The sequence below is a fragment of the Rhinatrema bivittatum genome, chromosome 3 (assembly GCF_901001135.1).
Source record: "Rhinatrema bivittatum chromosome 3, aRhiBiv1.1, whole genome shotgun sequence".
NCBI classification, from domain to species: domain Eukaryota; kingdom Metazoa; phylum Chordata; class Amphibia; order Gymnophiona; family Rhinatrematidae; genus Rhinatrema; species Rhinatrema bivittatum.
In genome coordinates this window covers 113835909-113980087 of record NC_042617.1, presented here as the reverse complement: position 1 = coordinate 113980087, position 144179 = coordinate 113835909, and the positions used below count along the sequence as shown (strand labels likewise).

Here is a 144179-nt window from a genome sequence, read left to right as displayed (position 1 = left end):
TCTGTAGAATCATTCCATCCCAAGTTTATTTTCCTTGTTTTTTGTAACTTTCCCTCTCCCTTTTTCTGATTCACTGTATTTAAAGTTCAAGGTTCTTATTGAAAATATTGTTTTTTACGTTACGTTATGCTTTACACTCCTTGTTATTTGTAAACCGGGTTGATGTGATGCCTATCATGAAACTCGGTATAACAAAAACAATAAATAAAATAAATAAATAAATAAATTTTACTGGGGGAGGGGTTTGTACTGCAGGTGGTGGATCAAGGTTTTTGGAGGGATTGTGGCAAGGGGGATAAGATATTTGGAGGTCCATATTCAAAAGCATTTAGCTGGCTAACTCAGAAGTTAACTGACTAAATGAATATTTGGACACATATCTGGCCAAATTCTAGCTGTCTAATAGGCAGCTGGGGGAGTAACTGGGAGGAATTGAATTTGCCAGTTAAGTCAATTGGCTAATTCCGTTATTCAGAGTTAGCAGGATAACTTAGCCAGCTGAGTCATTCAGAGCAAACAGCTGTCCTAATCTTAGCCAGCTAAGCTTAAGATAGTAGATTATATTCAAAAGTGTAGCTACACTATTGAATATACCTCAAAAGTTAATCAGATAAGTTTATTCAGCTAACTTTGCTATATAGACTCTGTCTGAATATGTTCTTTCTAGGTGTGTAAGTTCCGTTGAAAATGTCCTAAATCTATGCAGTAAAAATTTGGTTTCTTAAATTAGACACAGCCTTATTTTCATAGATACAGAATGTGAAAAAGCCTTAGTAAGACAGGTCTAATATAGGAGAAAAAAATTCAGGGGTAGATATTCAGAAATATCTGGTAAAGTAAGTAAGCTGGATAACACTTATCCAGCTAACTTACAAGGGATATTCAGCAGCACAGTTATGCCGCTGAATAATTCTTAATGAGTCACAAGTTAGTTGGATAAATCTTATCTGGCTAATGTTAGACTTGCTATTAAGCAGATCTAATGTATCCATTTAACTTAACTGGATAAGTTTGCATATTATTAGTTATCTGGCTGCCTGATTCACTAAGGCTTTTTACCCATTCTATGTCTATGGGAAAATACCTTAATGAATCAGGCCCTAAGTTAGCTGGATGCATAAGCTCCTCCCCAGAATTCCCATATCCCGCCTACAACTTATCCCGCTAACTACTTAGCTGGCTAATTGATGGCCCTTAAATGGGACAGGATATTCAGTCACCATCACTCAGCTGGATAATTATGTACTTATACAGCTAAGTAACGCTGAATATCGACCTCTTAGTTCATAAGCTCCTTAACCTCTTCTTTATCCACAACAGATCAAATTATGAAAAATTATCCTGTATGATTAATAACACTCTCTGATGGCACATTGGTGGAAATGCCTGTCTGCTATTATTATAAGTATATACTTCATGTTTCTACTAGTTTACTGATATCGGCTGCCTCTTCTTATTTCTACATAATTATCTCTAATTCCCAAAAGAAAGCAGTAGCAAAAGTCAAATTCATTGGAAATGAGACACTGTCACTTGGAGCACAATGCCACAGATCCTCTGGTATTCACGGCATGTTGCGCATTCATACACTGATTACAGGGGCCAAATTGTCTTGCTGCGACACACAGCAGCACTATGCCAGCCACAGCAGAAGCTGAAAAAATTACTAGTCCCTCTGTGCTAATGCTGTACCGGTGAGCATGCTTTCATTGGAGCCTACGTCATTATGACTATGCCTCTCAGTGAGAGAGTGGCTATCTACAAGAACAGTATCTGAATTCAAGAATGCATGGGACAAGTGCAGGGGATTTCTGAGGCAATGGGCAGGGATTGAAGTGGATGAGAAGATGAAATGAGCCATATTGTCTTTTTCTGCCATCATGTTTTCCCACTTCTACCTACTTTCTCTTACAGGTGTCCATACCAGACCACCACACTTCATACTCTTCCTCCTCTTTCTATGTTTTTAAAGCAATTTTCTTTTCTATTCTTCTCATGGCCTTTTCTCAGTGCTCTCTTGCGCTTTACTGATGTTAAAGTATTCACCTTCTACTCTTTATGTTTTTTTTTTATTTTTCTCAGTTCCTATTCCCTCCTCCAAACACATACAGGGAAAATCAACCCAACTTTCACCACTGAAGCTGTTCTGAAATGGCATAGGAGATGAAGCTCAGCATCTTCAGAAGGCTTGGGAACCGTTGCGCTATGTAAATGTGTTATTTCTGCCATATTTCATCATAAATGGAAACAGGCTGATCCACGCCTGTGATTTACTTCTCAAATTCCTGGCAATCTATCCCAGTTATTTTTGGATCACTAAATCCTGATCACCCATAGATTGAAGGAAATTGATTTTTTTTTTTTTAAATTGTTCTCGTCTCAAATCAAACACATACTATCCTACAGTGTAGATTAGCACAGATGACGTCTTTGTGGTACACAATCCCTTTTCCTTCATGTGCTCAAACAGCTTTTGGACAATATTGGGGAAGAAACTCAGGGGAAGCAACTGATTAGATTCTGGCAAGAAGGACCAAACATCTGCTTCACACAAAAGACATCTGCATATTTCACATTTATTTTTCATAATTTGCAGAAGCAACCTGCCAAAATTTAGCAAGGGAGTATAAACTAGAACATAATTAGCTAAAGTTTGCTTGCTTTAGAAGTATTAGCATAAAGCACAGTAGCTCACCTGGGAGAACATCAAGGAATGTGCACAACTTCAGTTTGCTTTTGTAAATTCAATTTTAGGTGCCTCATGCCAGGGCAAAACACCCAATGCTATCATGCATATTGGAAAGGCAGGGATTTGCCAGCCAACTCATTACTATACTCTGTTGTTCTTATTTCATATACAGAAAGTCCATCAAGTCATCAGTGAAATACTGTGGGTGTTTGCCGAATAAAAATTAATTCACAGAAAGTTTAAAATGCACATTTCTGCAAAGCAATAATGCCAGCTGAAAATGTTCCAGTACTAGAGTATATAGATTTTTTGTTAAATTAAAAATGTATATCAGAGGGTAGAGATGACATTCAGGCATCTGGATTTTCTTAATCAATGTAATTTATGCTTTATTGGTTTATCTCATTCTATTACAATGCACAATAATATATGGTGATTATAATATACATAAATGATTGGTGCAGCAGTCCTCACATAGCAATTCTATGGCCTATTAACATGCTAAAATCTTACTGTGAGGAGTTATTTCAAAGCTGTTATTTTCAAAACAACCTAAATTACTTAGCTAAAGGAATCTGGGAAATCTATTTCTTTGCACTTGGAGAGTTGATTCACCCCTGCTATTTTTGGAGGGGACTATCAGGAGGAAATTCGGGTATTAGGGAGATATTTGAACTGCTCACGGAGTAGGTCAATATAGCGAAAATAAATTGGGGTGTGCAGAAAAAGGAGCCACCATAGATGCTGCATGAATACCCCCCCTCCCCCCACCCCAGGGCTCTGTCCATGAACTGGCTCACCTATACCAATGAGGGCATGGGAGTGATAATTTTGAAACCTCCTGCACTGGTTTACAATCTGCGGGTACTTTTTGCCCAATGACTTTTCACCAGATTTCAAAGAGAAAAATGCACATACATTCCATTGAAAACTACCCCACCAAAACTATCCACATACATTTACACTTGCTAATGTGTGTCCATAGTTTTGTTTTTTTTTGTTTGTTTGTTTGTTTTTTTTTTGGGGGGGGAACACATGCTTACTTTTGAGAAAGTAAAAGTATGCTTGGTAATTCACAACTCTACCCCTGGGAATTTCTGAAAGTAAAATGTGTGGCTTGGCTGCACATTTTACTTTCTGTATCCAGCGCGCATACCTAATAGGGCCATCAATGTGCATTTGCATGTTGAGGACGCTATTAGGTGCCGCGGGTTGAACGCGTGTTTTCCTCCCCTTACTGAATAAGGGGTAAGGGAAAACGCGCGTCCAATAGCAGGCTAACAGTGCACTCCGTCGGAGCGCACTGTACTGTATCGGCCTGATTATATGGTAAAATATTTAAAGTGCTATTAAATAGTAAGGGGCGGATTTTCAGAGCCCTGCTCGCGTAAATCCGCCCAAAACCGGGCGGATTTATGCGAGCAGGGCCCTGCGCGCCGGGAAGCCTATTTTACATAGGCCTCCCGGCGCGCGCAGAGCCCCGGGACTCACGTAAGTCCCGGGGTTCTCCGAGGGGGGCGTGTCGGGGGCGTGTCGGGGGGCGGGCCCGGTCGTCGCGGCGTTTCGGGGGCGTGTCGGAGCGTTTTGGGGGTGGGTACGGGGGCGTGGCTACGGCCCGGGGCAGTCCGGGGGCGTGGCCGCGCCCTCCGTACCCGCCCCCAGGTTGCGGCCCGGCGCGCAGGAGGCCCGCTGGCGCGCGGGGATTTACGCCTCCCTCTGGGAGGCGTAAATCCCCCGACAAAGGTAAGGGGGGGGGGTTTAGACAGGGCCGGGCGGGTGGGTTAGGTAGGGGAAGGGAGGGGAAGGTGAGGGGAGGGCAAAGGAAAGTTCCCTCCGAGGCCGCTCCGATTTCGGAGCGGCCTTGGAGGGAACGGGGGTAGGCTGCGCGGCTCGGCGCACGCCGGCTATACAAAATCCATAGCCTTGCGCGCGCCGATCCAGGTTTTTAGCAGATACGCGCGGCTCCGCGCGTATCTACTAAAATCCAGCGTACTTTTGTTTGCGCCTGGAGCGCAAACAAAAGTAGGCTATTTGCGCGCCTTTTAAAATCCGCCCCTAAGGTTTTTAACTCTGTCCTAAAATTTTCAAATCAGATTGCATTCATACATTTTTAGGAAGCAAGTTCCACAGGGTTGATGCTATAACTGAAAAAGCTCTTTTTCAGGTCAACTGCTTTCTATATTCTTGAGTAGTAGGTATCATCAATAAATGCACCCTGGCAGACCTTAAAGCACATGTAGGCATGTACCACTTTAATTTTTCAGAAATACACACAATCAGAATTTAACAATTTGGGCTGGATTTTAAAAGGGTTACGTGTGCCAGGTCTATTTTAAAAAGGCCCGGCAGCGTGAGTAAAGCCACGGGATGGGTGGAAGTCCCAGGGCTTTACTAAAGGGGTGGTCTGGAGGCGGGGCGGTCCAGGGGCGGGGTCAGAGGATCGCGTGCTGGCAAGCTTCCGGCGTGCGCTACTTGCGCCTGCCCAGAGGCAGGCGCAAAAGGTAAGATAATTTTGGGGGAGGTTAGAGGAGGGCTGGGGGGGGAAGGTTAGGGGAAGATGTGGGAAGCTTAGGCTAGGGGGGATAGAACAGGGAAAGGCAGTGTTGCTCAGCGCGCCCAAGGTGCATAATTGTGCACCCCCTTGCGCACGCCAACCCCCGATTTTATAACATAAAATTGGGTGTACATGTGCACGCACACATGTAGGTCGCGCATGCTTCTTTTAAAATCTACCCCTTTATGAATACTTGTGAAAAGTTTAAATTGAGTGCAACTCTTTATTGGTAACCAATGTAGGTCACCCATTATTGGGAGTTAAAACCCCCAGTTAAAATCTGTGCTGCCACATGGTGAACCAGTTAGAGGACTCTGAGGAGCTTTTCAGGAAGTGCTACCCAAAAACTATTGCAGTAGTCGAGATGACCAAGCATCAGGGATTGCACCTCTGTTCTAAACATGTCTATAGGCAATATGTAGCCCAATACTCAGAAAAACTTACCCAGATAAGTTGTACTAATCTGGCTAAGTGACGCCACTGAATATCCGGCTATGCTCAGCAGGTTTTTAGCCGGATAACTCAGGGGTGAGGAATAGGCAGATCAGGGAAGAGTTGAGTTAGCCAGGTAAGTTATCTGCCTAATTCTGTTATTTAGAATTAGCTGGATAACTTATTTGGCTAACTCTGATCAGGTCACAGGGCTGTCTTAAATTTAGCTGGATACAATTATTCAGCTAACTTTAACATAGCTGAGTATATTCAGTAGGGATGTGAATCGTGTCCTCGATCGTCTTAACGATCGATTTCGGCTGGGAGGGGGAGGGAATCGTATTGTTGCTGTTTGGGGGGGTAAAATATCGTGAAAAATCGTTAAAAATCGTTAAAAATCGAAAAATCGAAAAACCGGCACATTAAAACCCCCTAAAACCCACCCCCGACCCTTTAAATTAAATCCCCCACCCTCCCGAACCCCCCCCAAATAACTTAAATAACCTGCGGGTCCAGCGGCGGTCCGGAACGGCAGCGGTCCGGAACGGGCTCCTGCTCCTGAATCTTGTCGTCTTCAGCCGGCGCCATTTTCCAAAATGGCGCCGAAAAATGGCGGCGGCCATAGACGAAAAAGATTGGACGGCAGGAGGTCCTTCTGGACCCCCGCTGGACTTTTGGCAAGTCTCGTGGGGGTCAGGAGGCCCCCCACAAGCTGGCCAAAAGTTCCTGGAGGTCCAGCGGGGGTCAGGGAGCGATTTCCCGCCGCGAATCGTTTTCGTACGGAAAATGACGCCGGCAGGAGATCGACTGCAGGAGGTCGTTCAGCGAGGCGCCGGAACCCTCGCTGAACGACCTCCTGCAGTCGATCTCCTGCCGGCGCCATTTTCCGTACGAAAACGATTCGCGGCGGGAAATCGCTCCCTGACCCCCGCTGGACCTCCAGGAACTTTTGGCCAGCTTGTGGGGGGCCTCCTGACCCCCACGAGACTTGCCAAAAGTCCAGCGGGGGTCCGGAAGGACCTCCTGCCGTCCAATCTTTTTCGTCTATGGCCGCCGCCATTTTTCGGCGCCATTTTGGAAAATGGCGCCGGCTGAAGACGACAAGATTCAGGAGCAGGAGCCCGTTCCGGACCGCTGCCGTTCCGGACCGCCGCTGGACCCGCAGGTTATTTAAGTTATTGGGGGGGGGTTCGGGAGGGGGGGGGATTTAATTTAAAGGGTCGGGGGTGGGTTTTGGGGGGGTTTTAGTGTGCCGGCTCACGATTCTAACGATTTATAACGATAAATCGTTAGAATCTGTATTGTATTGTGTTCCATAACGGTTTAAGACGATATTAAAATTATCGGACGATAATTTTAATCGTCCTAAAACGATTCACATCCCTAATATTCAGTGGTGCTGCTGCTGCACTGCCGAACATCCTAAGTTAGCCTGGTAAGTATAGCCAGCTAACTTGCCGAACAGCACAGTGGCTGAATATGGACTCCATGGATTTTAGTTGTCTAAGCAACTTGGGTTTATAAAACGGAGCTTTTGCTACTTATTGCACATGTGGTTTCATGGTTAATTGGTAATTATTACAACAATAAGATTCCCTGCTTTTCGTAAGATGGTTAAAGACATACCTTCAAAAAGTATTGAAATGGTGTCAGAAGGCAATGAACATTTTCCAACCATTAACAATTGTACTTTTAGGATATTTAAGAGCAAATCTTGCCTAGATACTGGCAAAGAAATGACTGCGGAAATACACCTATAGTGCTACAAGGGATATAGAATTGTATATCATCCATGTAGATTTTGAGTTCTATTTTAAAAGGAGCTCACGACTGTCCATATGCGTGCTGTTCCCGGAACCCACACATGGACATGCCGATTTTATAGCATGCACACGCTAGCGTGCACATGTTATACATTCCGATGGCCGTGCGCACATGCGCACCGGATTTTAAAATCCACACGCGCAGGGCGGGGTAATCTTTTGTAAATACACACAGCAACGCAATCAAGCCTCTCCCAGTTCCCTCCCAGTCTGTTCCAATTAAGGAGCGGACTGGGAGGGAGCTTCTACAATTAAGGAGCAGACTGGGAGGGAACTTTCCTACCTCCCTGCCTAACCTTACTTCCCTTTCCCCTCTCCACCTTGACCATTAAACCCTACCTAGCTACCCAAAATGTTTTTATTTTACTATTTACAGCTCTTCCGGACAGAAGTATTTCCGTGCACTGGTGCGCGCTTCCCCAGGACAGAGGCTAATGGCCACTGTCCTGGTCCGCCCCCACCCCTCCCCTCCTCGCCCAGACTCTTTGGAGAGGCCTGGCACTTGTGTGCGCACTGGGGTTTATGCATGTGATCAGGCCTGTTATAAAATGTGCGCGGTGCGTGCAAGGCCTGGCCACACGTGTAAACCCTGGTATTTGCGTACGCGGGCCTTTGAAAATTTACTTGATAGTGTATTGCTTCCAGATTTTTTAGGAGTAATGCAAAATGGAGATAAGAAAATAAGTTATGCCCTCACTTGCTCCTGGCTACCAGATAGGAAAAATTTAAACCAATGCAATAGTGGCAGACATACCTAAAACCAGCTCCTTCACCATCAGTAGTGTGCTAAACAACATAGTGATATGCTGCAACATACTGCTGGGTCTATGTGGGGAGAAAGGGTGGCAGACAAATGATGGTTCAGCTAATATGTCATATGCATGGTGCTGTAGGGGTGTGCATTCGTTTTGAACTTAAATGGAAAACGCAACTTATTTTTTTTTTTAACTTAAAAAAAAGATGAGGCTTAAACGATCGGATTTCCAACTTATTCAACATAGCTATGTTGAATACGTTGGAAATCGCGATTGTTGATCTAAATAAAAATTTAAACCCCTCACCCTCCTTAATCCCCCCCCCCCCCCAAGACTTACCAAAGCTGGCCAAAAGTTCCGTGAGGGTCCGGGAGCGGACGCGTGGGGAATCACGTGACGTCCGCGTCACGTCGGAGTGACGCGGCGTCACGTGATTCCCCTCGGGTTCGCTCCCGGAACCCTCGTTGGGCCCAAAAGGCACTTTTGGCCAGCTTGGGGGGGTCAGGAGGCTTGGGGGGGTCCGTCGGAGCGCACTGTCAGCCTGCTCTGGACGCGTGTTTTCCCTTACCCCTTATTCAGTAAGGGGAGGAAAACACGCGGCCCACCCGCGGCACCTAATAGCGCCCTCAACATGCAAATGCATGTTGATGGCCCTATTAGGTATGCGCGCGGGATCCAGTAAGTAAATGTGCAGCCAAGCCGCAGATTTTACTCTAAGAAATTAGCGCCGACCCAAAGGTCGGCGCTAATTTCTTCCGGCGCCAGGAAAGTGCACAGAAAAGCAGTAAAAACTGCTTTTCTGTGCACCCTCCGACTTAATATCATAGCGATATTAAGTCGGAGGTCCCCAAAAGTAAAAAAAAATAAAAAAATAAAAAATAAATTTGAATTCGGCCCGCGGCTCGTGGGTTAAAAACCGGACGCTCAATTTTGCCGGCGTCCGGTTTCCGAGCCCGTGGCTGTCAGCGGGCTCGAGAACCGACGCCGGCAAAATTGAGCGTCGGCTGTCAAACCCGCTGACAGCCGCCGCTCCAGGCCAAAAGGAGGCGCTAGGGACGCGCTAGTGTCCCTAGCGCCTCCTTTCCCTCGTTTGCACCGCGTCGCCTAATTTGCATGCTGAAGCATACTGGATAGCTCGCACCGGCGAAGGGCCGGTGCGTGCGCCGGGAGAGCGGGCGTTCGTCCGCTCTCCCGTGGTTTTACAGTATCGGGCTGTAAGTAAGGCTGAGAGACATCATCATCCAGGACTGCAGAAGGCTTTCCCGCTGCGGCCCCTTTAAAGTCAGCGAAGGTACACACCTAAGGTAGGCAGGCTAGAACTAGGAGATGGCAGCATCTCCCCTCGATGCATGTGGGGTGACCCGACTGGGACCGGAGGAGGCCGCGGAGCTGCTGGAGGGGCCTGGGAGCACAGCAAGAGCACAAGCATGTAGACGACTGCCTACTGCTGCCAAGGAGGAAGGACCAGGTCTGGGACCTGGGCATCGGGGATGAGTGGAGCCGGCCACAGGCTGGGGGCGCAACATTTTCATGTTGTTTTAGAATAAATGAACACCCCTATCAACTAGTGGATATTCTAGGCAGTCCAGAGTTCAATCAGGGAAGCAGCCAGCTAACACTGAAATTTTAGCACTAGCCAGCAAAATTATCCAGCTATGTCTGAGCACAGTTTTAGTTGGTGAAATCTAACCAGCTAACTTTAAGCAACTAAATCTAAATGAATCTTTATCCACAGTTGAGCTGCCTACATTGTGACTGGAAAGTATCCTAAATATAGCCAGCTAAACATAGACAACTATACTGGTCATTCGGTGGCTTTTTGAATATGACCTATCCTAGACTAGATGGGCCATATGGTCTTTATCTGCCATCATGTTTTATGTTTCTATGAATATAAATCCCTATGTACCAATACTGACAATTCTGAGTTATGAATTCCAAAGTTTTTATAGGCCCATCTATAATAGAAAATCTGATTTAAGAAAAGCCATCCAGAAAAAAATGGATTAATGGCTCTGTGTAAATTGTGCTGGCTATTTTGTAGTAGGGAAAACAGTTTCTGACTAGGAAATAGTACAACAAATGTGAACATCTCAGTTTTTAGAAGAAATCTGCAAGGATCAGCTATGTTCTAGAGGAGAATTAGCAAATACATGTCATTTACTTTGAAGGAGCAAGTTCAGATTTAACTCAAGCAATGTTCAAGTCAGAGGTTCAAAATATTTTGGATTTATAAAGCCATAGTTGAATGTCCTGATGCTGTTCAGATAAAAATCTGAGGCATTTTTATGAAATGGACCACATTCCAATTCAACATAATCCTGAAATTAACTAGAATGTGCATGGAAAAACTCTTTGCCGCATCTCAAAAAAGATATAGTTGCGATGGAGAACGTACAGAGAAGGGCAACCAAAATGATAACGGGGATGGAACAGCTCTCCTATGAGGAAAGACTAAAGAGGTTAGGACTGTTCAGCTTGGAGAAGAGATGGCTGAGGGGGGATATGATAGAGGTGTTTAAAATCATGAGAGGTCCAGAATGGGTAAATGTGAATCGGTTATTTACTCTTTCATATAATAGAAGGACTAGGGGGCACTCCATGAAGTTAGCATGTAGCACATTTAAAACTAATTGGAGAACATTCTATTTCACTCAACGCAAAATTAAGCTCTGGAATTTGTAGCCAGAGGATGTGGTAAGTGCAGTTGGTGTAGCTGGGTTTAAAAAAGGTTTGGATAAGTTCTTGGAGGAGAAGTCCATTGCCTGCTATTAATCAAGTTGACTTAGAAAATAGCCACTACTATTACTAGCAGTAGCATGGGATACCCTTAGTTTTTGTGTACTTGCTAGGTACTTATAGCCTGGATTGGCCAATGGAAACAGGATGCTAGGCTTGATGGACCCTTGCTCTGACCCGGTATGACATGTTTTATGTTCTTATTTCATTTACCATTGTATGTTGTTTCATTTTCTTTGTGAAGTTATGTTGTTTATTGTACAGAAATATATACAATGATTTTTTGGCAGACAGTGTACAATTCTGGAAACCACATATTCAAAAGGATATAAACCGGATGGAGTCAGTCCAGAGACCAGCTACTAAATTAGTCAACAGTCTTCATCATAAAACAAGTTGCATTCGATGGTCCGCAGGCTGTCCCCATGAACCACCGCTCTTACCTTTGTGGCTGGGCCAGGCACTCTGCCTTCCAAAGCAGTGAAATGCCACCGACATACTGCCGAACACCATGTGGCAGGATGCTGCCGGCCTCAATGCGCCACAACTCTCCTTAGGTGTGCACACACCTGACATCGGCCTATTTAAAGGGTCCGTGGTGGGAAAATCAAGTGGCCTCTAGTGATGATGTCTCCTGCAGTGCCCTACGTAAGGGCAGTTCCTCCTGATGCTTCCTGCTTTAGAAACACGTCCAGCCTGTTCCAGTCTTCATCTTTCCAACCTGTTCAAGCCTTCGTCTGTCCAGTCTGTTCCAGTTTTTGTATGCCCAACCTGTTCCAGCCTTCACCTGCCCAGTCTGCCTCTGCCATAACTATCCCATTTCCTCTTCCTCTGGCAGATACCTGGTTTTGACCCTTGCCTGGACTATGGATATGCTTGATCAGTGCCTACCTTGACCATTGCCTGGACTCAGGATATACCTGATCACTGCCTGCCTTTGATCATAGTATGGCTTTGGACCATGTCTCCAGTCCTCTGAAGAGACCCTCACCTAAGTCCTGCTGTCTCCAGCACCCAAAGGCTCAAACCCAAGGAGAATGAGGTGCTGGTAAAGATGAAATTCCTGACCGGTCTCTGCTTTGCCTTGGTCTGCCTGCTGATGGTGAGAACCTGCAGGGCTATTCCTGCAGGTAGAGCCAATCTCACCTCAGCCCAAGGGCCCACAGATACAACAATTGGTAGAAATCCCTTGTGTGTCAGGGAAGACTATAGTGATAGGAGTATTCTACTGTCCACCTGGTCAAGATGGTGAGACTGACAGTGAAATGTGTTCCTGTTTGGCGCCAAACTGGCTCTTTAAATGTTTGACACTGTTGAGGGCGCTCGCACCCCATGTTTGATCTGAAAGGTATGTACTTTAATTATGTCCTTCTCCTTTAACAAAGTAGCCCTTTAATTTGTGATCTACCACTTGTATTTGTTTATATTGTAGATTGAACTATAATAATGGTCCCTCCCAATGCAGCAACAAGCGAAACACGGGACCGTGTTGGGGGATTTATATAAATGACTCTGTGGTTCATGTGGCGTTGCCGATTATAAATTGAATTTTCTGCAAAAAATAATAATTAAATAATATTTGAATATCTGGTGGAAACTCAAAGTTGTATTTTTGCACCGTTGTTCATTGATACTTGCTGATGTGCAAGGTTTGCTTCGTGGTTTGGTTGGTGGAGACTTCAATTACCCCAATATTGACTGGGTAAATGTATCATTGGTACATGCTAGAGATATAAAGTTCCTGGATGGAATAAATAACATTTTTATGGAACAATTGGTTCAGGAACCGACAAGAGAGGGAGCAATTTTAGATCTAATTCTCAGTGGAGCACAGGATTTGGTGAGAGAGGTAACGGTGGTGGGGCCACTTGGCAATAGTGATCATAATATGATCAAATTTGAATTAATGATTGGAAGGGGGACAGTAAGCAAATCCACGACTCTCGTGCTAAACTTTCAAAAGGGAAACTTTGATAAAATGAGAAAAATTGTTAGAAAAAAACTGAAAGGAGCAGCTACAAAGGTAAAAAGTGTGCAAGAGGCATGGCCATTCTTAAAAAATACCATCCTAGAAGCACATTCCAGATGTATTCCATACATTAAAAAAGGTGGAAAGAAAGCAAAACGATTACCATCATGGTTAAAAGGGGAGGTGAAAGAAGCTATTTTAGCCAAAAGATCTTCATTCAAAAATTGGAAGAAGGATCCAACAGAAGAAAATAGCTTAATGCATAAGCGTTGGCAAGTTAAATGTAAGACATTGATAAGACAGGCTAAGAGAGAATTTGAAAAGAAGTTGGCCGTAGAGGCAAAAACTCACAGTAAAAACTTTTTAAAATATATCCGAAGCAGAAAGCCTGTGAGAGAGTCAGTTGGACTGTTAGATGATCAAGGGGTTAAAGGGGCACTAAGGGAAGATAAGGCCATCGCGGAAAGATTAAATGATTTCTTTGTTTCGGTGTTTACTGAAGAGGATGTTGGGGAGATACCCGTACTGGAGAAGGTTTTCATGGGTAATGATTCAGATGGACTGAACCAAATCACGGTGAACCTAGAAGATATGGTAGGCCTGATTGACAAACTAAAGAGAAATAAATCACCTGGACCAGATGGTGTACATCCCAGAGTTCTGAAGGAATGCAAAAAATGAAATTTCAGACCTATTAGTAAAAATTTGTAACCTATCATTAAATCATCCATTGTACCTAAAGGCTGGAGGATAGCTAATGTAACCCCAATATTTAAAAGGGCTCCAGGGGTGATCTGGGAAACTACAGACTGATTAGCCTGACTTCAGTGCCAGGAAAAACAGTGAGAAAGTGTTCTAAACATCAAAATCATGGAACATATAGAAAGACATGGTTTAATGGAACAAAGTCAGCATGGCTTTACCCAAGGCAAGTCTTGCCTCACAAATCTGCTTCACTTTATTGAAGGAGTTAATAAACATGTGGATAAAAGTGAACCTGTAGATGTAGTGTACTTGGATTTTCAGAAGGTGTTTGATAAAGTTCCTCATGAGAGGCTTCTAGGAAAAGTAAAAAGTCATGTTATAGGAGGCGATGTTCTTTCATGGATTACAAACTGGCTAAAAGACAGGATACAGAGAGTAGGATTAAATGGACAGTTTTCTCAATGGAAGAGAGTGGGCAGTGGAGTGCCTCAGGGATCTGTATTGGGACCCTTACTTTTCAATATAGTTATAAATGATCTGGAAAGAAATACGACGAGTGAGGTAATCAGATTTGCAGATGATACAAAATTGTTCAGAGTATTTAAATCACAAGCAGATTGTGATAAATTGCAGGAAGACCTTGTGAGATTGGAAAATTGGGCATCCAAATGGCAGATGAAATTTAATGTGGATAAGTGCAAGGTGATGCATATAGGGAAAAATAACCCATGCTATAGTTAACAATGTTAGGTTCCATATTAGGTGCTACCACCCAAGAAAGAGATCTAGGCATCATAGTGGATAACACATTGAAATTGTCGGTTCAGTGTGCTGCGGCAGTCAAAAAGCAAACAGAATTTTGGGAATTATTAAAAATGGAATGGTGAATAAAATGGAAAATGTCATAATGCATCTGTATTGCTCCATGGTGAGACCGCACTTTGAATACTGTGTACAATTCTGGTCGCCACATCTCAAAAAGGATATAATTGCGATGGAGAACGTACAGAGAAGGGTGACCAAAATGATAAGGGGAATGGAACAGCTCCCCTATGAGGAAAGACTAAATAGGTTAGGACTTTTCAGCTTGGAGAAGAGATGGCTGAGAGGGGATATAATAGTGGTGTTTAAAATCATGAGAGGTCTAGAACGGGTAGATGTGAATCGGTTATTTACTCTTTCAAATAATAGAAAGACTAGGGGGCACTCCATGATGTTAGCATGTGGCACATTTAAAACTAATCAGAGAAAGTTCTTTTTCATTCAACGCACAATTAAACTCTGGAATTTGTTGCCAGAGGATATGGTTAGTGCAATTAGTATAGCTGTGTTTAAAAAAGGATTGGATAAGTTCTTGGAGAAGTCCATTACCTGCTTTTAATTTAGTTGACTTAGAAAATAGCCACTGCTATTAGTAGGAACGGTAACATGGAATAGACTTAGTTTTTGGGTACTTGCCAGGTTCTTATGGCCTGGATTGGCCACTGTTGGAAACAGGATGCTGGGCTTGATGGATCCTTGGTCTGACCCAGTATGGCATGTTCTTATGTTCTTATTTCCAGTAAAGATAAGTTGCTTACCCGTAACAAGTGTTCTCTATGGACTGTAGATAAATCAGCCAAACAAGTTGGTGATATTTTCTGATGGCACTGAGACAGAGGATTCTCTCAGAGCTCAGAAAATCTGAGAAGGTTTTCTGAGCATGCATGAATCTTCCCATGCAGCTTCTCGCTGCATGGGAAGATTCATGCAGATTCATGCAGTTTGAAAGCATCTTAAGCGTCAACTCAAAGAGGAGGTAGAAGGGACTATGTAGTTGATTTATCCTGCTGTCCATAGATAACGCCTATTACAGGTAAGCAACAGATTTCTCTGTTAAAAAGCAGGGTAATATCAGTCAAGCTGAATATTGTATATGATTACTTTACATATCATTAGTAGATGATTGCAATCAATCTACATTGCCTGAGGATGGAGGGTAGAATTAAAGGAATTAATTAAATAAGCTTCATAGAACTGCCTGAGCAATCTGCTGTCTTGATATAAAGCAGTTTCTAGGCAGTAATGAGCAGCAAACATATGGATAGAAGCCCAGGTAGCAGTTTTGCAGATATCTTCTATGAAAGCAGAGAATAGGTGTGCTAAAGAAGTTGCTGTACCTTTAACCTGATGGGCCTTTACCTTAATTTGAAGAAGAAGCCCTGTTTGATTGTAGCAGTAGGTGATACCATCAGATATCCAAATAGAAAGTTCTCTTTGTAACTGAAAAACCTGCTTGATTGTGAGGAATTTCTGTGGCACTTTGTCCTTTGCAAATGAAGAATTAAATCTCTTCTGCAGTCCAAAGTATGACAAGTCTGCTCACCCTTAAGGTTGCATGGTCTTGAAAAGAATGTTGGCAACAGAATGGATTGATTTAAATGAAACTGAGCAACCATCTTTGGGAGAATATTCTTTTGTGAAATAATTGAATATTAGGCCTATATACACAAGTATGTGGGCCATGCATAAGCGACACAGATTTTAAAAGCCACTAATTATGAATGTATATGCGCATGCACAAGCTAAAAACAAGAGAGCAGAAAAGAGGTGAGGCATGGGCATTCCAGTGCGGGGGGGGGGGGGGGCAACAGTTAAAGCTCTATTTTAAAACTGGAGGCTGCAGCGTACGGTAGCTTGTTAGCCATTTATATTTACTAGGGATGTGAATCGTTTTCCATATCATCTTAACGATAGAAATCGTGTGGCAGGGCAAGAAAATCGTCTTAGGCACGATTTTTTAGTTAAAAAATCGTTAAAAATCGTTTTTTCCGATTAGTGCGCACTAACTCGAGTTAGTGCGCACTAACGGGAGTTAGTGCGCACTAACTGGGAGTTAGTGCGCACTAACTGAAAATGATACAATTTGACACTTTTCAGGTCAGTTAAGGTCAGTTTAGGAATGAATATGTATTCCTATTGGCTGCCCTCTTATTTATTCATGTTACCAAGTTTCCTACTGACAGTATATGGGGGATGGGAAATGGGAAACAGTTGGTTAGCTTGACAAAACAAGTAATGTGATCAGTCAATGTGACTAGAACTTGTGCCCTAACCCTGATACCAGGGGTATTGTGATCTTCCTGCACACAGTGCCCTATCCCTATTAATACCAGGAGTGTTGTGATCTTCCTGCACACAGTGCCCTATCCCTAATACCAGGGGTGTTGTGATCTTCCTGCACACAGTGCCCTATTCCTGATACTGGGGGTGTTGTGATCTTCCTGCAACGCAGTGCCCTATTCCTGATACCGGGGGTGTTGTGATCTTCTTGCACACATCCCGATATCAGGGATAGGGCACTGCATGCAGGAAGATCACAACACTCCTGGTATTAATAGGGATAGGGCACTGCATGCAGGAAGATCACAACACCCCTGGAATCAGGGATAGGGCACTGTGTGCAGGAAGATCACAATACCCCGGAGGAGTGAGGGTCAGGCAGCTCCCCCCTGTCTGTGAAGCCAGCCTCTCACTAGTAATGCAGGGAGGGAGCTGTCTCAGACTTCACCATCCTCCCCCCCCCCCCTTACCCACACACCATTCACTAGCTGGGACATGGGGGAAGTCAGGAGTGAGGGTCAGGCAGCTCCCCCCTGTCTGTGAAGCCAGCCTCTCACTAGTAATGCAGGGAGGGAGCTGTCTCAGACTTCACCATCCACCCCCCCCCCCTCACCCACACACCATTCACTAGCTGGGACATGGGGGAAGTCAGGAGTGAGGGACAGGCAGCTCCCCCCTGTCTGTGAAGCCAGCCTCTCACTAGTAATGCAGGGAGGGAGCTGTCTCAGACTTCACCATCCTCCCCCCCCCCCCTCACCCACACACCATTCACTAGCTGGGACATGGGTGAAGTCAGGAGTGAGGGTCAGGCAGCTCCCCCCTGTCTGTGAAGCCAGCCTCTCACTAGTAATGCAGGGAGGGAGCTGTCTCAGACTTCACCATCCTCCCCCCCCCCCCTCACCCACACACCATTCACTAGCTGGGACATGGGGGAAGTCAGGAGTGAGGGTCAGGCAGCTCCCCCCTGTCTGCGAAGCCAGCCTCTCACTAGTAATGCAGGGAGGGAGCTGTCTCAGACTTCACCATCCTCCCCCCCCCCTCACCCACACACCATTCACTAGCTGGGACATGGGGGAAGTCAGGAGTGAGGGTCAGGCAGCTCCCCCCTGTCTGTGAAGCCAGCCTCTCACTAGTAATGCAGGGAGGGAGCTGTCTCAGACTTCACCATCCTCCCCCCCCTCCTCACCCACACACCATTCACTAGCTGGGACATGGGGGAAGTCAGGAGTGAGGGTCAGGCAGCTCCCCCCTGTCTGTGAAGCCAGCCTCTCACTAGTAATGCAGGGAGGGAGCTGTCTCAGACTTCACCATCCTCCCCCCCCCCCCTCACCCACACACCATTCACTAGCTGGGACATGGGGGAAGTCAGGAGTGAGGGTCAGGCAGCTCCCCCCTGTCTGTGAAGCCAGCCTCTCACTAGTAATGCAGGGAGGGAGCTGTCTCAGACTGGTATCAGGGTTAGGGCACTGTGTGCAGGAAGATCACAACACTCCTGGTATTAATAGGGATAGGGCACTGTAAGAGATGACTGTAGTAGATTGAATAAAGATCTGATGTTTCTGCTCTCCTCACACCAAACAAAACAACACACAAGCAGAGAAGCCCTTCTTACAAAGCTGAGCTAGTGAGTTAAGTAGGAGGAAAAGTAAACATACTGGTGCCAGTGTGGCTACTTAAAAAATACACTTACCAACAATCAATTACATATATTTGAACTGTGTACAGTTCCAGCCAGGACCACCTTTCTAAAATGCACAGTGATTGGCAAATTCAACATGCACTAGCATTTCAGGTGCCTGCTAACAAAAATAATAAACAAACAAGTTCTAGTCACGTGAGTGCTGATCATTACATTACTTTTTTTGTCAAGCTTCCAACTGTTTCCATTTCACATCCCCCCAACCATATTGGTAACATCAATAGATAAGAGCACAGCCAGCCAATAGGAATACATACATACATATTCATTCCTAAGTGACCTTTACTGACCTGGGAAGTGTGAACACTTTGTTTCATTTTCTGTTGGTGTTCGTTAGTTTCCAGTTCCATTTCCCATCCCCCCAACCATCACCTCAGTGGTAACCTTGGTAACATCAATAGATAAGAGGGCAGCCAGCCAATAGGAACACATATTCATTCCTAACTGACCTTCAGTGACCTGGAAAGTGTTTATTTGTATCATTTTCAGTTAGTGCGCACTAACACGATTTAACGATTTTTAATGATAAATCGTTAGAATTTCTATTGTATCGTGTTCTATAACGATTTAAGACGATATAAACATTATCGGACGATAATTTTAATCGTTGAAAAACGATTCACATCCCTAATATTTACTGCTGCTCCTGATAAAGTGTAAGTCTGCAGAAATTGTGTTTTAGGCCTAACACAACAGAGTGAGGGGTCCAGGTCAACTCGGGTGAGTGCAGGCTGAAGAACCAGAGGGGTCTGGATGAAGTTGAGATAGACTGGGCAAACTGGTAGATTAAATGGTAAAAGTGATAATGTTCTTCGAACGAGAATGTTTTAAAATCTGCTCACTTACATGCATTAAAGCCGACAAAATCCTAAGGAAGATATGCAAAGTAAGTTTGCTCAATTTATGTCTTAAAATTAGGAGTGTGGTAGGTGTATTTTAAATCTTATGTGCTCAGATGCACACAGGATTTAAAATCCCAGTGTCTCACCGCTCGCACATCCATATGCACGTGTATGGGTGTCCGTGTGCTTGTTTTAAAGTTACTGTCAGAGTTTGTAATTCAGTTATTCTTCAATCAACAGTTACTGCTTCTTGCAGGGGCTTAATTAGAAACAGGTATTTTGGCTATTGATTTTACTTTTGTGACTTAATTTTGAAAAAGGGGTAATTTGTTTATTGCTTTTCAGTTGGGTTTGAAAAAGGGATATTTTTTACATTTCTTTTCTGTTTGTGGAGTTAGTATTACTGCATTATTTATTTATTTGTTGAGTTTTATATACCGTCATTCGATGAAGCCATCTCAATGGTTTACAAGATTCAAAAGGTATTCTCTTAACATATGTGAATTAAGGGTATAACAGGATATATATTATATTCGAAAATGAGCTTATAAAGGGGATCGGAGTGTGTACGGATTAGAGGGGAATAGGAGGGGGGTGGAAGTGCTACGGGGGGGGTGAAAGGAAAGAGTGGGGAAAGGAGGGTTACATGGATGGGGAAATTAGTTAAATATAAAGTTATTCTTTTTATAGTCCGATATAAAATCATTTTTGAATGAGAAGGGTTTGCTTGGTGCTGGTTGATGACTTGCTTTTCCGTGGTTTCGGATGGTAATTCTGTTGGGTGTTTGGATGTTGTGATACTTGATTGTCAATGTAGACTTTGTAAAACAGCCACGTTTTTAGATCCTTTTTGAATGTTTTGAGGTTAGGTTGGGTTCTTAAATCTTTTGGGAGGGAGTTCCATATTTTAGGGCAGGCAATGGAAAATGTTCTTTCTCTGGTTGTTGTCAAGTGAGCATCTCTGATGGGGGGGACTGTTAAGTGGCCTGTGTTGTTTGAACCTAAGTTTCTTTGGGGATTCTGGGGGTTATGTTTAAAGCAGTTTGACCTTGATGTTCATTGTGTAGTAATTTGTGTATGATGGTCATGGATTTGTGTTCAATTCGGGATTTAATTGGAAGCCAGTATAGTGAAATCAGTATTGGCGTTATATGGTCATTCCTCTTTGCTCCAGTCAGAATTCTGGCTGCTGAGTTTTGCAGAATCTGGAGAGACTTGATGTTGGAGTATGGTATTCCGATCAGTAGGGAGTTGCAGTGGTCTATGGTTGAGAATATGAGTAGCTGTAGTACAGTTCTGAAGTCATAAGGGTTAAGAAATGGTTTCAGATGTCTTAGAGTTAGTAGTTTGTGATATCCTTCTTTGATTTTGTTTGATATATGGTTCTTGTATGAAAAATCTTTGTCATTAATTATTCCTAGGTTTCTGGTGTGGATCACAGGGATTATTGGGTTCATTTGATTGCCAAGTATGAGTTGGAGTGGTGGTGTTGGATTGGGTTTTCTATCCATGAGGATTATTTCAGTTTTGTCGATGTTGATTATGAGTTTCAGGGATGTTAGAGAGGGAAAGGACTATTGCTGATGGAAGATTTCTTTTGGGTTTTTCTCTGCCTTAGGGCCCCTTTTTCCCCATTCACCTCACCTTCTATTCCTACTATATAGCCTAACCCCCTATTTAGGATGTTGGATTACACAGAATAATTTGACATTGGATGGCAGGAAACAAAGCTATAATTTAGATTAATTGTTAGTCATTTCTGAAAACACAACACTTTAGTAAAGTGAACGAGGAGCTTAATTAGTAATATTATAGTAGATCCTTCAGGTAATAATTTTTAGTTTGTCTGATGTTTTGCTCGCTAGGAAATCGGGATTATTTATAGGCATACACAGAGAGATACAAAAACACATTTTATAAACCAAAAAATAGAGAAACACAAAGGGAATCACTGTGTAGGTCCTAGATGTAACAGAAAGGAAGCCAGTTAATTATATGGACAGATCAGCTGAGTAAAAGGTAGGGGATTTAGTAGGTTTCTTTTCTCATTTCTTTCTACAGGTATGAAGGGGCATGCAGTACCTCGTCATCTTCCCTTTCCTGAACCTTCTCCTTTGAGTCATTTCAGCCTCTGAGTAAGCCAGGGAGAGAGTGCCTTGAGCACTGGATGTGACTTTATTCTGAGAACTGGGAGCATTAGCAGAGGAGGAACTTTGGCAGCCATATGTGGTAGCCAAGGTATCCATATTACATCAACTTCTCTCTTCTCTTGTACTTGCAAAAAAAAGGGAGCTGGTCCACAGTCATGGGTTCATATATGTCTTTGGTGGGGCTTTCAGTGCTTTCCTAGCTATTCTTTTGAAAAAATGAGTCCTTGCCATGTGTGCACTACCAACCCCATTATGATTGGTGGGCCGCACAACAATTTTGTTATTGCAGGTGTGCTTTGGGTTTGAAAAGATTGGGAAACACAAATCTAGTTGAAAGTGAAAAGCTGCATGCTCACTTTAAATCTAAACTTAAAAGTTCTTATTGACAATTATGAACTTGGAAAAACTAAGATAATTTCAAATACAGTATTGTACAGAAGCAGCAGCATACCCAAGTCTGCCTTCTAATGCTTTAGCATATGGTTAATGTATATGGATAGAAGTGACTAAGGCACATAGATGTATACCACATTATTTTTAAAATTGAACTCTACAGGCTTTTAAAGAACATATCTTTAGCAATGATCCTTCCAGAGCCAGAAGACTAGTTTCTCTGCTTCTATATTATATTTCTTCTTTTTCCTATAAGATTTGTTTGGAAATGTTCCCACACTAATTTTCCATTTTTGTTCCCTGACTTAGTTAATCATTATTGCGCCTAATCAGATTTTGCCAGCAATTGAATTTATGTTTTCCGCATCAAGATTCACATTAGGAAGCTCCAATGACTCAAAAGGGATTGATTTCAAGTAGACCCTTTCCATTCACTACTGTCACTGCACCAATAATCACAAATGATCCAGTATCTTACACCAATTGTGATTTTGAAATTATATTGTGCTTTTGGTTTGCTTGGTGTTGTTTGTTTTTGGAGGAAGGAGAGGGGATTACAGGAATTTAAAAACCTCTTACACAGCTATCAAGAGCCATCTGTAGAGGATATGGCAGAAATGTGAGGGGCAGAGTGAAAGTGGATTTTCTTATATAGCAATGCATCTTTTTTGTATAAGCACGAGCAACTTCTGGAAGGGTAAAAATCCATTTAAAAACATGCCAGCAAAATCCTCTTCAATAAGCACAGTGAGACTTTTGCCAGTTATTACATTTAGCCTTGGAAAGGATTTTGCACAAGAGTTTGAGGGGAGGGGAGAATTATTCAACTCCTGAAATTACAGGAAATTAAAGCTTTGGGCAAAGATGCATTATGTCAAAGTGTGCAAGTAAACTGACATGCAAGCTTTTTGTACTTATTTTGCTCTAACCTTGCTCAGTGCTTAAATTTGTCATGAAACACCCAAGAGCTCAATTCATACCTAGAAGACTGGGGGTCACATTTGATGAACAGTTCTCAAATTCAGGGGTTTCTGAACACCTTCTGTTGTATTTGGGGCTATCCAGATGCTATTCAGTGTGTTTCTGAACAAAAAAGAGTTTCTTGACTTGGCCAGAATAGAAGATACACAGAGTGTGCAGGAGACGGCGCCACTATAGATACCCTCTACTTGTTCTATATTCCAGTGAATTTATACCCCACCTTATCAAACATGACGTTTCACCCAAAGTGAATAACTAAATTTAAAAATACAATTTCTAAAATACATCTTATACAAACCATCAGTGTTTCCCAATCTTTTCAAACCCAAGGTATACCAACATTAACAAAAATGTTGTGTAGCCCACCAAACTCCATGGGACAGGCAGTGTGGACATGGAGAGGTCTCATGTGTTCAAAAAAAGCTCCATAAGTCTCTCTTCCAAATTTTGAAACAAGGGGAAAGAGGGAACAAAGACACACATGAACCCATCACAGTAGACCAGCTCCCTTTGTATACAAGTGTTGGATAAGGTAACAGTGTGGCAAGTGCAGCTGGCTGCTGCATGTGTTCCTCCACCTCTAATGATCCCAACACGCAGAATAAGTCACATCCAGTTCTCAGTGCACACTCTCCTTGCCTCAGTCAGCCTGGAGCTAAGTCAGTGGATGGAATGACTCAAAGGAGGAGGCTCAGGAGGGAGAAGGAGGAGGTGCTGTATGTGTTGTGCAAAGCAGAGCCTGCCGTCCATGACCTACATGTTCCTATTACTTACCACACTCCAGGGCTCATGATGTAGCTAGGAAGAAGAGACATGCATTTATTTAAATTTAATTAATTATTGTATTTAAAATATTTATAATGCTGCTACAATCAAGGTTCTGGGCAGCTTACAGTGAAACCATGCACAAAAACATTAAAATTAACAAGGTAAACACATAGAAAATATGAAAACTGCCAGGACATACATAAGAACAAAGGAATTGCCATATTGGGTCAGACCAAGGGTGCATCAAGCCCAATATCCTGTTTCCAACAGTGGTCAATCCAAGACACAAGTACCTGGCAGGATCCCAAATAGTAGATAGATCCCATGTTGCTAATGCCCAGGGATAAGTAGTAGCTTTTTCCATGTCTGTGTAGTTAATAACAGTTTATGAACTTCCCCATGAACTTGTCCAAACCTTTTTTAAACCTAGCTATACTAGCTGCCTTTTCCATATCGTCTGGCAACAAATTCCAGAGCTTAATTATGCATTGAGTGAAAAAGAATTTTCTCTGATATGTTTAGATTTAACATTCCAGGACTCTTCTCCTTGCCTCAACTCCAAACTATTACTTGTGAGTACCACTGTGGCTAGAGAACCTAACAGTGAATAACTTATGCTATCTTCTATGGGAGAAAAATTACATTTTTCATGTCTGTTTTCCTTCTCTACCATAGTAAAACATAGGATATGGACTGTGTCATCTTATTTTCTCTTACTCTATCATATTACATTGGAGTGGAATATGAAATAAGTGCAAGGAAAGAGATTTTAAATGGTTCTGATTCAGAGGTGTTTCTCACTATTTTTAAAGACACACTATGATCACTTCAGCACATCACAGCACTTTTCAGTTTAGGAGCAGCTTTTCCAGATCTTAGCTACTGTGCAAGAATCTCAGCATCCTAACCTCCTCATTTATCCTCCTCACAATCAGTTTTAGAAGTATACATTATCTGGACCTCCCCTTTTCCCAGGCACTCACAGTCCTGGACGTAGACCCATCATTTCACACACAAACCACTAAGGGGCCTATTTATCAAAGCATGTTAATGCTAACACAAGCATTAACATGCAATAATGTGCATAGGAAGGGTAATTTTAAATGGCATTATGTGTTAGAGATGTGAATCGGAACTGAAATCGGATCCGATTCTGGTTCCGATTCACATCTATAGAGATGTGAATCGGAACTGAAATCGGATCCGATTCTGGTTCCGATTCACATCTCTATTATGTGTAACCTCTAGGCGAGAAAACCTGGCTACTAGACCTAAAGGAACACCATATAATTTCAGACACTATTTACATAGCTCTCCAAGGTGTTTAGATAAATCTGAGTGTCCAGGTTCCTGTGATGAGAAGCTTAACTTCAAGGCCCTTTTGAATTGTCCAACATTTAGACTGCCCCTTGAGTCCCTTATAAACAAAACTGATCATCTCCAACAGTTTATAGCAGCAATAATCATGCTAGAAGCAAAGTGGTTTGCAACTTAAACTTTACTGATAGTTGATAAAATAGATGAAAAGTTCAATATAACTCTGATATTAAATACATTTAATTTACATTGTAGAAAATTAATAAATTTGTGACCTTCCAGCAAAAGTCTTTGAAATTTAGAAAAGCCAGTTCCTTAATACTTTAGCTCCATTGCTTTTCCAATTAATCAAATTGAAGAAAGTAAACCTCCCAATTTGCCAGATTTATTGCAATTTCTTCTCATTGCATAATTGTAGGATTAATAATCCTAAATACTTATTATATTGAAAAGTACCCATTTTCATGCCTTTTCTGAAGTCTTCTCTATTCTCCTAGATCTCCTTCTGGCAATACAAAGCTGGCAGTTGCCTCCCAAATGCAGCACACCTGAGCCAATAGTGACAATACTCTTGAATGATACATTAATATTTATATATTTTATTTATTTATTTATTTATGTACTGTCACTCCGTATACAATCGTGGCAGTTCACAAATTAAAAGATGCATCAACATAGTCATAGTAACTAAAAACATAATGTAAAATATATCTGTACTTCACTCGTGTGCAGATTATAATGATAACACGTTTAGGAGGCCTTTATCTGCTGATCGTAAATTCCTTTGCGGGGTGTAAAAGTACAATGAAGCACTTAACATATATGAATTGTTTGAGTAAATAATTTTATTTAGGTCAAGGTGAACTTTTGGTGTGACATGAAGGGGCGCTCAAAGGGGCCTGCTCCTTGCGCACGTTCCTTCGGCGTGCGACATCCAGCACGCAGCACCTCTGGCATCCCGCTCATGCTTTTCAACCCGCGCCCCAAGATGACATCAGGGAAGGCCGATGTTACAGTCTCACAGGGTTGGCATGGTGGTTGTTCAGAGGAGAAAGAAGCTGGATCAAAGGGAGCCTCAGGTGTCAATGTGAGGCAGGCAGGCAAGTCAGGCAGGATCTTTCTCCGTCTCTGGTGTCACGTTCATGCTTTGTTTCAACATGCTGCACGAGATGACATCAGGGGGAGGCCGATGTTACAGTGTTATGGGGATGGCACAACGGTTGTTCCGAGGAGCAAGAAACTGGATCAAAGGGAGCCTGAGGCATCGCACTCGCACTTTTCAACTCGCGCCCCAAGATGACAATGGATGTGAATTCATTCTTCTGCAATGATACGGCTTCTTCCCAGGTCCTTTCTAGGTGAAAGATAGAATAAACAACAAAAAAAAAAGCCTGAACCCTTGACCCTAGAGTCCTTAGTCAATAAATACATAGACAAAAAACTCTCAAAAAGGGAACCAAATAAGTGAAAGGAAGGGTGGAAAAATACATTTCTTCTCCAGCAACAAAGGTTCTCCAAATTTTGGACTAAAACAGAGTTAAGACATAACAAGGTCCATAGTCAAATGCATTTAGCTGGATAACTCAAATTATCCAGCTAAATGAAGATTTGAGCACTTATCCGGCTAAAATTTAGCTTCATTTTCTTGACTGATTTTTCTACACAATTTTGTGTTTGGGACAAACTGGTGACCTTGGTGTGAATCTGTCCCCCCCCCCCCCTTTTAAGTACTCAGGGGTAAAGACAATTTTTGAAATCTGTGTACTTCACTGCTTCTTTCCCCCCTCCCAACCTTTCTCTGTTAGTGTTCCTTTTTTTTTTTTTTGTTACTATCCATATGAGTATGTTGGTTGTCCTGGCTAACAGACTATATCCAGAGTTATTTTGCATTGCTTGATTTAAAATAAGAAAACTGCAAATTTATATTATACTTCACTACTGTACCTTTCCCATTTAATGTTCTGGTTGGATTTACTGTCTACGTAAATAAAACTAGTAAAAAGCTGAATTATTGTTTTATTCTGGTGTGATGATTTTATATGGTCTGTGGTACCACAAGTGAGAGGTTGTGTGAAAAGGGCACAGAATTGTGATATCGGGGTGACCGGGGACCCTGTCTCATCCCGCACTCAGGCTACGAACCCGAAGATAAAACATATTAGTAAATATAATTTCTCATGTGGTACTACCCACCCCAATTCATAGTGGGGAAGATTTTTTAAAATGGCGCGTTCGCGTACTTTTGTTCGCGCTCCAGGCGCAAACAAAAGTACGCTGGATTTTAGTAGATACGCGCGTAGCCGCGCGTATCTTCTAAAATCCAGGATTGGCACACGCAAGGCTGCCGATTTTGGGCAGCCGGTGCGCGCCGAGCCGCGCAGCCTGCCTCCGTTCCCTCTGAGGCCGCTCCGAAATTGGAGCGGCCTCGGAGGGAACTCTCTTTCGCCCTCCCCTCACCTTCCCCTCCCTTCCTCTACCTAACCCCCCCCCCCCCCCGGCCCTATCTAAACCCCCCCTACCTTTGTCCACGGATTTACGCCTCCCAGAGGGAGACGTAAGTCCACGCGCGCCAGCGGGCCGCTGGCGCGCCGAGACGCAACCCGGGGGCGGTTCCGGAGGGCGCGGCCATGCCCCCGGACCTCCCCGGGCCGAAACCACACCCCCCGGCCCGCCCCTGAAACACCGAGTCGATCGGCCCCGCCCCTGACATGCCCCCAACATGCCCCCGACAAAAAACCCCGGGACTTACGTGAGTCCCGGGGCTCTGCGCGCACCGGCAGGCCTATGGAAAATAGGCGCGCCGGCGCGCAAGGCCCTGCTCGCGTAAATCTGGGCGGATTTACGCGAGCAGGGCTTTTAAAATCCGCCCCAGTCTGAACAAGGGGGAGCCAACACCAGCAGTCTGTGACACAGACCCTCCGAGTTCTTTTCCCAGAAAACAAACAAAAAGTGAGACTGCACAAACAGGGCTATCCCACAGCAAGGCAACCGAGAAAATAATAAACTAAGAATCCACACACTAAGATGGTGGCCAGGTTTGTAAACACTCAAGGACACCATCTTCTTCTCCCACTTGAGGGGGCCCAAACCCCAACATCTACTCACCAATCTCTCTGTACCTCCCCAGAATGATTGGATCAGTCTTTCTGGTAAGGAAACTTGGGGTTCCTTACATATGTGGTAAAGCAGAGCGTTAACCCAATAAATGCCACTTTTTAAAATAGCCTGCCAAATATGCAAGGATAAATGTTTCCTTGCTTATTGGAGAGGCATTCTTAGGGGTTCCGAGTCTGGAAAGGATTGGACTTAGGCACAATATTGAGAAGTTTTGTCTGGCTAAGTTACCCAGATAGATCGAGGGGGTGGGGGAGGTTCAGGGTGGGCCAAATTTATCTGGACAACTTACCCAAATAACTTCAAAATTTAGGAGTTATCCAATTAAGTTATCCAGATAACTTTAATCATGCTGTGAGGCAATCCTAAAGTTTTTACTGCAATGTGGTTTTATTAGATGTTAATTATATTTTAATTTATATTTTTGTTTTGTCTGTTTATGTGCTGTATATATTGTTGTTTTTATGTTTATTGTAAAATTGTTAGATCAGTAGATTATAAGTATTCTTAAAAAAAATATATTAAGTAAATGTACCCAGAGAAAAACATTGGGTTTCTCTGGGTATATAGTATTTAATTGCACAGCAGTGCCACTGAATATCTAGTTTAAGTTACTTGTATAAGTTTATTTGGGTAAAACATTTGTACAGTTCATGGCTGATTATTTACATCATTGCACGTAAGATCCACCTGGGAAACTACCCGCAAACATTGGCAGGCATAAATGTGTATGTGCAGACTTTTTCTGGGTTACTGTTAAAAATGAAAATATGTGCATACTTTTGCTTTTAAGTCTGTGGATAAAAAGTATCCACAGACTTTACAGCACCTGAAAATTATCCCCTAAAATGGCATTAATACATTTGCCTTAATGTGCTTTTCTTAACATCTAAACTTTTAAATATTTCAATTTAGCTGAATAAATGCAAAAGTATGCTAAGCAGATCCTTTAAATATATTGCAGTTTGTGTTAAACATGCATCTGTATTAACACACAAATTTAACCACCTCTGGAAGTATTTGCGCTACAAGAATCCAACTTTCAAACCTGTGCAGGATATAGTATTTGAATATAACTGGACATGAAGAGATTAATGTTAGCATTTTATAAACTGTAGAGTAGGAGCTGCACAGTTTGTAAAATAACACTGATTTCTGTTCTGAAAGTACATGTGTGAGTTTCAATATGCACAAATATTTCCAATGCAAGAAAATGCATACTTTTCCAACCTGTTTTATAAACATACATGCATATATTTTATGTGTGAAATAATTGGGACAATGCACATCTAATAACCCAGAATTAAATGCAGAGGTGAGTGTTTTATAAAGTGTGTGTGTATATACCAATTTGAAAATAGGTGCATGCATACATAGAATCACCAATTCACTAATACCTCCACCAGTTCACCCAATCCAGTTAACCTAGACCCTTTATCACCTCATCTGATCTGTCACAAATTCACCCACTCGTCTTACCCAAAAACTGTAGATAACCAGAATAGTCTGATTTCACTTGCAAAAGTCAACTAGCAGGTGTAAAAATGCATGAACAAGTTTGCTGATATATATATGCATATACAGGTGAATTTTCAAAGGAGTTACGCATTTAAATAGAGCATACCATCATAGCAATTTTCATAATACATTCACATGTGTAAAGTATACTTTCATGAGCAAATCCTATGGACAATTCAATGGCATATATTGTAGCAATTTTCAAAAGCATTTACAGGTGTAAATCCCAGTTTTACACATGTAAATGCTTTTGAAAATCAGGCCCATATCTCTTACAAAATAGCAACTACAGTGTGTACTTCTGTACCCTGTCCTGGATCACCCCTAGACCACTCCATTTTTCCCTGGTAAAATATTTATGCAAAATCAAAAACACAAGCATGCTCTCAAGGGTTATAAAATGACACATACACATGTTCATGCAAGTTATGTGCATATGTTATTTTACACAAAACCCTTTTCAAAATAGACTCTAAATTTTGCATTAACATGTGCTTTTAGTGCACAGTTCACAAGCAGTTTTTCCCCCAGTATTAGATTCTGCATTAGCTGTACTAATAGCACTAGAGATATGCATTTGTTTAAAATGAAAGCACAAAACAAGACAAAATAAGGGTAATCCATTTTATTCGGGGGCCCTGAAATGAATTGAGGACCCCCAAATGAAACAAACCAACATTCATTTTAAATGAATGCATTGGGCCTAGGCCTCACCTAAAGCATAGGCCGAGGCCCAAAGCAGGGTCCGTGGCCTATACCCGAGCGTGACCCCAGAGCCTTGGGCTAGGCCTGAAACCAAGGCTTTGCCTAGGGCATAGGCTGAAGCCCAAATCAGGGGCCATGGCCTATGCTCAAGTGCTAAGCTGGGGTCTTGGCCTAGGCCTGGGCCGAGCCCCGAGACCCCCCCTAGGGTTGCCAACTTTTCCACAGACCAGGACTGGACACTTGAAGATACCAAGGGAGGGAGTGCATTTGCATAAATTTACATAAATTCTAGATCCTGCAAAGTGTATTTGATATGCACTAAAGAGTAATGAGCTGAGAGGCTACACACAGGCAGGAGTTTCTCTTCTAGCATCTCAGGGCAATAAAAGGGGAGAACCTGCCATTTAGCTGCTTCCCATTTCTTCTAACTAGCTCAGCTACATAGGGCAAGCTGTGGTGCATAGCTCTAAAGTTGTGGCTCATTGTTTTGTGCCTTGTTGTGGTTGGCTGCTACGGAAGCAGTCAGAGCCCACTGGTGAAGAGAGCCAGGACTGGTGCTAACTTTTTAGCTGCCTCATACAAACAATTAATGTGTTTCCCAAACAAAGCCAGTGAAAGAGTATTAGGTGCCATAGGTAAATCTTATAGACCTGTGCTCTCTCTCCTCCCACAGCACACTCCACACACAATTAAAAAGTATGCATTTATAATAACAGATTTTATATGAAAAAGGATATTCAAAGTACAGTCTTCTGAGGTTAAAATACTAATGTGTATTATATTTACTTATACTGCTGTAGTATGAACCAGAAAACCTTGCACAAAAAACACTTAGAAGCTATTGGAATATATGTCAGGTGTGGGCTTTGCCTTCCAAAAACCATCAGTAAACAATTAGAATATAGTAAACTTCCTATACCAGCACTAATTTCCATCATGCAAACAGGAACAGTCTTATTTTTTAAAAAGCAATGTTGAAAATATACCAGACCCTAAAACACCATTACACCTCCTATTAGGAAAACAAAACCAGCCAAGATAATAAAGAGCCCTACAAAGGAACTATACGCTAGCAGAATATCTCACCTCAGTCACAAATGCAGAGCATAGAAAGACCTTCAACAACTATAAAATAAAAAGATCACAAAGTAAAAAGAGAAACATGCAAACAAAAACTGAACTGGAAACTGCAAGAAGCCATACTCTGTATCCAGAGAAATAATGAAAAATAGAAAGAATACCATTCTTCATAAGACAATAAATAAAATAAAGGTATATACAACATCAATCATAATAGTAAAACCATACTGCAAGAAGAATAAATATTTTAATACAGCTGATGAACAAAACATCCAATAATTAAAAACCTAAAATATTGTTACATTTTCAAAATACCCATAAAATATTTTAAAACAACAGACATCAAATAACACCCAATAATTAAAACTAATAAGATATAAAAATTTCCATGATCTCCATATCTGGGAACTCTTGATTTACAGGATTGCTGTGGATCATTAAGGGTGAGGAGAGTGGGGAACTACAAAAAAAACCACTCCTCTCTCTCACCCACACTCCTTCTCTCTTTCACATGGATACATGCACATACACGTTCCTTGTCTCTCTCTCTCTATCACACACACACACACACACAAATCTACCTCTATCTCACACTTACTCTCAAAGGAGCCAGGAATGTCGGAAAGGGTGGGGGTTGGGTGCCAGTGCTGCATAGTGTTATCAGTGCCCCTTAGCCTGTATGCAGCTGGTGGCTTAACTAGCTGGTTATCTCATCCACGGGGCTTCCCATTGCCCTGCTTCCTGGGGCAATGGGCAGCCCAGCAACAGGCCTGAGGGGAGCAAGGTGATAGGCAGGAAGGTTAAAGACTGGGATTAGGATAGGAGACACTGGGCAGGGAGAAGTACAGGAATGGTGTCACTGCACTATACTAAATGTTTTTGTTTGCACCAGGTAATTCTATTGTGATAAGGGAGAAGGGTAAGATGGTTTCTGTTTATTTTTTTCTTTATAAACAATTCCTGTTTACCTGACTGAATTGTCTGGCTTTGGCTGCAGCAACAGCAGCCAATAGAAAATAAGAGGCAGTCAGATGGGAGGGGCATGGGATCTTCTTGGTGTTTGGATAATTGCCAGGTTCTTGTGGCCTGGTTTGGCCTCTGTTGGAAACAGGATGCTGGGCTTGATGGACCCTTGGTCTGACCCAGCATGGCAATTTCTTATGTTCTTATGTTCTAGAATAGTAAACATGAAAGTAGGAAAATAGGTATCAAGGAGGGAAGGGTAAGGGTGCCAGCCAGGAGCAACCAGAAGCTAAACAAGCAGGCAACCAGAGTGAGACTTGAAGGAGGGAGGAAGGTATATCCTGCAGTGAGCAGCAGGTAGGCTGCTACCAGCAGAGGAAATTTGAAGACAGCAATGACATGGGAAGAAGACGCTGCAGTAGGGATGGGCTTGGCCATGATGTGAGCTATAAGTGTAGATGAGGCAGCTGTGGTGGTGGTGGGTGATGCAAGTCCCGGCCAGGAAAAGGCAGCAGCAGTGGTAGAACAGCATGACTGACTGAACAAGCTGTAGGGAGCAGAAGTAGTGGAAGTTAGCTGGAACTTGAACACCGAATGTGCAGGCACAGTTTCTATCGGCAACTCCCTCATGCTCCTCCTCCTGTGCTGTATCAGCTTCCTGATACAATGACCAGGCATCTGATTGGAGGGAGGGTAGACACCTAAATCATACATGCCATTCTCTGATTGGATGATGTGCAGTGCAGCCAGTATAGTTCCGATGCTGTCCCAGGGACATGCATGCATGCAGTTTTGACCCCAAGTTACAGTGTCCAGTTACCTCTGCAACTGGACACTGTACAATTAGCTTAAAAACCTGACTGTCCAGTTAAAAATCAGGCAGTTTATAACCCTAATGCCCTCTGAAAAATCAATTACCTGATCTGTCGGGTATCAGTGGAAGTGGCCAGGCCGGGTCTCAACACCTGGGCCTCGACTTGGACCCAGGCATGACATTGGGTCCTCGGCCTAGGCTGGAGCCCAGGCAATATCGTACATCAAAATGGTGCCACCTGGTAGGGTGAATGCGCTGGAGTTTACTCCTGCACAATCCCAGCAGACAGCGTTGGTTAAAGAGTAAAAGAAGAAAGATGAGGACGACTTTGGAGTTGCACCAAGGCTTGAGCTCTGGGACTGGGCCTGACCCTAGACCGAGGCCCAATCATTGGGACCCATCTCTAGGCCAGGCCTTGGCATTGGACTAGGCCTGGGCTTTGGCAAAGGCTAAGGCCCTTGTGTTGGGAACCAGCCTCCGAGCCTGGCCCTAGTTTTGGGTCTGGGTCTGGCCCAAGGCCCTGACATTGGGGCCCAACCTCTGGGTTGGGCCACAGAATCAGGCCTGGATCCAGGCTCCAGCCTAGACCCTGGCTTCTGGCCCCGGCCTCTGGGGCAGGCCATGGCATCAGGCCTCAGCTTCAGCTCTGGCCTAGGCCCCGGTGTCAGGCCCTGGCCTCTGGGCTGGGCTATAGCATTAGGCCTAGGCCTGAGTACCAGTCTAGGCCAAGGTGTCAGCCTTTTGTAGGCCGATGCTCAGGTCACGGTGACCTACTCTGCCCTTGGCCTTTGAAAGGCTGAAGCTTCTGCCAGGGCCTAAGCCTCACCAGTGGATCCCTACTGGACCAGGTAAGTGGGGGCCGGGGGGATATCCTTGCCCTTGCATTTTTCCAGGTGGGTGGAAGGAACGAGAATCCTTGCACTTTTGTCTTTTTTTTTTAATGATTGATTTTTTTTCACACAAATGAAACGAATCAAGCATTCCATGGACTGAAATTTGTTGGAAAAATCCTTCTGAAAACAATTTTTTTTACCTGCACATCCCGATAGCATATGTTGAAATTGTGTGTTAATGTGTGATATAAGCTCACTGTGATAAATAGGCCACTTAATCTTTGAGTATATCACTCCAATGCTAAAGGCATTGTATCGGCTACCAGTGTCTGCATGGATATATTTTAAACTGGAGATCCAGGACTTTAAAGCCCTTTATGTCAGAAGGATAAAGTAAAGGATTAATTACCTCTCTATGAACTGAAGGGAAATATGAAATTCTTTCAATCTTCCCAACTAGAAGCTCCTCCAATGAACTCTGTTAACTTAAGGAGCAATAGGAATCAACACCAAGACTTACTGAACATCTCTCCCTGTAGGATGTATACAAAAATCCTTGAGCTCTACCATTAGGATCTAAAGGATAGTGGTTCCCTCACTCTGGGCGATACCATGTGGCAGAGGCATACCCAGAAAAGAGAACACAGATGTATTCTTAATTACAAGTAAATCTATAAGTAAACTGATTTTCTGGTGGATTTTCATTCTCTTGCACCTTTAACCTCTTGATTTTCTGTTATAAAGTGCAGATATAGACCTATTCCACAAAAATGAGTACAAGTAGGAGGCAGACAACTACAAACCCATCAGTCTAATGTTAGTAATGGACAAACCTATGGAAACAATGCTAAAGAAAAAGATAAATCAGCCCCCTTAAATCAAACTGTTTATAGGACCTTGGATAACATGGTTCACAAAGGGTAGATCCTGTCAAACTCGATTGAGTAATAAAGTAATAAAAGTAGTAGATCAGGGAGATTTTATGGATGTTTGTGACACTGTTTATGTTTAGAGGAATGGTAAACAAGTTGGATGGTATGGGAGTAGGACAGAAAGTTGTAAACTGAACGAGGAGCAGCTTGAGCAGCAAAACTTAGAAAGGGCCCGATGCAAAAAATCAGTGCAGAATACGGGCACTCAGTGTTGAGCGCCAGCTTTCCTAACACGCACCCAGCACCTCTCCTAGGCTTGAGATTGCATATTTAAATGAGGGGTCACGCTGCCAAGGAGGCGCTAGGGGCAAATGTGTGCCCCTAGCGCCTCCTTGCAGCTTGCACCCAGGAGAGGTGGCTGTCAGCGGGTTAGGAAAACGAATGCTCAATTTTCCAAGTGTCCCTTATCCTAACCTGCCAGCACACTTTTTTTTTAAACCTTTTAGTTCCTCTGACTTAATATTGCCATGCTATTAAGTCGGAGGATGTACAGAAAAGCAGCAGGCGTTCATTCCTAAGCGTAAAAATGTACAGGTTGGGCGCCCATTTTTTTTTGGATCTGGGGAGAATAGCTAATAGCCTCATCAACATGCATTTGCATGTGATGAGCGCTATTAGTTTCGCTGGGGGGTTGGATGTGCATTTTGGACTCACTAATCCCCTTATAGCATAAGGGGCTGTGCACGTACGTCCAAAACCCGCGTCCAACCATGGGTTAAAAAGTGCACTTGGCTAAGCGCACTGTTTTGCATTGGTCCCTTTTCAATGGAGATAATTTTGCTAAAGGTAATTCACTATGGCATACCTCAGGGTTCTGTGATAGGGTCAGTTCTTCTCAGTATCTTTATTAGCAACATTGTAGAAGGACTTGAAGGAATAATATGATTGTTTGCACTTGATACAAAAATCTGTAACAGGTAGAGGAACTACCTGTTAAAAGAGTTTTGATAACATTAGAAGAATGGTCAAGGATTTCAAAGCTGTTCTTCAGTGTAAAATATGTGAAATCAGTCAACTTTTCAATTAGGATGACAAGAACTAGCAACTGTTAAACTCAAATAATCAATAGTGAGACTCTACTATAAGTTTTATAGGCCATACTTTTACATTGAGAGGATGCAAAAAAATTCAGACAAGGGCCACTAAATGATACAGGCCTGCAACATAAAACACAGAGAGGTTTAGGAAACTCAAAACATACTTGCTGGAGGGAAGAAGGGAAGTGTGCATATGATAGAATCATTTAAAATATTTAGCAGGTATTAGGGATGTACATTCATTTCAAACAAATGAGAAATCCAAACCGAAATGGAATTCTTTTTGGCTTAGATTACCAGAAAGGAATGCACCATCTCTATGAAAACCCTGAAAAGTTTCAGGTGTTTTCATTTCGGGAAACAGTGTGCACAAATAGTACACACTATTTCTTCAGAAAAACATTTGGGCCTCCATCATTAACCGGGACTGGGGCCTACCTCACCCCTCGATCCTCCTTCACCCTTTCCCCCACCCTAGAAATCAGCTGGGGCCTAGGCCTACCTGGCTAGGGTGAGCCAAGCAGAGAAGCAGCTGATCACCGAGCACTATGTCTAAATGTCTACTCTTCTAACGGAGGCACTTTATTTCACCTGAAGTAAACTTATCCTTTATTCTTAAGTTTATGAACTGTTACTAATTTGCTGATATATAGAAACAATTTATGAGACTATGACAGCAATTGTACAGGAAAGATGTGCTAAGGCAGAGTCCTGTGAATGCAAACTCTTCATGGGCAGGACAGCTGTGAGTGAAACATAGCAATAAAGATTGTGTTGATAGGAAGACAATTTTTAAATATTTGGACAAATGCAGCATTGCATGCCAGCTTGCTAAGTCATTGACATTTCTTTCTCACTGTAATGAGTGCTTTTGTATGTTTGTATGAGTGCTACAGGTTTCTCCATTGATTCCTCCAAAATCTGGCTCTGTAAGTGTTGGAGAGAGTGCACAAATTAGGCTGACTTGTGAATGAGGTGTAGGCAGTTGTTTTTAGCTTCTTTCAATTACTTCATGCTGTACTTCATGCTGATGTAGTTTCCACACATGTTCACTGTAATTTCCTGCTGTTTTTGTATAGGAAACTTTGCATGCCCAAAAAGGTATGAGTGCCATGCATATTGTAATGAGCCTTAGAAAGCATTCCATGCTCTGGAGCTGGCCTAGCCCCAAATGCCTCATGGGCCTGATGTATCAAGCATTTTTCACATAGATGTAGGGATGTGTTGCTGGTTGTTTCGATTAGTGAGTGCAATTAGTGATGTGCACTGCATCGAATTATTACACGCTAAAATGAAATGACATAAAACAAAGCAAAAAAAGGAATGAAAAAGAAAAATAAAACAAATGAAATTTTTTTTGCTGTATACTCCTAAAAACTAGGAGCCTTTTAATACATCAGGCTGTATACACTTTGGCAGTCTCTTTTCAGTCTTTGAATAGTGTTTAAATAATCCACTTTGGGCTCTTTTCCAGCCTCAGACTGGGTGAATCATCGCCTTTGTGTTTATAATGAAAACCTAAAGATACTTATTTATATTTAAAAATAAGCATCAACATAGTAATTAATATATCCCATCATTGCACCAAGGGTAGCGGTTTCCAAGATTTAGTTCAAGATCAGCTTTGTCCATGAATTCTACTTTTCTGTGTCTCATCACAGAAGGGCAGAAAGAATAGGAGCAGTAGGTGACAGACTTGTGACTGAAGGGAATGACAGATGCTGTTTTGAATCCATTTCCTATAAAGGCAGTTCATCTCTTCCTTGACAGTTTCCTTTTGTCTATTCCAGCCCTAATGATTTATTACTCCAGAAAACATGTAAATCTCGGGGGACTGCCAAAAGACAGCACAGCTCAGAAAGACACTCTTGTCGCAGTCTCTTTATCTGTTTTGCTTCCGAGTCTCTCCTACTGTGATGGACAGAATATGGGTCCGCTCCACTCCTGCAGCTCTTCTCAGCGGTGCGCAACAATACTGTGTGTGTGACAAGCGAGGAGAGCCATAGCCTGCAGAGGAGCAGCTGCTCACCCAGCAGTATGTCTAAGTGCTCCTCTCCTGATGGAGGCACTTTATTTCACCTGAAGTAAACTTATCCTTTATTTCTAAGTTTATGAACTGTCACTAATTTGCAGTATCCCAGCAGGGGTGCTATGCTTAATGCTGATAACTTATGGTAAAGAGGATGGCGTAAAAGAACTCTGAAACTGCATAATGCAGCGTGATTTTCTCCTGCACTTCTTAACGCAACATTAAACACTTTATAAACCAATCACCATCTTGCCTGCTTTAGTGAATCAGTATGTCTGCAATAGTCAATAAAAAAAAAAGTCCCTGCACTTATGTTTGCCAAAAATAATAATGTCTTGTATGTCATATGACTGCCATAGTTATCTCACTGAACATGTCCCATTCCGTTGAGACTTTTAGCTCAGCTGGAGATCCAATATTCGGCACTTGCCTTTATAACAATTTTAAATGGGAATCAACAGAGATGCATTTACAAGCTGCTATTGGATTTCCTTTCTCCTTTCTTCTCTCATTACTCACTGAGACTAAATTTATTTTTTATTTGAATAACAAATGAATCATTCTATTAATTTCTGATCATATACAGTACATAATACAGATCATAATGCCAGCTTCAGTATAAAGATGGTGGGCTATAAACAGGGCATAATGATAAACTGAGACACTTTCATTTTTTTAATTTATTTTTTTTTACATTTTTTAAACTTATTTTGAAAACACAAAGATCAATTTTCAACAAGCTGAATGGTAAAAATACCTTATTAATTTTAGCTGGTTATTTTTAGGTGAATTGAGTGTTGAACATAACCAGCTTATTTTTCAGCCGAACGTTCTCCAAAATAACATAGTAACACAGTAACATAATATTGACGGCAGAAAAAGACCAGATGGTCCATCCAGTCTGCCCAGCAAGTTTCCTGTGGTAGTAATTGCCGCAACGTGTAGGTTACTCCCAAGCCTTATGTTAAGAGCAGCAATGTTTATAATCTAGCCCATCAAAATATTTGGTTAAATTTAGACCTCTTAGTTGTCTGACTGGGTTTCAGTGGATAAATGTAGCCGGTTAGTACTGAAAACTAGCTCTAACTAGAGTTAAGTTATTATTGTATTTGGAGCCTAACATTTAAAGTCCTTGCAATATCTGGTCTGTGATATTAACATTATGTTTCAATTCTTTGTTAAGCTCTCAGTCTACACATAAATTAAGGCACATGACTCCCATAGCAGTCTTCAAAATGTTGACCTCACAACAACTAACTCCTTCTCTTTGTATAGTATCTTTCCTGACTTTATACAGTACATTTTCAAGGTATTCCTTTGCAAGAATCACCTTTTATCTTTGATGAAATGATTAAAATGTCTCTACAAATTCATGAAGTAGCAAAAGAAGGTTGACTAAGAAGGAGAAAAAAAAAAGGAAGAGAGAAGCGCCAGACAATCCTTAATGCCTAGAAATTACATATACAGTTCAGATACCACTCATTTATTCTTGGTGAGGCAAAACCTAACAGGAAAGATCAGTGAGTGTGTGATTTGGAGGTCTCCAGATGACTGTAAAACATTCCTTAAGCCTATGATTCTCACAGAAAGAATAAAAGTAAAAAAAAGAGTATGTATGTGACTAATTAACCATGGCGAGGACAATTTTCGAAAATCATTTACCCAAATAGACACCAATTTACCCGGGTAAAAGTCAGAGCTTTCTGAAAATCGAGCACCCTTACCCCAACTAAAAGTACTTGTGGGGCTCCGAGATAAGGGGAGGTTTTTCCAGGGGTGTGGAATGGAAAAGAGAAAAATAGCACACGTACATTGCATTTCCTAGCCAAATGTAGCCCACATGAAAAGCAGGTGTGAAGTCCACAGGCCAATTGTACTGGCAGCATGTCTTTGGTCATTGGCCACTTGTTCTATTTCTTCACCATCAATTTGCCTCCTAGCTCAAACTCTTTGAGATCCATGTTCAGTCACATAAGAACATAAGAACATAAGAAAATGCCATACTGGGTCAGACCAAGGGTCCATCAAGCCCAGCATCCTGTTTCCAACAGTGGCCAATCCAGGCCATAAGAACCTGGCAAGTACCCAAAAACTAAGTCTATTCCATGTAACCATTGCTAATGGCAGTGGCTATTCTCTAAGTGAACTTAATAGCAGGTAATGGACTTCTCCTCCAAGAACTTATCCAATCCTTTTTTAAACACAGCTATACTAACTGCACGAACCACATTCTCTGGCAACAAATTCCAGAGTTTAATTGTGCGTTGAGTAAAAAAGAACTTTCTCCAATTAGTTTTAAATGTGCCCCATGCTAACTTCATGGAGTGTCCCCTAGTCCTTCTACTATCCGAAAGAGTAAATAACCGATTCACATCTACCCATTCTAGACCTCTCATGATTTTAAACACCTCTATCATATCCCCCCTCAGTCGTCTCTTCTCCAAGCTGAAAAGTCCTAACCTCTTTAGTCTTTCCTCATAGGGGAGTTGTTCCATTCCCCTTATCATTTTGGTAGCCCTTCTCTGTACCTTCTCCATCGCAATGATATCTTTTTTGAGATGCGGCGACCAGAATTGTACACAGTATTCAAGGTGCGGTCTCACCATGGAGCGATACAGAGGCATTATGACATTTTCCGTTTTATTCATCATTCCTTTTCTAATAATTCCCAACATTCTGTTTGCTTTTTTGACTGCCGCAGCACACTGAACCGACGATTTCAATGTGTTATCCACTATGACACCTAGATCTCTTTCTTGAGTTCTAGCACCTAATATGGAACCCAACATCGTGTAATTATAGCATGGGTTATTTTTCCCTATATGCATCACCTTGCACTTATCCACATTAAATTTCATCTGCCATTTGGATGCCCAATTTTCCAGTCTCACAAGGTCTTCCTGCAATTTATCACAATCTGCTTGTGATTTAACTACTCTGCACAATTTTGTGTCATCTGCAAATTTGATTATCTCACTCGTCGTATTTCTTTCCAGATCATTTATAAATATATTGAACAGTAAGGGTCCCAATACAGATCCCTGAGGCACTCCACTGTCCACTCCCTTCCACTGAGAAAATTGCCCATTTAATCCTACTCTCTGTTTTTTGTCTTTTAGCCAGTTTGCAATCCACGAAAGGACATCGCCACCTATCCCATGACTTTTTACTTTTCCTAGAAGCCTCTCATGAGGAACTTTGTCAAACACCTTCTGAAAATCCAAGTATACTATATCTACCGGTTCACCTTTATCCACTTGTTTATTAACTCCTTCAAAAAAGTGAAGCAGATTTGTGAGGCAAGTCTTGCCCTGGGTAAAGCCATGCTGACTTTGTTCCATTAAACCATGTCTTTCTATATGTTCTGTGATTTTGATGTTTAGAACACTTTCCACTATTTTTCCTGGCACTGAAGTCAGGCTAACCGGTCTGTAGTTTTCCGGATCGCCCCTGGAGCCCTTTTTAAATATTGGGGTTACATTTGCTATCCTCCAGTCTTCAGGTACAATGGATGATTTTAATGATAAGTTACAAATTTTTACTAATAGGTCTGAAATTTCATTTTTTAGTTCCTTCAGAACTCTGGGGTGTATACCATCTGGTCCAGGTGATTTACTACTCTTCAGTTTGTCAATCAGGCCTACCACATATTCTAGGTTCACCGTGATTTGATTCAGTCCATCTGAATCATTACCCATGAAAACCTTCTCCATTACGGGTACCTCCCCAACATCCTCTTCAGTAAACACCGAAGCAAAGAAATCATTTAATCTTTCCTCGATGGCCTTATCTTCTCTAAGTGCCCCTTTAACCCCTCGATCATCTAACGGTCCAACTGACTCCCTCACAGGCTTTCTGCTTCGGATATATTTAAAAAAGTTTTTACTGTGAGTTTTTGCCTCTACAGCCAACTTCTTTTCAAATTCTCTCTTAGCCTGTCTTATCAATGTCTTACATTTAACTTGCCAATGTTTATGCTTTATCCTATTTTCTTCTGTTGGATCCTTCTTCCAATTTTTGAATGAAGATCTTTTGGCTAAAATAGCTTCTTTCACCTCCCCTTTTAACCATGCCGGTAATCGTTTTGCCTTCTTTCCACCTTTCTTAATGTGTGGAATACATCTGGACTGTGCTTCTAGAATGGTATTTTTTAACAATGACCACGCCTCTTGGACATTTTTTACTTTTGTAGCTGCTCCTTTCAGTTTTTTTCTAACAATTTTTCTCATTTTATCAAAGTTTCCCTTTTGAAAGTTTAGCACGAGAGCCTTGGATTTGCACACTGTTCCTTTTCCAGTCATTAAATCAAATTTGATCATATTATGATCACTATTGCCAAGTGGCCCCACCACCGTTACCTCTCTCACCAAGTCCTGTGCTCCACTGAGAATTAGATCTAAAATTGCTCCCTCTCTCGTCGGTTCCTGAACCAATTGCTCCATAAAGCTATCATTTATTCCATCCAGGAACGTTATCTCTCTAGCGTGACCCGATGATACATTTACCCAGTCTATATTGGGGTAATTGAAGTCTAGAAATCAGCAGAAGCGACCTTGCACATAAGCAAGCAATCACATAAACATAGTGCAAGAACAAAGATACAGTTCCATCCAAACTTCACAATTATTTTTATTGTAAGTTCAGGTATTTATAGTTCATTTAAGTAAGGCAACTCCAATCAAGTGAACATGAAGAATATTTATAAAGTCCCCCGACGCGGTCCGCGTTTCGGGTGAGCTGCATCAGGAGGGACCACAGCGAAATTTTTAGTCTACAATAAAATAACATCAAATCAAGAACGGAACAAAACAGGCTGCAAGTAAAAGATATAACATAGAAAATTCATACCTTTAGAGTTGACATCAGGAGCGCAAATGCCCCATACCAGTGACAGCCATTTAAATGAAAAAAGGCGCGATGCTTGCAGCATCTCGCGAGAGAAACCTTTTTCTTTCGTGCCTTTTTTCATTTAAATGGCTGTCACTGGTATGGGGCATTTGCGCTCCTGATGTCAACTCTAAAGGTATGAATTTTCTATGTTATATCTTTTACTTGCAGCCTGTTTTGTTCCGTTCTTGATTGATGTTATTTTATTGTAGACTAAAAATTTCGCTGTGGTCCCTCCTGATGCAGCTCACCCGAAACGCGGACCGCGTCGGGGGACTTTATAAATATTCTTCATGTTCACTTGATTGGAGTTGCCTTACTTAAATGAACTATAAATACCTGAACTTACAATAAAAATAATTGTGAAGTTTGGATGGAACTGTATCTTTGTTCTTGCACTATGTTTATGTGATTGGTAATTGAAGTCTCCCATTATTACTGCACTACCAATTTGGTTAGCTTCCCTAATTTCTCTTAGCATTTCACTGTCCATCTCACCATCTTGACCAGGTGGACGGTAGTATACCCCTATCACTGTAGTCTTCCCTGATACACAAGGGATTTCTACCCATAAAGATTCAATTTTGTATTTAGTCTCATGCAGGATGTTTATCCTGTTGGACTCTATGCCATCCCGGACATAAAGCGCCACACCTCCTCCCGACTGCTCCTCTCTGTCATTGCGATATAATTTGTACCCCGGTATAGCACTGTCCCATTGGTTATCCTCTTTCCACCATGTCTCTGAGATGCCAATTAAGTCTATGTCATCATTTACTGCTATACATTCTAATTCTCCCATCTTACTACTTAGACTTCTGGCATTAGCATACAAACATTTCAAAGTTTGTTTTTTGATTGTATTTTTATTCTGCTTTTTAATTGATAGGGATAAGTTAGAATTTTTTAGCTCAGGTGAGTTTTTAGTTACAGGCACTTGGGCTACTTTTCTAATTATTGGAACCTCACTGTCGGGATGCCCTAATTCTAATGCATCATTAGTATCCTTTAAAGATACATCTCTCCGAACCATGCGCTGCTGAGCGACTGTCGGCTTTCCCCTTTGTTCTAGTTTAAAAGCTGCTCTATCTCCTTTTTAAAGGTTAGCGCCAGCAGTCTGGTTCCACCCTGGTTAAGGTGGAGCCCATCCCTTCGGAAGAGACTCCCCCTTCCCCAAAAGGTTCCCCAGTTCCTAACAAAACTATCCAGGCTATCCAGGTGAGTTAACCAGATAAACTTACCCAGTTAGCGTATACCAGATGCTAAACAGCAAAGCTGCACTGCTGAATATACCGGGGTAAATGTAAGTTATCTGAATAAGTTTAACCAGATAAGTGAGGGCAGCACTATGGCAAGTTATTCAGAAAATGTAGTTCTGCTCTGGAATGCCCCTAGAACGTTTTTGATTTTTCTGGGTAAATTAAAAGCTGCAATTTGACCAGCTAAATCCTGAGCTTAGCCAGACAAACCTATTCAATATGGAACTCTTTCTGTACAGTGTGCTGTCTCCTGTGAATGGTTCCCAACAATCTGGTCACCTGTCACAGGCAATGTTTTTAGAATGCAATGAAACTGTTCATGCATTCTAAGTATTGGAGAGGGTCTGGTCTAAAAAGTATGTACAGGGGGTTATTTTGTTTTCCTGAAAGGTGCAGGGGCATGCTTTCTTTAAATGGGCTAGGGTAATTTTGAAGGGAGATTTGAATGGATAAAATGCTTTTTACCCATGTGAATCAATTCTTTGAAAATAGACCACCCTAAATGAGGTTAAAACTACATGCGTAATTCTGCAACACACTTACGGGCCGATACAGTACAGCGTGCTCCAGTGGAGCACACTGTTACCCCGCGTTTGGACGCGTGTTTTCGATGCACTAGCTCTACCCCTTATTCAGTAAGGGGTAATAGCGCATCGAAAATGCGCATCCAACCCCCCCGAAACTAATAGCGCCCACAACATGCAAATGCATGTTGATGGCCTATTAGCTATTCCAGCGCGATTCAGTAAGTAAAATGTGCAGCCAAGCCACACATTTTACTTTCAGAAATTAGCATCTACCCAAAGGCAGGCGTTAATTTCTGCTGGCACCGTGGAAATGCACAGAAAAGCAATAAAAACTGCTTTTCTGTGCACCCTCTGACTTAATATCATGGCGATATTAAGTCGGAGGTCCTAAAAGTTTAAAATAATTAAAAAAAAAATGTTTAAATCGGCCCACGGCTCACGGGTTGAAAACCAGACGCTCAATTTTTCCGGCATCCAGTTTCCGAACCCGTGGCTGTCAGCGGATTTATTTATTTATTTATTTATTTAACAGTTTTATATACCGACCTTCATAGTAAATAACCATATCGGATCGGTTTACAATTAACAAGAATAAAAAACAGGGGTAACTATTCAAGTAAACGAAAGATAAACAGTAAGTAGGAATGAGTCAAAGTTACAATCAACAGGGAAGAGAACTTGGAAGCTTGCAACAAGCTGGAAAGAAGATAAGGCAGGAAATAAATATGAAGTGATGCCATAGGGCGTACGGGTTAAAGCTTAATGGTGCTTTAACCTGGGAGAGTCAGGGTTTGAGAACCATCGCCGGCAAAATTGAGCGTCAGCTGTCAAACTCGCTGACAGCCGCCGCTTCTGTCAAAAAAGAGGTGCTAGGGACGCGCTAGGGTCCCTAGCGCCTCTTTTTACCGTGGGCCTTCATTTGCATAGGCCACCCTCCTGAATCACGCACCCAGGAGAGTGGCCTGTGCGCGCACCGGGAGAGCGGGCGTTCGCCAGCTCTCCCACGCGTTTTTCTGAATCGGCCTGTTAGTTCTGCCCACGTTGTCAGGAAGCATTTCTGAAAGAATGTTTAAGATTGGGGAGGCCAAGAACATGTGTAGATTGCATTTTCAAATCTATGCGTATCATTTTCCTTTAAAGTTTTGCCCATACACAAAGTGCGTGCAAATAATCGAGTGCAAAATTTTGCTTTTACAATTATTTATTTATTTATTTATTTATTAGCTTTTATATATTGACATTCATGGGTACATCATGCCGGTTTACAATATAACTGAAGGAGGAAAATACAAAAAACCAGGGTGGGGGAGGGGAGCAGATAGGAAGAGAGAAGGGGCGAGAGAAGATAGGGAAAAGCAGGAAGAGGAGAAAAGGAACAGTACCTGATGGAAAACAACAGAAGAACATAATATGTAACATTGCAAAGTATACACTCAAAAAGGGACTGTGTATAAACGTATACACTGTGGATAACCTTATACACTATATATAAATTATACACTCCAAAAATTATTATATACAATAATATACATTATCTTTAACTAGAACATACAGAAGACACTATATATGACATTTCAAATTATACGTTCAGAAAGGCAACTATATATAGACTAGCAGGGTTGCTACAGGGAAAGGTAGGGTTTAAGGACATGGGAAGGGGGTATATAAGGGGTATAAAAGGGGGTATATAAGGAGGTGCAGAGATATGGGAGACAAATCAGAGTACAATTAAAGGAATAAAGGAGAAGGCTATAGGTACGGTAATGACAATTAGTGCAAAACCCCTCGGGGAGGGAAGTGGGAGGGAAGAACCAGTGATATTTGCAACAATGGGACCAGTTTATTTATTGCTCCATAATTTTTCAGTTTTTTATGTGACAAAGTTTATGAATAACTTTCTGCTGAAAATTTTTCTAAGTCCTGTATGCACTAACGTTTGATGATTTTCAACATACTTTCACAATAGTAACCGACTCACAATAAAACACATAGGGGTAGATTTTAAAAGTCCTGCACACGTAAATCCTGCCGGATTTATGCGTGCAGGGCACTCGTGCGCCGGCACACCTATTTTGCTTAGGTCGCCAGTGCGCGCAAAGCCCCGGGACGCGCGTAAGTCCCGGGGCTTCGTAAAAGGGGCGGGAGGGGGTGTGTCCGGGGGCATGTCCGGGGTCAGGGGGTGGTCCGAGGTGGGTCCAGGGGTGTGGCGATGGTTCAGGGGCGGGCCGGGAGGGCGGTCCCGAGTCCCCCGGCACTGCGGGCTGTGCCGGGGGATGGCGAGGTGGCGCGCGCAAGTTACGCCTGCTTCGAGCAGGCATAACTTGCACAACAAAGGTAGGGGGGATTTAGTTAGGGTGGGGGGTGGGTTAGATAGGGGAAGGGAGGGGAAGGTGGGGGGACGCGGAAGGAAAGTTCCCTCCGAGGCTGCTGTGATTTCAGAGCGGCCTCGGAGGGAACGGAGGCAGGCTGCACGGCTCGGCGCGCTCAGGCTGCCGATTTTGCACAGCCTTGCATGCACTGACCCCGGATTTTATAAGATACGCGTGGCTATGCGCGTATTTTATAAAATCCAGCATACTTTTGTTTGCGCCGGTTGCGTGAACAAAAGTGCGTGCGCGCGTACTTTTTTAAGATCTACCTCATACTAAACAGCTGTAGATAACCATAGTTGATCTTTAAGTGATCACTGACTTGCAATGGCATCAGTTCCATTATTTTTAAAAGGCTCTTGAGATAAAAAAAAAAAAATCACTTGGTACAAACAAGACCTTTGGATTGCCAGTACATGAAGGCTCCATAATTTTTAGGTCACCTCTGCTCAGTTTAGTGACTAAAGATTCCCTTTTTGTAATATTCAGCTACTACACAATAAGACAAGGGGAAAGCCTAGGATGATTCTTTTCAAACCTAGCAATACCACCATATTATTTGATGATGTCAGCTCCTGAAAGTATTAACTTAAGTTGTGCATTTCATTAGACCAGCTTTAACTAGTAGAAAGCATTTTTTTACTTTAGAGAGCGATCCTGCAGTTGTCCTAGAATCACCAGCTCGCAGTTTCTTGCTTACCCTCTATAGTTCTTTATTGATTAAAGAGAATGCCCATAAATGATACATCTCTAATTTTATTATCAGGGTATAAAATATTTTGATAGGTATAGTTTAAGGCTTTGAAACTTGAAAAAAAGTTGAATTGAGGGCTTATTTATTAACTCAAATTGAGACCAATTTTTTTGAATGGACACAGGACTTGGAAGTCCTCCAGTACAGGTGTAACTTTGTGGATGTATTTTAGCACCACTTATATGAACAACTGTAAATTTAGAAAGCAGACATGCTCATAAATCATTTTTTAAAATTCTGGCCAAGGTCTGCAGGCATAAAGTATCCCACCGACTGTAGCCTATGAGGGCTATTTGAAAATAACATAAGAACATAAGAACATGCCATACTGGATCAGACCAAGGGTCCATCAAGCCCAGCATCCTGTTTCCAACAGAGGCCAAACCAGGCCACAAGAACCTGGCAAGTACCCTAAAATTAAGTCTATTTCACGTTACCGTTGCTAGTAATAGCAGTGGCTATTTTCTATGTCAACTTAATAGCAGGCCAGGTAATGGACTTCTCCTCCAAGAACTTATCCAATCCTTTTTTAAACACAGCTATACTCTGCACTAGTAACCACATCTTCTGGCAACAAATTCCAGAATTTAATTGTGCGTTGAGTGAAGAAGAACTTTCTCCGATTAGTTTTAAATGTGCCACATGCTAACTTCATGGAGTGCTCCCTAGTCTTTCTATTATCTGAAAGACTAAATAACTGATTCACATCTACCCGTTCTAGACTTCTCATGATTTTAAACACCTCTATCATATCCCCTCTCAATCATCTCTTCTCCAAGCTGAAAAGTCCTAACCTCTTTAGTCTTTCCTCACAGGGGAGCTGTTCTATTCCTCTTATCATTTTGGTTGCCTTTCTCTATATCTTCTCCATCGCAATTATATTTTTTTTGAGATGCAGCGACCAGAATTGTACACAGTATTCAAGGTGGGGGTCTCACCATGGAGCGATACAGAGGCATTATGACATTTTCCGTTTTATTCACAATTCACTTCCTAATAATTCCCAACATTCTGTTTGCTTTTTTTGACTGCCGCAGCCCATTGAACCGACGATTTCAATGTGTTATCCACTATGACGCCTAGATCTCTTTCTTGTGTGGTAGCACCTAATATGGAACCTAACATTGTGTAACTATAGCATGGGTTATTTTTCCCTATATGCATCACCTTGCACTTATCCACATTAAATTTCATCTGCCATTTTGATGCCCAATTTTCCAGTCTCACAAGGTCTTCCTGCACTTTATCACAATCTGCTTGTGATTTAACTACTCTGAACAATTTCGTATCATCTGCAAATTTGATTACCTAACTCATCGTATTTCTTTCCAGATCATTTATAAATATATTGAAAAGTAATGGTCCCAATACAGATCCCTGAGGCACTCCACTGCCCACTCCCTTCCACTAAGAAAATTGTCCATTGAATCCTACTCTCTGTTTCCTGTCTTTTAGCCAGTTTGTAATCCACGAAAGGACATTGCCACCTATACCATGACTTTTTACTTTTCCTAGAAGCCTCTCATGACACTATATGGACACAGGTCTAATTGACCCACCTTTGCTTAACAAAAGGATTCAGTTCTAGTGAAACCTATGTTGCTGGTGCCAATGATCACTGTAAAAGGTTCCAAGCAGCTGGATTCCTATCAGAATGAAATTCAATGATGTGGCTGCACTTTTCAGACTGCTTATTGCTGACTAGCACCACTGGTAAACTGTGATACCAAAATATCACCTGTCTGTCCTTCTGCTGGTAACCCCATAGTACTAGTGTCACAATCATTGGGAAAGTTCAAGAAAGGTAATATTTGTGGTGACACTGCAATGTCACCCAGGAGTCCAGCAATGTCGCTGTGCACCAACTCCATGACCGTTTACATTGCTAAATTGTAAGTGAAGATGTGATCTTAATTCTATGATGCTACACCTGAGGAGGTGGCAGAAAGTTTTCATATGAATACCTTGTCCATCAGCATCACCCTGCATGTGGAACTTACTGTAAGCAGTCTATTAAATACTGCAAGTGAACACAAAGTGAGTTTCCCTATTAAATAAGGCAAGCAAACACAAAGTGAGTTTCCTGGCTGGTATAAAAACTCTCTTGAGTTCTCTTAGCTTGACAACTCCTTTCTGAAGTAGCCTGCATATCACATTTCTAGAGTCCTGCTCAATCAGAAAAGTTAGATTTTGCCAGGCCTTGAGGTTTTTTGTTTTCTCTTGCCATGCAAATTGCAAATGAAATTGAATGTGAACAAGTGCAAAGTGATGGACTAAATGGTGGATTTTAAAAAGGCCAAGAGGATCCAAGATGGCACCGTATTGAGGCGAGTGGTAGCGTCTTTCTCTTCAATTTCTAATTTGCTTACGAATGTCTCATTCAGCCCACAAGAGAAGGGCGAGAGAGAGCGGTTGGTTTTGAATGCCCTCTCTCCTACTCCACCAGTGGGTCCTATGGACGGTCACGTCCGTCGGTTGGCAGTCAGACCGGGAGTTTCCTTGCTGGCTGGAGATCGGGGGGAAGAGGAGCCCAAACCCGTCCTTGAGCTGGTAACAGCATTAACCCTGGAACAGAGGTTCCCACCCGCTAACCCCGCTGAGAGACATATCCAGCAGCTGCGTCGAAATGCGGAGGCGTTGGAGAATGGCGCATTCATTGAATCTCTCCCGGAGCCCATAGCGCTGAGGGAAGGCCTTTCAGCCCTGATTGTGATCTCTGGGGATTTGAGGGAAGTTGCTGCAGGAGCCGGTATACAGCAGGTGGCTGAGAGTTCAGCTGGACACCCACTCTCTCGAATTTTCGATTTGGTAAGACCTCAGTCTTTCAATTTTGAGACAATTTGGGAAGCTATCCATACTCTGAATTTAAATATTACTGTCCAGTTTAATTCTATTACTGCTACTGTTAAAGACCTGGATACTCGGTTAAAGATTCTTGAAAAGGACATAGAACAGAAATTTGTGTTGGATTCTTTTAAAACCAACTTGGACAGTACTTCCAATACTCAGCATGCTTTAATAAAAGAAAACCAAACACTCCAGTTGAAACTAGAGAATTTGGAGAATCCAATTAAAGCAAAAACTTTACATTGTATTAACTTTCCTAAAGCTCCGCAAATTTCACCAAGAGATATGTGGAACAGATATCTGCTGGAAATACTCAAAATCCCAGAGTCTACTCTTCCTATAATTTCTAAAATATATTATATTCCTCCATTGAAGGAAAGTCCTCTTCAGAGTAACAACATGCATGTTTTAATAACTCCTAAAACACCACCAAATCTGGATATATCTGCAGTTTTGAAATCATCAGATGATAAGGTGGCAATATCTTCTACCTTGATAGTCACTTTTCTGCTTGAGACTGAGAATGGATCTTTAAAAAATATTTTGCTCATCGTTCAGAGCTTTTCTTGAATCATAAAGTTCAAATATTTCCAGATTTATCAAAGCAAACTCAAAGGAGAAGATGACAGTTTTTGCTGTTACAGACCAAGGTTTTAGAGCTAGGATCATTATTTATATTAAAATTTCCCTGTAAATGTATGGTTAAAAAACAGAGGTTTTTTACTTGTTTTTTCAACCCTCTCAATTAATATATTTTCTATCTAATAAAGATGGGCATCAGTTTAGCTCCTCTCTGGTTTCTGTTTTAGGCCCTCCATAAATGTTGCAACTTGACCTCTATAATTAATATGCCATCCATTCCTCGCTTATTCTGAGATTGTCTATATAGATTTTCCTCTGGATATTGTAAATCTTGGATCTGAATCGTGGGCTTGTTAGACATGTGATATTTGTTTATACTTCCTTTTTTTTTGTTTGTTTCCTTTTGTGCATTGTTTGCAGTAATATCACATATATTACCTTTCAAGTGTATGCTTGAGTTTATTTTGTAAATGCATAAATAAAAAAAAAAAAATTTTTAAAAGGGCCGCACATGTGCCCATATCTCACCAAAAATAAATGTTATTTTATAACCTATGCACATACCACTTTGCTACAGTTAGGTAGGTGAGAGAGAGAGACAGAGAGACAGAGAACGAGAACCTCTTTAGTAGTCTCAGTCAGATACTCTATATATGGACCATTGTAAGGGGACACTTTGATTCGGGGTGAGTTTTCGGGAGGTGGGTTGGGGTTATGGGATGGTGTTACAGACACATTCAGAGGAATCCATTGTAAAATTGACATCATTAAAGAATTGTTGACCTTATAAGTGATGAAAAGGAGTTGATTTGTACACCGCAGCTAGCAGACTGCAGTGTACAAATCAACTCCTCTTTTTAGAATTTTTATCACTTATAAAGCCAACAATTCTTTAATGATGTCAATTTTACAATGGATACCTCGGAATGTGTCTGTAACACCATCCCTTAAACCTAGCCCACCTCCCGAAAACTCACCCCGAATCAAAGTGTCCCCTTACAATGGTCCATATGTAGAGTATCAGACTAAGCTGTCTAAAGAGATTTTTTCTCTCTCTCTCCTGTAGCAAAGTGGTGCACATACCAGCTGAGGAAAGTTTGGTGTTATGTGTCAGTGCTGGCCCCACATCTGAAACACCTGCTTTTTCTTGGCACGTGAACCTCAATGTACGCACGCCCTTCCTAGCTATTTAAAATTCACATAACTCCCGTAGATATGTGGCTGTTTTTGCACAAGTAAGGCTTTTAACATCTAACTTTTAGGGAAGAGTAACCCAAGTTATGGCTACAAAATGCAAAGTTCCACATTAGGAGTCACCACTCAGGAAAAGGATCTAGGTGTCATTGTTGAAAATATGTTGAAATCTGCTCACTGTGCAGCAGCAGCCAAGAAAGCAAATAGAATGCTAGAAATTATTAGGAAAGGAATGGAGAATAAAGCAGAGAATATCATGATGGCTCTGTATCCATGGTGTGACCTCATCTTGAGTATTGTGTGCAGTTCTGGTCACCACATCTCAAAAAAAGATATCGCAGAATTAGAAAAGGTACAGAGAAGGGCAGTCAAAAATGATAAAGGGGATGGAACAATTCCCCTAGGAAGAAAGGTTAAAGAGATTAGGACTTGGAGAAGAGATGGCGGAGAAGAGATGGCAGAGAAGAGATGACTGATCGGAAATATGATAGAGGTCTATAAAATAATGAGTGGAATGGAAGAAGTAAAGGTTAATCAGTTGTTTACTCTTTCGAAAAGTACAAAGACCAGGGGACACACAATGAAGTTACTGAGTAATACATTTAAAACTAATAAGAGAAAATATTTTTTTACTTAGCACATAATTAAGCTCTGGAATTTGTTGCCAGAGGATGTGGTGAAAGCTATTAGTATAGCTGCATTTAAAAATGGTTTGGACAAGTTCCTGGAGGAAAAATCCATTAACCATTAAGGTAGAGTTGCAGAAATCCACTGCTTATTCTTGGGATAAACAGCTTGGAATCTATTTACCCTTTGGGATCCTGCCAGGTACTTGTGACCTGGATTGGCCACTGTTGGAAACAGGATACTGGTCTTCATGGACCCATGGTTTGACCCAGTATAGCAAAAAGTCTTATATTCTTATGTTCTTTTTGTGCTAGTGGTAGGCTGGAGAATTCATCCACCTCCTGTGAAATTTTGTAATAGTTTGCAATTGTACCCATAGGATCAACAAATGGAAATCATCTGAATAGTGCATGAAACTGAGGTGGCCCAGCACATGAATAAGCTGAAAAACTCAAAATAGGCACAAGGGACAGAACAGCCCACTGACATACACTTGTCAAAATAATACTGTCCCTGAAAAGAGAAATTTAACCAAGAAGTGGATGTATGGTTAGGAGGCATAAGGCAGACTAAATATCTGCCTTAGATATAAGTGCATTGAGAGTGCAGTTTCCGACTAAAGAGACAGATTTGTTAAAGAAGGCATATTGGACAGAACAAGCCTCCAGGGAGGTAGGGGGACAGGAAATCATTTTCTGAGAGATTCTTGCAGGTAGGTTAGGTTTTGTATAAGATATAACTTGCCTGTTTCCTTTTTTGGTACTTCAGTTAGTGGATGTAGCATATTGTTTTCTCAAAAAGTGGTACATAAGTAGGGAACTAGTCAAGTGGCCAAGGCTGAGCTCAACGGATCCTTATCTTCACCACATCACTGTGCTGGGTAACAAAAAGCTAATTAGATGGCTGATCCTGTTGGATCTCTTTTCTATGTCAACAAATGTGAGCATGGGACTGTATTGAATTGCTATTGATAAGGACCCTGACCGGTTTATAATGTTACGTGGCATTTGTTTTATCCACTGCCTCATCATTTTTTATGTGCTTTTCCTTCTTGCACTTCCCTTCAAATAACTTAAAGATATCAACATACTTCTGCTTTGGCACCTTTTTCTCAACACCTTAGCCAAATCCTTCCACAATTGCATTATAGCAATTCCAATGGTGAGGGCTTGAGCCATTCAGCCTCACTTGATGATGAAATGTCTGAATCAAATGTGATGAATGGCCCACTGAAGCTCAAGCTGCTTCTTCACCTTCTATTCTCATTTTTATGTTTTTCTTCTCTTTTGTGTTGTTGCTTATCAGGGCCTATACCATATTGCTCATAACGCCCCCCCAAAACACACACACACATTCATGGTGCTTGGGGTTGGTGCTGAAGTCTCATCCTCTTATGCTATAGCAACACAGAACCTAGGTCAGTTTTTTGTGGAGACTTGGTTAAGCCAGCAATGATTTCAGCTGCCTCTCTCCAGGTCAAAATTGGTGAGTCTAGCTTCTAATTGTGGATTCCCTCTTCACAATGAATAACTGTGAAACTTCCTGAGATAGTTTCTCTAAAATTTCTACTGTAGAAATATAGCAAGGCATCTCTAAAATAAATCTGTCCTCCCCCACCACCCAAAATGAAGCTACTGAATATGCTAATATGTTCTATGGGCCAGAAAACCTTTCATACTGCCCTCAGAATACTGACTGGTACTGTGCAGACATGCCATCAAAAACAGAAAAACATTCAAGGTACACAATGGCATCCTTAACTCTGGAGACAGAAGACCTAACCAGGGAAACAAACCCAAGCCCTCTGCACAGGAGTGTGCCACTGAGTTAACAGAGCAGCCATGATGCTTTGGCCCTTATCCTTCTGCTAGTGTTTTGGGCTGAGCCTCACCCAAAGCAGTATAACATAAGCTCCCCGGGACCTATGGGGTGCCTGAAGGGATATGTGCTGGTAAGCCCCATGTTGGAGTGGATGAGGGACTGATTTGATTATGGGCAAGATATGATAGATGCATGCCATTCCCATAACTTTGCTGGATCTTGGCTTTCTTGGGAATGCTATTTGAGGGACCTGAGGCCCAGGAAAGGAATCTATTTGCTGGAGTTGCTTAGACACACTGGCATCACTGGAAGAGACCTGTGGCTGGTAGCAATTAAATACTATACTTCCTCTTCATGGTCTTGCTTGGCTAAATGCATAATTAAAAGCAATTGGTGCTATGTCCATCTAAAACTGAAGCAGACAAGGTGGCAGATGTTGTGCATTGTATGGTGGTAGCAGATTCCCAATCACTAATTCCAGCCCAAGATCAATTTTAGAAAGAACAGAAATGTACAATAATGTTACAATGCAAAAGAGAACAGAAACATATAAAAACTTCCAAACATTCACTCGCATAATACCAGATAAACCCCGACACATTCATTCTTTAGAGAATCACATTCATAGCCCAAACTGTACATACATAACCAAGACTAACAATACATAAACCCCAACAGAGGCCCCCGTTTCGGTAACTCTATAAGTAGCTTCTTCAGGGGGAATTTATTTAATGGCAATATTATTCCACAAAATATTTTTAACAATGGATGATTCAAAATGAAACATAAGAATTTACAAATGTTCCATGGCACAACTAAAACAAAGGTGCACAAAGTAGTAGGGATGTGAATCGTGTCCTCGATCGTCTTAACGATCGATTTCGGCTGGGAGGGGGAGGGAATTGTATTGTTGCCGTTTGGGGGGGGTAAAATATCGTGAAAAATCGTGAAAAATCGTGAAAAATCGTGAAAAATCGAAAAATCGCAAAACCGGCACATTAAAACCCCCTAAAACCCACCCCCGACCCTTTAAATTAAATCCCCCACCCTCCCGAACCCCCCCCCAAATGACTTAAATAACCTGCGGGTCCAGCGGCGGTCCGGAACGGCAGCGGTCCGGAACGGGCTCCTGCTCCTGAATCTTGTTGTCTTCAGCCGGCGCCATTTTCCAAAATGGCGCCGAAAAATGGCGGCGGCCATAGACGAACACGATTGGACGGCAGGAGGTCCTTCCGGACCCCCGCTGGACTTTTGGCAAGTCTCGTGGGGGTCAGGAGGCCCCCACAAGCTGGCCAAAAGTTCCTGGAGGTCCAGCGGGGGTTAGGGAGCGATTTCCCGCCGCGAATCGTTTTCGTACGGAAAATGGCGCCGGCAGGAGATCGACTGCAGGAGGTCGTTCAGCGAGGGTTCCGGCGCCTCGCTGAACGACCTCCTGCAGTCGATCTCCTGCCGGCGCCATGAGGAGAGGTGAAATCTAGGTATGAGAGGATAGAGAAACAAGGAAGAAAGAAATGGAGAAAGCAGAAGAAAGGGATAGATCTGTGTCCGAAACAGATATAGGGAAAGAAAAAACAGGAGGAGAGAGGTGTTGTGAGGCGGCCTCGAAAGGCCTTGCATTCTGTTACGAAGGGGGTATTTTAGTATGCCCTCAGGCCTCAGCCCAACCTCAGATGGATCCAGGACCGAACCGAGGGTTGATGGCATGTTCCAGCATGGCTGACGGTCTTACCCTCTGCCAGGCCTGCAAGCTCCCAAGGCCAACATGATGATGTTGGAATGTGAATGGTCCTCCGACCATTCCGAGCCCTTTTGGACCTGCTGCTTGGATCCGCATGGAGCAGCAGGTCTGGCCTGAGGGTGAGGGCATACGGGCCTTGACATGAAGACATAACACCAAGGTCGATGCAACGGTAACGCAGACGAAGACATGACACCAAGGCTGATGCAGACGGCATCAGAGACGAGGGCTGGCACAAGACATGACACCAAGGTAGTTGAAGACATGACACCAAGGCTGATGCAAAGACATCACGGACCAATGGTCGATGCGACGGCATCCAGGACCAGGGTCAATGCGACGACATCAGGAACAAGATGATAAAGCGAAGACATGACACCAGGACACCTAGACGAGGACCTCAGGCATGAAGACTTGACTATGACATGAAGACGAAACGATGAGGAGCTCCACGAAGAAGACCTGACAGAGCTCTGGCAGGCAGGAGCTTCCAGAGAGAAGTAACTCCGATGCAAGGCGAAGACTGAAGTGATGGAGCAGCCCTTATATAGGGCTCAAGCAGGAAGTCCATCCATAGGTGGGGCCAGCACACTTCCTGTGTCTGGCCCTTTAAATATTGAAGAGAGATGCGTGCCAGCGCCTAAGGGAAGCAGCAGGAGCTTGCGCAGGACCGCGGACAGCGGCCTGCACCGACGTCTTCAACGCAGACGCAGGACTGGGCCTGTGAAGCAGGCCCGATGACGGCAGCGGCTCCAGCCGCTGCAGGAGGACCTGGGGGCGGCTCCTGCCACTAATCCAGCCCAGGGATGCGGCTTCCTGCTGCGAAGATGATGGCAGTATTGGCGGTGACTTCCAGCCGCGAAAGGATGCAGAAGTCTGCAGCTCACCGCGGTGAAGAGGAGGCTTGATGGGCGGCCTCCAGGCCGCGTGAGCAAAGCGAGACCACGGCTCCAGCTACACGGGAAGGCCCAACGTTGGCGGCGTCCATGCCACATCGGGTGAAGAGAGGTGAGCAAGATTCCTTACAAGAGGAAATGAAAATGACTTCAAAGACCAACAAGAGGAAAGTGAAAAAGAGAGAGACCAGGACCACCCTGATTATAAAAAATAAAAATCTCAGAAAAGGTAGGAAAATGCATTAACTTTCAGTTTTTAGTGAAATTGAATTATTACTGGATGGAAAGGCAAAGTAGAGAGAAATAGAGAAAAAGATGCAAGGGAAAGAACAATGACTAAGACAGATATAGGGAAGGAAGGGAAGAAGATAGGAGGAGAGAAAATGGAAAGTGGAATGGAGAAGACTGAATCACAAAAATAAAATGCCCAGACAGAAAAGGCAGAAAATATCTTTAGAGTGTGGAATATGTCAGCTTTGGGAATGTGCATTTCTTAAAGCTTCACATTTTGCTCAGTTCAGAAGGAAATACAATTCTGTTTCTTTCTCTCTAGTGTTTCACTGCATGCAGAGTTGGGTTTTCATTTCAGGGTTTGTTTTTTTTTTAATTTATATTCTGCTTTTTTGGCATTTCAGAGTGGATTACATTCAGGTACTGTAGGTATTTTTGTTTGCATTTTCTTGATTTTAATTTGTGGTCCCTTATTTTGTATTAGGTAAGTGTTGATTTGTGTTCTGTGTGCGATTTAGGTGAGGGATTCTGCTGGCATGTGTATCTGGCTTTTCTGTTTTTCCAGTAGAAGGTGTATTGGTGTTCTAGGGCCTATAGTAATAATTGCAGTGCTGTTACTTCCCAGGTATAGTTGCTGCTGGAAGTTTGTTAGGTTTTGTCAGGTTTTCTATATAGGTTCTGAATGTCATTTTTAAAGGATTTTGTTACTTCAAAAAGTTTGTGGCAGTGAAAAATGTTTGTGTGACTGTTAGTTAAGTGACACTAGAATCTTAATTTTATTTTTTTTGTTTGTATGGTGGGTTGGTGTGGGCCTGTCTTTTGGAGAGTGTATCCCTTTTGGGTACCTTAGCAGGGGCGACTGGGGACATCTCATCCTATCCCATCCCTTGCCTCAGGCAGCAGATTGCCCTGAGTCGTTCCTTACTGCTGGCACCAGTTACCAATAAAGTAAAGCTGTGCTCCTGCTCTGGGCTGCCAACACTCTGAATTGCCTGACATCATCAAAGGCCAGATCAATGTTGCTCATATTAGCATGTCGAAAGAGATAATTTGGGCTTGGTCTTTATTGAAGATGTCAGGTTGGGGAGGCAGCTCAGAAGATTGGTGACATGGCAGCAGCAAATTTTCTGATGCACCACCAGATTCAATAGTCACCCTACGCCTCTGCTCACCCTTGACCTTATCAACCACACCCACCATCCTTCACCCACTGGCTCACTGAGAGCTGCGCACGACTATCCTTGTGGATGGTTCCCTGCACTCTAGCAATACCCAGATCTGTCTGCCCTAGTGCAGTGCAGCCACTGTGAATGTGCCTAGGGAGAAGAGAAGGAGGGTCAGCCCAGGAGACCACCAAGTTAAGGCGTGGATCCAGGAGTTCTGTCCATGATCCTAATTCTCCAGAAATCACAACTGGCAACTCACAATGTTCCTTTAGACAAAACAGAGTTTGATACAGGAAATTAGATTAACAGTGAATATGAGGTTTAAATTGATAAATTAATAGCTAGACATTTCCCTTACATTAATGAATATGGATTAACAAAATTCTGAAAGAATTTAATTATATAATCAGATACTTAATTCAGTTCATTATAATGTAACTGTAAATTTAAGGTGAAGTTTTGGTTTTTTTTTGTTTGTTTTTAATATAAATAAAATGGTACTGAAATATATCAATAGTTCTGCCTTCAAAACCAAGATATAACTAATTGAGTCTTGTGTGTATCCCTTTATGAAGAAAGAAGAAGCACTGCTGATACTGGTCCTATAAGGGCTGATTTTAAAAGCCATTTATGCACACAAATGGTTCTTACAACATGCCTATAAAAATATGCAGAGACGTTTTCCAGGATGGCAGAGTTGGGGCAGAGTTGGAACATATGTATATAACTTTTTTATTTTAAAAAGTATGGGGGTAATTTTCTAAACGATTTACATGCTTAAGATTGGGTTTTACACATGCAAATAAATGCACTTTACGTTTGGAGGTGGGGTTCTGAAAATTGGTACAATATATGCCATTGAAATGTCCATCGGATACTTGGATATATTTTAGATGCTTAAAAAAATGTAACATATATATGTAATAACCCTGATTTATATGTGGAGGCAGATATTTATAAATTATGTCAGGGAAAAAATGCCCTGTGTATGTATGATAGCAATAGACGCTTGGATGCAGGATAACCAGTTGGTGTTGAATTCCCAGCAGACAGAATTATGCTGGGTCATGGTCATAATGTGACCTTTACAAAATTGGGGCCTCATTTTCTAAAGAATCGCAGGCCTGCGATACTTTAGGAAATGAGGGGTCGGGGGCCGAAACGGGGGGCGGGCCTGCGCTAGCCGGCAGCGATCGCACTGTCGCGGTGCGATCGCTGCCGGTTTCGCAACCAATAGCGCCACCATAGGAGGTGTAGCTATTGGGAGCGAAATAGGTCGCGAAAAGGGCCTTACCTTTTCGTTGTCCGCAGCGTCAGTGCAGAGTCGGCCCCGGTGACGCCCCGCCTCCTCCTCTTCCGGGGCCAACTCTGCCCCCATCCTCTTATCGCATTCGAGCTGCTTAGAAAATGAGGCCCTTGGTCATAATTTGACCACAACTTTACAAACTTTCTACAGCTGAATAATGTTTCAATTTATTTTTCTAAACCTATTCATAATCTTGGGGTGCTAGTTATTCAGAATTTTGTTAATGGAACCATATTAATGCTGCCTTTTTATAAATTGAGATTAATTAGGTAAATTAGATATTTGGTTGAAAAAAAAATTCAAACTATTCAGTCCCTGGTATTAGGATCAATTGATTACTGTAACTCTTTATATGCTGGCCTCCCGACAAATCATATGTATATGTATGTATGTATATATATATATATATATATATATATATATATATTATAGATGTGAATTGGAACTGGAATCGGTTCGGATTCCGGTTCCAATTCACATCGTGGTTTTTTTTTCGTCCGGCCCGATCGCCGTTTTGTTTATCGGCTGCGCCCGAGCTGATAAACAAAAAACCCATCCCGACCTTTTAAAACTAATCCCTTAGCTTCCCCCACCCTCCCGACCCCCCCAAAAACATTTTACAGGTACCTGGTAGTCCAGTGGGGGTCCCAGGAGCGATCAAAGAGCCATCTGCGCCATTTTGATTAGTGGCAGCCGACGGCCCGGGAGCGGGAGATTGCTCTCGGGACCCCCAGTGGACCACCAGGTACCTGTAAAACATTTTTGGGGGGGTCGGGAAGGTGGGGGAAGCTAAGGGATTCGTTTTAAAGGGTCGGGGTGAGTTTAGGGGTTATTTTTGTGTGCCGTTTTCCCGCCTACCCCCAAAACGATAAGAGAACCCCCACGAACAATATCGTGGGGTTTTCCTATCGTTTTGGGGGAGCCCCCGATTTGTGACAATTTTGAAAATATTGACGATATATTCAATCGTCCGAAGCCTGATTCACATCCCTAATATATATACCTTCAGATCCTGTAGAACTCTGTGGCATGTTTAATTATGGGGCGCCGCATTGCAGATCATATTTCACCAAGGCTAAAAGAGCTTCATTGGCTCCCTGCCATTTACCATGCAGATTTTACAATACTTACCTTGGCTTTTAAATTTCTACAAGGCAAAGCACTGGACTATTTTATAGAGAAAATTTCTCACTTTGGGGGTCATTTTTTGGGAGTCATTTTTCAAATCATGCTAGGCCCTAACACCCACGATAATGCCAAATAACACATTGTGAGATGTATATGCAAATTTGAAAATGTTAGTCAAGTGGGAGGAGTTTGGGCAGAGTAAATGAAAATGAGTGGTGCTTAACGTTGCGTATGATACCATAACGCTATCACAGGATTTAATGCCGGAAATAATGACACCTTTTTTCCTGGCGTTATGCCTGCGATAGCTGTGCATTATGGCCAAAACAATTTGCGATTTTTATCACAAATCCCATTTCAGGATGGAGGGGAGGGGGAGGGGGAGGGAGGGAAAGAAAGAGAGAGATCGCCTCTTGGGAGGCACACATATTACTCAACTTTTTATACCATTGTAAGAGGGGACATTTTGAACTCGGGGTGATGTTTTGGTGATGTGCTAGGTTTTGGGAGGGGGTGTGGCAGTTTGACATGCACAGTCAGAGGTACGAACAGCATAGTTACCATCAGTAAAGATTTTGTGTGATCTGGAGTGATGAAAGGTATAAAAAGATGAGATTTGTACAGTGTACGTTCGACCTGGCTTAATTCACTCTCTACCTAGTTGCTATCAAGGTAGGTCGAGAGTGCAATATACAAATTTCATCTTTGTGTACCTTTCATCACTCCAAATCACAAAAAATCTTCACTGATGTTTACTGTGCATGAAAAACTGTGCCCCCCCCCAAACTCCAAAACCTCACCCCGAGTGCAGAATGCTCCCACTTACAATGGTATAAAAAGTTAACTAATGTGTGCCTTCTCTCTCTCTCTCTCCCGCATCGACCCATAATGCGATAAAAGCCTGTATGATAAAATAGTTATGCAGTATCAGGAAAATTACACTAACCATGCCCCTTTTATATCACGGGCACTATCTTTTTTGCAAATTTTAGAGCAAAATGATAAATCTAGGTCTATGTTTTTTTCTTGCCCTTTTGACATCTCAAAACAAACATCTACTGTCTAAACTATAAACTTGTAAGAAGTCAGAAAGCAGCTGATTTCCTTTGTCAGACCTTCCTTGTGGAATTCTTTTCTCCTTAACAATTATAAAAATCTGATGAAAAGAAGTGAAGGCACACATTTTTAAATTAGGGGTGAGTTTTAAAAGTCCGGCATGCACTAAAACTGGGAGATACACGCGGAAATTGCGCCTGTGAGCATTGTGCGGATTTTTAAAGGCGCCCGCATATGCACGTATCTCCTGGTACGTGCACAAAAATGTTTTCACAAAAAAGGGGCAGGGTGTGGGCGTGGTCTGGGTGGAGCAATGGCATTCCAGGATTTATGAATAAAAGTGGCGTGTAAATACTGGCGCGCACAAGCGTGCGTGGAGGTCACCTACCATGTAACTTTACTTCTGCTATGGATGACGTGTAAGTCCTAAAACAAAAAAAACGTGGTTAGTCAGTGGTGTTTTAAGGGTTGGGGTTGACAGGGTAAAAGGGAGGCTAATTAACTAGGGGGGGGGGTAGGAATCATATCCTTTACCTGGGCGAACTGGGAACAAAGTGGGAAAACTGGTAATGGCTTCGGCGAGTGTGTTTACTAAACCCCCCACTTATTTATTTTAAAGTATTTGTTGCCCACCCTTCCATCATTCAGGATGGGGTACATCAGAACATACATTATAAAAGCAAGATATCATAAAAGCATGAAAAATCAATATAATGTAATAAAACCTAATCAGAATGAAAGACTCCCAAATGGAACACCAGCCTGGACAAGTCACAATTGAAACTCTAGGTCAAAGAAAGTTTTTTTTAATTCAGATTCCGGAAAAGCTATCTGCAAAAGATGTTTTGATGGGTTTTTTGAAGAATTTCTTTTCACAGAGGGATCTTAGTTCATTTGGGAGGATATTCCAGAGTAGGTGTCCGGCGGAAAAGAATGCACACTCTCTTATCTCATCAAGATGTGTTAACTTTGAGGAGGAAACATCCAGCAAGCCTTGATTTGAAGATCTCAGGGACCCTAGAGGGGCTTGGATTTTACTTATATCCGCAATCCATGGTGATTGAATATTGTAAATGATGTTATGTATGATTGGTGTGAATTTATTTTGAATGTGATATGTCACTGGAAGCCAGTTGCACAATTGGCTTCCAGTGACATATCACTCCTGTTCTTCAACAGGAGTAATATGGCTATGAGATGGGGTGCCAGTAGAGGTGGCAATTGTGTGTACATTTGCACATCCATATATAATTATATGCACATGATGGGGCAGATTTTAAAACCTGCGCGTGGGCGCAGATTTGTTCACGCAACCTGGTGCGAACAAATCTACGGCCGATTTTATAACATGCGCGCGCAGCCGCGTGCATGTTATAAAATCCATGGTCGGCGCACGCAAGGGGGTGCACAATTGTGCAACTTGTGCGTGCCGAGCCGCACAGCCTGCCTCCGTTCCCTCCGAGGCCGCTTCAAAATCGAAGCAGCCTCGGAGGGAACTTTCCTTCTGCCCCCCACACCTTCCCCTCCCTTCCCCTACCTAACCCACCCCCCACTCCCCAGCCCTACCTAGAACTCCCCCTTACCTTTGTTGAAGAAGTTACGCCTGCTTCCCGTCAGACGTAACTTATGCGCCCCGGCCAACGGCCGGCCCGCAATCCCAGGCATAGCAGCAAATGGCCGCTGTGCCTGGAGGCTCAGGCCATGCCACGCCCTGCCCCCGGACCACCCCGGACCGCCTACACCCCGCCCCTTTTTGCAAGCCCCGGGAGATACACGCATCCAGGGGCTTGCGCGCTCCATCGAGCCTATGCAAGATAGGTTCGGCGCGCACAGGGGGAGGCGGGGTAGATTTTCAAAGGGTTGCGCGCCTAAGATACGTGCGCAACCCTTTGAAAATCTACCCCAATGAGCATATAGCCTATTTTATACCATGTATTCATTTATGCGCGTATGTTCTAATATGGCCATGTCCTTTGGCACAAGCCGGCACACATGCGTACATATGCGCCTGCGCAGCTTTTTCAAAGATACCATCCCTGCTTTTAGCTAATTAGATTGACTGTTATGAAGAATTAATGAGCTTTCTTGCATTGATTTTACTGTTTTATGTCTGTTGAACTATCAGTTTTTATGTACCCCACTGTGAATGACATTGTATAAGGCAGATTATAAATCTTTTAAATAAATAAATAAAATAAAAGACAGGAAATAGAAAGTAGGACGAAATGGTCAGTTTTCCCACTCTCCTGTGCGTGCGATTCTGTATTTAAATGAGGGCCTGCGGCAAAAGAGGCGCTAGAGACGCTAGCGCGCCCCTAGCGCCTCTTTTTGGACAGGAATGGTGGCTGTCAGCGGGTTTGACAGCCGATGCTCAATTTTACCGGCGTCGGTTCTCAAACCCGCTGACAGCCATGGGTTCGGAAACTGGACGCTGGGCAAAATTGAGTGTCCGGTTTTCAACCAGCGAGTTGTGGACCAATTTCAAAATTTTTTTTTAACTTTTTTTAACTTTCGGGACCTCCGACTTAATATCACCATGATATTAAGTCGGAGGGTGCACAGAAAAGCAGTTTTTACTGCTTTTCTGTGCACTTTCCCGGTGCCCGGAGAAATTAATGCTTACCTTTGGGTAGGCGCTAATTTCTGAAAGTAAAATGTGCGGCTTGGCTGCACATTTTGCTTTCTGAATCGCGCGGGAATACCTAATACGGCCATCAACATGCATTTGCATGTTGCGGGTGCTATTAGGTTTGGGGGGGGGGGTTTTGGACGCGCGTTTTCAACACGCTATTACCCCTTACCGAATAAGTGGTAAAGCTAGCGCGTCGAAAACGCGCGTCCAATCGTGGGTTAACAGTGCGCTCTGCTGGAGCGCACTGTACTGTATCGGCCTGTAAGAAAGATAAATAGTGAATGCTCCAGGGATCTGTTCTGGGACTGGTGCTGTTTAACATTTAAATTAATGATCTTGGAAAGAAAGCAACAAGTAAGGTGATCCAATTTGCAGATGAGACAAAACTAGTCAAACTTGTTAGAACTGTAGCGGATTGTTAGGAACAGCATAAGGATATTGCTAGACTGGGGAACTAACCATATAAATGAAATTTAAAGTGAGTAATGCAAAGTAATGTACAAAGGGAAAATAATCCTAGTGATAGATACCTAATGCTAGGTTCTGTATTAGGAGTCACCACCCAAGAAAGGGTTCCTAGACTAATTATGGATAATAAACTGAAGTCCTCGGCTCAGAGGGTGGTGGTTGTCAAAAAGCAAAGACATTAATAGGAATTATTCATAAAGGAATGGTAAATAAAGCAAATAATACTATAACACCTTGGTATTGATTTATGGTGCCACTGCACCCATGAATATTGTGTGCAATTCTGGTCACCCCCATCTTCAAAAGGTAAAGGAGAACTAGAAGAGGTACAGAGAAATTCAACACAATTGATAAAGGGGCAGAACAGCTCCCTTATGAAGAAAGATTGAACAGGTTAGGGCTTTTATTCGTGACGAAGAAGCAATTGAGTGGGGAAATGATAGAGGTTTGTAAAATCATGAGGGAGGTGGAAGGTTATTTACCCTTTCAATTAGTACTAGGGGAGACCCCCACCAAACTAATAGGTAGCTAAGATAAAACAAATCAGAGAAAGTATTTTTCACTCAATGTACAATCAAGCTGTGGAATTTGTTGCCAGAGAATGTGATCCAGGCTTCTAGCATAGCTGGGCTTTAAAGGGGTTAGGACAGTTTCCTGGAGGAAAAGTCAACAAACTTTTATTAGTCAGTTATCATTTATCCCTGGGAGTGAACAACACAAAATGGATAATCTCTTTGGGATGCGCCAGGTAACTTGTGACTTGATTTAGCCATGTTTGAAACAGATTGCTGGGCTAGAAATACCTGTGGTCTGACTCAGCATTGCATATCTTTTGGTTGCATCTATAACAATACAAAATACAATAGAAAATATCTCTGTACTGCACTTAATAAAGTATTTAAACCACCACACTATTATTAGATATTTAGAGGTTTTGTCATCAATTTCAAAAGGTTTTGTGAGAATTCATCAAATGTGAGTCATTCTGGTTACGTTCTTTTGCTGTTCTCACTGATATTTGTCTGGTTATCATGTTATTTTAAATTTTGTTTTTATTTTAGTTTTAATTTATATACTGTATATTGTACAAATTGTTGTTGTTAGCTGCCTAGGGCTGTGAATAGGTGGCATATAAATTTCCAAATAAATAAATGAAGTGAACTAGTCTTTAGGAAATGAATTGCAGAGGTTAACAATACAGGGTAAATTTTCAGTAGTGTGCCTAATTCCAAAGTTATGCATATAAGGGTAAATTTTAAAACCCGTGCACGCATGTCATAAAATCCGCTACCTGGGCCTGATTTTAAAAAGCATTTACTCGAGTAAAAACCAGGTTTACTGGAGTAAATTCACTTTACTTGAGTAAGTGGGTTTTTGAAAATTGCTACAATATATGCCATTGACTTGCCTATAGGATTTACTCACATAAGTGAACTTTGCTTGAGTAAATGGCTTTTGAAAATTGCTACAATAGTAGCTACATTTACGCATGTAACTCCTTTTGAAAATTACCCCCCCCTGTGCGCACATGCATGCCCGATTTTATATCAGTGCGCGAGTGCCGACTTGCACATGTAAGGGGTGAAATTGTACAAAATGCACACTGCGATGCGATAGGCCCTTTCCCCAGTTCCCTCCCAGTCCGCTCCAGTAAACTAACCTGCCTCCCTTTTTCCCTGTCCGCACAGACCCCGCCCCCTGCCTGCCCATTTTTCACAAACCCTTCGGCACATACCAGGAGATACGCGCATGGCCGCGGGCCTTTGAAAATCCCTGTGGCTCGTGCACGGCCTGCCCAGGCTTGTATCTCCTGGTTTTAACGCATGCTGCGTTTTTAAAATCGGGCCATTAAATTTTAAGCACACACAAAATAAAACAATTTTCAAACATAAGAGAACTATGTAAAGTAGGTTTGAATATCTGGTTATTATGTGGTTACATATCCATGCATCCCAAAATGGGACGTACATTTGTGGGCAAATGGCATGAATTTATGCTCTTATCCCCCCAGAATGCCTTTTTCTTTACAGCCAAATTTGTACGAACTATGATCTTAGATGCATATTTTTAGGCAGATAATAATCTACTTATGCGCATAACTCCTTAATTTTTCATACACAATGCTCGTATATGTATATACTTCTGAAAATATACCCTGTAATGCATAAATTAAGAACATAAGAAGTTGCCATACTGGGTCAGACCAAGGGCCCATGAAGCCCAGCATCCTGTTTCCAACAGTGGCCAATCCAGGTTCCAAGTTCCAAGCAAGTACCCAAAAACTAAGTATATCCCACGCTACTGATGCTAGTAATAGCAGGGGCTATTCCCTAAGTCCCTAGTTTGCATTGTTGAATTCATTGGATTTCTGCATACTATAGGTACAACAATATATTTTAGATTGAATATACTAGTGACCGTGTCTCCTAATTCTTTGGAATGAAACTTGCAGAAATCTCATGAAGCAATAGAGCAATCCTCTCTTGCTTATTAGAGGTGCCCAGATTAAACTTCCAGGCTCTACACCTGTTGGAACCTGAATATATATATATTTTTTAAAAGGATGTTTTTATGTGGAAACTATTAGAGGCAAGATTAACCTGAAGTGCCAGTTGTTTGTTTTGTTTTTTTTACCTTTTTAATATGCAATATTTTTTTTGAGGAAAATTACAAGCATCTGTGGACTTCAAGAGGACAACATAAACATTTGCAAGCCACGGTTTTCTCTGGAAATTGGCATTTCAGTAATATATATCTCAATGTTTCCAACATAATCAAAGATGACAGTTTTTAGAGCCAACATCTAGGTTCTTGCTGGCCCCAGAATCCTTGTTAATTGGTTTCATGTTATATGACACCTCATCCCACACCACACACAATTTGATTCAATGTGTTATCCTAAGAACTTTGCACATTGTGAACAGGTTTTTTTTCCTTTTAAAGAAGTTATCAATTCGATGTCAGAAAAATTGTAACCCCCTTCTTAGATGTTTCAAGAGTCAAAAAGCAAGCAGAAATTCTGTTCTGCAAGTTCTTCAGCTATTGGACAGCCTAGTTCACACATAAGACACTGCATTTCTCACTTTTGTAATTTGATATAGTTATATTTACAAAAAGAAAAGTCTTTCATTTTGTTACCAGCATAGATGTGTAATATTGGCAATTCAATTCTGGTCAGTGCCTTGGCATTCACCTCCTTCATTTCCCCTAATTTATTATATATTTGCTTTTTGTGAGATTAGATTGGTGTATTGCACTGGCATACTCCACTTATAATATGTATAATTTAGAGGACAATTTTCAAAGGAATTTACCTAGATAATAAAATTATTACTGGGTAAATTCCGTGGGCTGAACCTGCCCTCCCCTCAGCAGCCACACGTATATGCACAGCACTCATATAATAATAATGATTTTTTTTTTACCTATATTTTTACATTCAAGTACTGTAGCTATTTTCCTGTCCCAGAGGGCTTACAATGTAAGGACTGAATTTTCAAAGAAGTTATGTGCCTAAAAGTAGCATTTATAGTAGCAATTTTGAAAAGTCTATTTAGTAAAACCCAGTTTTACATGGTAAATCCTTTTCAAAATAACTTCCTAAGTACCTGATTCACTAAAGGCTTTTCCCATAGACACCAAATGGGAGAAAAGCCTTAATGAATCTGGCCCTAAGTTTGTATCTGAGGCAATGGAGGGTGAAATGACTTGACTATGGTCATAAGGAGTATCAGTAGGATTTGAACACTGACTGCCCTGGTTCTTAGCCTGCCACTCTAATCACTAGGCTATTCCTCCATTTCACAGATGAAAAGGATAGACACGAGCGGGTAAATGAACTGTGGAACTGCCGGTGAGATTGGTGCAATAACACCCGCCTTCCTCTCTTCCCATTGGTGGGTTGCCCTGTCTCATCTGTTGGCACCTGCCTGGTGCCTCAAATTCAGTGAGGCAGCAGCGTTCTGTGGGGGTGAGCGAACTGTGGAACTGTCAGTGAGATCAGGGTGGTGACGCCCGCTTTCTTCTCTCCCCATTAGTGGATTGCTCTGTCTATCATCTGTCGGCACCTGCCTAGAACCTCAAATTCAGTGAGTTAATGGCGCGCAACCACTGATGTGCTGCCAAAGGCACGTGCCAAAGGGGCATGCCCCTTTGGAAAAAAAAATTTTTTCTCTGCTCTATAGTGGCTGATTAATAATGGTCTGAATGGGTAAAGAGAGAAAAGGTAAAATTATTACATCTTCACCAGCTCCAATCCAGGGTCCTATGGGCCAACATCTACGGCGATTGATAGATACCTTGCTTGTGGACAGAGAAATTGAGGCTGCAATGTCTTCAGGAGCCTCATTAAGTCCAGGGGTTGGTTTACCTCTTCCACAGCCCTCTCTAGATGTTGTATCACTGATCAATAGTACTGCAGTAGCATTATCTGCAACTGTAGAATCTACCGGTCCTTTGACTGTTGTAAATGTCTCTTCCTCTCCTCCATATGCAGAATTAGAAAAGGTACAGAGAAGGGTGACCAAAATGATAAAGGGTATGGAACAATTCCCCTATGAAAAAAGGATAAAGATGTTAGGACTCTTCAGCTTGGAGAAGAGAGGGCTGTAAAGAACTGCATATGCGTGAGCCCCTCTTGCTGTGATGCAGCCTCGTAGGTAGAGTTCTGAAACCCACACTAGTGAACAAGTCTTGGCCTGGGCCAGACTATGACTGAGTCCAAAACTCTACTCAAAGACCAGGCTGCAGCTGTAGACAGGCAAGGACAAGACTGATGGCTTGAAACAAAGTTGAGGCTGAAGAGGAGCTGAAGACTGTAGTGGAGCCACAGGCAAAGACTTAAGCACAGCTGAAGGCTGAGAAGATGGAACCAGGCTGAAGGGCTTGAGCAAGACAGAATGGAACCAGAGGGTGAAGAAACCAGGAGACCTTGCTGAGGCAACAAATCCAAGTACAGGCAGGCTAAGTAGTCTTGAGCATGTGACATCATCATCTGGGCGAGTACCCGACTCTCCCACCAATGTGTGCCAAATTGTGTACACCAATGTGCATGCACACCCTATGCTTCTCTTCACTGGGTCCTAGTATCACACATGTCAGATCGCCAGTGGTGGCTTCTTGCCACATACTGAACATCTGCTGCCAAGGAGTTTGGGAAGATGGCTGGATTTTAGCAATAGCTGAAGGGAGATATGATAGAGGTCTATAAAATAATGAGTGGAATGGAAAGAGTAAACCTTAATCAGTTGTTTACTCTTTTGAAAATTACAAAGACCAGGGAACACATAATGAAGTTACTAGATAATACATTTAAAACTAATAAGAGAAAATATTTTTTACTCAATGCATAATTAAGCTCTGGAATTCATTGCCAGAGGATGTGGTGAAAGATGTTAGTGTAGCTGTGTTAAAAATAGTTTGGACAAGTTCTTGGAGGAGAAATCCATTAACCATTCTTGAGGTAGAGTTGCAGAAATTCACTGCTTATTCTTGGGATAAGCAGCTTAGAATCTATCTACCTCTTGGGATCCAGACTTGGCCATTGTTGGAAACAGGATACTGGTCTTGATGGACCTTTGGTCTGAATCAGTATGGCAAGTCTTGTGTTCTTATGTTTTTAAGGTTAAGACAGGGAAGGTATGGGAATTTCCACTTCAGATAGAAAGTCTACAGATACTTTTTTACCTGCAACCCCCACTGGCCCTGAATTTTCACAGACACACTACACAGGGAGTTTCTCTTTTAAAATTAGCTTGCAGGTCCATGGATAGATGAACCTGCAAACTCCCCACAGGGTTTTTAACATTGCCCCCTTATTTTATATTTTATTATTAAACTTCAGAAGGCTTCTTGAGTTCTGCCCTAGAAACAATAACTAAAATGAAAATATTTTTTGAATTATAACTTCATTAGTTTGTAGAGACCCCATGTCATCTCCACTAGTTGACCCTAACTCCCAGCTCTTGGGTAGTCGGCATTAGAAGAGCAAACGATTCTACACAGCACCTCCCCAGAGGCTTGCTGGAATGGTAAACTCCTGGTTGACAAGGGGGTGGGGCTAGGACAGAAGAGAGTGTGGCGGTTAGGAGTTATTTTTGAGAGAGTAAGAAGTATTTGGTGTGGCTCTCAGAGTTTTAGGCTTCAGCCTAGAGCAGGGAAGGGAAGGGGAGGGGCACTGCCCTGCCAGTTCCCTAGTCTGGACTGGAGGGATTAGAGTGTAAAATAAAAAGATTTTTGTCCCTTTTCTGGATTTAATTTTTAAGACCTGTGCCTTTCTGGCAGACTGTATACCTTGCCCAGGTAACCAGAGGGAGCTGTGTACCTCTTTGCTCCATCCAAGAGGAGGTTGCAGTAACCATTCCAGGTGAAGAGAGAAGGATTTATCTTCCTAGTTTGTATTTTTGTCCATCTGAAAGGCATGGAAGTTGGTTTTTTTCTGCTACCCTTCCTTATCCCAGAGTAGGAAGCTTTAAGAACTGTTTCCAGTAAAAGGCCTTTTGATAACGAAGGTCTGCCTATAGCCTTGAAGAGGAATCCAAGGGTGAGAAAAAAAAAAACAGGAGCAACCGGAGACTCCAAAAGGTGTTTCTACTTTGGGGACTCAGGACACTGCCAAGTTGGAGATTAGGAGTATCCGTGGACTTCAGGTACCGTGGGAAGGGGATCAATTCATAAGTGGGACACCCGAGCCAACTTGGGGCAATTATCTTTCCACCCCATAGAAGATAATCAAGCTCCAAGCCCCTGCCCTGAGGGAAACCATCTGCAGAGGCAGAGATCCTAAAAAATCTGAACTCCCATATAGGTGAAGAACCTGGACGTGACTGGGCATTTATTTATTTGCTCTTATTAATTCTTCCACAGTCAGTCACAGTAGTCTTTATTTTGAACACCCATCCAGCCCGGCTCCTTTTTGTACCTGTCCCAATGAGCCATATTTTTGCACACAGAAGGGAGTCCACCCCAGCCCTGAGCCTTGAAGGATATCCTCCCCCACCCCCTCCCACATGAGACATGAACCCCCACCCCAGGGACCACAAGTACTGTGAGAGTGAACAATTTGGAGTTAGCCCAGGGTTCTAATGTTTTGTTTGTTATGGCCCCATTGAGATTCAGCCAATTCATTGAATTGGAGTTAGAAGTTTAATAAACAATAACCACTATTCACTATTTAAAATTTCTGTAATTAACCTTATTACAGCTAGTAGCAATAGTTACCGTCTACCTTGCTCCCAGTGCTTCCAGAGCTGCTCCGACACGGACAGCACTGGAAGCACCAGGAGCGGGGCAGAGTTCTCTCACCGCTGGCGAAGAAGAAGAAGGTATCGTTGAGGATGGGGAGGGGCAGGGGGATGGGGATGTGGTATGGTGGGTGGGTGGGAGGGGGAAGGCAGGCGAAGCTCCTTTTAAAGGTAACGTCAGGAGGGGGGGCCCAGCTTCCAAAACAGGCCAAATCTCTATGATTTAAAAAGGTTTAAGGGCAGGGGGGTTAGGATATAATGTATGAATTGACTTATGCTCTGTGGGAGAGAGAGCAAGGGGATGGGGCAACTTATTTTTCTTTAGTAGATGATAGCGTTACTTAGCCGGATATCTTTTCAAAATATCTGGTTAAGTATGGCGTTATCCAGCCACACAAGGCTGCATAAATTTAGACCCGCACTGAATCAGGTCTAAAGTTATACAGCTAACTTAGACCTGGATTTTCTAAGGTTGCAGACCTTAAGAATCCGGCGGTAACGGGGGGCAGGGGGGCGAAGCGGGGGGTGGGCCTGTGAAAGCCAGCAGCGATCCTACCACCGCGGTGCGATCGCTGCCGGCTTTCACACCCACTAGCGCCACCATGAAAGGTGGCGTTATTGGGCGTGCTACTGGCGGCGATAAGGGGTCTTACCTTTTCACCACCAGCGATGTTAGTAGCACGTCCTCCCTGACTCCGCCCCGATCTATCTATCGCATGCGATAGGGTTAGAAAATAACCCCCTTAGCCAGATATACCCGATATTCGGCTAGATTAGCTGAATATCTCAGCCCCTCTTCGGAACACCCCTGAAACGCCCCTTTTATATCCTGCTAAATTCTAGCCAGGTAACTAGTTACTAGGCTAGAATTTAACTGGATAAGGGCTAAATATAGCCAGGTAAGCCATTTAAATGGATATTATATTATCTGTCTAAATAGCTTTTGAATAAGGACCTCAAAACATACACAAACAAGTAAATTTTCAAAGGCCCAGCCACACGTGTAAAGCCCAGTACACGCAGAAGTGCCAGGCCTCTCCAAAGGGGCTGGCGGGGTCTGGGCAGGGAGGGTCGGGGGGGCAGGCCGGAACAGTGCGCGCCAGCAGCTGGCTGGCGCGCAGAGATTACTTCTACTCCAGAGGAGCAGTAAGTACTGAAATAAAGAATTTGGTGTTATGTTAGGTTTAAGGGGCAGGGAGGAGAGGGGGAAAGGGAGGAAGGTTAGGTACGGGCATAGGGAAGTTCCCTTAATTGGAGCGGACTGGGAGGGAATTGGGAGAGGCCCAATTGTGTTGCCGCACATATTTACTGGAAATTGCCCTCCCCACGCATGTGCCATCCGCATATGCATGCATGGATTTTAAAGTCTGGCACACATGTGCGGGCAGCCATCGGATTTTATAACATGTGCGCGCTGGCTCACGCATGTTATAAAATCAGCGCGTGCATGGGCTGGGAATGCGCGCACAAGAACTACCGCGCGCTTCTTTTAATATCGACCCCAAAATAATCATGATTTATAAGTGACTGTTTGTATTTGAGAAAGCATGCACATATACCATTTTGAATATATTTGCACATGCACTTCAAATCACCATTTCACTGATTCCTCTGCCAGATCATCCAGTCCATCCTCAGTTCACCTAGTCCCTTTACCACTTCAACCTGAATCACCACCAGGTCACCCTAGTTTCTCACTCGAAAATTGCAGACAATAGACAAGTCCAATTTCACTTGGCTACTCAGTTAGCAGGTTAAACATCGTATAAAATTTGATCATTTTTATGACCCTGCCTTGGGTTCACTAGAAAGAAGTTTTTGTCAGTGTGTAGATTCTTCCATCAGAAGAAGGTCATGAAAAGTTCAATGAAGTGAGGGTAAACTTTCTGAGCTGATGCAAGTTGTTTCCCCCTGTGGGAATGGGCTTTCTGGGGAGTGTTTTAGTGCTTTCACAAAGCACCAGAACACAAGCAGAGGAGAGAGAGGAGAGGTTTTCAATGTTTCCTAACTAAGGATTCCATAGTTTGGAGGGTGGAGATTTCTGAGTTGAAACACAGAGGACCTGATTTTAAAAAGCATTTACTCGAGTAAAACAGGGTTTTACTCGAGTAAATGCACTTTACTTGAGTAAGTGGGCTTTTGAAAATTGCTATAATATATGCCATTGAATTGTCCATAGGATTTACTTGTGTAAGTGCACTTTACTCCAGTAAATGGCTTTTGAAAATTGCTACAATAGTAGTTACATTTACATGTGTAACTCCTTTCGAAAATTACCCCCAGAGAGGGTTGCTATTAATTCCTGCAAAGGAGCAGGGCTGGAATTTGGTGACAAAAGGGGCACTGAAGGAGCTGAGGGGTAGTTCCTGCTAGCAGACTGAGAGCCAGCCAGAAGAACCAGGATTCCAAGTAAGAAGGGTATCTGACCTGTCTGGAGAAGCACACTGTTGAAGACAAATTGAAGATATCATGGGATCTGTGAGTTGTAGCCCAAAGCCCTTAGGTGAACAGAAAAGAGAGAGAACTGATGTGAATAGGAATTCTAGGAGCTCAAGCTGGTAAGAGACTATACATTTTGTCTTTTGTTTTCCATTTTGCTCCTGGGCCTGTATGCTGAGTTTATTGCTGAGATTTTTCCACTGGAATTTTGAGTAATTTTTAGATCTTGTAATAAATTTTGTTTTGCTTTGGAACAACCTTGGGGGTAGATTTTCAAAGGGTTGCGCGCAACCCCCGAAAATCTACCCCTGCCTCCCCCTGCGCGCGCCGAGCCTATCTTGCATAGGCTCGGCAGCGCATGCAAGCCCCGGGATGCGCGTAAGTCCTGGGGCTTGAGAAAATGGGCGTTCCGGGGGCAGGGCCATGGGCGGGGCCCCGGCCCGGGAGCATTCTGGGGGCGGGACCGAGGCCTCCGGAACAGCCACCGGGCCAGGGAATGGAGAGCTGGCATGCGCAAGTTACGCCTGCCAGAGGCCGACGGTCGGCCCCTGTGACATAGTGAGGGCAAAGGTAGCGCCAGCGCCATTTTGAATACTGGCAATACGGCCCGAGTGCAGGAGGTCGCTCCCGGACCCCCGCTGCACTTTTGGCAAGTCTTGTGGGGGTCAGGAGGCCCCCCCAAGCTGGCCAAAAGTCCCTGGGGGTCCAGCGGGGGTCCGGGAGCGATCTCCTGCACTTAGGCCGTATTGCCAATATTCAAAATGGCGCCGGCGCTACCTTTGCCCTGTCACAGGGTAAGGGCAAAGGGCCATCGGCGCCATTTTTATTAACACAGCCAATGGCCTGAGAGCGAGAGATCGCTCCCCGTGCTCCCGCTGGACCACCAGGTAATTTTGAAACCTTTTTTGGGGGTTCGGGAGGGTGTTTTGATTATCGGATCAGGCGCAGCCGATAATCAGAACTCAAATCGGGCTGGGCGAGAAACATTTTAAGATTTGGATCGGAACCGGAACCGATCAGATTCCAGTTCCGATTCACATCTCTACTAATTATACATGTATATGCTATTTTTGCACATGGAACCTCTTTGAAAATGTACTCATCAGTTTGTACCTAAAAGGTGAATTTTGAAAACCAGGCGCACGCCAAAATCGGGAGATGGGCATGCGTGTAGCACATATGTGTCCCCACCCAATTTCATAAGCCGCCCACCTGCACGCAAGTACTGATGCCTGAATATCTCGCATAGGGGGAAAAAAGGGATGGAATGTGAGTAGGGAATGGGTGTTTTGGGGCAGGGCCAAGAGATATACGCACAAATAGCTACATGCCTGACTATGACTCCACGTATAGTTGAGCGCAAATTTACTTCTGCTACGGAAGAGGTGTGACTCTTTCTAAAACTATTTCCAGGCATCTCAGAAGTGTTTGAAGGGGCCTGGGTTGCAGGCTAAAGAACCACGTGAGTTTGGAGGACATAGATCTAGACTGTGAAAACTGGTCATGGGCCGGACACGTGTCTATTAAAAAAATTTCCCTCGCGCATCCCAAAGCCAACTTACGCTGCTGTGTGCACATAAGCCTGAAATCAGAAGTACACATACATGCGTCAGGACTATTTTATAGCATGCATGAATATGTGCATGCAGAATATAAAGCTGGCGCATATCTGGCCATGCGCCCATATACACAAGTATATGTGTGCCCACGTGCCCTTTTGAGTGTTACCGTCTCTGGGAGTAATTTTCAAAAGGATTTACATGCATAAAACTGGGTTTTACATGTGTAATTATATACCTGTGCAAGTGGGCTTTTGAAAATTTCTGCAATATCAGCCTGAAATTAAAAGGGACATGCACGTAAAAATGGGAGGGGGGGGGCGGTGTTACGTGCTTGGCCGGGCCTTGAGCATGTCGCGCACATTTTCGGAAGGGCCCGGCCACGCGCGTTAACCCCATTACACGCCAAAGTGCCGGGCCTCTCCAATGGTGCGAAGGGGCAGGCTGAGGGAGCGGGCCAGGACAGCACCATTCGACGCTGTCCCAAGGTAGCGCACGCTGGTAGTCAGCCGGCGCACAGAGATTGCTTCTGCTCCTGAGGAGGAGTAAGTAATCAAACAAAAAAAAGTAAGTAACTAAGAAGGGGTTAGGGGTTAGGGAGGAGAGGGGAAAGGGTTGGAAGGTTAGGTAGGGGTATAGGGACCTGGGGAAGCCCTACTCCTGTCACCACGCATGGCCTTCTAAAATTCCACACACCCCCCCCCCCCGCACGCGGAGGCCATGTTAAAATACACCATGCATGTGCGAGCGGATATCATATTTTATAACCCGCGTGTATGGGAACAGCACGCATGTGGATGCGCGCATGCGGGTCTTAAAAGTGAAACCCAAATTTGCATTGAATTGTCCATACGTTATTCACATGTAAGTGCCCTTTACTCACATAAATGGCGCTTGAAAATTTCTACAATAGTATGTTACATTTGCACACAGAACTCTTTTGAAAATTACCTCCTAGGTGCATAAAATCAGGAATTAAATGGGTAGACTACCTGAATTTTAATTTGTGTCAAGCATTAATTTTTGTTTTTTTATTGTTCTATGTTTCTGCTGTAAACCACTTCTGTAGTTTGACTGATTATGTAGTTTATAAGTTTGCTAAATAAATAAATATGCTTAAGTGGATCCTCAGCTACCTAAATGTTTTGAATAGTTCACAGCACACAAAATCTGGCCACATATAAAGAGGTATTTTGGGAATATGTTTTGAATCTACATTCATACATTTAATTTTCAAAAACTATGTATCTAGCCTGCATGGCAATAATGCCTGCAGTTTATGCAATCGGTTTCAAAATGGGTACAGTTTTGTGCATTACATTTAGTCACATAACAACCTGCTCTTCAAAAATAAGTATCTTCTGTTTGAAAAATGGGTTGTTTTCTACTTGCTTAAAATGTAAGTACACACATGACTTTGAAGTTATATACACTTCTAAAAATGTACTCACAATTCCATGTACCATAGTGACCAGAGTCTTACTGCCATAGATTTTATGACACTGATGCACCTACACACTAACTGCAGTGCTGCTTCTGGAGACCAGATCTTTCTAACCAAACTTTTAATCAAAAGAACATGCAGGTGAATTGAGCAGATGTTGACCTAAGTCTTGTAAGTTAAGAGAAACATTGCACAATCTCTGCTAAATGTAATAAGTGGTCAATATAATGAAGCTAAGCTAGAAGCAGTGATTAATCTTAGTATGAAACATGGCCCCGGTAGCTGTATTCTGAACCAATTGTAATTTATATAATGCATGTCAAGTCGGGCAAGGGGGGGAGAGGAGTTGCAAATATCCACTATCTATAGATGAAGCAAATTAATATTAAAATAGCTCAGCAGGAACCAGTCTTGTTTAATGTATTCATTAATGATCTGGAAAAAGGAATAAAGACTGAGGTGATCAAATTTGTGGCTGACACAAAGCTATTTAAATTAGTTACAGCAAGAGCAGTCTGTGAGGGATTGTAGGAGGACCTTGCTAGACTGGGGAACTGGGCATTTAAATGATGAAGTTTAATGTGGGCAAGTGCAAAGCAATGCATATGGGGAAAAATAATCCTACCTATAGGTATACAATGCTGAGTTCCACAAAAGGAACTAACAGTCTGGAAAAGGACCATAGAATCAGTTGTGAACAATGCATTGAAATGCTCAGCTCAGTGTGCAGCAGTGATCATAAAAGCAAAATAAATTATTCAAAAAGGAACAAGGAATATCATAATGCAATCATATCTTGAGTATTGTGTGCAGTTCTGATCTCCCTATCTCAAGAAAAGGTATAGCACAACTAGAAAAAGCACAGAGAAGGACAGAAAAATTATAGAGTATGAAATGACTTCTTTCTTTATGAAGAAAAGCCAAACAAGTTAGGGCTCTTCACCTAGGAGAAGAGAAGAATGAGAGGTGAAATTATGGAAATTTATAACAAGTGGTGTGGAACAAGTAAACAGAGAACAGTTATTAACCTCTTCAGCTAACACTAGGACAAGGGGACATTCCATGAAACTAACTGATAGATGTAAATCAAAATTAAGAAAGTGTTTTTTCAGTCAACACACAATCACGCTGTGGAATTTGTTATTGGAGGATATGATCTAAGAAACTAGTATAGATCGGTTTAAAAAAACTATAGACACATTTCCAGAAGATAAGTCTATTAACAACTATTAGCCAGGAAGACATGGGGCATGTCACTTCTGGGAGTTGGGAGTGAACAAGTGACCTGTACTAGGCGCTGTCAGAGACAGGATGGTATTTTTTATTTTTGATACCACAAAGCAAATTGAGCATGGGACCGCCATAGACCACATTGAGAGGACAGGACCGGACCCACCACCCCTATATGCAGCAACCACAAAAACATCACCCATACAGCTTCCCCTTATGAATGGAGCAACAAAGGGAGACCATAAGGCATCTGAAAAATGGATGGAAAAGCTCCAGCCATCCCTGATGACTTCTAAGACTGATTCGAAGTAATGTGTGGACACAATTCTAGTAGAAGGCTGACAACTGCCCACCTAGCCTTTGTACGAGAGAGTGGCCTCCTACACCTTCATTGGAAGGTCCAAGAATTTTCAGACTGCCTTGAAACTCCAGCCAAAAGGCCTGGAATCTACCAAAGAGTCTAAATCTCTTGCTGCCTGCCAACTTCCCCAGATTCACACGCTTGGAATCCCTAAAGTGGCTCCAAGCCAGAGCTGGCCATGACTTTCTCTTAGGCTTGTTTTTGGGCAGTCTACGGACTTTTGATCCTCCCCCCATGCTTTCACCAGCTTTTCTAAATCTTCTACACAAAGATTTCCCTATAAGGAATGTTTGGTCCATCTTGCCTTGGCAATTGAAATTACGGACCAGTTATGTAGCCACAGCAAACGAAAGGCCACTACATTGGAAGCCATACTCCTGGCTGAAGCCTGGACCAATTCATATGAGGTTGTCCCCTGTGCCATCTGAGCTGCATCCTCCAGGATCATCCCCCTGCATTCCAAGAGACCTTCTTGTATGTGCTGAGACAAACACAATCCTGCCTAGCATTAAATCCACTGCACACAGCAGTATACAGTAACAAACCAGCTATCTCAAAAGCCCACTTAAGCACAGGCTCTGTCTTCCTATTCCAAGCATCCTTGAGGGCAGAGCCCCTTTTAACAGGAATAGTGGTCCTCCTAGTGACAACACAAATGAGTGCATCCAGGAGGCGATACAGCCTCACCATAGTCTTATCACCTTTAAAGACTAATTCTGGGGCATCCCATTAAACAAAGATCAAATCCTTATCTAAGCCAAGGAAACTCTTTGACTAGTTGACATTATACGGTCTTCTTCTGAGTTAACACAACTATCCTTCTTTTTTTTGTTTTGTTTTCTCTATGTCCAGTGTTTTAGGGACTGTGAAACTATGGCCCAAATTTCCTCTTTGTGGAATAACCAAACTATAGCTGAATTATCCTCTTCCCTAGGGGAACATTCCTCCTTCTCTGACTCTCCCTCATTGCCACTTTCCTTAAAACCTTAAAGGTGAATTTTAAGACCTGGGTGTGGGAGTACATGTACGCGCGTTTGCTGGCTCGTGCATATGGACGCAGTGATTTTATAACATGCGTGCGTATATACATGCATGTTATAAAATTGACTATGCGTACGTGTGCATACAATTTTACATTGATGTGCGCATCTGCATGCAAGTGTCGCCTTGATCACGTAAGTGGGGGTGATTTTAGTGGATACGCATGCTGACGTAGTTACCTGTTTCCCCAGTTTGTTCCCAGTTTGCCCCAGTAAAGGAGAGGACTTCCTATACTCCCTAACTAACTTACCTCCCTTTTACCCTGTTAGCCCTGACCCTTAAAACCCCACTGAGTTGCCTAATTTTTATTGTTTCATGACTTAACGCTTGTCCATAGCAGAAGTAAAGTTATGTGGATAAGGACCATGGTATGTGCTGATGTGCGTAAAAACCTACGTGCTGGTTTCATTCATATTTCCTGGAACGCCTATGTGCTGCCCATGCCCCACCAAGACCATGCCCATGCCCATGCCCTGCCCCTTTTAGGAAAAAAAAGTTTACTCACATGCCAGGCGATACGCACGTCCCTGGGTGCCTCTTAAAATCCATGTGGCACGCGCTGGGCCGATATATACAAATATCTCCCGACGTTGATGGACATAGGGCTTTTAAAATTCACCCATTAAGTTCCACAAGAGACAGATCCAAAAGCGCAGGATTTTCTCCTTTCCCGATCCTCATACTTTGCTCTGGATTCCCAGAAGGAGTTCCCGAGGAGGGGATTCTGGAAGCGAGAAACCTGGAACTGCATTCTGCCTTATAAAATGAACCTGATGCAAACACTTCACAAACTCCGTGGGAACAGAGCAACAGGAAAAGGAAGGAATCACATCTTCACCTGAAAAAATGGGAGCTGCTACTCTTGGAACGCCACACAGTGAAGCTGTGAACCAGACCACTGCAACATCCGAGACAGCCGGAACCTGCATAGGAGGTCCTTGCTCTGAGCTATTCCCTTCCTTTTTTTATATATTTATTCAGTTTTAATCAATGACATAAAACATGATAAAAAAGTAAAGCATTTCAAGTATTAATACAAAGGAAAAACTTACAATTAACAACCCATCTTCAAAAGAGCAAATCTACATTATGGAAACAGTAACAAACATTCCTGGTATTATCTAGATTTTTTGACAGCCATTTAAATGAAAAAACGACCTGATGGAAGACTGAGGCTGACGTTTTCATTTGACAGCTTTCTAAATGAAAAGACGACCTGATAGAAGACTGGTGCTGACGATTGCCGCCGCCCGCCGGAATTGTGGATTTAAACCGGAAGAACCGCCATGTTTTGAAAATCTAATGGCGGTCGGAGACGCCGACTGCTGACAGAAAAAACAGAAAATGAAATTGAACCAGCATTATTTGGAGACCCGGAATCTACTCTTTTGGATTTATTACCCCTGAAGCAGGACCAGGACAGTCCGAAACACGGCCGTGTCGGGACGCTGATAAGATGAGTATACTCATAATATACATTGTTTAATACAATTCTTAAAAGCTTGAAAAGCGGGGACGCTCGAAAGATGAGTACACTCGGATTATAGATTGTTTAGAGCATTTGAAAGAACAGAGGAGCGGTGTTTCCGCCTGGAAATTAACTCTTATATTTGTGCGATGGTGATGCACAGAATGATCATTAACTGTGAGGGTCTTGGAATGTTTTGAAAAAATAAGAAGAAAAATTTAAAAAAATAATTTTGTGATTAATAAAGCAATTTGGACCTGTATACTACTTTATGAGTATGTATGCTTAACATATTCATGTAGACCGGAGGTCCTACAAATATACAGAGGACTTAATATTTAATATATGGTTCAATAGTGTGATTGAGAATAAACCATAAACCAGTGTCCTTTATATAGTTTGATGATTATCTAGATTAGAACACAAAACATTCAGGAAGTTTTATCAGAAATAAAAGTTTCTAAATGAACAGGAACTAGAAATATATATTTGTTCCCTTGAAAATCTACTAGATATTTACAGGGGAATTTTAAGAGAAACATAGCACCTAATGCTAGGACTTGAGGTTTCAAACCAAGAAATAGCTTTCTTTTAGCTTGTGTCTGTCTTGAGACATCTGGAAAAACTTGAAAAATATGGCCACAAAATAAGGAGCTTTTATATTTAAAATACTGTTGAAGAAATAATATATCCCTATCAGGAGCTGACACAAAAGATACAACAAAAATAGATCTAGTTGCTATATTATCATTAGAAGACTGCAAAAATAAAGATACATCACAGCTAATATAATGGATGTCAATACATCCATGGCTCCATTTACAATTCCGATCTCTGTCTTTTTGTCAGGCATATAATAGTGGATGAAGCAGTACAGTGTAATTAGATTACTCATAAGGAATGAGAATTTTTAAAGGTTTCTTTTACAATTTGCCCAGCCTTTTATATCCTGCTAAAAATCCATAAACAGCTAGTCAAACCTCCTTAGAGACCTATAGTGTCTTCTAGAGGGTCCTTGCTGGAACCTCTTTCTATTTTTGCGGACAAGTTTTTACGGGGCTTTGTTGGACAGTTACCATCCTATATTAGAGATTCGTGTCATATTGTTACCATCCTTGAGGGTTTGTCTTGTCTACACCTGTTCCTGAGTTGCTGATGGTCATGATTGATTTGATCTCATTATACGCAATCATCCTTCAAGATAGGGCTATTGAGATAGTGCAGAGATGGTTGGAGTAGAGGACTGAGTTCATTCAAGTACCTATGACTTTTTAGTTGAGCTTATTCCCATAGCAATGAAGAAATATTTATTTTATTTTAAAGATCAGTTTTTTCAGCAGATCAAATGAGTTGTAATGGGGGCCTCTATTGTCCCTCACATAGCTATTCTTTATGTGGGGTGATCTGAGGAACTTTTCCTGAGCAATTTTCCATATGTCAACAATATTAAACTTTGGAAACATTATAGTAATGACATTATTTTGCTATGGTCAGGCAGTCAGATGAATCTGGAGACTTTCCTGGGGTGGCTTAATGAGCAAGATGATAATTTACAGTTTACTTCTATAATCATTGCTACCCATATTCATTTTTTAGACATTGCAATACAATATGATGCAGATGGGTTTAATTTTTCTATTTACAGAAAGGAAACAGACCATAATAGATTGTTACATTTCAAAAGTTGCCATCCCAAAAAGTTAAGACAGAATCTCCCGGTGGGTCAGTTCTTGAGGCTTAGAATAGAAAGTTGTGTTCTTCCACCACTGAATATAATAACAAAGCCATGGAGATGTGTAATAGATTTACTGACAGGGGATATCCAAACAAAGTTTTGAAACAATCTTATAAGAGGGGCCAGTGGGCCAACTGGGATCTTTTGTTACAGCCACATTCCCCACGGGAAGGAGCCAATTTGGTTTGCGTATTGCTCTTTACACCTGACACCTGGCAGGTACAGAAGAGCATTAGGTCACATTGGAACATTTTAAGTCTTCACCCTGTGTGACAGGAGGGTCTCACTTTTGCGTTAACTCGAGTGTGTAATTTGGGAGACTGGCTAGTATGGTCCACGATGCTTCAACCATCTAGTTGTTATCAACAAGCAGGGCATTTTGCCTGCAGACGGTGAAATGTTTGCCCCCTTTCTTTTAATACTCTTTATGTCTACCTAATAGATGACCCTTTAAATTAAAATCTTTGACCTCCTGTGATTCTAGGGGTTTGTATCTGATTTCGTGTCCCTGTTCTTTGTTTCATAGGGAGGACCTTTCATAAGATTATGACATGGCTACAAGAGCATGTCAGTTGCATCAGATGTGATAGACATGAGGCTCCTTTAGTGGCCCACTGGAAGGATGAAGCGCATTCTATCAGTTACCCGAGGTTTACAGTGCTAGAAAAACCAATACCACAATTTAGGGGAGGGGACTTTAATAGAATACTACTACAGAAAGAACAGAGATTTATCTTGCTTGTGAAAAAATGGCCCCATACACGCATATGTGGGCCACAGACGAGCAACGTGAATTATAAGAAGCCGGGAAGTACATGCATACATAACTGTGCACGCATCAAGAATAAGAAGGCAGGGCATCATTCTCAAGACTGACCATGGCAATGCGTGCCATGTTACCTGTGTAACTTTACTATTGGTCCTGATGAGGTGCAAGTCTGGAGATTTTGGGCTAGAGGGATTTGAAAATATAGAGAGGGAGAGAGAGAAAGACAGAAAGAGACAACCTCTTTTAAAGAGACAATCTGACACTCTATATATCTCCCATTGTAAGAGGGGCACTTTCAACTCAAGATGGGATTTGGGGGGAGGGGTGTAACCAGTGGCGTAGCCAGAATTGATTTTTTGGGTGGGCACAAGGTTAACATAGGTGGGCACAAGGCATGCAGGTCTACTAGTTGTTTTCTTACTGATAAATAATGCCATATACTGCACCATAGAATGGCTTTCTAAGTAGTTTGCAACAGCCATTATGTGTCATGTATTGAAACTTTAAAATAATTTACTTCAATTATTTCAAGTATAGAAAACAATCAAATCCAATCATATAATAAAACAAAAATTAATGTATTCTTTCATGAACCATCTTTGCAGAAACCCAGAAATCTTCATAAATACAATAAAATATAATTAATCATCAGAACAGGTGCAGCGCAGAGCTAGGGCAATTCACATTACAAGTAACATGAAAAAAAAAATTCAAATTCTGGTGTAATCTCAGCAAAAAATAACCCTCCACTGCTATTTTGTGAAGTAACAAACTCTTGCAAAGAAAGAGGCATCTGGAACCTTGCCAAACAATCACAGCACTGACTCTCAGGATTCAAACAGCAACCTTATGAAAAAGCAGCAATGCAAATACTACACCAGGCCCTAGAACATTAATACATCACCTACGGGAATAACAGAACAGGCTGGACTACTACTACAGAGAAACTATGTGCTAGAAATACTCATTTCTGTCACAAACAGGCAAAACTGAGACCGACCCTTACCTAATATAGAAATAAGAGACTATAAATTAGAAACAGAAACATGTAGATAAAGCCAAAATAGAAAGCCTGAGAAACTAAAATGTCTGAACAGTGGAATACTTAAGAAAGAGCAAAATACAAAAATATAAGAATGCACATTCCCAAAGATGACATATTTAAATTGCTAACATCTCTCTCTCTCTCTCTCTATATATATATATATATATATATATTTTTTTTTTTACCTTTGTTGTCTGATCTTTGTATTTTTCTAATCAGTTGGTCCTGGTCTCTCTTTCCCATTTTTTCCCTTGTCGCTCATTTCCTAATTCCTCTTCAGTGTCTTTTCTACTACTGTCTTCTTCCCTTACACACACACACACATATATACATAAATGCTTTCTCTCACAGACTCCCTCACACACTCAGGCTCTCACTCTCATATGCTCTCCCCCCCCCTTCCCAAGCTCACATTCTCTGCAGACACACATACAAGCTCTCACTTTCTCACCCCTCCCCAGGCTTATATTCTTATGCACACACAGACGCACATCCAGGCACCCATTCTCATCCACACACACACAAACCCATTCTCCCATTCTCACCCACACATACACACATTTAAGGTCCCATTCTCACCCACACACACAAACCCAGGCTCCCATTCTCACCCATATATATACACATTCAAGCTTCCATCCTCACCAACATATTCAAGCTTCCATTCTCACCCACATATTCAAGCTTCCATTCTCACCCACACACACAAACCCAGGCTCCCATTCTCACCCATATATACACACATTCAAGCTTCCATCCTCACCCATATATACACACATTCAAGCTTCCAACCTCACCCACATATTCAAGCTTCCATCCTCACCCACACACATTCAAGACTCCATTCTCACTCCCATACACACCCAGGGTCCGATTTTCACCCACACACACACAACAAGGCTCCCATTCTCATCCTCACATACACATTCAAGCCTGTGCACAGTTTCCGCTTCCTCCCCCCAGAGCAGGAAGATCAGCTGGCCTCTCCTGCTGCCACTGGCCTCCTGCTATCTTCAAGCCAAACGGCCGACCGATCTTCCTGCTGGGGGGGGGAGCGGAAACTGTGCGCGGCGCTTCCGCTCTCCTCCCCCCCCCAAACAGGAAGATCGGTTGGCCATACGGCCCGAAGATAGCAGGAGAGGCCAGCTGAACTTCCTGCTTGGGGGGAGGAAGTGGAAACTGTGCGCGGCGCTTCCGCTCTCCTCCCCCCCCCCCCAAACAGGAAGATCGGTCGGCCATATGGTTGTAGGACCGCTTCCCCACGTGTGCCGTGATGGCGTGCCAAGCATGGGTTCTCCTCTTCACTGTCGCGGGGATGGGATCCCGCGACAGCCTTGCAGTTCTGGTGTCAGTTGGGTGGGCCTGGGTCTAAATTGGGTGGGCAGCTGCCCACCCAGGCCCACCCGTGGCTACGCCACTGGGTGTAACATTGGTCTGTCTAGAGTGCAAGGGTCTGTAGACCCTTGTAACACTGCCCTCCCCAAAACCCACCCTGAGTTGAAAGTGCCCCTTTACAGTGGGAGATATGTAGAGTGTCAGATTTTCTCTATAAAAGAGGCTGACTCTCTCTCTCTCTCTGTCAATCACTTGTGAGTGCAGATATTTTCAATGATAAGTATATAACTGCACACATGATATAAAATTGAGCATATTTTTGCACATGCGATTGTGGGCACAGGCTCGCTGCTTTTAAAATGTACTTGACAGTGTGTATATTTGGTATTTTTCTTAGTATATTTAGGTATATATTTTTTATGTTTATTTTTTCATTTTCTTGATATATAATTTCTGTATATATTTGTTGTAAAAAACAATGTGTATGCAGGGAGTTTGGTTATTGTTATGTGGAGCGCTGGGAGAGCGGTCCCCCTTAGAGGGAATGTGCCCTTGGGCCCCTGGCACGATCCCGCGCCAAGGGTAGGTGTAGCATGGGTGGCGAGAGACAGCCCGACCCCCAGCCGGACCTGCATGCCTCTGGAACCAGCTGTGGAGTGTTGGTAATGAACAGTCCTCTGACTGTTCCCGGCCCTTTCGGACCTGCCGCTGGGATGGCAAAAGGCAGCAGGCCGACTCAGGGCGTGGGCAGATGAAGGTTCCGAAACAGAAGACGAAGACTCGGGAACCATAGACTGTAGACGTAGACTCCGGAACATGGAAGGTTCAGACAATAGCACGGTCCCTCAGGGTGCCCTACAAAGCCAGTACCACTGGTCTGGTCACGGACCACTCTGTCCTACATCCGCGGGAGCAGAACCAGCACAGGACAAGAACAAACGAAGGTTCAGGAACTGAAGACAAGGACTCGGGAACGTAGACTGTAGACATAGACTCAGGAGTTTGGGAGGTTCAGACGTTGGCACTGTCCCTCAGGGCGCCCTACACAGCCAGTACCACTAGTCTGGTCACGGACCACCCTGTCCTACACCCGCAGGAGCGGGACTAGCAAGGGAAAGGAAAATGCTGCACACCAGCAGTCTGAAGTGAGGTACTGCACACTGGCAGTCAAAAGCAGGGTTGGAACATCAGGATTAGGAACAAACATCAAGAAACATCAGGAACGTGCAAGACACCGGACACCAAGCTGAAACAAACAACGAAGGCCTGAAGGCACGCTGGAAGATGAGACATCCAGAGACGTGTAACTCCAATGCAAGGTAAAGCATGAGTGCTGGAGAAGAGCTTTTATACCCCAGGAGCAGGCAACTCCCTGGGAGGATTCCAGATGGGCTGCCCCTCGCTGGCTCTATAAGAGTGGAGAGGAGCCGTGGGCCCGCCCCTTAGGAGAAGGGCATGTCCCAACCCAGAACATCCAGGCTGCAGTGGAGCAGGCCTCGAGTAGGCCCCGAACAACACCGAAGGCCTCCCAGGCCGTGGAGCAGGATCCGGACAATTGCTCAGGCGAGGCCCTGGCTTCAGAGTGGCCTCCAGAGAAAGGTGAGATGCCTCCTGTGGTGCAGCTACAGGAGGAATCGTAACAGTTATTTTCCTTTTTTCTTTGTATAAAGGACTTGTGCATCTGTCAAACGTGCTTTGGGATTGGCAGTTTGATATTTAAAAATAGTGTGGTGGCACTCACGTAAGTGTTCTGTATTACCTGCAGAGCTAAGAGGGATTCACTGTGAGTACTGTTCTACTTTAGTAATTTGAATTTAATGGATTCTAACATGGTCTTAGGAACTATAAATATTTTTATGAGCTTTTCATAAGAAGGTATATTATAATTTTTGTTTTAGAATAACCTTGGAATTCCCCTGATGCAGGCAGTAGGTGCTGCTGAAATGCTGCAGCATAGGGTTTTTCCACTTCTTTGAATTGTCTTTGCGAGAATGGATTCAATGAGTGCTGCATGAGTCAGTTTTTCCACTCTGTTGAACTGACTTGCTGAAAATGTCTCCAATGATTTCTTCATCAGTTATTAAGTTTCCTTGCAAATGTGATGTCTCTAGCGCTACCAAGTAGATTTGTGACAGTGATCTACAAGAACATTCACAGAGGATTTACAGTTGATATTCAAGCCATGGGGAGTGATTTTTCACTAAATTTCATTGAACTAAACAGTTTTGGGCATGACAATTGTTATGAACATCTTAGGAGGATTTATAACCTACATGAATATCGTTGGAAGCGGTCTTTTGCTAAGCCTCTTGGAAGCTTTCTGAACTTTGCCATCAACTGTGGAATACAATTTTTCGATCCCCAAAGGAGTAAGAGCTACACAGAGGACATTTTACAGCCGGTTATAAGCTCTTTTAGAAGTCCCATCATGTTTGTTTAAGAGATTTGTTCTTTGTAATGTAACAGGGGGAGGACACATAAACACCACAAGTAATAAAGTGCTGCAACACTGGTTGTCATATATATTGTTCTTTTAGTTTTTGCTTTCTTTTTCCTTGTTTCTTTGGGTTCTGCTGTTTGTTTTTGTGTATTGTTCTAAGCCTTTTGAGTCTTAGAATGAGGTTGAAAGAGAAGGAAGTTAGGAAGGTTGAATAATAAGGATTTTTACTATGTATAAGTAAGAAATATCTCAGTTTTTGATTGATAAATTTAAAGTTTAAAAAACAAAGTTTTGAGATAGTTTTTATAATTGGTACTGCTCTTTTGATGTTAGGATATTTATTGTTTGAAGAACAGTTTATGCAGTCATTATTAATATTTGTTGGTTTATTTTCACAGCTTTAACAAGCAGGAACCAGGCACAGCCAAAGGACTCAGAAGAAGGGAGGAAATAATATAAAGTGAAGCCTTGTTTAGTCTTAAAGGGAGGAGAGACTATGGAAGAGGAGAGAAAATGCAGGGGAAGGAGGGGGCAAAGAAGGATAATTCCCAGCTGTAGCTGAGAAAAATCCTGTCCAACAACTGGAAGCCTCCTGGTATCCTGGCTGTGCTCAACCGAGGGAGGGAGGAAGGACAAGTCTTTCATCTCAGGAACTGCCATCCAAATTTCTTTCTTCTTCATCAGGCCTCACTAGGCCTCAGCTCATAGCATGGGATGCTTGCCTGCCATCTGCTGTAGACAGAGAATACTGGCAGAATGAGGTCAGCATGGGAACTTACAAAGGGTGATGTCAGCAAACCTGTTAGTCTCTGTCTCCATCTGGTGGTTGGGAGGCATAACCTATGTGTCTGAAGGTTTGTCTGGATGAGGAGGAGACATTAGCCAGGTACACTATGAAAAGCCATTGCTATCCCCAGAAGTGAATAACAAGAAACAGATCTACTTTTTGGAATTAGCTCGGTACTTGTGACCCTGACTGGCCACTGTCTGGGACAGGATTCTTGGCTGCTCTATATATTCCTGAACCCATTGTACATTAAATTATTCCTGTAATACCAGTGTTGCAGAGTCAGATGGCATTCAAAGTTTCAATCCAGTCCTCTGACTGCATAGTAATCTCAGCCAAAAAGAAAGCTGGTGTCACAATTGTGAGCCCTTGGGCTGTGGCATGATTGATGCAACCTAGTAGGTGAACCTAGTAGGTCCATGCCAACAGCATGTGGACTCGCTCTTACAAGGACTGGGACTAGGACTTCACCTATACCAGCACCGTTCCCCGAAGGTTGAGCCCTTGAATTCCAGGGGCCAGCAGGTCTTAGGCGAGGGTCCTGTAAGGAGCGGTCAAACAAAGTTGAGTAGTAAGCCGAGGTCAGAGCAGGCAGAGAGCAAGTGGTGTCAAGGTCCAGAAGAAGGTCGGGCAGGCAGAGATCAGGCAGAGTCGAGGTCCAAACTGAGGTTAGGACAGGCGGCAGTCCAGAATAGTTAAAGTCCAAGGCCAGGGTCAGAACCAGAGGTCAGGTAGAGACAGGCAGATGAGATGAGGACAAGGCACTGGGGACCAAGATATAGCAGGAACAAGCAAGGCAAGGCAGAATAAGGTTAGGCAAGGAAACAGCGAGGCAAGGCCACTACAAGGCAGGAGGAAAAACAGCAAGCAATACACACTGCAAGAGTATAAGGATCTGTTGCTGAGGCATAGCTTGTAGCACGGCTGGGGTTAAAATACCCAGGCACATGACATCATCACTGGGCGACAGCAGACTCTATTCCAGCCACGGGGCCTTCAAGTATTGGCGCGCCATGCGTGCACATAGGGAGGTCTGGGAGAAGGATGGCATGGCAGCATCTCAGCAACATTGGCAGCATTTGGGAGTGAGTGTGGCCGATTACGAGGTATCCCACGGCTGGCCAAAACATTACAGCCTATCCATATCCTGTCTCTCAGGGACATCTCCATCTTTTGATGATAGTCCTAGCTGAATGTTGTGCTACCCCTGTCCAAACTCTGGAAAAAAGGCAAGTTCATGAAAATAGGGGCACAAGTTTGGAACCCTGTCACAATTAGATTTCCATCTTTCTTTGGATGCTCAAATTGCATCAATAGTAAGGAACTCCTTTATACATTTACATGAAATTATGAAGATTCACCCCTTTCTATCTGAACATGATTTAATGTTGGTGATATACACTTTATTTAACTTTTAGCCAGCTTAATGGTAAGAAACATCCTAAGTGGGGTACAGCAGTAATAACACAGTAACAACAAAGAAAAAAATTAACTCAGCTGCCTAGATTACAAGAACTTCTTTAAAGTAGGCCTACCCCAAAAAAGCATTTACAAACTCCAGTTTATACAAAACACAACTGCTTGTAGCATTTTGGTAAGGAAAAAGTGGGATCATATCTAGCCAGTTTTTGAGAAGCTGCATGGTTTCCCAATCCTAGTCCTTTTAATGTATTTGGATGATATGCCCCCTCCCCCTTCTACCTAAAGGCAAGACTGGTGAACTATGTGCTTACCTGAGTTTTAACATCAACTGGTAAGGTCTCCATAGACCGCCCTCATTAAAAGAAATAAGGCTGGATAACACTAGGGAGCAACTTTTCTCATATGCGGCCCCAAACCTGTGGAACTTGCTCCCTAAAGAAATACAATCAGCCACTAATCTCTTGGCTTTCAGAAAGGCAGTCAAGACTGTGCTTTTTTACAGCAGCTTTTAAGGTCATGTGAAGGAATTTTATTTGCCCATGGGATATGTCTGCCTGTACTTTGTGGAATGAATGTTGAGAAATGACTTGTTCTGATGTTGCCTGATTTTGAGTTTTTTTCAGAGCTTATGTTATTAACTTTGTCATGTGAGTGTCTATAACATTTTTTTATGGTTTTATGTCTTTTTTTTTTTTTACAAATGGTGTCAATTCTATGTTTATATTATGGATTTGAACGTATAACTTTCTTGGTAAACTTCTTTGAGCCACTATTGGAAAAATGTGGAATAAAAATATAATCAATCAATCCATAAATATTTATATATATAAATAGTAATAGATGTCTCGGATAGTCATATGTTTTCAACATAAACAAAACCTCACTGTATATAAAAATGTTAGAACAAAATCCTTATCAAACTGGAAAGACTGATGCTTTTGCATTCTTCAGAAATTACCAGGGCAGGTACATATTCACACTGTATAAAAGGCCAACCTTAGGAATCACATTTCTCCAACCGTATCCTTCCTAAGCATTCCTGATTGCATCAGACATCTTAGGTCTCTTCTATCTGCTATTATTAGTTATACCAGAAGTTCATATAAAATGAAAAATGTACCTAATTAATCTTTCTGTCAGTGGGTATACAATGTCTGTAGTAGATAAAAGAGAGACTGATTCTTGAACCATGGTGAGCACAATGCAAGGGGGGAGGGGCATGGACATTTTCCAGTGCTTCTTCTCTTTTAGACTGTGATTTGTGAATATTTTTAATCCAAAATAGTTATGAAAAATTAAGATAAAAATCTGATCACAAATTGAAATCCAAAAGAAAAAAATGAACTAGAATTTATAAACAGATAATGTCCTTCGAATTGTGATCCATGCAGTTCAGACATCAGCGCAGTGATAACTTAAATTAACCATTAATCAGGACTGGTTTTGTGGGGAGGGAGGCCAAGCAGAGCAATTGCTTAGGGCATCAGTGCCATGAGAAACCACCTTGGCAAAGTTGAGAGATGTTACCAATGCAGAGTTTCAGGGCCCACTCCTTAGATTCTGCCCTTGTCCAGTGTGCCTAATGCAAACTTTGACACTAATACTACACAGGAATTCTTGGATGGACTTGAATTACAACTTCCCCCACCACTGTTCTCACATAATCCATTTGTGTAAGACATATTTTATTGATGAGCCATGGACTTAAGCATTTTTTTCCCTTAACACAATGGGTACATGTTTAGTGATCCAATTGTTTATCTACAGAAAGGCCTATTTATTAAAGTGAATTAAGAACATGCAATGCATGTTATTACAACAGTTGTAACACAATATTTATTAAATGGCATGAAACCTCTAATTAATACCATGTTAAAGCTGTATTGTCACAGCCTACAACATCCATAAGTTACTGGCTTCACTAATGCTCGTATAATATTGGCAGTAATAATCACACAGCCGAATCTGCCCCTTGCCACCACCTCATGAATAAAAGGTCTATGTACCCAATTCACTCCTCCCCAAGCTGCTTTAGGGGGGGGAGGGGGTTCTCATGCTGCAAAGAATCTCTGTCCCCTTCAACAAGCTGTGAAAGGTGCTGAAAGGTGCTCCTGCCCTGAAAGGCCTCCTCCCCACCAAGCTGTGAAAGGAGTTCCAAAGGGATCCCTCACCCCTTTCCTGAGCTGTGAAAAGGTCTTCTGCCCTGCAGAAATCCTTCTACTCCCCATCCTTATCAAATCCCATCTTATTGAGGTAGGACAAATTCACATTCCCTCTGACCCTGCTCTCTCCAGAATAGCAGCAACTGACCTGATGTGCACATTTGATGCAAGAAGAGAGTAGGTCAGCTGGTCCAGTTTGAACATCAGAGACATCTGGTTAGAAGGGAATATGGATCTCTTCTGTCCTAGACTTTAACTGGCTTTGGGTGGGGTGAGGCAGGGGCGGGAGGAGCTGGGGTAATGGGAGGAGAATCTTCTGATAGGGAACTTCCTTTCACTGCTTGGGGAGGGGGAGGGGAACATTGGGCCACCGTGAAAATATCTCAGCCAAGAATCCCTCTACTGAACTGTCTTATTCAGCAGAGGGGTTCTTGGCCGAGATATCTTCAGGTATGTCAGTCTGCTGATGCTCGTTACCATAGTTAATTATACCTCTTAAAGCTGTAGTTAACTCTGTTAGAGTTATTGCAAATAAAGAGGCTTAGTATGATTTGTGATAAACCATTTTAATATTAATGAGCTGTATGCAAGCATTTGCATGTGACACGGCTCATTGATAATTTTTTGCCTTAATTTTTGTTGTGTGATGCATTGATTTGCGTTAACATGCATTAACAGCAAAATTTGGCATTTAACATGCGATAACATATCTCGGTAAATATAGACTGGCATAAAGTGGCTAGATCAGACCCTTTGAAAGTCTAGCCCACAGAATGACTAAATCTCGCTGCTCAAATTATGAGTGATCCATGGAGAGAGGTAAGGTCAGGGGAAAGAATTTCACTGATTAGACACATTTTCAGTGCTAGCTGTTTTTTTTCTGTGTTCAGAGGTAGCTGTTTTAAATCTAATCACCTGGATCCAGCAAACCCCAACTCCCACCCTCAGAACCCCACTCCTCAAATAGAAACACCCATACACCCATCCCTTACTTTTGGAAAGTCCAGCATATATCCCTCCTGCCCCAACTGTGCCAAACTGAAAGTGGCACCAGCCAAAATGACACTGTACATTCTAGGCATAGTGCAGCATCAGGTTAGCAGGTGCCATTTTGAATCTGGTGTGGCTGGGGTAGGAAGAACTAGGGATGTGCAGAGCAAAATTTTATGTTCATATTTTTTATGTCCGAAAGGGGGTCCCACTTGCGGCCAATATGGACATAAAAAAAATCCAATGAGTTGGGTATATGTACATATGTGCAAAAAAAAAATTTAAACCCCCTCACCCTCCTTAATCCCCCCCCCAGACTTACCACAACTCCCTGGTGATCGAGCGAGGAGTGAGGACGTCATTTCTGCAATCCTTGGCGAGAAGCATGTGACGTCGGTGGCACGTCGAGTGACGCGGCGTCACGTGATTCCCGGCGAGTTCGCGCCGGACGGCTCGTTCGGCCCAAAAAGAACTTTTGGCCAGCTTGGGGGGGCCTCCTGACCCCCTCAAGCTGGCCAAAAGTTCTTTTTGGGCCGAACGAGCCGTCCGGCGCGAACTTGCCGGGAATCACGTGGCGCCGCGTCACTCAGACGCGGCGTCACGTGATTCCCGGCAAGTTCGCGCCGGACGGCTCGTTCGGCCCAAAAAGAACTTTTGGCCAGCTTGGGGGGGGCCTCCTGACCCCCCCAAGCTGGCCAAAAGTTCTTTTTGGGCCGAACGAGCCGTCCGGCGCGAACGAGCCGGGAATCACGTGACGCCGACGTCACGTGATTCCCGGCAAGTTCGCGCCGGACGGCTCGTTCGGCCCAAAAAGAACTTTTGGCCAGCTTGGGGGGGCCTCCTGACCCCCTCAAGCTGGCCAAAAGTTCTTTTTGGGCCGAACGTGCCGTCCGGCGCGAACTTGCCGGGAATCACGTGACGTCGCGTCTGAGTGACGCGGCGCCACGTGATTCCCGGCTCGTTTGCGCCGGACGGCTCGTTCGGCCCAAAAAGAACTTTTGGCCAGCTTGGGGGGGCCTCCTGACCCCCCCAAGCTGGCCAAAAGTTCTTTTTGGGCCGAACGAGCCGTCCGGCGCGAACGAGCCGGGAATCACGTGACGCCGGCGTCACTCGACGTGCCGCCGACGTCACATGCTTCTCGCCAAGGATTGCAGAAATGGCGTCCTCACTCCTCGCTCGATCACCAGGGAGTTGTGGTAAGTCTGGGGGGGGATTAAGGAGGGTGAGGGGGTTTAAATTTTTATTTTGGCTCAACAATCGCGATTTCCCACATATCGAACATATCTATGTTCGATATGTGGGAAATCCGATCGTTTATGTCGAATCAATTTTTTAAGTAAAAAAAAAATATGAGTTGCGTTTTACTAATGCGGTCAATCCGAATGCACACCCCTAGGAAGAACATACTCTTTCTTCTGCTGCCAACCTTTCCACTAAGATCTTCCAAGGGTAAGGGATGGGTCTGGTGGAATTTCTATTAAAACTCGGGAATCGGGATGGTGGGAGGGGACTCATTGCCTAATAATCAAAGGGGGAGGGTTTCTATAGAATCAAAATTTAAAGGGTGGGATACAGGCTCATCATCTGGTGCGAGAAGGGGGAGAGGTGGGAGGATCAGGGCTCCGGGGATGGGAGAAGGGCTCATTGCCTGGTGTAGTTTTAAAAGTATCAAAGTTCTGGAACATACCACATGGTGCAGTGGGGGAAAGTTTGAAAAGATAAGACTAGGGAATGTCTCTTTTTCTGTTCATGTGCCCAAACCTCTATCCTGGAGTTTTCATGCTGCAGTTTTAGATTCTTGTCATTCATGCCTGGTTCCTTTTTTGGACTACTTACAGGTACTGACCTTGATTTTTCTAAGTCTACTGTTGAAATTATGCCCTGTGTAGTACTACTTTCAGCCAAAACAACATCAGGAGGGAGAGTTAATCTATTCCTGGGTGCTTTGGTGAGTGGAGGGAAGCCTTGAGTGCTACAACAGCCAAGGAGATGAGCTTGCTCACCTATGGTTGCTTTTCTTTTTAGGTTTCTCATTTTCTGTATACCACCTTGTGTATAGCTACACATTTGCTTTCATGTGCTGTCTGTTATGCTGGCATGGCAACTGCTGTTTTCTGCTCTTTTGTGTGTGTATGCCACATTTCAACATCATATGCATTACATGCTGCTGAGTCAGAGAAAGGAATATACAGAGTTGAGAGGAGTCCAAAGAGCTACAGCCTAGAGTCAACAGGTTGCAGAGTTGGTTTTTCCTGTTTTTTCTAATCTGTTGGAATGAGCTATGGAAGCTCTAGTAAGGGATAAAGGCAAACTGGGAAGAGTAGGACCCCTTATCCAATGGGGACACCATCTGCCTGCAGAAACCTGCAGCCAGAGTTTTGTGTGAAGATAAAGAGGATTTTTTTCCAGTTTCCACTGAGAATGGAAGGGAAACATGATTTAATGGGAACCTGTTGTGAAAGACTTTAAGCTTGCTAAGTCGTAAATATAGGGGCATTACTAGGAATTTAAAAGATCCAGGGCATGGGCCCATAGCTCCTTGCCACCAACCCCCTGCACTCTCAGATTTTGATAAATAAACTGAAGACATAGGGGAACTACAATACAAGCTTATATACCCATCCCTTTCCACTTATTTACAAAATTCCCTCAACACCACCTCTTGACTTCCCCTCACCTTCAGCATGAGAGGCTTCTAAGAAAACTAAAAAGTCATGGGATAGGAGGCGATGTCTTTTTGTGGATTGCAAGCTGGCTAAAAAACAGGAAACAGAGAGAGTAGGATTAAATGGTCACTTTTCATAGTAGACAAAGGTAAAAAGTGGAGTGCCTCAGGGATTTGTACTTGGACCGGTGCTTTTTAATATATCTATAAAAGATCTGGAAAGGGGTATGACGAGTGAGGTGATCAAATTTGCGGATGACACAGAATTATGCAGAGTAGTTAAATCTCAAGCAGATTGTGATAAATTGCAGAAGGACCCTGTGAGACTGGAAGATTGGGCTTCCAAATGGCAGATGAAATCTATCATGTACAAGTGCAAAGTGATGCATATAGGGAAAAATATCCCTTGCTGTAGTTACACAATGTTAGGTTCTGTCTTAGGAGTTACCACCCAGGAAAGAGATCTAGGTGTCCTAGTGGATAATACATTGAAATTGGCTCAGTGTGCTGTGGTGATCAAAAAAGCAAACAGAATATTAGGAATTATTAGGAAGAGAGTGGCAAATAAAACAATGGATGTCATAATGCCTCTGTATCGCTCCATGGTGAGACCACATCTTGAATACTGTGTGCAATTTTGGTCACTGCATCTCAAAAAAGATATAGTTGTACTGCAGAAAGTGCAGAGAAGGGTGGCCAAAATTATAAGGGGCGTGGAACGGCTGCCCTATGAGGAAAGGCTAAGGAAGTTAGAGCTGTTCAGGTTGGAGAAGAGACGACTGAGGGGAAATATGATATCTACAAAATTATGAAAGGACTTGAACAAGTTAATGTAAATCAGTTATTTACTCTCTCAGGTAATAGAAGGACTAGGGGCCACTCATTTAAAGCAAAGTAAATTATTTTTCACTCAGCGCATAGGTAAGCTCTGGAATTCATTGCCAGAAGATGTGGTTATAGCAGTTAGTAACTGAGTTTAAAAAAGGTTTGGATAAGTTTCTGGAGGAAAAATCCATAAACTGCTATTAATTAATAAGTAATAGTAGCTTGAGATTTATTTGATGTTTGGGTACTTGCCAGGTACTTGTGACTTGGATTGGCCACTGTTGGAAACAGGATACTGGGCTTGATGGACCCTTGGTCTGACCCAATATGGCATATCTTATGTTCTTATGTACTTATCTCGCAGCCCAACTAATACCCTCACCAACCCATTTAGCCTTCAATACTCAATCTTTTAAGTTCCTACTCTCCCCCCATTCTATCCAAACCCAAAGTCCCTACTTTCTTTGCCTCACCAATACCCAAGTCCTCACTTCCCCTTCAATTCTCCGAGTTTCTACTCTTTTCTCCTCAATCCCCAGGTCCCCACTCTACCCCCTACCTCAATTCTGGGTCCTTTAAAAACAGCATCGAGTCTTGTCTTTAAAAAAAAGCATTAGTCAGGTGTTGCAGAGGCTGCAGAGAACATGGAAAGGGGCCCCCTCCAGCAGAGCATCCTAGGTCAGGAGGACTCAATAATATTGTACTCTGTACAAGGACCGTCTCCTTCATTATCCAGGCATATGGGAAAGGAAACTATCAATCCTCTGTTCTGCTGAGAGAAGAAGTGGAGCTTCCGAGGGGTAAGGATTCATTTTTCTCTTCCTTTTAGCCAGCAAGACTAATAATAAAGCTTAGAAAACAGTGACAGAAGAAAATGCAACATAGGTCAGCAGAGGGCATTAACCAGCAAAATTTCATTCTGCCCTCTTAATTCTTCCCCCTCCCCTATCCAACTGTATCCTGTTCTAATATCTACTATAACCATTGTTATTTTAAATTATACATTCCTAGGTTTATTATTTTTGTAAATGTGGTGCTTGTCTGGATCAATATGCTTAGCCAAATGTATTGATATAGAGTATTTCTAAAACTAAATAAATAATTAAAAAATATTCTTGCCTCTTGTTTTGTCTCTTGTGATTAGAAGTTTATCAACATCCTTCTTCTCAAAGGAGGATCCCTAGGGTTTCTAAAGTAATTCTTTTTCCTCTTGAGTACCCAAGCACAGAACTCCCTGCATTCAATTTGCTTTAAATATAAGTATTAAGCACACTACATTATGAATAAATGTATCAAAACCATATTCAATCTAAATCTGGGAAATAATACTCAAAAGGGATTTGTATTATGTTTAAAAAACAGATGCCATGCACAGTAAACCATTACACAAACTGTTTTGTTTTCTTTTTTAATCAAAACCAAGAAAAATATATAGAATTGCAAAATGCTTTATGCCAACAATAATATTTAATAAATAAGCTTTTAGAATAAAAATATACATTATACACTAAAAAATAGCTTAATGCAGCAAATATGAAAAGACATGAAGAGAAGCTTATTTTTTCTTTTGGATATTATAGTTTCTAAAGGCTCAGTTCACTCATTCATTTTGGTCTCTGGAGGCTGAATAACAGGAAATATTCAGCTTTTGCCAAATAGCAACTGCATAAAATAAGATAGTTAGAAGATATTTGACACAAGTAAAAGATTCATCACAGCCTGAGAACAAGATATTCAGAGTGCACGAGAGGAAGAGTTTCTATAGATGTCTTCAGCTCCACCCTCAGACCTGCCCACAAACACCTGTTCACACAAATGCATAAATGTCTTTTATTTGCCTATGGTGCCTCAAGATCAAAATTGATTTACTCTTCCAAAAAGTTAGCCTTAGAGATATAGATGTGATGCAGAAGGTACAGAGAAGGGTGACCAAAATGATAAAGGGGATGGAACAGCTTCCCTATGAGGAAAGGCTGAAGAGGTTAGGGCTGTTCAGCTTGGAGAAGAGATGGCAGAGGGTGGATATGATAGAGGACTTTAAAATAATGAGAGGTTTTGAATGAGTTGATGTGAATTGGTTATTTACACTTTCGAATAATAGAAGGACTAGGGGTTACACCATCAAGTTAGCAAATAGCACAATTAAGACTAATTGAAGAAAATTCTTTTTCACTCAATGCACAATTAAGCTCTGGGATTTGTTGCCAGAGGATGTGGTTAGTGCAGTTGGTGTAGCTGGGCCTGTGCGCGCGCAGGGAGATCCGGCGTTCGTCCGCTCTCCCGTGGACTTTACTGAATCGGCCCAAATGATAGGGAGGAGCAACTTGGGGGGTGGGATGGCTCTTAATGTCCAGAATGGCATAGAGTCCAACAGGATAAGGATCCTGCAACAGACTAAATGCACAATAGAATATTTATGGGTAGAAATCCCATGTGTGTTGGGGAAGAGTATAGTAATAGGAGTAAACTACCATCCACCTGGCCAAAATGATGAGACAAATGATGAAATGTAACAAGAAACTAGGGAAGCTAACCAAATTGGAAGTGCAGTAATAATGGGAGATTTCAATTACTTCATTATTGAATGGGTAAATGTAACATCAGAACATGCTAGTGAGGTAAAATTCATGGATGGAATAAATGATAGTTTTTCCTAGCATGTAGACAGATGCATTCAGGACCAATGGGTTTATGCTCCCCTGCCAGCAGATAGAGATGGACCAAGCTGACGTCACAATATATATAACCCTGCAGTAACCCCAGCCTGCCAGTATTCTCCATCTCCAACAGATAGTGAACGTGCATCTCCCTATGGGGATTGCTTAAAGCTGTTTGAAAGGAGAAATTTGAAATTCTAAATTCAGGAAAAGAAAACACCGCTCTCCTGCAGAGATACCAAAAGGTCCCTCCCCCAGCTGAGAATTCCTGAGGCAGTTTCCGTGGTCTCACAGTGGTGTGCCTTGGTCCGGTAGCTGGGTTTCCCAGCGTGGACTTAGCTGCTAGTTCAGCTGATGGCAGCAGGTGCAGAAGGCCGAGCACGGCAGTGACAGCAAATGCCATCTCCCCCATAGCCGGAGACCATCTGTACTCAGCCGGTACAAACTGAGCTCAGGTAAGGTTTAAAAAAAAGAACATTTTACCTGAATCAGAGACAGTTGGAGGGGTTTCAGGACTTCCTCCGGTCTCCGTTCTCAGTGCACTGTACTGATATTGTTCCCGCTACCATTGGGGTTGGGGAACTGGGCAGCCTAGTGGGTTGAGTGGCCCCCGGTTGGCTGGGCCCTGCACTTAGACTTTTTTCTTGCAGGCCACATGGCAGCAATTTTTGAGCGCTCTTCTGCGTGTTCTGCTGCCCTCTATAGGCCACTAGGGATGTGCAGAGGGATGCCATACGTTGCATTCTGGATTCGTATTCGTAGGGGGGCAGTTACTTTGCATTCGGCAAGGGGGCCCCCGATACGTTCATGTGTTAATTCTTATTCATTTCCCAGCTAAAATTGAATTAAGTACAACCCCCCACCCTCCTGACTCCCCCCCCTAAAAAAAAACTTACCAAAACTCCCTGGTGGTCCAGCGGGGGATCTGGGAGCCATCTCCTGCACTCACACCCTCAGCTGCCAGTATTCAAAATGGTGCTGATAGCCTTTGCCCTTACTATGTCACAGGGGCTACCGGTGCCATTGGTCGGCCCCTGTCACATGGTAGGAGCATTGGATGGCCGGCGCCATCTTGTGCTCCTACCATGTGAAAGGGGCTGACCAATGGCACCGGTAGCCCCTGTGACATAGTAAGGGCAAAGGCTATCGGCGCTATTTTGATTACTGGCAGCCGACGGCCTGAGTGCAGGAGGTCGCTCCCGGACCCCCGCTGGACCACCAGGGACTTTTTCCAAGTCTTGTGGAGGTCAGGAGGGTCCCCCAAGACTTTCCAAAAGTCTCTGGTGGTCCAGCGGGAGTCCGGGAGCGACCTCCTGCACTCGGGCCGTCGGCTGCCAGTAATCAAAATGGCGCCGATAGCCTTTGCCCTTACTATGTCACAGGGGCTACCGGTGCCATTGGTAGGAGCACAAGATGGCACTGGCCATCCATTGCTCCTACCATGTGACAGGGGCTGACCAATGGCACCGGTAGCCCCTGTGAAATAGTAAGGTCAAAGGCTATCGGTGCCATTTTGAATACCGGCAGCCGAGGGCGTGAGTGCAGGAGATGGCTGTCGGACACCCCGCTGGACCACCAGGGAGTTTTGGTAAGTCTTGGGGGGGTCAGGAGGATGGGGGGTTGTTTAAATTTGCTCCTTTAGACGGCCGAATAATTCAGCGAAGATTCTTTGTATTCGTGGGGAATCGCGATACGTTTTGCTTCCCCACAAATACAACAAATATGGCCCTATACATTGCGGATTACCAATATGTAGGAAACGAATGCCCACCCCTACAGGCCACTAGTGTGTTCAGTATGTTGGCTCTGCGCATGTGTTGGACGCTCGTTTTTTGGGCACACTTTTTACGCACACAAACATTTTTACACGCTTAACTTGGTGCACGTGTACCTTATCATGCTTTCTTCTAGGCGCTTACTTCTTGGGCACATTTCTTTTTTTAGCACAAGCCATTCCGACGCATGTTTACCGCACCGATGGCACCAGTAAACAAGAAGCCTAAGCTTCTTTCTATTTGTGATGCCTGTCATATTAGAGCTTCTCAGCCTGAACTGGCTTCTAACCTGTGTCAGTGCTGCTCAGACGCTCAGGGAGTGTTGTCTTCCTTGGATTTTGCTAAGCCTGGCTCTTCCCATTCTGATGATGGGTTGCTCACAGCCTTGACTAGGGGGTCACCAGATCTTGGTTCTCCCTTGACTGGCTTCTCCGCTGGCAAGAACAGTTCTGTGGGACCAGCTCCAGTTCTTTCTGGGCTTGGTCTGGATTTGGCTGCTTTCTCTTGGGTGGAATATTTTCAAGGCTAACAAGCCTTTCTTCAGGCACAGTCCTCAGCTTCCCCCATTTCTGTACATTCAGATCCTCAGCTGGTGGCTACTCCCTCTTTCAGTCCTATGCTTAAGCTTTGGGGCTTGCCTCAGATCCCTGCTGGTGTTCCTGACAGGAATATGGATGGCACTGATAATAAGGTTGATCTTGATTCCCTGGAAGATGGGGAAATTCCTCCAGGGCTGGAACTATATCAAACCATGTTGCGGTTCTTTCATAGAGATGAACTGCCAGCGCTAATTTCCCAGATCTTGAAACAGCTGGGTGTCCCTGGTTCAGATGCTATGTCAGAGCCGAGGAAGAATCCCATTTTGGTTTCCTTACATAAAGCCTCTTGTTTTTTTCCAGTGATGGATGCCATCTAGGAATTGATTGATCTGGAATGGGATGCCCCAGAGGCAAATTTTAAAGGGGGTCGGGCATTGGAAGGCCTGTACCCCCTGGATCCGGCTGTGAGAGAGTGTTTGCATTTCCCAAAGTGGATGCTCTGGTATGTGCCGTGTCTAAGCAGATGACTATCCCCGTACAGGGAGGAGCGGTCTTGAAGAATGTACATGATAGAAGTGTTGAGGCTATTCTTAAGCAAGCCTTTGAGGCAGTGGCAATGAATTTACAGATTGCCTCCTGTTGTGTCCTAGTGGCAAGATCTTGTCTGCTTCTCTCTCAGGAGGTTGATAAGTCTAGAGGGAATTTCAAAGTGGTTATGGAACCTGCTGCCACCTTTTTAGCAGACGCAGGCTGTGATTTGGTTTGGACTTCGGCCAGAGGACTAGCTTCGTTAATAGGGGCCAGGTGTCAACTCAGGTTGCGAAATTGATCAGCTGACACAGCTTCCACAGCCAGTCTTACCAAGATGTCCTTTAAAGGCTCGCTGTTGTTTGGGAGCGAGTTGGAGAAACTAGCCAGTAAGTGCGAGTCTCCGGTGCCTCAGTTGCCGAAGGATAAGAAACAGTTACAGTGCCCCTTTGGTATGAGGGGTCATTTCTGGGGTTCCAGGCATTTTCATCCCTACAGAGGGACAAACTTTCAACGGATTCAGCCTTTTGGTAGGTATCAGTCTTTTCACCTCCGCCAGCCCAAGAGAGGAGCGAGCTTGGATGGTGGACTTTCCCAAGCTTCCCATTGAAGGTTTGCCAACCCACCTTCCGGAACAGTAAATAGGGGGAAGTGGGTCAAGATCATGTCGGACCAGTGGGTCCTGGAAGTGATACGAGAAGGGTATACACTGAAATTTCACAGTATTCCTCGGCTTATGCTCATGGTTTCCCCTTGCCACTCCCCGCAGAAGAAGCAGACAGTGGAGTTCATGCTTCAAAGGCTCCTCAGACTGAGGGCTGTGGTTCCGATGCCCACGTCTCAAGAAAATATGGGGCAATATTACATTTATTTTGTTGTGCCCAAGAAGAAGGACTCCTTTTGTCTCATCTTGGATCTCGAGAGGGTCAACCGTCACTTGAAGGTGACTCATTTTTGAATGGAAACCATATGCTCTGTAATAATAGCAGTGCATTCGGGGGAATTTCTGACCTCTTTGGATCTGTCAGAGGCTTACCTTCATATTCCCATCCAATTGGAACACCAACGCTTTCTACGCTTTGCAGTGTTGGGGCACCATTATCAGTTTTCAGGTGCTGCCTTTTGGTCTAGCCACTGCTCCCAGAATTTTTTCCAAGATTATGGTGGTGGTAGCGGAGGCCTTGCAAAAAGAAGGAATCCTGGTGCACCTATATTTAGATGACTGGCTGATTCGAGCCAAGTCTCAGTTGTTGAATACTATATGTCCGATGGTGTGGTCCTAGCTTGATGGCAGCTACCCTGGAAGTGGTGCCGTGGGCAAGGGCACATATGCATCCTATTCAGCGCTCTCTGCTCTCTCATTGGAACCTGCAGTCTCAGGATTATATGGTTCAGCTCCACTTGCCAATGGAAATCTGCTCCCACCTCCAGTGGTGGTTGCAGGAGGATCATCTGAGAAAGGGAGTCCCCTTTTCCTCTCCGGTCTGGTTGGTACTCACGCAGATGCAAGTCTACATGGTTGGGGGGCTCACGTCTGGAATTGATGGCACAGGGGCGCTGGAATGCTAAAGAGTCCCGCTGGAACATCAATCACCTGGAGCCCCGGGCAGTATGGCTGGCATGCTTGCAGTTCAGCCACAGGCTGCAGAATCAAGTGGTTCACGTGATGTCGGACAGTGCAATGTCGGTGGCCTATATCAATTGCCAGGGAGGAATCAAGAGTCAGCAAGTATCACAGGAAATAGACCAGCTGATGGAATAGGTGGAAGGTCATCTGCAGATGATCTCGGTCTCTCACATTGCAGGAAAAGACAACATAAGAGCGGACTTTCTCATCAGGGAGAGTCAGGACCCAGGAGAGTGGATGTTGTCAGCCAAGACATTTCAGCTGACTGTGTTTCGCTGGGGCCTTCCTTTCCTAGATCTGCTGGTGACTTCTTGCAATGCAAAGATTCCTCGCTTCTACAGTCACAGGAGAGATCAGTGGTCCCTGGGAATAGATGCTTTCATAAGGTCTGGCCAGAAGACAGATTGCTTTATGCCTTTTCTCCGTGGCCTTTGCTGGGCAGGATAATTCGCAAGATTGAAGACTACAGGGGACTTGTACTCCTGGTGATGCCAGACTGGCCCTGGCATCCATGGTATATGGATTTGCAACAACTCTTGGTGGAGGGCCCCCTTCGTCTTCCGCCACACATGGATCTGCTACAGCAGGGCCCGGTTCTTCACAAGGATTCAACTCTATTCTGTCTTATGGTTTGGCCCTTGAGAGGGCTTGCCTTTTAAAGCGTGGTTGTTCCTCTGCGGTGTTTGCCACTTTAGTCCAGGCTTGCAAGTTCTCCACTTCCTTGGCTTATATGTGGGTTTGGAGAGTTTTTGAGGCTTGGTGTTAGGAGCGGGGTGTTCTTCTTCATTCAGTTAAGATCCCTCTCATTCTGGATTTTTTGCAGGATGGATTGAATAAAGGTTTGGCCCTTAATTCCATGAAGATGCATATTGCTGCTCTTACCTGTTTCAGAGGACTGGTGAATGGTGTTTCTTTGTCATCTCATCCTGATGTGGCTCACGTTTTGAAGGGAGTGAAGCATCTTAGGCCTCCCTTGAGGTTACTGTTTCCATTATGGAGTCTTAATTTGATGTTGAACTTTTTGGCGGGGCCTACGTTCCGGCCACTGCATAGCCTTTCCTTACAGTTGTTGACCTTGAAGACTGTGTTCCTGGTGGCTATATGTAAATGGTTCCCAGTTACATTTAATTGAGTTTATGAAAGTTCTCTTTAATAGTTTTCCTGTATACTTGTGTTAATGTATTCTGCCTTGAGGCGACTGTTTAAATGTATTTCCGCCCTGGAAGCGACTGTTCAGTTCCTTGTAAACCGGTGCGATATGTATTCTTTACAGGAACATCGGTATATAAAAATAAAAAATAAATAAATAAATAAATGTTCTGTGCGTCAAGATTTCTGAGCTGCAGGCCTTGTCTTGCTTGGAACTGTTCCTTCAGGTGACTCTGGGGGTGTTACAGCTGCGTACTGTTTCATCCTTATTGCCCAAGGTAGTCTCGGACTTTTATTTGAATCAGTCCATCTTCTTGACATCTCTGGGGAAGGTCAGGGATGTTGAGGAGTTTAGCCTTTTGTGCTCCTTGGATGTTAAGCGTCTTGTATCTGGAGGTCTCTCAGACTTTTCGAAAGATGGATTGCCTGTTAGTTCTTCATAGCGGGAATAAGCAGGGCACTCCGGCTTCATGGGCTACCATAGCTCATTGGATTAAGATGGTGGTCACGGCCGTGTATGTGGATGCTGGAAAGCCGTTGCCTACTCGGGTTAGGGCTCATTCCACTAGGGCTTAGGCAGTGACATGGGTAGAGGCTAGTCTGTTGTCTCCCATCGATATGTGCCGAGCTGCGATTTGGTCCGCCTTACACACTTTTCCAGATTTTATCATTTGGATGTGCAGGCCTGGAAGGATGCAGCCTTTGCACGTGCATGTTGACTGGACTGCGGGCAGCCTCCCACCCTGTTGGGGAGTAGCTTTTGGTATACATCCCAGGGTTCGGAAAGAACTCAAAAATGAAATTTCAGACCTATTTGTAACCTATCATTAAAATCATCTGTTGTACCTGAAGACTGGAATGTGGCCAATGTAACCTCAATATATAAAAAGGCCTCCAGAGGTGATCCAGGAAACTATAGACCAGTGAGCCTCAATTCAATGCTGGGAAAAATAGTGGAAACTAGGGATGTGAATCGTTTTTTGACGATTTAAAATATCGTCCGATATATTTTAAATCGTCAAAAAATCGTTAGGGCCACGATACAATACCAATTCCCCTGATTTATCGTTAAAAACTCGTAAATCGGGGGAAGGGGGAGGGCAGGAAAACTGGCACACTAAAACCCCCTAAAACCCCCCCCCGACCCTTTAAATTAAATCCCCCACCCTCCCGAAACCCCCCCCCCCCCCAATGCTTTAAATTACCTGGGGATCCGGCGGTGGTCCAGAACGGCGGCGGTCCGGAACGGCCCCCTCAATAGAATCGTGTTGTCTTCAGCCGGCGCCATTTTTCAAAATGGCCACCGCAAAATGGCGGCGGCCATAGACAAAAACGATTCGACGGAGGAGGTCGTTCCGGACCCCCGCTGGACTTTTGGCAAGTCTTGTGGGGGTCAGGAGGCCCCCCCAAGCTGGCCAAAAGTTTCCTGGGAGTCCAGCGGGGTTCCGGGAGCGATTTCTTGCCGCAAATCGTTTTCGTACGGAAAATGACGCCGGCAGGAGATCGACTGCAGGAGGTCGTTCAGCGGGGGTTCCGGACCGCCGCTGAACGACCTCCTGCACTATTATTCAAAAGTGTAAATAACCGAGTCACATCTACTCGTTCAAGACCTCTCATGATCTTAAAGACCTCTATCATATCCCCCCTCAGCAGTCTCTTCTCCAAGCTGAACAGCCCTAACCTCTTCAGCCTTTCCTCATAGGGGAGCTGTTCCATCCCCTTTATCATTTTGGTTGCCCTTCTCTGTACCTTCTCCATCGCAACTATCTTTTTTGAGATGCGGCGACCAGAATTGTACACAGTATTCAAGGTGCGGTCTCACCATGGAGCGATACAGAGGCATTATGACATTTTCCGTTCTATTAACCATTCCCTTCCTAATAATTCCTAACATTCTATTTGCTTTTTTGACTGCTGCAGCACACTGAGCCGACGATTTTAAAGTATTATCCACTATGATGCCTAGATCTTTTTCCTGGGTGGTAGCTCCTAACATGGAACCTAACATCGTGTAACTACAGCAAGGGTTATTTTTCCCTATGTGCATCACCTTGCACTTGTCTACATTAAATTTCATCTGCCATTTGGATGCCCAATCTTCCAGTCTTGCAAGGTCCTCCTGTAATGTATCACAGTCTGCCTGTGATTTAACTACTTTGAATAATTTTGTATCATCCACAAATTTGATAACCTCACTCGTCGTATTCCTTTCCAGATCATTTATATATATATTGAAAAGCACCGGTCCCAATACAGATCCCTGAGGTACTCCACTGTTTACCCTTTTCCACTGAGAATATTGACCATTTAATCCTACTCTCTGTTTCCTGTCTTTTAACCAGTTTGTAATCCACGAAAGGACATCGCCTCCTATCCCATGACTTTTTAGTTTTCGTAGAAGCCTCTCATGAGGGACTTTGTCAAACGCCTTCTGAAAATCCAAATACACTACATCTACCGGTTCACCTTTATCCACATGTTTATTAACCCCTTCAAAAAAATGAAGCAGACAAAGCAAGGAAGAAATAGGATCAGAAGGCCCAGAGGCCAGGAGACGAGGTAAGGCAAGACTGAGGTCAGAAGGCCTGGAATTCATGAGGCAATGCAAGGATAGGCCTGAGAAGGCCACAAGGCAAGAGTGGCTAGAGCAGGGAGCCAAAGGAGAGTCGATGCAGAAGCATTGAGGTAAGGGACAGATAGGGTTAAGTAGGGCTGGAGTCTGGGTGTGGTACACACAGGAAGGAGGAGCTTGGCCAGCCTGTAAAGTGTGCTCATAGAGGTCCCCTGGTGGAGTGGAACAGACTGAGGCATGAGACCAGGAACACACTGGTGAAAACAGTCCTAAGCAGAGTTGATTGGGGTCTCTGGTGTAATGGAGGCTGCATGGCAGCCAGAATCATAACAATTGCTCACAAAGATATTGAATAGAACAGATCCCAGAACTAACCATTGAGGCACTCCACTTACTGTATCACTGTTGTTTCTTCAGAGTAAGCTCTATTTATCAATGCACGTTGCTGTCTGGCAGAAAACCAATTTGTAATCCATTCTACCATCTTGGGACACACTCCCAGGCATCTCATTTTATTCATCTGCTTCCTATGCGGGACTGAATCAAAAGCTTTGCTGAAATCCAAGTAAACTACAAGAGCTTTTCCTTGATCTAATTCTCTAGTTACCCAATCAAAAAAATCAATTAGGTTCCTTTGTCATGACCTTCCTCTGGAAAAAAAAGTTGTCTCAGAACTTGCAATGCAGTGGATTATAGATAGTGAAATATCTTTTTCTTCAGCAGAATCTCCATTCATTTTCCAAAGTTCAAGGTAAGGATAACCAACTTATAGTTTCCAGCCCCCTCTCTGCTACTACTTTTGTGAAGCGAGACCACCACTACCCTTCACCAATCTTGTGGCACCACTCCCTTCCCCATAGATCTATTGACTAGGTCCTTCCACGGACTTGCCAGTTCTTCTCTTAGTCACATAAATATCCTAGGTTGTATCTCATCTGGCCCCATAGCCTTGTCCCCTTTCAGGTTTGCTGGTTCAACCGAAACATTCTCCTCTTTACACTTATTTGTACTCTTGCCAACCAGCAACCATCCTTCCCCATGCTCTTCTTTAGTGAACACCAAACTGAAGTATTTGTTTAAAATTTCTGCTGTTTCTTTGTCTTTCCCCACCCATTGCTTCTTGTCTCCTTTCAATCTGGCTGTCCCCTTTTGTCTCTGTATGCTGTCCTAGGAGGCACAGACCCAGTGTGCCTATGCATAAATCCAGACCTTAATTTACAGCTTTTCTTCTCACCTCCACACTCTCTGGAAAAAAAGCTGCACAAATAGGTAATTTATTTTCTGCCTTTCCTACAGAAATTCTCCTATTTAAAGTCAAAAGGTAATGTTACTATACAAATTTTGCTGAGTATTCAAAAAATGTTTGCAAAATGAAAAGTTTACTTTTTGCACACCCTCAAATTTTTGGTTAAGCCAAATAATCCTATTCTTTCCCCTGCCTCCTTCTTCTCTTCCCCATGATCATTATACAAAATATTTGGTAAATGATATGAAGCTATAGATTAATACAGATGCAGTGGTTTTCTACTCGTCCTACATGCAAACAAAGCTGATGACAATCAGAAGCCTGCCTCAATGAACCCATGGTCTTTGTTCAGTCTAACTAAATATGTTATAAAAATTGATCAAACAAATGTTTTTAGTAACCCAACTTTTATCATACTTATACTGTATGTGTTAACAGTATAATATTTTTAATATCCCTTATATCAGAACATTTAATCATTTAATGACCTGGATCTTCTTAACATGCAGGCGGCTTAAAACAGTGCTCAGATTATGTTTCAGCTCCAAAAAAAAACTCATGACATTACAGTGCATAATAATTGTGTATATAATATACAGAGAAAGACTGCCATCAAGGTTTCTCTTAAAAATGGATAATTTAATATAAAACATGCATTGCCCCATTTATTCTGAACATTGTTTTCCAATGGTAAGAAAATTACATAGCTCAAAGACTCTAATTATTATCTATAGAAAATCAATTATAAATGTATACTTTATTAGCTGAGTACTTTTTGAAGAAAACATCATCATATAGAGCTGTCTTTAGGAGGTGTTTGATCTTAGAACAGTGCCTATCTTGTGTTTCTGTAATTGCTCTAGTTTAGCAAGGCTCCCTAGCAGTTCAAGAAAAAAAACAAAAACCTCTTTATTAAGGTTATAAACCTCACTGACAGCAGTGAAGGAATGTGCTGCTATGGGTATCTTTCTCCCCAGTAGAAAAACGTAGTGCTAAATATAGGTAAAAATGTTTCTTAATTATTTTGCTCTTGCTTGAGGAGGGATGGAGGAAGCCGGGTAAGGAGAAGCACTGAAGTCTGCTGGAAGGTTTTGCTCTCTCTCCCTTTTTTTTTTTTGTTTTAAGTATTGTGAATACTGATTGAAATGATTAGGTGAAAGCTGAGGAAGTTATGGCTGAATTTTTTGGCTAAAGATGACAGCTCAGGGTCTCAAGTTGCACAAAGCAGACTGGAGGATTAGGAGGCAACAAAGCCCACTCAAAGCTATCAAGTTTCAAAAAAGGACAATCTTCATATTACTGCTTCACACTCAGACAACAGCGGATTCCTCATTACTCTGCCATATTAATCTTACTTTACAAATGTATGCGGGGATCTATATCATGTTTAATTAACTGATTGAGGGCTCCAGTGGTAAACCGGCATTGCATTAAATAAGCACTGTCCTTATGGCAAACGTGAAGCATATCTTTAGCCTTGCAAAAAAAAAAACCCAAACCAAAATATCTTGGGATTCGATGATGACAGGATGCAGGAATCAAAATAAGGTCCCCTCCTGTTGTTTGAGAATCCAGTGAGGGTGGCTGCCATATGCTCATCATTTCTGAGGGAACAAAACTGACAGGATGAAAGAGAGTGCAGCTCTCGTCCTTCCAATGCGTTCAAATCTCCAATGACACGGATCGTACAACACTTCTGTACCGAGGCCAACTTTTACATGAAAGTTCAGAACAAAACTTGTGCTTGCCAGTTTTAAATAAAGGAAAATACAGAGACCAGATTCAAGGTGCTTCTTTATTTTGCCTTCAGAATAGGCTAAAACTCATTTTGACCTGTGCACTTACAGTTTACTCTGCTTCCCTGAGTTAAATGCATTCAGTATCAGTGTTGCCTATTTTGTCTCCACACAAGAAGCTCAGAAAGTACAAAAGACAATAAGTCTAGTTCTTCAAGACCAGATCCTTCAGTATAAACTGCTGCAGAATATGCTGTATTTAATGTGTGTGTGGGGGGGCGGGGTGAGGACGTTTCAGTTAAAAGCCTTATGATTTCAGTATGAAGTGCAAGCAGGACAGCCAAACCAGCTGAGTTAATGCTTAACTTCGACTATAAAAAAAAAAAAAAAGCAACCATAACTAATTATGGAATAGAACAATGTTCAGTCTTTCATTTAGCAGACCAGAAATCACCAGAGTCTTTAACACCAAAGACACCATTATTAGTGACTTTGAATTGTGTCAGTCTACTAAAGTTCTAAGGGGCAGAAGCTTGAAATCTTGGAAATACAGACAACTCAGATTCTCATTCTATATTTGGAATTCAGCATAATAAAAAAATGCACACTTCTGATTGTCTAATTGTTTTAGACATATGTATGTGAGGAATACATTTATTTCATATGTACACATAAGCATGTAGGGCTCTCAGTCTATTTCAATTTAATATTACTTTGTAGAATATTATAAAATCAAATATATATGTTGTTAATAACTACCAAGTTATAAAGGAAGTAAAATAAAAAGGCCAAAGAAGAAATAGAAAACAATAGACTTACCAAACCAATGCTTTTTTCTTTCTGTATTACGGTGCAAAGTCTTTTAACAGATCTTGTATCCATAAACTTAGCTTACAAATACCCATTCAAGCACAATTGCCCTGCCAAAAAAGGATTTCCTTTCAGTTTGCAATGTTTAAAAATAAATTCAGCAAGATAACTCAGCAATTTGCAACAAATTTACTTAGTATCGGGTATTCAGTCCACAACTACTCAGTGCTCATGTTTTTAAAGATATGTGAATAGAATAGACCTGGCTAAGGACTATTTCAAAAAATACATCTTAAGGCTATAAGTACTATCAAGGCCTAGTTGGCAAATACAGATATCCATTTTCCATATTAAACAACAGCGAACATCTTTTTTTAAATAGTTGCCTGAAAATTATACATACCCCACAAGGAACGTTGTCATACAACGCAGTTGGAATATGCAGGCCATTATTATGAGTGCAATAATACATAGGGCACTGAACCTACCAGAAAACATATCTTTGCTTATTTGATTGTTTACTTTGGTCTTTGAACAATAGTCTCCTCTAGGTATTTCACATATATGTGTTTGCACTAAATACGATTTATGAATATTCTAAATGCGTTTGTGTACTCAGTAGGGTGTATTATCATACTGATATAAATAGAATTAATGAGCAGTCAACCTGCCACATGTCATGACATATGATAGGGAAGCAAAAGCATGAGAATAATTCTATCCGTTTCTTATTAAAGCTTTTCTCTTCACCCCAGTTGCTTTCATCTGTCAACCTTTTGTTGGATTTTCGATCTTTTTTTTTTTTTTTTTTTGTGAAATTCAGAATGGTGTATGTGAACATGAACACAATTACCTGTATTCCTGGCTCTTACAAATCTTAAAAAAAAGATTCAAAATAATTGTTCCATCTACAGATAGATTTCAGATACTTTTTAAGAGTACATTTAGGTTATCTTCATTCTCTAATGATAAATATTTATTTTGAGCTATCCTGAGCATTAGTCGTGCTACCTACATACATATTTTTAAATACATTTTGTAAAAGCTCAACTTTTCAAAATAAAATTTCTATAATCTAAGCATTTCAATATCTATAAATTAATGTGTTAAGAGGGGGGATGTAATCTTTCAATGGCTTAGGGAACTGCTTGGGTAAAAACATGGTTTACATGAGTAGAATGGTTGAATATCCCTAAGCAGATTCTTAGCTGGTTAAAAGTATGAGTGTACAATTAAAAAAAAAAAAAAAAGAAGACATTTTCAGCAGCGGAGATGGGTCAGAGAAGAAAACTACCCATGTACATTAAAGTTTAAAAAAGTAGACATGTAGCAGCAGGCATGCATATGTAGCACCATCATTTTAAATAGTATAAGTATTCCTGAGAACTTTTAGCCACATATCAAGCCAGTGCACAGTTACCTTGTGCTCCAATATGGAGCAAAATAAATAAATGTGAGCTAAAAAAAAAACGAGTGCCACTTAAAAAACATCTCATTGAAAACTTACCACTAGATTGAGAAAATCCCAGTCTATTTAGCAAGAACATTTTACTTTAATAAATACTGAATTTGACTATGCACCAAAAGAAAGCTGTCCCTGAATTTGTAAGAACAAAGTATATTATGGTATATTATTTGAAACTCAAATGCTAATTAAACTTTCAGTTTCATTTTGATTTTTGTTTGTGCAGTAGCTTGAGCTAGCATGATGATATGTTAAAAAAAGATAATTCTGATAACAAACAATGCATTTCTCCAAAAGCTTATTCAATCAGATGAGCTTTTGCACCTGGGTTCAACTTTCCTTTTAGAACACATTTAAATTTGATCTTGAGTGAACTTTTCAAAACCGATGTCTTCCTCCAAGTCTTTAAAGCTCGTTTGTCTTTGCTTCCTTGGAGCTGAGGAGCACGGTTCAGATGGATTGGTTTCGCAGGGATGATGTGCAGTAAAATGAGATTAGGTTATTCTTTAAAGTACTGAGCAAGGAAAGCAAAGGAGAACCTGATGTCTAGTGCATGGAGAGCTCCACAGAAGCAGAACCTCTCTTGGGAATCCAACTTTGTTGTACCAGAAGAAAAGGGGCACCATCTAGTGCTTTTCCTGAGCAAAAGCTTTTAATACTGGCATGGGTGTATGGAAGAAGAAATGCAGCTTATTCATTTTAGAAAAAGGAATTAAATTAAAAAAAAAACTGAAAAGGTTTTGTCATTCACATAAAGTAATTGAGGCCCTATCAGTCCATAAAAGAATCTGTTTCAGAAGCTTTCCATAGAAAAAATGTCAAAGTACTTATCTACTACATGTTATATCTGATTATTGTGCTCCATACAGAAAAAAAATCATGCACTTTAGCATACACTGTAATATTAATTAATTATATTCATGTGCTTATTCCATAATGGCTTTAGCTTTTTAAATATACTTTAAACATATTTGCACTGCCAGGTTATTTTACAAAGATTGCTGTTATGTTTAATCTGTCTAGCATTCAAAACAAAACAAATAACTTTTACTTTGATTCACTGGGGATCATTCTGGCTCCAAACCTAGTCCTGTTCCTTTCCAGGGGGTAAAACTGGCTTTGGTTCTAGATACAGGCTCCTGTTCTTCAGCCCACTTGAGACTGTAAACACTGCTCAAGTAGCACTCGCAGGCCATGTTGATATCATGGACATACTATGCAGCATACATGCTGTAAAGGAAGCTTGCTTACTTTATTTCTCTCTCTCTCTCTTTTTTTTTTTTTTCAAGCTTTCTTATATATATGTCTTCTTCACGGAGCCATAATCAGAGGGCAATATTCAAAGTGTGAACAGAAGTGTAAAGTATGAGAGGGCGTTTTATCTGCAGACTGCATGTAGCTTTCAAAGGGAAAGACAGAAAAAGTAGGCGCACAGACCTGCATCTGCATTTTGGGAGGGTGCTTTTTCCTCAGAAATGTACCTACAAACTTTTTAAGACCATAACATACGGGTGTACAAACTAACACTGACCAGACTCCACCCCCAGAAATGCCAATCCGCAGGTAGCCATGGATAGGGTAGCCAATTTGCAAGGACCCCCATTTCCATGGGGAAAATTGCTATCGAGATTGTTATAGTGCTTGAATTTGGCATGGGTTGGGGCTGGGGGTGGGGGTGGAGGGGAGGGGTTGAAGAAAACATCATAAAATAATACACTTGAACAGAAAACTAAAATAGATGAACCGATGAGTCATGGCTTGTGTGGTAAATCACAAGACACCCCCCTTGGAGGGTGCACTGCTTCATGGCACTGGCAGGTGAGTAAATTCTGTTTATTCCTTAAAAATGCCACCAGTAGTAAGCCTTGTGCCTGGGAGGGACAGCGTGGTAATGTAAGTGGCAGCAATGAGAGCTCCTCGGGGTGGCAACACAATTCGTCTCTGCTCATGCTTAAAGTAATAGAGTCCATTTTAAAGGATTTGCATAATTATATTTACCCATGTTGGGAAAAAAATGACAGTACTTTCATTTTGAAAAAGTGCACCACAAAATATACCTCCTAACGGAGCTCGGAGCAACAGCATTAGGGTCTGATGTGGTGTTACTTGATTTTGTACAGTACAATTTCTTGTGGTTCTACTTACACATGCTTCAGCTGTTTAATCAAACCCCTGAAAGATACAGAACAAAACATTCAGAATGAAACCATCTCTATAAAACAAATGGTTTATTTTTAAATTTGAGAAGACACAGCCCTTTATTTTTTTTATCCTCAAGAATTCTTTAGCAAAGTCACTGCATGCTTCTTAACCCTACAGTGGGTGGAAGGATTATGTGAAGCTGAACCTATAGGAGGGTTTTTTGTTTGTTTTTTTTGTTTCAAATTATGAGCAATACACACCTTACCTGCAGGCTATTTTCATACTATTTTTAACATTTTTAAGCTTCTTTTTAGGTGTGTTTTTCTGCACAATAGAATCTACTGTGAAATTTACTGGTAATGTCAAGCCTGTAGTAGTAATGCCCATTCCTGCTTTCCTATTCATAGAGGCAGTGGAGCTAGTTTCTGTGCCAATTCACTGGCAGAAAGCCAGCCTGATATTTTCCAAAGATAGAAAGAACAGCTCAAACTAAAGACAAGTTTGGCTAACTCAGCAATTTGCTCCCCCACCGCCCCACCAAGTTCTCTACAGAAAAGGATCATTTCAGTTAACGCACATGCACACACACAAATGAGTTAGCTAGCGGGCCAAGTTATTCCTTAGGGATGCTTGAAAATTGCGTCCTGTCAAACTTGGTTAAAACAAATGATGTCACTCAATGCTGTTGACCTCCATAAGCAAATTAATTTTATTTAAAAAAAAATGATAAAACAAATAAACAAAAGACTATCAGGAGGAGAGAGTACTCTAGTAGTTAATGTTGAATGGGATGTCAGGACTCCTGGGTTCTAACCCAAGCTCTTTACTCATTTTCCGTGTGACCTTGAGGAAGTCACTTAACCTCCTTGTCAGCATGTCAAATACTGGTTTCATATTGTAAATTGTGATGCAATATGATGGCCAGATGATGCCTTTACTAATGTACTCAAATTGTGTTTTGTGTAATTCAAAGCAGAGTTGGAAATGCCTATGCATTGCACTGAAACATGAGACAAAAGACTCAGACCTGCAATGTTTTCAGAAAGGTACGCAACAGTTTCACCTCAAGAAATGTTCATCTGCTTCTGGAGATTATTTTAAAACCAGCTCCTAATGCCTAAGACTACCAGCATTAACTAGGTATTAATTGTTTCCCCATCACTCAATATGTAGAAATAAGGGTCAACAAATGAGTTGCAGATGATACTTTTTAATGGGACTAACATAATACATCTGTGACTAGTTTTCCCTACTCAAGAGGCACCAGTGCTATCTACCTATACCTACATAGAGATATCTATGTCTAAGATATATATATATACAGACACACATATATATTTTTTTATATTGTGCACCCTTGGTAGTGAGAAGAAATGTGTAATCCCAATGGTATTTGCTTAATGACATGTAACAAATCAGGCAGAAAATGGGCAACAGTCCTTTAGTAATTCAATACTATTCACTGAACTGTGGTAGGAAAAGCTTAAATGGATAAACTATGCTAGCACAAATATTTTCAAAGTTATGATGCACATTTATGACTGAATAATCCAGATCCCAGCTTTACTGATCTTTATTGGAGGGAGGGAGGGGGAGTCCCCTTAATAGTGTAACCGTCTGTTTTTAATCAGTAAGGAGGTCCAGACAACTGATCCGCAAAGATAGACTTTTATTGCTAGCAAGATGCAGCTAAGACAAAGGCTCAGTACAACTGCATGCCACGCCCCCTTTGGAGCAAACCTTTATACACTTTACAGTTCTTATCTTTCACACATGCGTTCTGGTTTTGCTGAAGAAACATTTTACAAACTGCTGAGCGAGCATATTCCGGCTGAAGGGGCTACTGACCCCCTCCCTAGACACCCTGGAACTTTCGTGAAACTTCTCCCATGTTCTGCAGGAGAGGCTGCTGGGACTTGCAGTTCTGGAAAGGAATTCGCGAGTCTGCAGTAATACAGCCCATCACATAATACATCCATTGTTCTAATCTAGGTTACAGCAGTGAAAGCTTATCAGAGAATAAGAACAGCGAAGCCAAAAAAAATGAAAATGTGCAATGTGCTGACAGAGAGTTTCTCAATGTCCTAATTACAGCTGTATTGCAGACTGTAAGTAAACCCGTCATGAAGCAGGGAATTCTGGTACATGAAGTCCTTTGTCAGGTTGAAGCGTTCAGACTCCTTCATTCCCCCCTTTGATACTTCAACTTCGGTAAGAAGGCGTAAGTATCACCTTCATATGTGAGGTAACTGAAATGACAAGAAAATAATTAGTACCATAATACTGAGTAGGGCCCTAAATTGTTAGCCAGGTCGATGGTGTCTTCACCGGTTTGAGACGGATGGGCCCTATTGGCTCCACCCCCCTTTGTAGCCGGACTTCACCTGAGCAAACAAGGTGGCCGTATGTTTTAAATTAAAAATTAGTGTCATAGTAAACTGAAGATTCATCTTCTGAGTCTGAAGAATCACTGAAGGGTAGCGAAGAAATTGAAGCGTACTGGTTCAGCATCATAATTTGGGCTGCTGCTCGTCAATCAGCGATCTTCTCCATCATAGACGAAAGGCTCCTGAGGAAAAGAGGGAAACACATAGGGAGGAGTGCACAGGATAGTAAGAAAAATAATAAAGGGAATAAAAGTTCCCTGAACCCAGGAATAGATGTAAGCCAGGAAGGTAATGAAGCTGTCCAATCCAAGGCTCCGGACCAGGATTGTACCGGAACATGAGCCAACCGCACCATACGGTCTGTGATTTCTTCGATGACTTTACTCTTATCATCGATCTGCAAACAACAATTGGAAAGGTTAGAAGGGCATATGATAGTTAGAGCGGTTACCAGGAGGGAACTGATAACCCACTTCCAGAGCATTGAGATCATATGCTTTTGATGCCTGCGAGAGAAGAAAGAAACAAACAGGTTATTAGTATTTCTGTGACTGCATTAGTTTCTATAGTAGGTTGACCTTTGCTGTATTTCTAGTAAAGCGCAGGGTGCTGTCACCGGTCTTGGAGACCTGCCAAGTTTCGGTGGCTGGCTTAACTCGGGTCCAGTGGATCCAGGTGGGACGTGGTTAACAGCACAGTGAATGGTCCCTTCCATCGAGGTTTAAGGAAGTCTGATTCGTCCCATTCCTTGATCCACACAGAGTCGTCCACCTGGAATTTATGGATAGGATTGATTAAGATTAGTGGCTCTGTCTCACAGGTATATTTGCGAATTGCTTCCACAGTATTGTAGAGTCCTTTCATTTGGTTGCTGAGTGACATTTCCCTTTGGACTTGTAAGGATTCGGGGAAAGAGGGCAACGGTGGCGGTCTTGCGTACATCATTTCATAAGGGGTTAGTCCTGATTGTCGTGGAGTGCATCTGATGTTGAGCAATGCCAATGGTAGCATTTTGGGCCATTTGGTTCTTGTTTCTTGACAGAGCTTGGCTAATTGACTTTTCAAAGTTCTGTTAGCTCGTTCAACAGTCCCACTACTTTGAGGTCTCCATGCGCAATGGAGATGCCATTTGAGGCCCAAAATTTTGGTGAGGTGTTGAGTTGCCTCGCTGGTAAAAGCTGGGCCGTTGTCTGAGTTGATCTGCCTTGGTAAGCCATATCGTGGTAAGATTTGGTTCAATAGTAGGGAAACGACTTCCTTTGCAGTTTCTGTTCGTGTAGGCACAGCTTCAATCCATCCGGTGTAGGTGCATACTGCCACCAGCATGGCTTTGTAACCTTGTGCAGGGGTCATGTGGGTGAAATCAATTTGACAGACTTGAAATGGTATAGTTCCCCGGAGAACGTGTCCCGGTGCAGGACCAGGTCCATCGCGAGGATTATTTCTTGCACACGTAACACATTGATTAATTGCATGTTTAGTCAATTGTGTGATTCGGTTTATATAGTATGTTTTTGCCAGTAGTTTTGCCAATGAATCACGTCCCAGGTGTGTATGACAGTGTGCTTCTCTTACTATTGTCCACGCAATAGTATCAGGTATCCATATCCGTCCGTCTGATATGATCCACCACCCATTCTGTTGATGGAAATTTTCAGCTTTTGCCCAGTCGTTTTCTTCGGCTGAGTAGGTGGGTACTTCAGTTGGAAACTGCAAGAGGGGACATATGGTCATTTTTGTTTGATAAGGGTCTTGGGCTCCTGCTTTGGCGGCAGAATCAGCTTTCTGGTTTCCCCGAGCGATAGGATCAGATTTTCCAGAGTGTGCTTTGCAATGCATTACGGCCACTTTGTGTGGTAGCCATACGGACCTTAACAGTTCATGGATCTCTGGCGCATTTGCCAATTGTTTTCCTTCGGCATTGAGAAATCTTCGTTCCTTGTACAATGCTCCGTGTACTTGGATGGTTAAGAAGGCATATTTAGAGTCTGTATAAATATTTACAGTTTTCCCTTCTGCCAACTGAAGAGCTCGAGTAAGGGCAATTAATTCAGCTTTTTGTGCAGACGTTCCTGAAGGCAAGGGTCCAGCTTCAATGATATCATCTTCAGTTACTACTGCATAGCCAGCCACTCGTACTCCATCCTTTACCTGACTACTTCCATCTGTAAATAAAGTCCATGCGCCTTGCCAAGGCTGATCTCTTAAGTCAGGTCGACTGGAGTGTACTGTAGCCATGACTTCTTCACAATCATGGCTTACTGGTTCAGGTGCTGGCATTAGAGTGGCTGGGTTTAAGTTTTTACTGTCTTGTATTTGAATTTCAGGAGTTTCACATAGTAAGGCTTGGTACTTTACAAGACGTGAGTTGGTCATCCACTTTGGTCCATGTGTTTCGAGCAGTCCCTGAATAGTATGAGGAGTTGTTACTTGCAAAGTTTGTCCAAATGTCAACTTGACTGCTTCTGGAATTAGTATGCATGCAGCCGCAATGCTTTGAAGGCAACCAGGCCATCCTTTTGCAACATTGTCCATTCCTTTTGACAGATATGCAACAGGTCTTTCCCATGAGCCTAGAATTTGAGTCAATACCCCAATGGCCATGCCTTTCTTTTCGTCGACGAATAGATGGAATGGTTTCATTACATCTAGCAATCCTAGAGCAGGTTGTTCAATCAAGGCATCTTTCAGTTGTTGTAAGCTTGTCAGCTCATGGGTTTCCCACTGAAAAGGCTGAGATTCTGCCTCCTTTCCCCGCAGCTTGTCGTACAGGGACTGGGCGACAACAGCGTAGTTAGCAATCCACAACCTACAGTATCCTGCAGCTCCAAGGAACGCTCGGAGCTCTTTCTTGCAAGTGGGTACAGGTTGACCTCGTATTGAACTGGTACGGGATATTCCAAGGCAACGGGTACCTTCCCGGATTTGGAATCCCAAGTATTCTACTTCCAATTCACAAATTTGCACCTTCTTTTTACTTGCACGATATCCTTTTGAGTACAACGTCTTTAACAAGTGGAGTGTGGCTATAGCACATTCGTGATACGTTTCACGAAACAACAGAAGGTCATCCACATACTGTATTACTGGCCCATACGTGACTTGGTACATCTTCAAGTCTTTTGCCAGTTGCTCCCCGAACATCGTGGGTGAGTGCTTAAATCCTTGCGGTAAACGAGTCCATGTGTACTGCTGCTTGATTCCAGTTTGTGCATTTTCCCATGTGAAGGCAAAGATCTTCTGGCATTCTTCTGCTACTGGAACGGAGAAGAAAGCATCTTTGAGGTCAATGACACTGTACCACTTGGAGGTAGGGGAAACTTGAGCCAAGATTGAGTATGGATTTGGTACAAGGGCTACTAGATCTGCTACTTGATTGTTCACTTTCCGTAAATCTTGTACAGGTCGGTAGTCAGAAGAACCGGGTTTCTTTACGGGCAGTAGAGGGGTGTTCCAAGCAGATCGGATTCGCCTGAGAATACCCAAATCATACAGTCTTTGCAGATGTATCTGGATTCCTTGACTGGCCATATATGGAATGGGGTATTGAGGTTGATTAATCACCTGTGCATTCTGTTTCATCTCTATCCATCAGTTGTCTTCGTTTTTGTTGAGGGGGGTGTTGTTTTCATATCGATGTTCGATGGTTCGTTCGACTATCTCCATTCTTCTTGGAGGGGACAGATGAGTATCAATGGATGGTCCCCGAAGGAGGCTTTAACTACCCCTGTTGGTTGAAATCTCAATGTGGTCTGAGGCTTACACAGCAGGTTCCATCCGATAAGGGATACCATGGTCCCGCCTACTTGTATAGTTCATTCTTTCTGCAGAGGGGCAGTGAGTACCTGACCTGAGGCGCCCACTATAGAAACAGTCTCTTTCGTCGGGGGGGCCGATTGGTGCAGTCATGACAGATCGTTGGCCTCTGAGTCCAACAGGCCCCTGATTTTTGTTGTGTTACCTCGTGGATCTCCACCAGAGGGTCAGTGGGGATTCTTCCCTCCCGGTCTCTTCAGGCTGTATGCTCCTTGTCGCCTCCCCCGCCATCTGCCAGTGGGGGTTGTCCGATCTCCTTCCTCCTCGGCCCCTTTGTGTCGGCTCTCTTTTCTCTTCCACTTCTCTATTTCCACATACTTGGTCTGCTATAGCTTTTAACTGGCTGAGGCTCATGCCCTCAAAGCCTTCGGCCTTCTGCAGCTTCTTTCGGATGTCGGGTCTCTATTATTAAGTTCCTGGTTGCAGGGACGGGCCCTTTTCTTCTCTTCCTGATCCCTGTTCCAATACACCTCAAAATATGATGAAAAGATCACAGTCCATCTGGAAATTGAATAGGTGACCTGCGCCTGGAGGCAAATCAGTTCTGACGAGGCTGAGAAGCTGCAAAACATTGCTTCCTTCATACTTGTAAGTTTGGCATTGGGTTAATTCAATAAAGTAAACCTGGATCTGCAGGCAAGGATCCAAGGGGGGCGCTTTAGGTGTGCAGGAGTGATGATCAAACCCTTGGAAGCCTTGTATCAATTACATTGCAAACACTAAGAACATATGGTAATAGCCAGAGCCCAGCCCCCACCAGTGGTAAAAGAACATAATTGCAATATATATATATATGTGTGTGTGTGTGGGCTACTACTTTATCATTTGGGCCGACTCATATTTGCTCTTGTTCCTAATCTTGCATAGTGGCCCCTTCTCTTGCCCACAACTTCCAATAATCCTTATCTTGCGCCTGCCACTGAATCAAAATTTGTAATATTAAGTCTTTGTTTTCTCTGTGTTTTTTTTTTTTTTTTTTTTTTTTTTTTACAAACGGCATCCTGTAATTCCCACAGTCAGAACTGCAGCTGTCTTATCTTGCCGCTTGCTATGCTCTGTATATTTAACAAAGCTTTAACAAAGGTCCCATTCTTAATCATTTCTCCTCTAATTTTCCCAGAGACAGCTTCAAAATAAACTGCGTCAGCAAAAGAGAGTTCATACTTTATCATGCGTTCCAATGTAACTTTTAAATAACAGATAATATATAAGAGACAAGTAAGAACAATAATTAACATGGTATTAGAGAATAGAAAGATAAGCATAGGGAGGACACTGGGATAGAAGATATGAGAAAACTAAAACTTCTGATTAGCAATGCCAGCATGAAACGCACAGCCATATTGAATGCCTACGCACTACGTACTGACGCGCAGTGGGACGCACCACCATTCCACTTTGTACTGTAACAATTAATTTGCTGCTATAAAATGTCTTAAAAATAGCCTGCATCATAAGGCACTAAATGATTTGTAAGGGACCCTTGGTTCTGGTATTTCTTTGCAAGTAGCAATCCTTTGTCAGATTACAGACAGTTTTAGCAAGGACCTTGGAGAATAAATTTAATCAGCAGAAACTTGGAGCTACAATCTTCCTTTCTTTTAATTAACATACCACAATTCTATCTTTATTCACATACGCACACCATCAACTAACTTTCAATAATGTTCTGTTAAAACAAACGAAACAATTTTCATTCACCCAGGCTAGCCAAATGTCCCTTTTTTTTTTTTTTTTCCTCTCTCTCTGGCTCTATCCCCTCCTCTCTCCTGTAAGTATCTCTGCCGTTAACCCTTAACTGCCATCAAGTTCTAAACTTCAACACCAGTAAATGCATTCTCCAGTAATCAAATCAGTATTTTAACTTAACACTGTACATTAATTTGTCTTGTGCAGCATCTGTAAACCAAAATCTCTTCTTATTAGGGTTTAAAACAATTAAAACAATTTAAAAAATCCCTGGTACATGTGCTTGCAATTCACAGATAGCAGTTATCAAAAGAAATAATGCATTTGATCACAAAAAGAAATTTGTCTAACCGATCTACCACAGTAGAATTTTTTTTTCCTTTTTTTTTTTTTTTTCAGGTACCTTACAGACAGACAGACACTGGGGACTTCCGGTTCCCCAGGGCAACCCGGGTTCCCTTCTCGTATGACTATTTTATGGACCCGTGTGGCCGTTTGGAAATTAAAAGTTCCTGTAGGAGGCCAATTTACACAGAAACCGGGCCATTTATGGGTGCATCGTTGAATCATTCTGGGTTTTGTACATTTATGTTCATCGAACACTTCGCTATAGTGTTCCGTCATGACTTTTAACGGAGTCGACCCGCTCCCTCCCCTTTGATAGAGTTCACAGACAAAGGAGGGAAGGGAAGACGGATAGGTAAGGGGTCCGTATCCGTCAGACACAAAGGGTCACAATTGCCCCGACTAGAACTGCGAGGCCATTCACTCTCTTTCACACAACAAGAAACCTATTCCCAAGATTTCTTTCTGATTCCCAAAATTCAAAAATTTCCGAAATTCCAATTCAGGTTTTCAGTAACGAGGTCTTCGGAGGGGGAGCTCCTACTAACCACGCTGTGGGGTTTGATCAACGCCCCCTCGATCCATTTCAAGATCGGCTGGTAATTTAGCTGTATCTGGTTTCTAATTCAGGTTCCCCTGTTTCTTATTCCCGTGCAGATAAAAGTATACTTGCCTGAAACGTTCTCTCGATCGCGAAGAAAGCCTTCTTTCCGAATCACCAGCCCAGAGGTCTCAAGAAGTTTCTTGTGGAACGGTCCCCTCAGAAACCTGATCGCTGAACTCAGCGGTGGCCACTCACCAAGTAAGTCTGGGGGATCGCTCCGCCACCAAACCACCGGACCAGCTGGGGGGCTAAAATAGCGTCCCCGGCACCTCCTGGCTGGCTCGCCAAATGTAACCGTCTGTTTTTAATCAGTAAGGAGGTCCAGACAACTGATCCGCAAAGATAGACTTTTATTGCTAGCAAGATGCAGCTAAGACAAGGGCTCAGTACAACTGCATGCCACGCCCCCTTTGGAGCAAACCTTTATACACTTTACAGTTCTTATCTTTCACACATGCGTTCTGGTTTTGCTGAACAAACATTTTACAAACTGCTGAGCGAGCATATTCCGGCTGAAGGGGCTACTGACCCCCTCCCTAGACACCCTGGAACTTTCGTGAAACTTCTCCCATGTTCTGCAGGAGAGGCTGCTGGGACTTGCAGTTCTGGAAAGGAATTCGCGAGTCTGCAGTAATACAGCCCATCACATAATACATCCATTGTTCTAATCTAGGTTACAGCAGTGAAAGCTTATCAGAGAATAAGAACAGCGAAGCCAAAAAAAATGAAAATGTGCAATGTGCTGACAGAGAGTTTCTCAATGTCCTAATTACAGCTGTATTGCAGACTGTAAGTAAACCCGTCATGAAGCAGGGAATTCTGGTACATGAAGTCCTTTGTCAGGTTGAAGCGTTCAGACTCCTTCAATAGTACAATTACACAAACTAAAAGATATTAGCTAAAGACAATACTTCAATGAACTCATACTTTGAAACAACAGCTTTATGACAACTCGGGCAATATTTTCAAGGATGTGCAAGTTGTGTACTTCATGTGGCAGAAAATATGCAATGGAAAATGGACATGAAAAACTTGTCAGTTCCAAAGTGCAGGAAAGCTTGGGCAATTCCACCTGGAGTCAGTGATGCACTTTGAAAATGGCCTGCTTTGTGCATTCCCATATCAGCAAGCTGACAAAGGGAAAGGAATAGCAGGCATGAAGACATGGTGAAAGTTATTATTTTGGTATTCTGCAACTTTATGATTTCATTTAGATGTGGTAAAATACTTCAATAGCAATGCAGTGCTTATGCAAATTGACTTTTAAACTTCTCAAAGCTTTTAATTTGTCATTTTAAAAAAAAATAGTTTTAACTTTTTATTGTAAAAGCAGACTTACCTCTTCTAAAATGTATGCATCTATCTTATTTGAATGATAAATGTGTTTAATTTGTATAATCTTTTGTATTCTTTGGTAAAGGTAGAAAAGATACTGATTGTTTACCGCTTCTCTGACCTTTTCAGAATTTATGATTTGTCAGATCTTTGAATGCTGGAGATAAGTGCACGTCTGAAATTTATCTGTGTACAGCTGCTTTCAAAACACCCATTTTTCAATGCATTATTTGGGGCCAAAGTTATAAGGTGTGCTAGGCTAACGAGTCGATTTTCAAAGGGCCATGTGCGCAAATACTAGCGGTAATGGGCGTGGACGGACCCTGTGTGCGCCGCACGCATTTTCTAAAGGGCCCAGCAACGCGTGTAACCACCAACACGCACACAAGTGCTGGGCCTAAAGAATGGGGCGGCCCGGTGGGCTTGGTCTGAGTGGGGGGTGGGCCGGGACAGTGCCATTAGTGGCTGTCCTGGGGAAGCGCGTGCTGGCAGCCGGCCGGTGCGCTGAGATAAATTCTGCTCCAGAGGAGCAGTAAGTAATCAAACAAAAAAAGAGTAAGTAGGTAGGAAGGGATTAGGGTCAGGAAGGAGAGGAGAGGGGAAAGGGTAGGATGGTTAGGGTTAGGGATAGGAAAGTTCCTTCCCAGTCCGCTCCTTAATTGGAGCGGACTGAGAGGCAACTGGGGAAGCCCTAATCCCAACGCCTCATGTGGGCTTTGAAACACCCCCCACCATGTGCAGAGGAGGCCGTCCACACGGGGATATTAAAATCTGCTGTGCATGTGCGCGCGGATATCATAAAATAGCCACGTCCATGTACGCGTGCTGGGAACCACTTGCACATGGATGGGCATGCGCTCCTTTGAAAATCCACCCCTTCGAATACTATATTGCTTCCATTTTAGTGCACACTTTTGTGTGCTAAAATTACTTAATAAGTGTTTTAGCTTACAAAAATATGTGCATTAAATGGTAGTAAAAATGCGATCAAATTTTAGCACACTTTCCATGCAAATGCATAGTAAAGAACTGCATATGGTTATATTACCAAGGCAGAAAAGTGTGCTAAATATAGCTAATTTTTAACTATCAGTTTAATGCTAAAATGTTAATTCAACCTTTACATAGAAACATAGAAAGGATGGCAGAAAAGGACCAATGGTCCATCCAGCCTACCCAGCAAGCTTCCCATGGTAGGATATCTACCACACTGTGCGGTTACCCCCATGTATCAGTCAGTTTTGCTTGATGTCCTTTGCTTATGGACTTGGAAGTAGAAAAAGTCCTGTGTTTTTTCCCTAATGTCTGCACATCAGTACCTCACACTAAAAAAGTCATGGCTCATGTTGGTTGGGCTCTGAATCCATATTTCTCTTTCCTTTCAGCACCTATCCCCCTCCTTCGAAGCAGAGAGCGATGTTGCAATTACATCAAAAGCATCAAGACTTATTGGTTAAGGGTAGTAATCTCATGCCTTTTGTTAAGGCTAGTAACTGCTGCTCTGTGCTGGTTACCCCCATGCTCATAAGTTCCACAGACAATAAAATTTGGGGCCCTCGATGGTTGCTGTCTAAATCCAATTCCTCTTTTCCCCTGCAATTGAAGCAGAGAGCAATGTTGGAGTTGCATCAAAAGAATCAAGGCTTATTGGTTAAGGGTAGTAACCGCCATGCCAGCAAGTTACCCATGTGCAGGCTTTCTTTGTTTCCTTTAGGACTTTACCATAGAAGCAGTCCTGTGCTTTTTCTCTTATGTCCACATAACAGTATCCCAGACCATGGAAGTCGTGGCACTCGGTTGTCTTCTGAATCCAATTCCTCTTATCCCCCTTCCATCTAAGCAGAGAGCAATGTTGCAGTTGCATTAAAAACATCAAAGCATATTGGTGAAGGGCAGTAATTTCCATGCCTTCTGCTATGGATAATAACCGCAGTTCAAACAAATTAACCCCCTGCACGCTTATCTCCGTCCTCTAGCCTTGTCCGTCCTCTAGCCTTGAAGTGAGGTTTTAACTTTCATGACTTTCTATTTGAAGTAAATGGAAGTTAAAAAAAAAATCTGCCACTCACAGACCTGGGATCACCAAGCTAGGGATTCACAAACCGAGGACCTCTGAGACCCAAGTCATGGACCCTCTTAGCTAAGCTACTAGTCAACTATTCTCAGTCATGACAGCCTGCTTCAGGAGCCCCCAAATTCAAGCCCTGGGACCTCAGGCCTTAAAGTTCCAATAAGCATCCCAGGTTAGGGGGGGGGGGGGAGAGGGTTGTTTCCAAGGTTTTCATGTGTGGGTGTCCTGATTACATATTTTTGAGGGCCAGGAATGTTAGGTCTAGCGCTCCCAGGCTTGGACACCCAGGATCCAGCACTCCATGCCTGGGGATGTTGGTTCCAGGACTTCCAAACCTGGATGTCCTGGTACCTGGGTTTCTATGCCTGGAAGCTCTAGGATCAACAAACCCAGGATCATTAAGCCTCTGCTGCAGTACTACAAGACAGAGAGAGAGGAACTCTAGGCCCCAGAGCCTCTTCCAAACTGCAACTCTATCTCTTCAACTCACTAAGCACCTGCTTTCGGGCCACCCATCCACCAAAACCCTCATCCCTCTCCATTATACAACCTCTAACACCCACCACCAACACTACTGAAGCCTCCACAGTCCAGGCACCCTGCAGGATCCCTCCCCCCATATACTTATTTTTGGTTCCCCACCATCCAATTTAAAAATATTGTGAGTGCTGAGTTAATGGGTGGGAGGGGGCTTATAGGTTGGAGGGCTATAGCAGGGTTGGTGAGGTTAGTGAGTGGTAGGCTATAATGGGGGATATGTGGGTAGGGGGACATAGGGAGCAGAACTGAAATTGGGGTGGGGACTTAGGGGGAAGATTAGAGTGGGGAGATGTTAGGGAAGCTTCTTGGTCTGCAGCCCAAAGGTCCCGGTCTCATGGCTCTTGGACTCAGGAGCCTGGACTCAGAATCCCAGACCAGAAAGCATCCAATTTTTTTATTTCAGTGGTTAAAAGTTTGAGCTCAAATTAATTTCTAACTCTAACCTATTGAAGTTAAATTAGTAGTAAAGTTAAAATGAACTACTATTTTAGTGCTGATTTTAACTTTACTTTCATTTTATCCCTTTTGAATTAACCTAAATTTTTAACTACCATGCACATATCATTAATTTATTACATCAAGAGTGCATATCATTAATTTATTACATCAAAAGCTAACTTTATTTTTATCATTGTAATTAGAATGTGTGCTAAAAGTTTAGCACACATTTTTAGTACTGTCTTATATCAGCTCCTTTAACTGTTATGCTGATACTTGGGAAATGTGGATTTTGTGAAAACAATTGGGCATTGGTTGTAACAAGCTCGAGGCTTGTCCACATGGACATTTTTTTTTTATCTCAGTTATAGAGAAAATGCAAATATTGAATATAATAAGTTATTGGAGTGGAGGAGTAGCCTGGTGGTTAAAGCAATGGGCGAAAAACCAAGGAAGACAGGGTACAAATCCCATCCTCCCACTAGTACATCTTGTGACCTTCAGTAAGTCACTTCACTCTCCAATGCCTCAGGTACAAACTTAAGGGCCTGTGTGCTAAAGGTTTTCTCCCATTTTGTATCTGGGGAAAAATGCTTAGTAAATAGGGCTTTTACAGGGTCATTCGTCAAAATGCAATAGCGCATTATAATGGGCGTTAGGGCCCTAATGCCTGTGATTTTTATCACAATGCAAATATAAATTTTTTTGAATTTTTTTTAAAGGGGCGGGATCAATGAAAATGAGGGGCATTATCGCACCGTGCGATAGTGTAACACATTCTTTTAACGCTGGGAATAATTATACCTTTTTTCCTTGTGTTACGCTGTGCGATTTGCCCGAAATGGAATTTGTGATAAATATCGCAAATTCTATTTTGTGAATTTTCAGGCAGGGAGAGGAGTAGAGAGAGAGAGAAAGAGGAGGGCCAGCTAGTAACTCGAGGTGAGGTTTTGGTGGTGATCTAGGGTTTCGGGGCTAGTTTTACATGCACAGTTAGATGTACAAACAGGACAGTACACATCAGTGAAGATTTGACGTGAAACATGATCTAGAGTTAGGAAAATCACACAAAGATGAGATTTCTACAAAGTTCTTTCTCCCTAGCTTGATAATACCGTGGTAGAGAGTGCATCACCTCAAGTTACTAGTTGGCCCTCCTAAACTTGTATAAAGAGTTGACTACTATGATAGCCTTAAGAAGAGCGCTTTCTCTCTCTCAACTACGCCCCTTTTCCTTATCATGGGTATTATTCACGCAAAAATTATCACATTTTGATAAATCTAGCTATTAAATTGTAAGACCACTGGGGACACAAACTACAAATTGTACCTGATTGTAACTTGTCTTGATGTGAGATTTGGAAAGATGAGGAATTAAATCTAAAAAAATATATAACTAAAATAAACTTGATGTAGGTAAAAGGAATGAGGTTAGAACTAATTTAATTTTCCCCTTCAAACACAGTATCGTAAGATAATAATTAGGCTCCTTCTACTTATAGGTTATCCTATTATATGTCTGTATGAAAAAGACTAAATAAATAAATAAAACCTTATGGGGTCAATTCAAACTTCACAGAGGCAATTATGGTTGAGTGTTTCTCAAAAATTGGTGGATTATAGAGTGCTGCTACTTACTACCAAACATCATTCAAACCACCCCACATATGGTTTACTTTCAAGAGCCAAAAAAAAAACAAAACAAAGAGGGAGCGTTACTGCACGCAATCAATCAAATCAATCAGGCAAATGTGCAGAAAAATTCAATGTCCACACATAATTTTGAATAAGAAGTGTTGTAATTTTAAGATGGCAACTCCACAGTGTTATACAATGGAATGATTCAGAAGGAGTCCCCCGACACGGACCCATGTTTCGCAGCGAGGCTGCATCGGGAGGGACAAAGCAATATTTTTTTTTCTAGAAAGTAAAACAAAATAAATGTTACAAAAGCAGCAAATCAGAAAGGTGGACAACAAGAAAATGGTGCCGGCGGACCTTAATAAATAAATTAAACTACATAACATAATTGGAGTAAATATTGACTGAAAACTTAATACCTATAAAACTCAATAGAATTAATACTTTTCAACAATAAAGGTTGTGGAACGGTAATTAACATGGTGTATTCCACAGACTGGCTAGACGGATGTAAGAAGATGAAGGCAGATAGATATGAAAAATATTAACATTTCAACCAAATTGCTCAAACCCAATTAATACAGTTAAGTAATGGATTCAGGTGCAAGTTCAACGTCGTTGATAGAGAAATCATAACTCAAAAACTATTGAAGGCGAAGGACACAGAAGCCTCAACAAAAAACCTAATTACTGTGTGTCAGATATTATAGAAGAGGAAAACTACAGCGAGACACTATATAAAGACATTGAAAAGCCTATATCTCCACATTTAGAACTTAAAACAAGGAAACAAAATATCAAAAATAAACGAGGAGGCGATGAAACAAAAGTGAAAGCAAAACAGACATAAATAAACAGAGAAAGTGAAAGCAAAAGTTGCCGACAGCAGTTAAACAGACCTCACATGAAATTAACTACAAATTTAAACATTTAAAGGTACCTGTAACCGATTTCACAGACGGTGTCACTGGGAGTGCAACGCGGTCATGGAGAAGAAAGCTATTTAACTTTAAACAAATTGGAGCGAAAAATTTTTTAGCCAATCAGAAGTGAGAGGAACATGTCAGACGTGAGGGAGAACTACAGAAACAGGTCATCAGTTGGGTAGAACGTACAAGGGGGACCTAAAAGCTTCATTTTCAGGGTGCCTCTCCAGTATCTCTTTTCTTTGAAGTCACCATTTAAAACTGTATATCTCTCCTCTACTCTGACTGGCATAGGATTTTGGCTTCCCAAATGCAGTTATATATATTGCCTACATAACTCTTTCAAGAACCCTGATTCTATCTAACCTCACATATAGTACTGTTGCAAAAGGAGAATTGGTTCACAATGGATGAATCACAGACACCACTCTCTCTCTCCCATACTATGGCATAGAGTTTTTATAGGCATACTGGTCCTAGAGAACACTAGTTTCTTTGCAGGCTGTGAAATCTGTTATTGGCCTATCCTAAGGATTATCCAAAGATGTTATTATGCATGAATTCTGATCTGACCATGCCTAGGTATGACTCCATTCAGGACATCCCAGGCAGGCCATACTGAAATAGAAAGCTAAATCCCTCACCACCAGTTATCCCCAAAGGTAAAGATGTTATCAGGCATGAATTCTGATCTGACCATGCCTAGGTATGACTCCATTCAGGACATCCCAGGCAGACCATACTGAAATAGATAGCTAAATCTCTCACCACCATTTATCCCCAAAGGTAAAGATGTTATCAGGCATGAATTCTGATCTGACCATGCCTAGGTATGACTCCATTCAGGACATCCCAGGCAGACCATACTGAAATAGATAGCTAAATCTCTCACCACCAGTTATCCCCAAAGGTTTGAACCAATCTCCGGATATTATGTTTCCATTTTCTTGCACATAGATATCTTGGGTTGTCTCTTTTTTTCCATTTATGTAAATTTTTGGTAATTATGCAAATTTACTACCTGTACCTGTTTGAATTTAAAAACTGCACAATTTTTGATTCTATGAAACTGTGCAAAAAAATACAAACCCAAAAGTTCATAAGAATTACACAACATATCCAACTGAGCATTTGTTTTGCTTTTTGTCGCCAATAGAGTACCACATCTTTAATGATCCCTGTCTCCCTTATATGTATTCCTCGATAATTATCCCCTAGTACTGAGAGCTTCACAACTGCCATCCTCTCAGTAGTTTTGCTTGTGAAGTGTCTGAGGCAATAATCTCTCAGCATTTTATTATCCATTCTTTTTCAACACATTATTTAATCAATAGAGTGATGTCCCCCTTATCTGCTGCTCCAAGACCATATTTCCATGACTGTTATCTAAACTAAAGAAATACATAATCATTCTATGCTACAATGTAGAAATAAAAACTTTGAAAAACTCTTGCAGGGAAAACCATTTTATGTCTACCACGTATTTTGGAATGGTGAAAACATAAAACTTTGAAAGGAGATTATCAGGTTTGCTATGCAATCTATTGTTCCCAATAAGATTTCTCTGGAAAAACAAAAAAAAAGCAGAATTAATGTAGCTTTTCTTCAAATCTAACACATCATGTCATCTAATAAAGCACCTTATTTTGACAGACACCACAGCATCATGTGATATACAAAGAATTGCAGCTGAGTGACAAGACAGAAAAAAATTACTTTTCCAGAAAAACTTTCTTCCGGCAGCCTGAAGTAAACATTGCCCCCAGCTCAAATTCTTTCTTTCCAAACTGTTCAGTTGAGCTGAATTTGTGAGTGCAGCCACAATAGTGCGCAACCACAACTTCAGATGGTCTTGGGTAAGAAAGAAAAATAAAAATACTTACACGTGATACTATCTTTAACCTTTTAAGAAAGGCAGCCACATATTTCCATAGAACAACATATGTAAAATCAGTCATGTTAAGTGTGAAAGCTTTAGCTATAGTGAGACAACATCTGTGAGAGATGTTTATGATCCACTTTGTAGGTCAGGCACAAGCATGCTAATTAATGCAAACTCCAGCTTATATCTCAAGGTTAAATTCCACTCTCCAGGACTATCAGTATTCAGAACCAGGTGATTTCTGTCAAATCAGTCTACCAACTAATGGAACCAGTTCAGAAACTATATCCATAACTTCTAAGTCTCTGAACTACTATCACAACTTTTACTAAATTAAGACCAAGATGCTTTTAATTACAGTCTATTCAGTATACAGTTCATTTTTCTTAGTGTTTAAGTATTTAGAGAATTATAAATTACACTGGTATATCAATATGTATCTGTAACAGGTTATAAAATATTAAATAAAATGGAAAAGTATTACATGAAAGTATTACATGAAAGATTTCAGTGTGTTTTAGTGCAGCATTCTTAATGTATTTTTTTACCTATAAAAACTCATTGGTAGCTTTGAATGTTTGCTAGTATTCAGCACCTATTAATTTTGTCATGACGATGCAGCTTTTTAGGCTGGGAACTCTGCTTTTCTGACTATACTGGTGAAAATTATTTTGTTTATTTTAAACATGGGGGAAAAAGGGGTAATTCACTTGGACTAAACAGCATAGACAACACTTCTGACCCTTTTCTAATTAATGGAGATCCAATTAGAGCATCTTGATTTTTGCAAGAATTCACCACTTGTTTTCAATTGTCATAAGAGCTCAATTTAAGCCAAAAGTACTAAGGACAGCATGATCATAATCTCACAGGTATTATTGGGAAAGAAATCATGTTTACATTAGCATACTGGGGCCTTTAAAAGGAAAAAATGAGGCTAAAAAAACTGACTCTTAGGAAGAGGGATGTAGTAGTACAGTTAGGGACACCTCACTATAGAGTACAAGACAAAAGGAGTGCTGGGTGGTTGTACATGGATATAAGGATCCTTGTTGCAAGGAACACAGGAAAATTACGTATGCATGTCATGTAAAAATTAGATTTTAGGGATATATATATATATGACTATTTATGACTTTAGGGTCACATCTGCTTAGTTTAATGGTAAAAATCATCTTGCATCATTCATACAGTGCACACAAAAACAGTAAGAATCTAAGAATCATTCCTTCAGAAGATGGCATAGTTTCACAATTGCTGTTCTGCTATTTGAGGCCGTCTGCTCCTGAAAAGAATCATTCCAAGGTATGCTTTCCATTGCTGGTATTGTCGGCACTGCAGGGCCACATTCGGCCCTTTTATCTTTTGAGGCTGCAGTGTTTCCTTCAGCATAGGTTTGGAGACATGCACAGGGTAGTGTGCTTGTCATGTCAATCCACTTAGATACACAGAAATACAAGACATCAAACAAATTGCAGGTGAGACCTTTTAATTGGACTGAATATATTTTTGACTAGCCTTCTATATGTATGGCTCAGGAAAGCTATTCAGCAATGTAGTATGTTAGTCTAAAAGAAAGACGTTACCTACAACTTGCTTGTTGACCTTTCTTTCTATGGAGAAGTGTACAGAAATAATAATATTAAGAGATGACAGTCACTGAAATTGCTCAACATAGGACACCTTTCAGCTCTTGAGGTGTTGTTTCAAATGTGGCTTACATCACAAACAACAATTAGTTTGGTTTTCTCTGAACAGTCCACAAAGATCAATTGCCCATCAAACACATCTTACAGGGTAGCAGAGAAATAGAAAAAAAATAGCTTTAGATCACATTTTATGTGTGAACCCACTTATATTACTTGTGGTAAGGGAGTGGTGGCACTAAGATAGTGACAGTGTTGCAATGCTATTAGTAGGATGATGCTTGGCTGCATACATGAAAGTTCAAAACAGGATGAATTGTATTGATTTTGGTGAGGATGGAGAGGAAAAGGGTGAGGAGTCTTTGCCAACAAACATAGCTGGTGAAGCAGTGGCTGCTATTTGTGTGTCTCTCGGCTGCCCTAATCCATCATCCTCATGAGCACTTAATGTCATTCAAAATTTTGAGAAAAATAAAAAAAGTGCACCAGTACAAGTTGTGCAGATGACTGGCAATTAAATTAATCATGCATGATCTTATGGCATTTTTAATTATATCTTCACCCAATCCATTAGTTAGAGTTCATGAATTTCTAAAGCTTTGTCTTAAAAGATTAACATATCCTTTCAAGAGAAGATCTAAATTTCTTAACTTCACCAAGCCCATTTGTTGGTTTTGGCACTTTCTTATTTAGGTGTGTTATACAAATGACAAGGTGCCAGTCATCCAAGCTGTGAGACATCAGTTAAATCTGTTCTTGGCTACATTAATTTACACTTGAATGAACACCTCTCAACAAGTATTCACATAAATACCTACAGGTTCAGAGAAACTCATCACTGATCAGGTATCCCATTTAACGAGCCAAATTGTAATCTGCCATAAAAAAAAAAAAGTCACAAGGGTCTAATAGCAAGCACATTGCTTAGATTCTGTGAGAGCTGCAAGAACTTTACTATAAAATGCAAGCAAGATAGTGAAAAGGGGATGGGGAAGAATTTAAAAAGTACGGAAGAACACTGAATAAGGAAAACTCCAAAAATATTTTGGAAATTGTATACTTACAGAATTTAGATCATAAACATCAAAGGGCTTGATGTTCTTGTGCCAAAGAACACCCACATTAAAGGCAGGGGCTCAGGAAGCTACTTAATGAACAAGCAAGATGTACTTCACCTATAGTAGGAAATTCTGGTATTGTCCTCTATGAAAAATGATTTTTACTGAAGCTGGGCTAGACAGACATTATCATGCATAGATTGAAAATTCTTTGAGGGGTCCTTTTCATCATGAGATAATCTGACAAAGTGGCTGAGCTGAGCAAAATGACTACATAAAAGTAACATTTAAAATTATATTTAGGACCTAATTTGATAAGGTTTTTTCTCCTATTCTGTATCTATGGAGAAAAAAAAGTTTAGTAAAATAAGCTTAGTAATGTTTCACAATATACTAAGCACATCTTTTCTTTTTTTAAGGCCCAATTCCTCTTCTCTTTGTCATGACAAGAGTTAACTTGTAAGTGGATGAGGTGCCATATAGAGGGATACCACTAGGTGGTGCTGTAAGGAATGAACCTGGAAGTAAAGAAGGGGATTACTGGGAGAAGCAGGCATATCCATGTTCTATTGAATATATACTGATGCTAACAGTAAAATTTCCTGTTTTACTAAACCATCTCTAGTTCTGTGAGTGAATAATGCCAATGACACTGTTAACTTTCTTAAGAAATTCAAGTGATCCTTGTGCCTCACTATCCCATTCACAGTTGTTTGACAAACTATTTTTTCTGCATAGTGAGAAAGTGTGTGTGTTTGTGTGTGAATGTAGGAGAAGAGGTGAAGATTGTTGATGTAGCATACTGACTCCTTCCAAGGGTTACTGAGGAGTAATCAACAGAGAGAAATTGCAATAAGAATCCAGGATTAAGCTAAGAATTAAAATAAATATATCTTTTTTTTATTCCACTGCAAGAATTATTTGAAAGTGTATGTATGTGTGTGTGTGTGTGTGTGTGTGTATGTATGTAAATATATATAATTTACATCTTTTTAAAATTGAAAATTTGAGGAATGAAATAGAGTTAGGTTTGCATCCCCCAGATGATTCATTTTCAACCAGTGTTTTGCAAAAATGTAAAAAATGAAATCCAAAAGACTCTTAAAATATTTCTCAAGCATGAGAGTGCACCAAACTACTAAGCTTTGATTGATTTATTTATACAAGCTGATTAATTTTAGAAATTTTTAGTATGGTCAAACCCAGACTGAAAAATGCTCACTATACCAGGAGATTCATTATATAATGGTAGGGGAGTTTTTCCAGTTTATATCACCTACAGAAGATGAGATTTCTTAGGCAGATGGTACTGAAACTGTAGAATATTTTGGCTATAAAAATTATTTTCATTACTAAATTTAAAAACAAATACTGTATACTTGTATTTGTATTTTAAATGGATTTTCCAGCTGGCTCTCAATGTGATATACAAGAAACAATAATACAAAGTTACATGACACAAAATAAGACAATCAAAAAATACATAATCAGCACCAATACAATTGGACAAAATGTTCTAGGGAATTAAAGGATCACTTAGTATGACCATGTAAATAGATACAAGATGAATTTTAAAAGCTCAGCATGCACTAAATTTGGGAGATGCATGCATAAGTTGGGCTTATGCATGCTCACTGAATTTTTTAAGCCTCCCAGATGCGCATGTATCTCCAGCTGCGTGCACATCTCACTCTGTTTCAAAAAGGGGTGTGGTGTGGGCATGGGCAGGGCATGGGTGTTTGGGGGCATGGCCAAGAAATGTGTGCAAACTTTTGTGCCCTGGTGCACCCAGGTCCACTGCTGCATACGTTTACTTCTGATATGGAGGAAGTATAAGCTCTTAACTGGGTGAAATGGTGGGATGAACCGACACATGCCCATTATAAAATACCCTAAGTGCTAGAATTGGGATTTGCGCACCTAGGTGTGCCCACTTAAATTAGGCACACATATTCACACGCTCAGGCTATTTTATAACATGCGTGCATGCTTGGTCCATGATTGCTGCTGTTTACTCTTATAGTCTCTATAATTGATGGGGGAATAAGGAAAACAATCCTTTCTGCTGGTTATAGTTTTCTCTATGATCTTTCACCACCCCCAAATCCCACCATCAACTTTTGTTGTACCTGAGAGTATGGGAGTCTATGTCCAAATCTAACAATAATCTATTGAAGCTGTAAAGTTTAAGAAGGTTTTCTCCAAATAGGGTTAAAGTTGCTTCTAGTACTACTACATGGTCCTGGGAAACGATATTGAACTACAGTCTGGATATCTTACTACTTCCAGAATTGCAGAATTGCATTGCACTCTGAACTACAATTGTTCCTTCTCTCAAGCTCATAATACTACAGGTATATATAGCCATCCTTAATCTTTGCATTTATTTTGGAAGAGTCAGACTGAACAACAGCTATTTCTAGGAATTGACTGGATCAGAATCTGAACGGAATCACAGTTGAATCCCATACTCTTTGCAGAACATGAATATTTATTTGTACCATATGAAGGAAGCAGGACTGGCACAAATAAGACCATAAGTCTGTTCTTCTACATTCTATCCACAAGCCTGAAAAGAGCTGTTTTAATTTCCACATCTCTGAAATTAAGGTCAGCCTGCTAGAATCTCATTCGCTAATAAGCAAGAAGTGAATCAGTCTCTAACTCAGCATATTTCTGAGGCTATTTTAAGTAGGGATTTACAATGACATTGCCAATTATACCAAAGGAGCAGTTTGCAGAAGGAGGTAAGAATCAAGACTGAGTGCAAAGAACCACTCATTACATTTAATCTCAGACCTAGGCTTGAACTATGGTTTCAGAAGTATACCGGAAATTAAAAAAAAAAAAAAAAAAAAAAAGCATGTACACTAACATTAACCAGTCTCCTTAATTATTAGTCAGAGCTTGGTTTAGATTTTTATCAGTGGGTTAAGAATTACTAATGATGAATCACACTAATAATTAACTTTATTGGACACACCTAACATTAACAAAACTATATTTTTGGCTTAAACTAAGACTTGCAGCACATGTATTATCTCTGCTGGGGCTTGCATAAACTTTTGATCTATGATGGCAATCTAGAAGTATGATACAGAAAACTATGACTCTACTGCTGTATAATGAAGAGAAAAATGCAGTAGTTTAGAAGGGAAGCAGTACATATTCTTTGTTAAGAACACTGTAAACACTCACCGTAGAAGGTTCTGATTATAAACCAGTGTATGTCTTAGAGATCAGTCTTTTTATTATATGTTTAATATAAAATGCTATTATGACTGTGGAAAATTGGCTTAGAATATCACTATATAAATTCACTTCCTTATATGAAGTTGTAGTGATGTCACTGGAGGAAATACATTAATGCAATGAGGTATTCCTTCCCAGCCTTTGAAGGCTACCAACAGGCTGGGTTTAAAGACTACCCTAATGAATATACATGCAGTGGAGGTAGGTGCATGCAAATCTATCTTGTGCATAATCATTAGGGATATTCTGAAAACCTGACTTGTTGGCGGACTTCGAGAGCTGGTAGTGAATACCACTTCATGGAAAAGTCAGCTGAGTTTATCTTGCCTGGCTCAATGAACCCTTCCGACTCACACACTCCTCCCGCCCAACTAGAGCAAATCTTAAAGGTACCCTGCACATCCCATCCCTCAAGAATGCCCGCCTCACCTCAACAAGGGATCGCGTCCTATCAATTGCTGGCCCCAATCGTTGGAATGCCCTACCTAAGAACCTCCGCCTTGAACCCTGCCCCTTCAAATTCAAGAAAATGCTAAAGACTTGGCTCTTTCACCAGGCATATCCAGGCTAGACCCATGTACCTCATCACCTCACCTCTTCACATTACCGCTAACTTCATTCCCCCTAATTTAGTACGTTAATATGTTACCTCTCCAGTTCTCCTTTTCAGGCTCTCCATTATAGCTTCCTCTAGTTGCAGCACCGTTGTTGCACCATGTTACTTTACGTTGTCCCTCTCCCCTCTCACTGTTCATTGTATTTTCCATCTATTGTTTGATGTACACCGATATGATGTGCCTACTAATATCGGTATAGAAAAGCTGTTAAACAAACAAACAAACAAATAAATAAATAAATTTAATAGCGATACCAGGGGAGGACAATGGGAAAAAGACAGTGGGAAGAATTTTCTAGAATTTAAACTGGGGCAAAAATATTTGTGGAGTGGGGTAGAAGGAGGAAGGAAAAGAAGATTGGTGGTGAGGAGGATAGTTCCTGCTGGGAATCTGAGGTTGATGATGGGAAAAGGTATGAGAATGTTGACATGATTGGGGGGGGGGGGGGGGGAGGTGCGTGTGAAGAGAGAGAAAAAGGAAGTTTTAAGGTGTTTTTTTGCCTGCCTTTTTCTCTGCTCAGTGGTTGTAGTGCTGCTGCTACAGAAAAGGCTCTAATTTTTCATTTACTTGCAATTAATTGTACCTGCGTATTGGTGGTTCGGCAGTGGGATGGCTATGGCTGTGTTCGTTAAGAGCTGGCATGTTTGGGAAGCGTCAGGTGAGAAGGTTGCGGTGGGGACGAGTGTCAGAGGGGAGTTTTTCTGAAGAGATTTTTCAGGGAGGAAGGGAAGGAATAGTGGTGGAAGTAGGAAGATGGGGAGGAGGTACAATTGGGACAGTACAACAAGTGAAGACAGTTGATAGCAAGGCTGGAGTTGCCTGTGGTGTGGGAGAAGGATTCAGCTGTCGCAGTGTGACAGAGACTGAGAAGGTCCAGGCTATTAAAGTGAATATGGTGGTGCAGACAACTAATAAAGTACAGAGTGTAGGCGGGCTACAAAAAAGAAATACTGTAAGCTCCCGGACATCGCAAGACACTTCAATGGTGGGGGTGCCACAGCCACAAGAAGTTTTAAGAAAAGCAACTAAGAGTCAGAGAGCTGGGGTCATAATGTTGCTGAATAGAAGTTGTCTTAATGGGTGGGTTTCAGTAATATCAGCATGTGCTGTGACAGGAAGCAATGTGAGGAAGGAGGGTGGTGGGGTCAAATATAAAGTGGGGCATGAAGCCACCATTTTAAATGACCAGCAGAAGGGATTCCGATGCATAAGACAGCATCAGCCAGTGGAGATAAAAAGGTTTCTGTGGTGGAGCATTGTTACTCACAGGGTGTTATGGACGCATTACTAAAGTCCATACATGTAATAATTCCAGGGTTATGAGGAGGGGTAGTACTACTGAGCAAGTAGGATTTAGGAGAGCTGGAAGTACAAGGGGTGCAATGTTGAACAGAGGAGGAAGGGTAGTAAGCAGAGGAAGAGGTGTGGCAGATAATGATGTGATATGCTATATAGATAGGATTGAAGAAGATGGGAGTCAGGCTATATTGTCAAGAAAAAGGGGGTGCAGTAGAATTAGGGGGCATAGGTAGAGAAGTGAATTTATATAATGCTATTGCAGTTGAGGATAATCAACATACTAGTAGAGTGGAATAGGTTAGGGAAGGGGATATTGTGCAGAAGAGTGTTTTATTTGTAGAGCTGGTGCTAGCTTCTGTGCCACCCTGTGTATAGAGTCCCTGCTACCACCACCATGCTGCCTCACACCCCCCCCCCCCCCCTCCATACACACACACACACGGCAGCACAGGTGGCCCTCTTTTTATTCGGCCACCGGAAGAAGATATGAGCTCATATCCTCTTCCGGGGGCCAAAGAAGGAGAGAGCACCACTGCTGTAAGAGCTCAAACTCTCTTCTGACAGTTGTGTTCTCTCTGCCGCCATCAACCCATCAGCCCACCTGCCTTCCTGGGTGTGCCACTCCATGCAATTGCACGGTTTGCACACCCGGTTGTGCCAGGCCTGTTTATCTGATGGAAGAGTGTGGGGGGAGTATGGAATAGGGGATGGTAATAATATTTTTCTAAGTGATTAATTGGCAGAGCTGACAGAACATGGTGGGCCTGAAGGACCAAATATTGATAAAGAAGGGCAATCTGAAGATTTTGGATGAAGACACGGAGAGAGAGATGATTGTCCAGCAAGTACTTCTATGGTGGGCAGCCAGTAGTAGATGGAGACTTTTACAAGGAATGAAGCATCAATACCAAGTGTTAAAATGAGTTCAACTGCAGATGGAAACATAGAAACATAGGCAAAAAAAAGACCAAACGGCCCAGCAAGCTCCCACACTTATCTGTTTCACCATCCACCAAGTTCAGGACCCTTGCTGGTGTTGCATCCGTCGGTCTCTGACAGCTTCGACCTCTGTGCCTCACCTTGGGAAGATGGCTGCTGCCGCATCTTCATGCTGCTCTCTCCGGCGTCCCTGGAACAGCGACAGTGTTTGCCATGGATTTCCTGAGGGCCTCCTAGGGTGTGCGCTAACAAACTAAGGGCCTCATTTCCAAGGAGTTTACCGCGTGTGATAATTCCACAAACTGCACTAACAGCAGTTAACGCGATTTGCAAATTTTTAATTTCGTATTCAGGGGCAGAGCAAATGTAAAGGAAAGAGAGAGAGACTTGCGATAGTGCCTCCTCCCTAGACAGGTATTTGTATCCCTATGGGAGGCCCACCTAGTAACTCGAGGTGAGGTTTAAGTATTAGTGTAGGAGGTTAGGGGCCACTTTCACATTCAACGTGAGACGTACGAACAGAACAGTGCTCTCTTGTGAAGATTTGATGCCCTACGGAGTGAGGAAACTCACTCCAAGATGAGATTTGGGCAATGTTCTCTCCACCTAGCTTGATGTTACCCAGGTAGAGAGTCCATCAAGCTAGGTTGAGAGAACCTTGCACAAATCTCATCTCTCTCTCTTTCTCTCTCTCAGCCTGCATCATACTGAAACAGGCCTGTTAGGAGACATCATGAACTGCGATATACTGGCAATGTAGCCCAAATTGGGCTAATAGCACAACTTGCCATAACTGCCTTTCACATAGCTGATAGTGCAATTCGCGATACACATGCTTATTAGCATAAGGTACACCCCTTTTTGGTATCGCATGCGATACCAATGCGATATTGGAAAATGAGGCCCTAAGTTAGCAAAGATTGGACTTGCTCCGGTCTAAGTTGCTCTGCTGCTTTCCAGCAGCTGCTGGATGCTCTCTCTACCCTTCAGGGTCATCTCTAACCTGGTACCCGCTCCTCGGGGGCCCTTGTGCTTTCTTACAGGTACCTATCTGGGATA

At 42.3% G+C, this 144179-nt stretch overlaps 1 long non-coding RNA gene across 1 annotated transcript; it reads right to left on the bottom strand.

The window, feature by feature from the left end:
* Positions 1–25155: 25155 nt before the first annotated feature.
* Positions 25156–114949, bottom strand: LOC115088676. Its single transcript, XR_003855815.1, has 3 exons — positions 114818–114949; positions 113038–113138; positions 25156–26272 (listed from the first exon to the last, which is right to left on the bottom strand). It is a non-coding gene; the product is annotated as an uncharacterized LOC115088676 (long non-coding RNA).
* Positions 114950–144179: the final 29230 nt, after the last annotated feature.